The sequence below is a fragment of the Malaclemys terrapin genome, chromosome 9, assembly GCF_027887155.1.
Source record: "Malaclemys terrapin pileata isolate rMalTer1 chromosome 9, rMalTer1.hap1, whole genome shotgun sequence".
In the NCBI taxonomy this organism is placed as follows: Eukaryota; Metazoa; Chordata; order Testudines; family Emydidae; genus Malaclemys; species Malaclemys terrapin.
Window position 1 is genome coordinate 104441793 of NC_071513.1, and position 144179 is coordinate 104585971.

At 44.1% G+C, this 144179-nt stretch overlaps 1 protein-coding gene across 5 annotated transcripts; it reads left to right on the top strand.

The window, feature by feature from the left end:
• Positions 1-3195: 3195 nt before the first annotated feature.
• On the top strand, positions 3196-82002 carry OPA1 (OPA1 mitochondrial dynamin like GTPase). 5 transcript variants are annotated; one of them, XM_054039329.1, is made up of 31 exons: positions 3196-3303; positions 8886-9204; positions 9548-9644; positions 10573-10680; positions 12192-12245; positions 12901-12968; positions 22538-22648; positions 28078-28131; positions 30142-30246; positions 31405-31491; positions 32270-32383; positions 34448-34528; positions 35015-35089; positions 35326-35397; positions 35496-35595; positions 36276-36406; positions 37061-37133; positions 37226-37298; positions 37822-37937; positions 42481-42545; positions 43249-43325; positions 46119-46284; positions 46859-47011; positions 49135-49243; positions 49527-49606; positions 51222-51362; positions 53496-53612; positions 55357-55450; positions 58048-58158; positions 77963-78036; positions 79734-82002. In XM_054039329.1, exons 1-30 carry the CDS (start codon positions 3275-3277, stop codon positions 78025-78027), a joined length of 3045 nt encoding a protein of 1014 aa, XP_053895304.1. In that variant the 5' UTR covers positions 3196-3274; the 3' UTR covers positions 78028-78036; positions 79734-82002. The 5 variants fall into 5 exon arrangements, with proteins under 5 accessions (XP_053895304.1, XP_053895306.1, XP_053895305.1 ...); XM_054039331.1 differs by lacking the exon at positions 22538-22648; XM_054039330.1 differs by lacking the exon at positions 12192-12245 and having other exon boundaries at positions 3197-3303.
• The last annotated feature ends 62177 nt before the right edge of the window (positions 82003-144179 follow it).

The window sequence follows — 144179 nt, forward strand, 5'->3', positions numbered from 1 at the left end:
CACCATGCATGACTCTAAGGGAAGATTATGGATCCACCTAGCTATTGCACTTTCTCGGCCCAATCCAACTCTGATAAAAGTCAATGGAAAGACTCTTGTTCCAGTGAAGAGTCTGTAGTATGGAGGATTCTTTCTCTGCACTGAAAACAAAGGAAAAGCAGTTTAAAAGAGATTAAACATTTGTGCTTTGTTATATTTTTGGCAACTTGATATAGTTGTATTAATAGCCCAACCCAACATCTAACTCAAAAGGCCACTGAAATTGATGGAATGTTTCCATTGCCTTTGGTGGGTTTCAGATCAGATTCATCAGGAGCAACTTTTTTCTGGGTTTGCTGGATTGTCTTTTAGTTTGACGCCCTCTACTGTTTAATGTAACTATTACACGTTAGGTTTCAGAGTAGCAGCCGTGTTAGTCTGTATCCGCAAAAAGAACAGGAGTCCTTGTGGCACCTTAGAGACTAACAAATTCATTTGAGCATAAGCATGTTACATGTTAGTGGTCAATCTGCACATTTAAAAGTCTCTCCATAATAATGTTGTGTTTTCTCATCCATTTCTTTATTGAAATCAGCATATAAAACCAACATGCACAAATATCAAAAGGTAAGGGTTAAATCAAAACATCTATAATGCAAAGGTAAAACTAAACAATCACAAGGCCAGATTAAATAAAAACACACCTAAAACAGAAGTCGGCAAGGGTGAAATAAAAAAGGAACCTGGCTACACATACATTGCATGCAAAATTCTCAATTAGGTAATTACATTATTCTGCCTTCCATTCTCCAGCAGATGCAGTAACCATGCAATTTTCAGCTTCACTTCTTGTCCTAAGCCCTGATCCCCTCGTGCACGTGCTTTTGATGAAGCATAATGTGACTAAACTCACTGATTGATAGGCTTTGGCACTTAGCATCTCAGTGTGAGGGCTGCCACTTCACTTCACATTTGTGGGCCGGACAAGCCAGCTTCCCCCAGTCACTGTCTCAGGAGACTGATGGGTTCCAAAATCTGTTTAGGGGCCCGTGGAATGTTGTCACGTAATAATGCAACTGCTGTGCATTGCCACTGAGCAAGCCTATTGCATCAGCCCGTCACAATCCAATGGCATCGGCACAGCACCATGTCACCGCAGCACGATGCAAAAACTGCCCACCCCATGTGTTCAAGAATCAGGCATTTACGAGCCTGGCTTCAAAATCAGCTCCTTTTATTTGCCGTTTGTTTATTGTGAGACGTCGGAGTGCGCTCAAGACCCACTGTCCCACTTTTCTCCTCCCCCACAAGGCTGGACATGCCCCCCTCTGTACACAATGAGAGCCACCTGTGGCACTCTGTGCCTTAAAGCAGCACCTTGGAACCCCCATATTTGCCACTGTCGTGTAATTATGATATATTTCATACAAAGCATGCCATGTAAGATATCCTATAAAAGATCAAGATCTGCTGAAACCCATTGTTCTGTCAAAATACATATATCAATAGTGCATATCAAGCTAGGAGCTTTTCCTGTACGGATGTTTCTGAAATATGCTGTACATTTGCTAGTGACACACACAGCAGGGGATTGCTCAACCCTGTGACTCAGCACAGCCCACCAGGCCATGTCTGACCTGGTATTTTCCAGACACATGGACTGAGGGTATAAAATAGGGGACAGTGGCATTGTCCCTTGGCCTTTCTCCTCCTCCCACCTATGCTGGAAACAACAAGAACTCTGGGAAGCCAAAGACTTGAACTGAGTAGATCAGTCCCAGGCTGAAAGGGGAAGGCTGTATATTAAGAACTGAAATGTCCAGCGGGGTGAGAAAAGTGCTCGGTCCAAATACTGCCTAATGTCATCAGGGGTAAGAGTTAGACTGTGCGCTTACCTTTTCTGTTCTTTGGTAACTAAACCCTGACCTTTGACGCCTTCTACTTATAATCACTTAAAATCGTTCTCTGTGTAGTTAATAAACCAGTTTTATATTTTACCTAAACCAGTTGTGTTTCGGTTGAGGTGCTTGGGAAATCTCAGGTTACAAAGGCTGGTGTGTGTCCCCTCTGCACAGGGAGGGAGGGCGGACGGGTAATGAAGGTACCCTGAGCAGGCTGGTGACTAGGGCAGGACATGCAGCTCTGGGGTGCAGGGTGGGGAAGCTGGGGGGATGGGCTGGTGCCTGTGTGTGATTCAGGAGCGGCTCAGGGAGCAGTCCCGCAATGGAGCGGGGTGTGGGTAGGGTGACCAGACAGCAAATGTGAAAAATTGGGACAGGAGGTGGAGGGTAATAGGAGCCTCTATAAGAAAAAGACCCGAAAATCAGGACTGTCCCTATAAAATCGGGACATCTGGTCAGTCTAGGTGTGGGGCTCCCCATGCCCAGCGCCAGGCGGCGGGGGTCACTAGCACAGCCTTGCAGAGCCAGCCCAGGCCGGGGCGAGCCCTGCACGCCGCTGCGCTCAGCCCATCCCATCGCAGGACTCCCGGAGCCCAGGCCGGCGCGTGCCCCGCACACCGCTGCGCTCAGCCCATCCCAGGACTCCCGGAGCCCAGGCCGACGCGAGCCCCGCACACCGCTGCGCTCAGCCCATCCCAGGACTCCCGGAGCCCAGGCCGGAGCGAGTCCCGCACACCGCTGCGCTCAGCCCATCCCAGGACTCCCGGAGCCCAGGCCGACGCGAGCCCCGCACACCGCTGCGCTCAGCCCATCCCAGGACTCCCGGAGCCCAGGCCGGAGCGAGTCCCGCACACCGCTGCGCTCGGCCCATCCCAGGACTCCCGGAGCCCAGGCCGGGGCGAGCCCCGCACCCCGCTGCGCTCGGCCCATCGCAGGACTCCCGGAGCGAGCCCCGCACACCGCTGCGCTCGGCCCATCCCAGGACTCCCGGAGCCCAGGCCGGAGCGAGTCCCGCACACCGCTGCGCTCGGCCCATCGCAGGACTCCCGGAGCCCAGGCTGCCCACCCCACAGAGCACTGGGGCGCCGCCACACGAGCCTGGCCCGGGCACAGCCGGGCCGCACCACGCAGCCGCGCCACTCGGGCCGCAGTCGCAGCCGGGCACCGCCAGGTTGTTGCCCCATCGCGGTGTCCCGTCCTGAGCGGCCCCGCGGGCGGCAGCTGCCCCGGAACCTTTCTCGCGGCGGCCCGTGTTCCCGGCCGGGCCGGGCTTGGGGACGGACCGCCTCGCCCCCGGAAGCGGCCCGGCCGAGCCGGTAGCGCTGCTCCTGCCTGACCCTGGGCGAGGCGCTGAGGCGGGGCCCGGGCGCACCGAGACCCTGTCCGGCTCCAGGATGTGGCGGGCCCGGGCCGCGGCCGTGTGGTGAGTGCGGGGGGCGGGGCGCGCCCTGAGGGGCCCCGGGCGGGGCGGGGCGGGGGATGCCGGGCTGAGGGGCCCCCGGGCGGGGCGGGGCGGGGGATGCCGGGCTGAGGGGCCCCCGGGCGGGGCGGGGCGGGGGATGCCGGGCTGAGGGGCCCCCGGGCGGGGCGGGGCGGGGGATGCCGGGCTGAGGGGCGGCGGGGCGGTTTGGGGGATGCCGGGCTGAGGGGCCCCCGGGCGGGGCGGGGGATGCCGGGCTGAGGGGCGGCGGGGCGGGGCGGGGGATGCCGGGCTGAGGGGCCCCCGGGCGGGGCGGGGCGGGGGATGCCGGGCTGAGGGGCCCCCGGGCGGGGCGGGGCGGGGGATGCCGGGCTGAGGGGCCCCCGGGCGGGGCGGGGCGGGGGATGCCGGGCTGAGGGGCGGCGGGGCGGGGGATGCCGGGCTGAGGGGCCCCCGGGCGGATAACGGGCCGGGGGTGACGACATTCCTTGGAAACCAGCTGGGGACAGACCGACTCCCCTCGGCCGGGACCCGCCAGCACGGAGGGGCGGACCAAGCCCAGGCCTGTAGCGGGACAGAGTCTGTTGCGGTTACAGGCACATGCCCGTGGGGGTGGAGGCAGCCGCAGGCCCCGTCCCAGGTGCTTTTCAGGCCCCCATAGTTGTCCTGCTCTGAAGCTGCTCCAGTTCTACAGTCTCTTTCCTGAGGTGGGCTGGCCAGCGCCGCACACAGATCAGGCTGTACCACTGAGCGATATAAAGGCATGATAATATCCCCATGTTATCCGTCCGATTGTTTACATAGCCTAACACTTTGATTTTTTTTTAAATTGTATTTGTGTGTTTGAGCAGAGAGGTTTGTCCTTGAGCTTTCCACAGTGATGTACAGGTACCATTTCCTAAGTACGGTGTTTGAGTGATTACTTTTTTTCCCCTCAAATGTGCGTTGCTTTGGATTTATCCATGTTGAATTTTATCTGTCATTGTGTAGCCAATTCCCCACCTCTGAAGTGCCTCCCGGTCTTTTCTGGACTTGGCTCATGTAAATAACCATGTGATCTGCAAATTTTGCTACTTCTCTGTACACCCCCCTTTTCCAGATTAGTAATATTAAACACCACCAGACTTAGTGCAGAACCCCGAGGCACCCTGCTATTTGCCATAATAAAAACTGACCTTTTATTCCTTCTCCTTGTTTCCTGTCTCTTAACTGTTTTTTCATTCATGACAATACTTTGTCTTTCACCCTGTAATTACTTAGGTTCTTTAGTAGTCTCTTCTGAAGGACCTTCTCAAAGGCCCATCTAAATAAATGATGTCAACTGATTCTCTGGTTCCATTGCCCAGGTAGACACAATCTCACTTATGCACAAAGATCACACAGAGACAGATACAAACATCAGCCAGTCTCTCCTACCCAGCTTATTTTCACATATGGCTTTCTTTCTACCATTGTGTTTTCTTTGTGCTTTGCTTAAGAGTTCTCTCTTTCACCTCAACTCCTGCTTGGCAGGTATTTTTAAATTTTGAAATTACATTCCCTATAGTTACTGGAAAGTTCTCTTTGACTCTTCTCTCCTCAGCAGATCTTTTGGTTGCTGGAAAGTAAAAGGGAGAGATCTTAGCTTCTCTACCATTAGATAATCCTTCTTGAGTTCTGCTCACCCTGTGAATTCCTCCACTGTCTGCTTCTGCAGCCCATCCAGTAGCTTTCCCAAGCAGTAGCATGAAATGAACACCATTCTTGGCTGTTTCCTGCTGCCCACTTGATTCTGAGTGATGGTGAAACTGAACAATCTTGTTAATTTCACTCTGCTGTTCCATGGCAAAGTTGGAAATAGCAGCAGAAACATTAGTGTTGTTCAGCTGCAGACTCAGGAAGAAAATACTGTCTTTATTTATATTTGGTTCACATTTGGAAGGTTAGCTTTGCAATCATATGGACTAAAAAATTGCTTAGAGCTTGAATTCTATAGAAATTGATTGATCATGTCCTGACTCTAGATGCTGGGTGTATTATTTTTCAAACTTTGCTCATAGCTGAAAACAGTATGTTAATGATTGACGTTTTACCAGTTATATTGACTTTCATCCCAGGTGCTTAGATATGATAGCAAAGGATACTATATAAGATCAGAAAAAGTGCTTTACAGATATCCCTACAACACAACTGGATTACAGCAGTTACTGAAGTGGCAACCAGGCAGACACCAACAGTAGAACTGGTTGGGAACTGGAAAGCCAAAATTTCTTATGAAATGAGTATTCAGAAGAAAATTTGAATCGGAGCCATTTATATGTTTAGTTTCTATATAACTTGTGTATTTTATAATAGATATATCTGGTTTCTCTTCAGATCATGTAAATCTTTCGCCTTTTACACTATCTGGAAATTTCTATAAATATAACACTCTCTTAAAATGTAATAATATAAATGTTGAAATAAAATTAAACAGCATTATTGAAACTAAACATTTCAACTTCCCATTAAAAACTTGTCAATCAACAGGTTCTCACAAAACATCTTGGTTTTGAGAAAACTGCATTTTTTTTATGGACTTTTTCTGTTGAGAACATTTTGACCAGTTCTAACCAACAGTATGTGACAGCTAAGAGGATAATAAAGATCTTGGCATGGCACTGGAATATACCCTTACTTTTATGAGAAGTGGCATAAAATCCTTACTGTACACTTTAAAGCAGAAGGGTTTTAATATTTTTGGTATTATTCAAATGACAATATGATTGTCAGCTAAGTTCTAGTTGCTGTGATATCTAAGGGAATGCAACTTGAATACAGAGCAAAAAATAAACATGAAGGATAAATAAAATTTCATTGTCTGATTCTTATTTCAAATCTAGTGGGTTTTTTTTCCAAAAATATGATTTTATCATCTATCCCTTTAAGCTAGGTTCAAACTAACAACTAGAGGTGGCCATCAAATCACTATTTACTGTCTTTTCATCTCTGCTGAAAAGATTAAATATTTCTGTACACTGAGTGTAGGCCCAGAAAATGAAAGAGCTAAGTGCAGTCATAAACTTCTTATGGATTGACCATATTCAGTCTCAGTCATTGGCTTCTAAAGCAGAAGGAATTAAAATATTTCTGCTGCTGTGGTCATCTTCCATCTTAGAAGCACTTTCGCATCAACTATTCCGAAGCCAAGTTTTAACCCTGTTAAGTTTTCATTTCAAGGTGGTGATAGTTAGGAAGGGATTATGGGACTCATTGGTTGTATCCCTTGCTGGTTGCTAGATGATTAACTTAATTATTGAGGTACAGTTTCCTAATTTATGAAAATAGAAATAATTGCAGGATGTTGGTTCTCAAAACCATACTGATTTTTAGGAAAGTGGACTGTTGGTGTCTTTTAGCACTTAGTTATCCTCATTGAGAGTTCTGTGCATGGCGTGTCTGAAGAACTCAGTCCTTAGAGAAGAAAATACTTCCATTCAGCTAAATTTAATTCCAGTCTTCTAATCTCATTGCAACCATAAAAGCTCAATTTCTGGTTCAAAGGTCCTTTTACACCTTTGCCTTCTTCCTAAGGAAAGCCACTTGAGTGGTAATGGCATATTATGTCTCCAGTAAGAATACATCCACGAAAGGAGCAGAACATCAAATATTCCTTTTCTAGTGTCCAGAATAATGTATTGGCAGATGGTAAATTTAGCCAATTCACCACCACTATTCAGAGAACTAGGGAGGTGAGTGTGGAAGGAGTTGGATTTACTCTTCCAATGAATGGATCATGTGTGTTGTTACAACACCCTGGACAGACGGATGGAGAGAGCAGATTAATATAAAAATGTGAGGGGGAAATATAGGGTATGCAAAGTATTTCTAAGGAAATGGAAAAATATTGGTTTGGTTCTTTGATGCTTTCTGATATAAAGCATCTTAATATTGATTCCTTTGGTGTTGTGAATAGTTGGGTCAGTGATTTCATTGCTGGGTGATAAGGCATTTCTGCTGTTCTCCATCCATTCCCATGGAGAACACTAAATGGAGTTTGGAATCCTGAAGAAGGCTGTGAATAAAAAAGTGGTGGTTTCCAGAATTTTAGTATTCAGATTTTGGATTATTTTAAGTGATGTATCTAATTTTCACTGCTGCGGATATGGCCAGATTGGACAAGTACAAAAGGAGTCGTTCCTTGAAAAGTTTTTACTCTTCTCTGAACTAGCAAAATAGTATTAAAAATAGTTTCAATAAACATTTACAGGTTTGTTTTGAATGTCCTGTTAAACACTCAGGAAAAAATAATAGTAAAAATGTATACTGGACTTTGTTCCATCCCACAGATAGCCACCCTTGATTTTAGGCAGCGCAGGTAGTGATGCCTGTACTTAAGGTTGCCTGGCGCTTTCCATGATAAGACCCTGTTTTCAGTTGCTTATGACCTTGCCAAACTTAAACTGTTCATACTGGGTGTTTGCCTGAGGCTGAATTATTCTTGGAAAATTTTAGCTAAAATGATTCAGCCATTTCCAAGAATGAGACTAGGGTAAAATAAGTGATTTTGCCCATGTTTAATTAAAAAAAAAAAAGTCAGCTATTTTGTTGAAAAGCTGTAGCATGTAAAATAGTATGTGGTCGTGTAATTAAAACGATCATAATGCTTATTCACAAGGGGGCCGAATTAGGGTTGCACAGACTGGCATTTCCTAACCTTAAGTGCTTGACTTTGTGACCTTAATAATGATCTTTTAATGTAGGGGTTTTGAATGCTGTTCTGGATAAAGGTAGTTAGATAAACTCTCTATTATATGTGTCTTCTCGTGTGAAAATATTTTTCTTCCTCCCCTAAGATGGGAGTGGAACATCGTAGCCATGTTCCTGTATAGACTTTCCACTCCTGTTGAACGTGCACAAAACCAAGTTCTTGTGTACTTATTCACTAATTTCAGCTACAGAAATTAAATTTATAAGACAGCAGATGACCTAACCCAAGAGTTGATACTTATTTCTGTCCTTCAAATCCTTGTTAACAAGTGAGATGTTGTTTATCCAGTAAGTATACTTTAAACCAAAGTATTTTATCCAATTCAGTATTTTCTGTGATTAGGATACAAATATTGATGAAAATGATATGTCATTTTAATATGTCAAGCTAATATAGGGGGGCTAGCAAATGTGTTTAAAGTAACAAAACATAACTATAATTCTATTCAATGAAAACATTATGGAATATTTAAGACTGGATTAGGTAGCCATTGCACACTTTTTGAAAGTAATTGCAAATGTTAATTCTATTCAAAAGGCTATGAGCGCCCACAGGATCTATGTTGGCTAGTAGCCGGGAAGGAATTTCCTGTATGGTAAAGCACTGTACCTTTGGAATGATGCTCTACTTTATTTTTCCTCCTCTGTAAATCAGTCTTTCTCTCCCTCCCTCTGTGTGTGTGTGTGTGTGTGTGTGTGTGTGTGTGTATATATATACATAAATATACACTCACACTCTCGCTCTCTCATATTTTATGTGCTGGAGGTATGATACAGGACTAGTTGGACTAAAGGTGTTTTGAGTAGAGCTGTCACGTAATCTTAATTTATTTCTTTATTTTTCTCTTTTCTTTCAGTGTTGTCTGCCAAAGCTTAGCAAATAGCAGCTATGGAGTAAAAGGAAAATCACCATTGCAAAAATTGCACCTTGTTTCACGAAGTATTCATCATCCCCATTATACAAGTTCAAAGTTTCAGAGACCTCCACTAAGGACATCAATTCAACAGTTCTCCTCTCTTAATCGTCTTCCCTTACGGAAAACCAAACTTTTATCTGTAAAATATGGATACCTGCCCCGTAGAAATTTCTGGGTAGCTAGACTGGCTTCAAGGCTTCTAAAACTTCGCTATCTTGTATTAGGATCTGCTGTAGGTGGTGGCTATACAGCAAAAAAGGTATTTATTTGCAGAAGACATTTTATATGTTTCATATTGTTTGACAGGCATTTCAGAATAGTAGTTATTGCTGCAGTCAATAAAAGGTAGAGTTCCATCATTTGATCAAATAAAGACAGCAGAGAGTATGAGGGTAGAGAGGGACAAGTTATTTAAATTACTAGAATAGATTTTATTGGACAGAAATGGGATTGGGTTTTGATGACTGTTTTGTAGGTGTTGTGACTAAGCCACAAAGTCAGTGCGTAAGATGACAAGCTAGCACAATAGATTAGTAGGTAAATTCTTTCAAGTAGAACATTTATATGCTTCTCTTATGACTTTTTTTCTGTTTTTGTGTTAGACGTATGATCAATGGAAGGAGATGCTGCCTGATCTCAGTGACTATAAGTGGATTGTTCCTGACTTCATTTGGGAGCTTGATGAACACATTGACTTTGGTATCACAAAAGCTAAAATATGCTTTGATTGCTAAAGATCAGCGTATGCCACGCTTAGATTTAAGAACATAGGTGTTCAGAAGCTGGTTGCTTCTATACAAATGTTCTTATACCATGATTTTAATAAGATAAGTGCTCAGGGATGTGTCTTAGGAAGGCACACATCTCATATATGCATTCTAAGAGGAAAAGACCACATAACATTTGGTGGTGGTTATTCCAACATCTATCCTGCACATGGGTGCATTGCTTGAGACTAGATGAAAAAATCGAATTATGGAATAATTAATCATACACTCTCAGTGATGGTATTTAAAGTATGCTGTCAGCCTGAAATCTTTTTGTTTGTTTGCTTTTTTTAAAGGAAAGAATTAAAAGTAGCAGCAGGTGCTATACTTGGCAGTTTTTGTTGTTGTTATAATCAAATTCTTGTTTTTGTGAATATTTCTCTTTCTGGTTGCTATGTGAAAGACTCATACAAATAAAAGGAATATCTGACTAAGTATGCAGAAGGAACTGTGAAACAGCCTAGCCACAAAATGCTGTTGAATGCCCCAAATAAACTGAAAAATAGGAGAATACTGTCTTTGAAATATTTCAGAGTAGCAGCCGTGTTAGTCTGTATCCGCAAAAAGAACAGGAGTACTTGTGGCACCTTAGAGACTAAGACTGTTAGTACTCCTGTTCTTTTTTTGAAATGTTTGTTACAGTAATTGTGTTGTACAGATGCTCTCTTGTTCTCTCCCTCTCATATACATAGAAACAGAAACAAACATTAAAATATAGAAAGAGAAGCATTTTGATTCCTGACACAGAAAAATGGAATGAGCATGTGAATGTGTTTTAATTTTTAGATAGTTACTAAATTTTACAGTGTAAACTATTCTTGCTTATAAAAAAAACTCACCTTTTTATACTTTTTCCCTAGAAAAATTTAGCAAAGCCCTTCCTGATGCAGAAGACCTCGCTAAACTTCTACCTGACTTTGACAAGATTGGAGAGAGCCTCAGTTCCCTGAAGGGCTTTTTCTCACCTGGTGAGAACAATTTTTCAGCTTTGTTTTACTTATGAGAATGTGTATTGTTACAATGTGAGATCACAACACGTCTTTAAACAACAACAAGAAAAAGGTTTGTGGAAATTGTGTGCTATTGTACCAGTATCTCATTTGTTTTTTAAAAATAAATTGTGATAACAAATGCTTGGTGAGAACTGAGAGCTGTGAAACTGAACAGCGAATTGTAGACTCCTAGTCAAACTAAAACCAAATAGATTGAAAATGTAAATGTTTCAGTGAGGTGTAGATGCTGAAGCTAAGTTGCCAGTGAAGGTGAGAGAAGAGGTCTAGCCAGTACACTTTAACAATATATCACTGTGCTCACGGTAGGAGAAAAGAATGATTTTGTTAAAGAAACGTGCTTCAGGCACTGGGTGATTATTTTTTTAAAAAACTACCAAAATATCTCCATTTGTGTTGGGTGTAGCATTAAGTAGATGCAGAAGATTTGTCACTGACCTAGTAGTCTCTCAGGGGCTCAGCTGACAATTTTCTACTTGAGCAAAATTCTGATTGAAGTTAGTGGGAATTTTGGCTGTGTAAGGACTGCAAGACAGGCAGAATGGAACAAAGGATGACGAATGAGCTCTAAAACCCAAATGCTACATGGCAAATGGATGGCCATATTATCAAATCTGCACACCCTATTGATTGTCCATACCCTACTGAATTTAATCTTTAACCATTTTCTCATTTTAACAAATTCTAAAAATGTATTCTGGCAGTGGAAATTAATAGATTTTAAGGCCAGAAAGGATCACAGTGGTCATCGATAGTTATTCCTTCTGCTCTTTAGAATCTATGAATCTAGTCTGATTTTCTGCATAGCACACACCGTAGACATTCACCCAGCCATTCCTGCAGTGGAGGAAAGTCTCCTTCCCTGCTACACAAGTGAAACATTATCAAGCCCCCTAAACTTTTGTGGCTGAACTCAAGGTTATCTTTTAGAAACACATCTAATCTTGATTTAAAAATAGTATATTGTAAATTTAGATGGAGATATAAAGATGTAGATGTACATATAAAGCTTCATAGCAATCACATTTTTTTTCATTTAAGTGTGCTTGAAAATTACTGTCACTGTTCTAGGTCCATTTGCATGTTCATAACAAGCTTACTTGCATTGTCTGAAACAAAACTTTTAATATTATTAGAATGCATAATATATATAAAAAAACAACTTTACAGAGAGCAGAATCTAAATGGGATTCAAGTGTGAGGGCGATGAGAAGGGCAATATCAGAAACCAGAGACAAGTAGATGAGACCTCCTATGTGTTGGGGTTTTCTTAACAGGAATGTAATTTTGACTTTGGTGCGAGTTACTTGTTATCCATTTTAGCTGCATTTGTTAACCAATCTTGCCCATCTTGGTATGCTATGACTGCCCAGTCCCTGAACTCTGAGACTGAAATCCCTCACATCTTTGCTTTGCCATTTGTTTGTATTTATAATTTTTATTTCCCCTTTTTTGCTGGTTTTTCACAGGTTACAATTTGGTTAGTGAAGTCATAGGAGCTTCTGATCTGCTTCTCTTGTTAGGTGTGTAAAAAGCCATTTTTACTGCCCTTAACGTGCCTCTTTAAAATTAATTAATTAAACAGTGATACATTAAAAAAGGGAGTGAATAACAATGCAAATGCAATTTATTGCAACAGTTTAATCTTGAATTGGAAACATTTTGTAACTACTTTAAGAAAACTCAATTCCCACAGTGCCAATGAAAAGCCAATGGCTCACTGTCAAAACACTAAACAGATGTCTATAATTCAGGCATTTTTCAGAAGTTTGTTCAGAAGAAAATTATTTACAAGATGCAGGAATATTTTGTGTTTCTCATCACAAATGATAATATAACTTATGTCTCATCATCTGATGTCTAACACACGCAGTCATTTCATCAGCAAAAATGTCTTCAGAACTTAAATGCTCTAGTTGAAGTTTCCTGTTACCTTTTATAGTAGCCCATTCATTGTGAGTTGGATGCTAGATTGGTACAGTTGTTAACAAATCAGTTTTAAGCTGTTTCTATGCTTATTTACAATAATCCGTAGAATGATTGCAACTTCAGAGAGATTTGTATAGTAAATACCTGGGTACTGAGTTGTACTAAAAATTGGACCTCCTATTAGACATAGTTTTGGGTTTTGAACAGGGTACTAAGGCATTTCAGTAAGTTTCTGTAATTGTTTCCTAGGTTCCCAAGGAGAAACAGCATTCAGAGCTACAGACCAGGGATATGAAAATGACAAACAGTACAAAAAGGTATATTTGCAGAAAGTATTTAGTTATTCAATCACAAAGCTTTAAAAAAAGATTAAAATCTGTGTTTTTTCTGTAGGAGTTAATTTTTTTAAAAAAGCACTTTAATACGAACTGTAGATGTAGATTTAAAGAGGCTTGAGAGAGCTGAAATTGTTTAGTATATTGTATATAGTATATTGTAATTTAACAGCTAGACTAACAGTTAAAATATTTTGTGGGGAAGAAGGGGGTAATATAAAGTCATTAAACCTTCTGTCAAAATGATATTCTCTAAAGACTTGGGTTGTAATGGGCATGTTACTATAGTCATTCTGTATTCATTTTAAATTTGTATGCAGCCTGAGGGACTGATCCTGCCAACACATACTGCTCGTAACTGTGACAGTGTTAGTTGGTTCAGGCCTTAATATAAAACTCAAAGTGCTGCATCATGCACTAGCTTCAGTTATACGTCTGGAAGTATTGCATCATATGACCCTTTTCCATTTAGACATTAAACATCAAGCTTTGGGTTTAATTCTTCTCAAAACTTAGTGCAGCAATTGTTTTTATGGCCTGCTCATTTTCTAGAGGTTTTTTTTTTTTGATCCTAGAAGATGACTTTGCTGTGTGAAATGTCACATCAGCTGGTTAATAAAGTTTATTAGCATGTATGTTCAACTTTTGCCTTGCAAGTGAGGAAAGTAAAGTTTAGCATTGCAAACTTCTAGATCACAGATCTTATTTTTATTAGTTCTCTTAATCACCAAATAGCATCTCTGATTGTTTAATTTCATTTTATAGTAGTTTTCATTTTTGCCATTGTACATTTTAAAAATTTCTGAACAAATCGGAATGAAATCTAATACATGCTGAGAACTTCTTTGAAAAATATTTGTCTTGTTTGTGAATCTAATGATCAATACTGTGTATACCTCACAAATGGGAACGTTTATCATCCCAGTCTTAGCAAAACTGTAAATAACACTCTTATTTTAAACATGTCTGTGCATGCAGACATGTATGCATGTGTGCTGCATTAAATGCATGTGTACACTTACTGCACATACCTACAATGAAACCAATACAAGAGATCACCTTTTATTAGGCAACCTCCTTAGGCTGACCAGATAGCAAGTGTGAAAAATTGGGACAGGGAGTGGGGGGTAATAGGAGCCTATATTTAAAAAAGCCCCAAATATCCGGACTGTCCCTATAAAATCGGGCCATCTGGTCACCCTAAACCTCCTGTCTTGGACCACCTCAGAGTCTCCACATTTGAAATGAGTACCGTTTTGTTTCCCCTTTAGTAGAAGCCTAGCTTTGCTTAGCAACAGATTTTTGTCTGCCTTGAAAGGTTGCTTAAGACAGGTGTTCACTGTTCAAAAGTTAGTGTTTCACTCTTGGATTGTGAAGTAAAGGTCTTCTTTCCTATTGTCTTAACAAATCATTTATGAAGCTAAGCCAAATTACTTGCTTTCATATATATTTTGTTGAATACCGCACATGTAATGAATGCTCATTAAGCTTGGTTTCTAAATGCAAATATCAAGTCATAAAACAAACCAAGGCAATAAGTAGTTTTATAATAAATCAGTCTTGAGAAGACAGTGTTTTTTTCATACCTTTTGGTGGAAAACTCTCTTAGATCTGAATGAAACAATTGATTAACTGCCCCCAAATCAGACAAAATGCTATGGCTAATCATCTGAATTCCCAGTAATAATTCATGCAAGGATCCTCTCTTCATATGCAGAGTTTCTTCTCCCATGCCTGTGACTGGCTAAGCTCAGTGCTATATTGCTGGGGACTTGAAAACAGAGGAAGAAGAGTCTACAAATCTTTATTATTATTTATTGACTTTTCTGTGGCATTCATTGCCGTAGTATTTGGGTGGTAAACAATGTTAAAGTCACAAGAAAGCATTTTTAAACTTGAATTTGCTGCTTATGGGCCTGGTTCAACTGTGACAAAAGTCAATGGGTATGTTTTTATTGACTTCAGTGGAGGTTTTATGGAAGGCATTAGAATTTGAATTCAGGCCTCCAGTAAAAGGCTGTGTTACTGTGCTTCTGACCGTCCTTAATGAGTTAGCAATGGTTTGTTTTGAATGTTTTAATTTTATTGCCTTAATAGCTTCCACTTGCTCTTTCCTTTTATTTGTACCCTGTAGGCAGTGGAATAATTCTCATTCTATTTTCTTGTTCACCTTGTCCTGCTTTTCTGGGTACATCCCTCCTGTGCATCTCTGTTCTCCTGTCTCATTCTGAGGCCTAAATTGGCTGTGAGGAAGAGGTGCTGGCTCTGATGAGCATTACAATTGGGGCCCTGTTCATACACTTGTGGAAATGGGAGAACACTCTACTGGACCTAGTATAAAACAGTACCTCTGTTTTGTTCAGGAGTGAGAGATCTGCTTATGCTGTCGGGCAGAGCCCGCGGAGCATGCTGATAGGCAATCAGCTGTAGTGCGGGGACAATAATCAATAACACAGTGTGTAGCTGCTTTGAAGGTTTGGGATATCAGAAGGGAGAGGGAAAACCCTCTTGTTTTTAATGCATTTACTGGTGACCACAGAACTTTCAGTTTGCCACAAAACTCATGACTCTGCTGCAGAAAACATGGGCCCTGATTAAATCTATGGGCCTCTTAAAGTTAATCTTAGTTTTGTTATACTAATTATATCCAGGAGCTCTGCTAATGGAATAGCTTTCTTACTGCAGGGGAATGACTCCTCAAAACTGAGGGTTAAAGGTGTCATGGGTTTTCAGGACTGTATGCTGTTGTTATGGTTGTGATTGAAACAAGACGTTCACTGATGGATAATGAAGATAGAATAGCGACTTGGTTTATTGACAACCAAGATGTTTTCTAGACAATGGGTTAGATGACCTTTCTTCACACTGTGCATTCCGTTTCTGATCAGCATTAGGTTGCATTCCATTTCGAGTCAATATTAGGCTATGTTAAAGATTGAGAGAGGTAGTATGCATACCTTAATAGAGAAGTCCCTGACCTTGGTTACTTCCCTGGTTCTACAGTAACGTGTTTTTGTTCTCATAAGTCTGCCTGCCTGGCGAGCACAGATCTGAAATTATTGTTGCTGTTTTCAAGGGTTTAAAAATTTCAAATTGTATAGGTCTGACAGGTTGTCAGTCTTAAGGTGATTTTGATTTTATTTTTGTGCTAAGTCCAGTGACTTCTGATTTACTTGTCTTCATGAAACAATTGTGACTACTTTAGCACAAAAACTTTTTTTTGGTCAGAGATCTCAACTTAATGTATAGGTCTTCTCTCATTAGGCACTGTGGGTACGATTTTCAAAGGCACTTAAGTGACAAGGGAGCCAAAATCCCATTAACCGTCGTTGGGACTTAAGCCCTGATCCTGCAAAGATTTATACATGTGCTTAACTTCACCATCGTGAATAGCCCCATTGAAATAATGGAACTACTGTAGAACCTCAAGAGTTACGAACGCCTCGGGAATGGAGGTTGTTTGTAACTCTGAAATGTTTGTAACTCTGAACAAAACGTTATGGTTGTTCTTTCAAAAATTTACTACTGAACATTGACTTAATACAAGTTTGAAACTTTACTGTGCAGAAGAAAAACGCTGCTTTTAACCATCTTAATTTAAATGAAACAAGCACAGAAACAGTTTCTTTACCTTTTTAAACTTTCCCTTTATTTTTTAGTAGTTTATGTTTAACATAGTACTGTACTGTATATGTGTTTTTGGTCTCAGCTGCTGCCTGATTGTGTACTTCCAGTTCCTAATGAGGTGTGTGGTTAACTAGTCGGTTTGTAACTCTGAGGTTCTGTTGTACTCAAGGGAGCAAAGATAAGAACATGTGTAAATTTATGCAGGATCGAGGCCTTAGATCGGGGTGGGCAAACTTTTTGGCCCGAGGGCCACATCTGAGTATGGAAATTGTATGGCGGGCCATGAATGCTCACGAAATTGAGGGTTGGGGTTCGGGAGGGGGTGAGGGCTCCGGCTGGGGGGTGTGGGCTCTGGGGGTGGGGCCAGAAATGAGGAGTTCAGGGCTGGGGCAGGGGGTTGGGGTGCGGGGGGAGAGGGGGTGAGGGCTCCGGCTGGGGGTGCGGGCTCTGGGGTGGGGCCAGAAATGAGGAGTTCAGGGTGCGTGTGGGGGATCAGGGCTGGGACAGAGGGTTGGGGTGCGGGGTGAGGGCTCCGGCTGGGGGTTCAGGTTCTGGGATGGGGCCAGAAATGAGGAGTTCAGGGTGCGTGTGGGGGATCAGGGCTGGGGCAGGGGGTTGGGGTGCGGGGGGGGGGGTGAGGGCTCCGGCTGAGGGTTCAGGTTCTGGGGTGGGGCTGGGAATGAGGGGTTGGGGGTGCAGGAGGGTGCTCCAGGCTGGCCAATGGGAGCTGCAGGAGCAGTGTGCAGACCCCCCTGGCTGCCCCTACACTTAGGAGCCAGAGGGAGGACATGCTACTGCTTCTGGGAGCCACATGGAGCCACAGCACACACAGAGCAGGGCAAGGCCTGGACCCCACTTTCCAGTGGGAGCTCAAGAGCCAGATGAAAATGTTTGAAGGGATGGATGTGGCCCCCAGGCCGTAGTTTGCCCACCCCTTCCTTAGATGCTTATGAAAATGGGGCTACAGCTCCGAAGCCATTAAGGTTCTTTTGAAAATGTGGCCCTATATAACTAAAGCCTGATAGATTAACTTGAGAAATATGTCTGTTAATGTAAACTACTTACTTATGTGTTATGAAGGGGAAGAAAAAGAAAAGGTCATTTGTAATAGTTGGAACCTATGCCATGGTTCTTCATCATTCTGTGTGATTGTGTATCCTCGTTCCCTCTGTGCGATTTGTACCACCCACTTTGTCAGCAAATTTGTAAAACTGTCTTGATCTTTAGAAGAGAAGTAGCATTTTAATGATGAATTCAGTGTTTTTCTCATGCAAAATCCCATGAATAGATTTTAGTGATGGTTAACTTTGTTAGGAGAAAACAATGGCAGGGTCAGTGGAAGGAGGGGTGGTTCTTTGAGCCTGTGTCAGTGTAGATGCTCCTGTAGGTGTGCATGCAGTATTAGTCTTTTGACGATCAGTGTCTGTCTGGGTCACGCATGTGCCTTGGGCCTTGTGCATGCTCCTGTGTGAGGACATAAAGGGTGGAACAGCCATGACCCTCCCTCCATTCATCTCCTACTGCCTGTGGGCAGCGAGATGAAATCCAGCACTGGCTGACCCATTTCTCTGTTGTTGCTCTCTATATCTTATTTACAAATTTAATTGAAGAATTCATTCTTCTAGTCAAATTGGCCCTTCTTGGACTTTCCCCAAACAAAATATATAAAAGAAGAAAAAGGACATTCTCTCTCTCCTCTCCCCTCCCCCTCTGTATAAAGGGGGTTGAGGGTCAGTTCTGACCTGCAGGAAATGACATCCACCAAACTGGAGCCAAAAAAATCATCCTCAGCTAGTGGCCTTTCCAGCAGACACCCCACACCAGGATTCAACAGCAAGGAGTAGAGAAAGACGCTGGCACCAGCTTTCCCAACATCAAAGCCCAGCACCAAAAAGCAGGCCAGACAGAGCAGAAGTATAGCTCCAGGCACCATACCAGGCCATCTCACAAGGAAGGACCTAAACACCAGGCCTCCAGAAACAAATCCCCTACAGTGTCAAGGGCTGAAGCTGCGAGCTCAACCACCTGCACAGCCCAAGGAAGGAATGGCCCAGTACCAGCCTCGCCACCAGTGCCCATGTTGGCAATGAGGAGCAGGCCCATCCCGGTCCTGAGACACATACTGATTGAGGTTTCTGTATCTCCACTGTGGACATCCTTCACACTGAGACCACTGCCAGCACCATCAGTGCCAGCACTGAGGCCACACCCCCCTACCTGCGCTACCATTTGAGGAGATGTTTTTGCTGATATTAAGCCAGGATTTGTCTCCCATACAATCAATTATGAGGGGATCTCACTGAAAGCACTAGAAGCTTCCAGTTCAGAGAGACAGCCCAGGCGAAGCACAAGTGGCAGTGGGCTAGTGGTTCTCAGTCCTCATTGTAAAATGCCATCTTGGCCCTTCAGGCCATAGTTGGGGCTATCCTCACATGTCCTGGAACAGATCTCTCTCCCACACAGCATGGAAGAGGAGGAGATCTCGTTCTCCAGTGTCATCATTAGCCAGGTCTCCCATGCCTGAACCATATGTAGCTCTCCATGAAGAGGTGATATCAAAGGAATTCCAGCAACCTCCTTCTCCACCAAAAGAGCTTCCTTCAGGCTGACCTTTGATGACTTCAAGGTGTTCCAGTACCTTACAGGCTCTTCAACGCCAGCCAGGCTTGCCCTCCCCGTCAATAAGGATCTGCTCGAGCCACGCTTCCTCTGATCAGAGAATCAAGAAAAGAGACCAGGTACCATAAAAAGGCTCTGAACATTTCTGTGCCCATCCTAATCCAAGGTACAGAAAAAAATCCAGGTCTGCAAAGGGCACCTCTAAAGAGGAGAACCCTAAGAAATAGAACCTCTTCAGGCAAAGGCATGTTCCTCCATCTCATTGCAGCTCTGTATCATGAGCTCTCAGGCCCTAGTCACAAAATAGTTTTCTTACATGGGAGAGAGTGGCCCTTTTTCTTGACACAACTCCCACCGGATCGTAAGGAGGATTGCAGCAGTCTTTGCCTGTCCTCCTGTTTAGTCGTACTTTTCTTGCTCTATGGCATTGAGGTTTCTTAAAGTCTTGTTACATGCTTACCAACTGGTCAGAGACCCCAGTCCGACATGGTCCTCATCATTGTCCTTCTAAATCTCAGGAAGCCCCCACCCGCACCTTTGAGCCTCTTTTAGAATGCTCTTTGCACTCTAAGATCATCTTAACTTCGTCCCTCAGTTGATCTCAGAGTTCCACTGAATCAAGCAATTAACTGGCTTGTCTTTTTGTCCCAGAGCCCCACAATGCACTGGCAGAGGAAATGCTACACACTCTGGATGTCTTCAGAGCCTTACTTTATTACATGGGCAGAACCCAACTTTACTTTAGACTATCTCCTCATTTATTTGTAGTCATAAACAGACTGTCCGGGCAGATAACAGTGTATCTCAACATGTCGTCAGATGGCTTGTGTATCTCTCCCCCTTAGTGTTAAGGCCCCACCACAGCTCAGTGCCAATATCAGAAATCTGTAAGGCAGAGACGTGGGTTACCTATTGACCTTTGTTAAACACTGTGCTTTGGAGTTAGCTGACAGGTCAGATGCCAAGGTTGGGAGAGCACTCTGCAGTCACCGTTTGACTGATGTAGCTGCAACTCCTAATTTTCACCATCCAGAGGTAGTTGCCAATCAACTACAGTGGGATTTACACTGACACACATTCGAAGCAGAAAGAAAAGTTACTTATCCTACAATAACTGTTTCTTTGAAATGTTGTCACCAGTGTGGATCCCACAGCTGCATCTGTCCCCACTTCCGGAGTTTTCAGCAGACATGGGTTTTGGATTGTTAGGGAATCTGAGGGAGGGTTGCTGCTGCTCCACCATTTATGCCCTCACAAGGGAGGGTGTGTGTGTGTGTGTGGCTCCGATGGACACTGCTGTTCAGAAGACTCCGAACTCTCACTCATGAGGAGCATGCATACTTATGGTGGGACTCTCACAGACAACAGCATCTCGAAGAACCTCCGTTCCTGGAGGGTAAGTAACCATTCCTTCCTTTTGTTGTCTGTGTGCATTATGGTATTCAAAGATTTCTCTTTCAGTTGTAATGCAGTCATTAAAGACAAGAGAAAGCCAGAGGAAATGTATGTAAAATAATGCTATGGGTCCGATTATAAACAAAGTCTCATTCCTTACACTGCCACCATTTCTGCTTTGAAAAGACAATTACTTAGCCTCAGAAGCTTTTTCCTTAGTTCCCTGGGGAACAGCAGGCCCAGAGAACAGGTATTGCTGCAAGTAATGACAGATTCAACAAAACCTACATTTGATAACATGGACCAGTGTTACGCACTGTGCGATGCCCGTTTAGACACTAACGGGCAAGCTAAGGTTACCACAGCAGCTTTAACTCCATATTTTTCTTCCTTTTGTAGATTCTGACCCTTAATATAATTTTTAAAGGGACACTGTCAAGTCATTTTGAGAAATTCTTTACTTGGTACCAGTAACAACTTTACTCAACAGAATTCTAAAAACATACATTATTTTTCACTTGTTAGCTTTTTTGCGCTTGTTGGACAGTGAAATTTGATGGATCGGTTTCATTTCTGGTTCTCATGCATTAGCATGATGCATTTGTGTTTGGTTTTCCAGCAGTGCAGAGATTTAAAAAAACAAACACAAAACAAAATAAAACAACCTCTCCCCTTTGTATTTATTGAAATATAAATATGAAACTGTTTCTCTTCCTACAAAGATGGATAAAGCTTTTTTTTTTTTTTTTAACCCTCTAATTTAGGTTTTTTTTAATCCATCCATATAGTGTGTGTCTGTGCTTATGTGTAAATGCCTATGTATGTGAGTTTTTTGTGCGGTATATGTATAGTTTGATACTTAAAAAAAAATTCAAATTCTGACATTTGAGGCTTGTTTTTAAACACTAATGTATATTTTGAAACTGGTAATGCTATTAAATGTTTTCTTTAATGAAAATTTAATGTTACATTTGAGCAGAATATTGTTCAAAGACTTTAGTGTTTTTTAAATAGGTTAATACATTTAATATTAATCTCCAACTTTTAAAACTAGTTGTATGAGAAATTCCAGTGGAACTTAATTCACACACTGTTTCTGAACAAATGTGAATTTTTAAGACACACGGCTATTAATAGAATAATTGGGCAAAAGAAAATTAGTCACTTTGTTCATGGAGAAACTTGGAAATAAGTTGAAGATATTAAGCGTGACACATTTCTGCAATTCTGGATGGGTGAGAGGACCTATGCAATTTAACTAGACACTGCCAAGGTGCTATAGAGGGAGAGCTCTCTCTCTTTCTTTCTCCCTATATACCCGTCCAAAAGTCTTTCATTCCTTTAAGTCTGGAGGTTGAGCAGCAGGGCAAATCCTCTTTTGACAAACTATCCAAGCAACTGAGGTATTTAAGAACAAAAAAACCTTGTTTATTCTCAGCAAAGTTGAACGTGTTAACTGTTACACATACAGCTATATGTACAACTTTGTGAAGAACACCCAAACTTCAGGTCTTTCTTATTGAACTTCCTTCTAATTCTTGTTTAAAAAAAATGCTGATATCTGAAAATACTTTTGAAGTGAATAATTGAGGATGCAGTGCCAAAAATCTCCACAAAGTCTCTTCAAACAGGGCTAGTTTAAACCTTTTTTAGGATTTGGACACTTTTTTTTTTAATAGGCTACATTTTAGAATTAAAGTCAATTTGTTCTGTATGACCTACAGGCTGGCCAGCTGTTTCCAGTCCCAGTTGGCTAGTAATAGCTGTTGAAATAGGTTTTCTTTTTTGTTTGAACTGACCCATTCATTCCTGTCTGTCATCTGTTTTTATGTAACGCTCTTTGGTTTAACATTGTTTTCCTCCCACCCCCAATTTTCCCCTTCCTTCTCCTTGTTGTAAACTCGTGGCAGGGCCTGCTTGGTGAACTCATTCTATTACAACAGCAAATCCAACAGCATGAAGAGGAAGCACGCAGAGCTGCTGGCCAATATAACACGGGCTCTTCCCAGCAGAAGCGAAAGGTGATGGTTCAAAGGGCACTATGTACTATATTCATATTAACCAAGTACTTCAGCCTCCTTCATTTGATGTAGAAGAAGCTAATTTTAATCTGATCACAGGCCCAAATAATTATTACAAAAATCTTTTTGCAAGAGCACGTGGTGTTAAACTGGTCCTGCTTCCTGTCGCTCTACCTAGGGTGCCATTAAATGATGGTGGATGTCCTGGGGGCAGTCTTCGAAGTCATTTAACATCCGTTTCTGAAACCTTTGTTTACTTCTAAATTGACCTGTATTTTGAGTTAATATATTTCTAGAAATTGGATTCAGGGAAGACAAAGAAGCCTAGTCAGCCTTAAACTGAGTACATGCTGATTTAGCTTCGCAACTCTGATATCAGATGCTGTATTTATCTCAGACCTGTCCTAGTTCAGTTTATTCCCGTGGGGTGAGAATTCTAGCTAAAACAACCTGTAACATCGTATTAGGATGAAACCATGAACATTAAACTCCCCGATATAGTTGCAGTGATAAACATAGCCCGTGACAAAATTAGTAATAATACAATAGTGAGCATTAGCCGGTTACCAATGTCTGATGGCTAACACCTGGGCAAAATCTGATATTTGTAAATATAAACAATATATTGACAAACACCTGTCAGGAATGGTCTAGAGCATACATAGTCCTGGGGATTGGACTAGATGACCTCTCGAGGTCCCTTCCAGTCCTATGATTCTATGAAACCTAGTTTGTGTCTCAGTAGCTTTCTCTTGCCTAGCTTCCATCGTAAATCACAGTCCAAGCTGATTTGGTGTAGCTATTCTGTTGGTCATCTGTACATTATTTTACTTGGTGCTACAGTTGGATTTTTAGCATTAGCATGTTGCTGACATATTGCTTACTAGATAGGGATAATTTAGTAGTCATGGGTATTTCAGAGCTAATGTTTGTAGCCAGTATAATCACTTCTGTGACTGAAAATACAGTTATCTGTAGTTCCCATGTCCACAGAACCTACAGTTCATTCTGACTTTTCACAGTTCCATAGCTTTGGAATTAACCACTGGATACACACCTTTAACACTCTCTGCATCTGAGGTTGTATCCGAGAGAGAGATGGAGAAGACTTGAAATAAAGTTCTATACATAATGTTGTATATAGCCATGGTTTTCACCAAAGGGCCTGAAGGGGTTTAAAATCCTAAAACAGTTTGCATTTTAAATGTCAGTACTCCAGTCTGTCTCCAGCATCCTTTGTCAAGCTACTGTTAAATGTTAAGCAAACATTCCTTGCCACATTGCAGCTCAAGAACTACCCTTCGTCCTCCTCTGTACAACTATGGGAAAGATGAGTAGTGAGGGGGAGGTATGTTGCTTCATGTTTCATTTTTTAGCTCATTTAGGTAGTGCACCTTTGAGGTTTAGAGAAAATTGACCAGTCCTGCCCTCAGTGAGACAACATGATACATAATAAAGATGCTGGAAGTGTAATACACTGGAGTCTGACTACTCTGAGAAGAATTTGTCCAATAGTACAAGGGTGGCCAGCCTGAGAAGGAGCCAGAATTTACCAATGTACATTGCCAAAGAGCCACAGTAATACGTCAGCAGCCCCCCCATCAGCTCCCTGCCCCGCCCCAGCGCCTCCCGCCCACCAGCAGCCCCGCCGATCAGCGCCTCCCCCTCCATCCCGCCCCGCACCTTCCGATCAGCTGTTCCTTGGCATGCAGGAGGCTGGGGGGCGGAGGGGAAGGCTGGGGAGGTAGCAAGGGCACGGCAGGCTCATGGGAGGGGGCGGGAAGGGGTGGAGTGGGGGCAGAGCCAGGGGTTGAGCAGTGAGCACCCCTGGCACAATGGAAAGTTGGCGCCTGTAGCTCCAGCCCCGGAGTCAGTACCTCTACAAGGAGCCGCATATTAACTTCTGAAGAGCCGCAGGTTGGCCACCCCTGAAAGAGTAGGTTACACAGTCCTTTCCCACTTCCCATCCAGAGCAGTGTTGCTGGTAAAAACCAGGGATACCTTTAGCAGACTAAACCTGCCTGTTTGTTTACTGATTCCTCTGCATAATAAGAGTGACTCCTTCAATTCCTTTGTCAGGTAGCATGCAAAGTCTGTATTTAAGCAGAGCTAGGTATTTTTTTGTCTTGAGCACAATGTGTTAATTTGGCTGTGCTGAAGAGACTACATTCTGAGTCAGAAAGCCAGAACATTTCCACAGAGTAATCCCCACTTTTTTTCTAAAGCCTTTTTAAGAAGAGTTCCTATTTGTGTAGTGTTGGATATATGAAAACTTAAACCGTTGCTGGAAAGGGAATAAAGTATTTGATATTTAAACTTTGGCTCCATTTTTTGAGGAACTAGCAAAGAGTTTATTTTTTCAGGATTAATCTATTTCTACGGAGAATTCCCCATCATTATTGCTCTTTGCAACTAATTCCATGGCGTTGGAATTGCAGAAAAGATTTGATGTCTATCACAGTAAATAACTTAGTCCTGTAAGGGAAAGTCCTAAATTTATGTCCCAAATGCTTGAGCATCACGTTCCTTGTAGAAGTATCAAAGCCAATTGTAACATTTAGATGTGCAGTTTTGTGTGCTTTGGTGCATGCCAGTGGCAAGGAATGATGATGCGTTTTATTTTGCTGCAACTAACCCATTTGTTTTTAAACAAATTGAATGGCTGGGTAAACGGAGCACTTGCTGTACGCACCTTAAAATGAGGATGTAATAATGTAAAGATTCAGTCATTGGGCCAAACTCTGTCTTGGCAGAAACAGGTGCAACTCCCATTGAAATGAACCAAGTTGCTTCCACTTATGCCAGGGCTAAATTTACTCACTTTTCTTTTGCAAGCTGATATGTTACCTGTCTACTTGAAAATATGATTGTTTCATTTCCATTCCTCTAAGCCTGAGTATTCCTGTTCCTTTCCTTTAATAGCTCATTGACATAGTTGTCAGAATGCGTAATGAACAAACCAAGCAGCAGCAGGACTTGCATGCACCATGTTATACAGATCCTCCTCACAGTGATATAAAAATAATTAAACTGCAGAATCTAAATTTCCCAGATTTTCATCTTCAGTATAGAACGGTGGTTCTCAAACGTTTGTACTGGTGCCCCCTTTCACACAGCAAGGCTCTGAGTGTGACCCCCCCTTATAAATTAAAACACTTTTTAATATATTTAACCCCATTATAAATGCTGGATGCAAAGCGGGGTTTGGGGTGCAGGCTGACAGCTCGTGACCCCCCAAGTAATAACCTCGTGACCCCCTGAGGGGTCCTGACCCCCAGTTTGAGAACCCCGGTCTAGAATGTTTGTATAATGTAGATTGTCTATTTTAGATGGAAATTCATAAAAATATTACAAAGAGGGCACCTGATAAGTCATCTATCATTTTTACGCTTGTAATTCTTTCCCTTTTATTGCCCACTTGGCAAATATTATATTTAGCTGAGGGGTTTGTTGTAGAGCAAGAACTCATATGGCTGCATCTCTCTGTGCATTGATGTTTTCAGTGATGCCACTGGGAATTGTTATAGCTCTTAATGTTTAACCGTGAGATGTTCGTGGTTTGGGGTTGTTTTGTGATATGTCAAAATAGTGACAATCGCCCAGTTTTTTAAGGTACTTGGGTACATAAAGATGCCGATAGGTGCCTCCTGGGATTTTCAGATGTTCCAGGACTTTCTTAAATGCTTTTGAGAAGAGGGACATAGCTGTTCTTTGGATGTCTGCATTGCCCAGAAACATTTTCTGTATTTTGTGTGTGTGTGTGTGTGTGTGTTTTCCTCTTTTCTTCTTTCACTGTTTTCTTTGCTTCCTGTCCCGGTCTGCCCCATTATATCCCTGCAGTGCTTTCTATTTGGGTGGGTGGGTAGATATATCTGTCTGTTTAGACATACTGTGTTTTGCTAAAGGCATCAAGCCACCTTCCCTGTGCTGAACTCTTCTTAGTGTCTGTCGTATTCAGGTGCTAAGAGAACATGTTTCCCGTGCTGTTGGGTCCATTGGTGGAAACAGAAGGTGGCCCACTTCCAGTACTTTATTTTCAAGGATCAGCTAATGAATAAGAAAATAATTGGATATAGGGAGGATTGTAATTTGGCATTGCCTATTGCAAAGTTAATACATGGTCATGTGTATCTTATAGGTTAAGTAGCTCCAATAAGGCAGTTGCCATGAAGAACTGGGAATTGTTAATCTGCCAAAAGTTATTATGAAATTAAAGAGTGACTGCATTGGTTTGTGTCCTGTAAATGGCACGTTATCCATGCATTAAGTTGATATTCTCCTTTGACTTCAAGCTAATTCGTTTGAATTGCAAATATTTAGAGTGACTTCATTATCAAGTTGAGTTGAATTTCTTTATATTGATATTATTACTTCATTAACTTTTCATTTATCATTCCTTCTTAATTGTCCATTAGGCTTTACATTAGTTTTAAAATACTTGCATGATGCCTATTTTTAGTATTTTATATTGAACTTGTGACCTTAATTAGGAAGAAACAGATTGAAAGTTCCATCTGTTTTTACTTTCTTTTTTAGATCTACTTTACTTTACAAATTCAGTTTTGAAAGGATTTGACTAGAAATCCCTTCATGTTTGCGCAACTATAGTAAGATCACACTTTAATTCACTGGACACTGAAAAATTTAACATTATGTTCACTCTTCTACATTGTTTCCCACATTTTAATACTGTCTGAGTGACTATGCGTGCTAATGTAAAGCATCCCATCAAGATTGCATACTGACAAATTAAAACAGTGGAACAGTAAAATATACGTAATACTTTTGCACAATACAGTGTTCCTTTTAGAACTTGGCTACATAAATAAATTAATACGGTGCTCAGTTGTGTACAAGACACACAGAATTTGATCCCTTTGACATTTATAAACCTGACAAGAATGCCCTGCATGATCTATAGGATGCTGATAGTTTAGAACGCTTTTATGTATTGGCATACATAGTGGGGAGTAGTGTTGGAACCAAATTGATATGAGTTAGTATTTGCATTTTCAAAGTGCCGTACTAATTAAACAAATAAATATTTAGGCCCAGACAATTCGGCCATGTGACTTTATCAGTCCCTTGGTGGGGGAGAAATTTTCTGAGGAAGCTACTGAATTTTATTTATCATTAAGCCTGATTTCTCAGTATCTGGTCCTGAAGGTGTTAATTTTTCTACTGGCTTGCACAAAGATTTAGACTTCATTTTATAGAATCTTTCTGCTTTCGATGGAACCTTTAGCCACGTTAAATGCCAAATGATTATTTGATTTAAGAACTTAATTGGATTGGAAATGCATGCTTAATCAGATATTTTATGTTTAATAAAGCTTCTGGTTTGGGATTCAATTGAACACTGAGGATAAACTAAACATATGTGCTGTATAACCAAGCAATGGTCGTGATTATGTTTCTTAATATTGTAGGTCTCTGACAAAGAGAAGATTGATCAGCTTCAGGAAGAACTTCTCCACACTCAGGTATGTACTGTAGTCCTGGTAATAAGGAACCAAAATTCAGAGGACCGTATGTGCAAAACTCAAATTTACTAAACAAAAATGCACTTAAGATATCAGACATCTTGCAGAAATTGAAGGAATTTTTTAAAGATTATGTCTGGATCCGAAGCTTCTACAATACAATGGATACTCCATCCTGACTTGGACAATGTGTTAGATTTACCCTTTTTGATTTTAGGGTTTTGTTGATTTGTCTTGATTTTTGATGTTTGTTTAGCTGGCATACTTTTGCTATAGAAAGGAAATTGGATTATACATAACAAGATGACATTTTAATCTCTTAATCCGTGAAATGACATTTCTAGGAGAGACACAAAGCTCTTAAAGTGCATTAGACAATCAAGCACCGGGGATCTGAGTGTGGAACAAGAGAAAGTTCTGTAATATTAAAAAACACAGAAGGTGGTATGCTATTCTGTTTATAGTCACAGTAGAATTCACAAGGACCAGTATGTTTCCATTTCTTCCAGAAGAAGAGTTGCATTGTTGGCATAGACACAATTAGGATATGTGGTTCTCTTATCAGACAAGTTTACGCCAATCAGTAACCATTTCCCTCCCATTTAAAGCTGTTTTTATAAGAGGTGCTGTGATCTCCTTTCAGTGTGAAAAGCTGCAAAGTTACAGAATGTTTTCCTTGGGACATTTTTGTCCATTTATCGATGGACTTTAGCAATCTGAAGCCAATAGAAGTGCTCAGGAAACTATCTTAAAACCTTGAGCCATGCTGACAACTACTGGCAGAGCTCTTCAATTTTCCACCCTTTTCAGATGACCAGCCCTTTTTAATTTTATTTTTTAAACTATAAGGGCTTTAAAAATGCTCAAAAACCTGACATTTTACAACTTCCAAAACTTCCTTTTTCCCCCTTGAGCTGTAACAATTTAAAATCGTCTGCCTTTCACATCAGCCAGGAGTGAATCAGAACAGTTGTTCTAGAAGCTGTGACAGGCAGTAGGGCCACAGTGTTCAGTTACGGACCTAAAGCAGGCTTCTAAAGCCACATGCAGACACTGAATATAAGGATCTTTTTCTTGGTGATAGTGAGCACCCACAACTTCCACTGATATATTAGTGACATCTATGAGAATTGTGGGTGCCCAGCAGCTATGAAATTCAGGCCGCTCATTTTAGGTGTTTAAATATGAATTTAGATGGTCCAAGTTTGAATATTTTGGCTTAGTCCCATGGTTCTAAAATAGTCTGATGCTGGAGGTACCTTTAGCTTCTGATAGCTGAAAAATATACTGTCTAAAGCAGTGATTTTCAACCTGTGGTGTACAGACCCAGGGGTCCATGAGCTGTGTCTAAGGGGTCCGTTAAAGGTTGTCGTTACCATAGAACAGTGGTTTCAACCTGTGGTCCACGGACCATGTCTGATATTTCCAAAGGGGTCTGCGCCTCCATTTGAAATTTTTTAGGGGTCTGCAAATGAAAAAAGGTTGAAAACCACTGCTCTAAAGCATTTTTGTAAAGTGTACGCAATTTGTATCAGAAATACCAGAGAATGTTGATTTCCTGTCCCTGCTTCCCTCGCCATGAAATCCTTCATGGATCATAGTTTGATAACTTCTGGTTTAGGCTCTTGTTACATCCTCTATATCTAGATTCACGAAGAATGGAATATCAAACGAAAGGACATTTTTAATAAGGTCTCTCCTTGTTCTCTCCTATCCCTGACTTGGATGTGTTTCAAGTGTTTTTTTGATTGTTTACAAATTTTCATTTTATTCATGATGGAATGTATAGTCAAGTTGGTTCTTCAATCTGTCATTTTTGAATAGTTTTCACTTGATTATGTAGGATTTTAACAAGCTTTCGGTGGTTAAATATTTTCTGTAGTGTGGAAGGACTTGTTCCACACCACAGAATTTTTTTTTCCATATAATAAAATTCTTAGATAGGGAAAAGTTTGCTGATCTGTTCATACTGTTTTCCATGATAACTTTATTTGTACTACTGTTTTGTAGCTAAAATATCAACGAATTCTTGAGCGCTTAGAGAAGGAAAACAAAGAACTAAGAAAGCTGGTGTTGCAGAAAGATGACAAGGGCATTCATCAAAGGAAGCTAAAGGTACTGTATCCTATAGTTACACAGTCGTCCCTCAGAAGTGTCAGACCAGAATTAGCCCATGGTGCTTCATTAATACTTATTTAGCAATTGGTCTTTTAGCATTCTAAATGGATCTTAACATTTTTAGCTATTGATGAGTGGACTTTACATTTAAGGACACTGGTTAATCAATTTGAATGAACCTCATTTCTAACTGTGCTTTAACTGTATGTAATTACATGTGTTAGTAACTTCATAACAAGAACACAACTGAAGTTACTAAGTATCTTGAAGGTTACACAAATTAAAAGTTGGATTTGTGGTTTGTGTAGTATTATGTAACTAAAATCTACATTATTTTTATTTAATTTATAAAAATATTCTTCTAGCTGTTTGTATACAGTTCTCTAGCACCTCCATGGTTTGAAACGGGACTTTGAAACTTGGCAGAGGGGTAGTTCTGAGATTGAGGAAGTGTCTTTTGATGGCCCCATATAAATCCATGCAGATTTAACTAAGTAAAGAGTTGAAAAAAATCGCCATTTTCAAGTGTTTTGCAGAGTATAGTTTGTTCTTCACTTATTGTCTCAAGGTCTGAGCATTCTATCAAAACTGTGCGTGCACCACTCCTCTGCCGTGTCCCTCATGTAGAGTACTTCCAAACGAGGCACAGACAAAATGGATCTTCCTCCTGGGAAGCAGGAGATCATGAGTTCGTCTCACTTATACCGACTGAGGTTATTAGTTATTGGATTCTCAACTCTTGTGATTGAGCAAACCCTCTACACAAGCTGGAAATTGAACCTAGATCTCTTATATGGAAATCCATCATTCAGTCACTTAATTGCACTGTTTCAGAATCTGCCAAGCAGAAGTACTCGGCTGTGCTGTCTGTAAAATGGGGCATGTCATGTATATGTACCCCATTGTTTCAGTAAGCTAGAAATCCTCCTGCACAGGATATCAGACTGCTTCTGCTGCCAGTTATTGTAGTTAAAACTTTAGCTAAAATGGAAGAGGTCTGAGCTGTGGCACTGGAGGTTTAAGCCTCAAACCTTGATGAGAGTGTAAGCACACAATCATCTTCTCTTCTAGGTCTTCAAGGTGAAAACTGTTGGCATTTGGTCTTAGCTCTTTTAACCAGTTGAGTTTTCTCCCCTGTATTTCAATTCTTTTTAGAAATCTTTGATTGATATGTACTCTGAAGTTCTAGACATTCTGTCTGACTATGATGCCAGCTATAATACCCAAGATCATCTACCTCGGGTAAGTCATTGAAGTCTTAAAGGGTTATGTTACTTCATGATGTAACTACTATAGAGTGCATGAAAAAGTTATAAGTATTGGTTTGCAGACCCCAGATTAAGTGTTAAGGGTGATTTTAATCTTACATGCAGAAAAAACAACCTAGACATTTAATCTAAAGACTTTCATACATCCCAGAATGATAAAAATTAGAGCTAGTCCATTTGCCTGATAATGCAGGACTTTTCCCTATAGTGTAGTTCTGAATGTTTTGTCCATTTCACTTTTAAATGATTGGTCAAACCAGCAGCCTTGAATATGAACCCCTTGAAATGCTGGGTGCTGGTGTCGTTTTTGGTTTTGAATTTCTGCATCCATACATACCACTGCAGTTTGGTACTAATTCAGATCCAGATTGAAAAAGGCGAACTTTCCAATTCATATGTGACCAAAATCTTGCGAGAACAGACCATGTGGCTTCATCACCATTGAACCAAACTCTGAATTAGCCTTGAACCATAGACAAAGCCTGATCCAGATCCAGACACTGTTACTTTGCCCTATCTCTAGTTTTAAATGGCCTAAGTAGAAAAACTTTTGCATGAATAAAATCAGTTGTTAATCTATTAAGGAATTCATTATTTGTGGCAATACTTCTGTTGTCAAAACTAATCAAATATAACCAGCTCTAATAGGAGTTCTCAGTTGGTTGCTACAGTGTATTGTTTAACTAAGCTGTCCTACTGAAGAAACTGCCTTAATTATGAAAAGCCAGTGACTACTACTACTTTCATTTAAGGTTGTAGTGGTTGGAGATCAGAGTGCAGGAAAAACCAGTGTGCTAGAAATGATTGCTCAAGCCCGGATATTCCCTCGAGGGTCTGGGGAAATGATGACACGTTCTCCTGTTAAGGTAAGAAACAGTATCCTAACGGTATTCAAAATATTGTAGCGTATCCAAGTACTATCAATTCACTTAATCTAAGCTAAGTTATCTTTGTTTGAATATCTGATTATTTTAAAGCATTCATCATAAATGTGCTGTTGCATTGTTACTACTGATGGGCTAAATCCTACCAGTACTTACTATCAGGGTGTAGCAGTTACTAATGTGAATGGTCCCATTGATTTCAATTGGGATTACTCACACTAACTAAACACTATGCCTAGATGTATTTGAAGAATTGGGGCTTTAATTTTTAAATGAAGAATAATACATAAATATGTGCTGCTTATGTCTGAACACATTAGTTCTGCCTCATCCTCCGTTTTGATGAATAATATTTTCCTAACTTCCGGGGTGTTGTGAGGAGAAATGCATTGAAAAGATTGTGAAGTGCTGTGCGATATACCAATGAAAAGTGCTATATCAGAGCTGGGGGGTGTTGTTATTAGTTGTATTATTAGTGTGCAGAGAGCTCCTATGACATCAGTGAAGGAAGGTGAAAAGAATCTTTTTAACAAAACTTGCTGAAGGTAAAAAGTTACTAGAAACCGATTGTGCAGATGGAAAAAATAAATAAATAATACTTTTAACTTTCTGCTGTTGGATGAAATGCCACAAATATGAAAATAACATGTGTCTGACTGTTAGGAACTGGCCCAGAGACCAGCAGAGAGGAGTTAACACTATTCATTACTCACACCAGAGACACCCGCTGGTTGAATGAGCACGGAGACTGAACGAGCCTCCTAGTCCTAGAGGCAGTCAGTGCAATCATGGCAGAGACACAGATCTGAAAGCTTGTACAGCCATTGTCCATTCCCAAGCCTACAATTTTGGCACAGAAGTTTTTGGTAAATGGCACAGTGGCGGTGCAGGAAGAAAACTAAAAGGCACAGAAAGGTCACCAAATAATGTATTTTTACCTGCTTTTTTTAACAAGGAAAAGTGATACTTCCCCCTTTTTAAACAAACTGAATCAAATGTATCAAAAATGATGTTTTAATCCTTGTTGCTACTAAGAAATATGACATTAATGCTTTCCTTCCCCCCAAAAATAATGTAAACAGTGACTTTTGTTGGTAGTATGTTTGGTTACAAAAGAAAAGAACTAATGCCAAAAAAGTGTACTGTTTAGGGTGGGGGTGGGTGGGAAATAACTGTGGGCTATATAGTGGGGGTGCTGAAAGGTGAGGCCCAGGAGAGTGGCAGGGAGTTTGGAGAGAGAACCCACCCCTTACTCACCTGCAGCGGCGGCTCCTGTCCTGCAGGGCTGGGCCCATCTCCCCAGACCAGGCATTGTGACCTGACATACACAGTCACAGTGCCACTCTGGTTTAGCATGTTCCTCGTCTCCATCTGGGGGCTCCAGAATGACCCCACCAGCCTGACGCTCTGCCCCCACCGCCTGCTCTCCCCCCTCACACATGTCCAACCTTCCTGAAACCCCTGATTCCCCTTCCCTCCACCATCCCTCTCTCCACCTTACCCTCCCTGCTGGCCAGCCTGAGGCCCTTGGGTGATGGATTTGTCCAGCTTCCTGGACCCAGCTGGTCCCCGGTGCCAAGAGTTGCTGCTGCCTTGGTTTTGGCAGGGGAGGGCCTGACCACCATCATGCGGCATGATGCAGAGTGGGTGCCAGCCTGTAGGGCTGGACCATGGCATGTTCCCTCCCAGCCACATTTTAAAAAGTTGAGGGAGAGGATGGCCCTTTGGTTCCACCATTGCTGGTGCCTCTACCAGGCCCAGCCCCGCAAGACAGGAGTTGCTGCTGTGGGATGTCATGGATTTTATTCAAATTCATGATTGCCATGAACTCCGTGCCAAAATCAAAGCTTTAGTCAGTTCCAAGAATGTCTAAAGGATTTCCATGTAGAGAGCTGTCAATCAAGCACCTTTCTCAGGTAGTACATTCCTTTCAATAATTATGATAAATGTTAAAAACCCTTTTGTTTGTTTTTGGGGGGTTTCTGGCTTGCATATCTTGGCTATTAAGATTTTATTAGTTACACATCTCCTCATCCTAAATATTAGGTGACGCTTAGTGAAGGTCCCCACCATGTGGCTTTGTTCAAAGACAGCTCTCGGGAGTTTGATCTGACCAAGGAAGAGGATGTAAGTACAAGAAATGTCTTGAGATGAATGTAATCTTGATCACATTTTTGTTTGGTAAAATAGATGTCTGTAGTGGGAGTTGCCCACTGAGTATAGGGATTAGAAGACTGTTGAGCAAAGACAGGCACTTTGTTAAATGTTACACTATGTTTCAGTGTCATTGCTATCTAGAGTTAAATGGCAATGAAGTGGGCAATAAGTGTAACAAAGCCTGCTCCCAGGTACACTACTGAGTTTTGCGAGTCCTAGAGCAAATCAGTAAACCTTTCTGTGCTTCCGTTTACCAAACTATAAAACTGATATTCTGCTTACCGGCTTCTCCCGTGTGTACTGAGGCCTAGTCAATGATTGTAACAATGACCTTTGGATAAAGGGTGTTATATGGCTGTTAAGTCATCTTGTTTGCCAGTGTTGATGTCTGTTCTTGAGTATTCAAGTAATATTTGCCCGTGATGAATATAATCTGATATCTTTATGTCAAAACAGCTTGCAGCCTTGAGAAATGAGATAGAGATCCGAATGAGGAAAAGTGTGAAAGAAGGATGCACTGTCAGTGCTGAGGTAAGGCTCCCCATTCATTTCATGCAGAGTCTCATTTGTACTTGTCTCATCAATTATGAGGCTATGTCCAATCAGTTTGTAGCTATTTCAAGATCTTGTACTGTATAAAGAAATGTATTTATACCATAAAAATTGTTCTGTTCTCAGGCAGCATGGTCATCTGACTTCTTATTTAAAAAAAAAAAAAAAGTGTCATACCCCATAGTGAAAAGTTTGATTCCAACTTTGTTTTACAGACCATCTCCTTAAATGTGAAAGGTCCTGGTCTGCAGAGAATGGTGTTGGTAGATTTGCCTGGTGTCATTAGTGTAAGTATAGAGCAGTCAGTTAATACACTCTTACCAAAGGAGAAAATCTTTCATTCCAATCTCTCTTTTTTAAAATATATTCTATTTTTTTTTTTAAGACTGTGACATCAGGTATGGCTCCAGACACTAAGGATACTATCTTTAGCATCAGCAAGGCCTATATGCAGAACCCGAATGCCATCATCCTTTGTATTCAAGGTAAATTAGGACTCTAGACAATAATCAAAATGGCATTTGCTTGTGCTAATTAAAACCTTGCAATGTATTCTTTAGATCATTCATCCAGATTTCTAGAAAAATGACCCTGAACAGAAGTCAGTTCTTAATTTCTCAGTGCAGTTTTAGGAAATGGTATCAGAATTTGCACTGTGGGTCCCACAGTACACTCTGTGATGTCTTTATTTTTTCTTAAACTCATGACATTGTTTGACCCTTTTGCCTCTAATACAAAGAAAGCTTACATTTTTATTACATTTAAAATATAACCAAGACAGTGGTAGTACTGTTTAAACTCAAGATTTCCCCAAAACAGTGTTCCTAAGCTAACAGACAACAGTAGAGAGATTTTTATACTGAGAATTGTCGTGTACTTTTTCCAAACAAAATTTTAGTGAATAGTTTAAAGTCGAGGTGTATTTTAGTTTTGGTGGAAACTTATTTTTATCATTAGTCACCAGGAGGCAAGGATTTTTTGATGCAAAGAACATATGCAAATTTGCACAGCTTGTGCCAAAAGCTAAATAATGAGGGGCATTCTATCATTAATATTTTGAACTTAATTAGCTAAAAATAACTGTAGTGCCCACTGAGTAGTCGAGTTCAAAGTGCTGTATATCATACAATAGTTCTTGAAATAGCATCTTTAAAAATCTTTTCAGATGGGTCGGTGGATGCAGAACGCAGCATTGTCACTGATTTAGTCAGTCAAATGGATCCTCACGGGAAAAGGACAATCTTTGTTTTGACTAAGGTGGACCTTGCTGAGAAAAATGTGGCCAGCCCAAACAGGGTGACTATATAAGCCTTCTATTCTTATGCCACAGCATGAAGAGGGACACTTGTGCAGAAAATTGTGGTGCAAATACAAATATAAAAGTTCTAACTTTTTGGGAAGGTTTTTAAAAGAAAAAGATGTCTGTTTAGGGTATCCAATATGAGGTTTTTATTATTTTTAATCTGCCCAAGTTTTTGATTTTACTGACTTCTGCTATATGACCCTGGTCAAGTAATTTCAACTCTATGCCTTATTTTCCCCATCTGTAAAATAGGTATAATGATATTTACCTTCCTTTGTCAAGTGCTTTTTGATATACGGGAATAAAGTGCTAACTAACTTGCAATTATAATTTAATATTATTCTTTTCAAACATTTATTAGTTATAGGTTTATGTAAGTCTAATTGTTGTAAGAACCTGCAGTCCAGTCAACATTAAATTTCAAGTGGCTTTCTATCTTCTAGCTATGTACTGTGCATTTTTATTACGTTTTTCCTATATTTGTGTCTTTCCTTTAACTATAATTTTCAGAGTGCAGTAAAACCTCTGTGTAATCTCCTAAGAAAGTGTTAGTCCTGCCTAATCTATCTTTATATGTTGTTAATATTGCATTAATGAAATGAGAGAAGGGATACAAGATCAACATATTTTTGTACTTATTTGCATAGATACAACAAATTATTGAAGGTAAACTCTTCCCAATGAAGGCTTTGGGTTACTTTGCAGTCGTTACAGGAAAAGGTAATCAGAGTTCCATGTCTGGTTCTTTTCTATTTGTTGATACAGAATCAGTGTCTAAATGGAATTGTTGTGGCACTCTCTCCTTTCTCCAGGAAACAGCTCTGAAAGTATCGAATCTATTAAAGACTATGAAGAGGAATTTTTTCAAAATTCAAAACTGTTGAAGTATGTTGCTATTTATACTTTATATATAAGTGAATCTCATCAATAAATGCTAGCATGCATTCCCGGAGCTTAACTTTGTTGCAGACTTGTAGTGTGAAAACACTGTGTGTATGTTGCAATGTCTGCTAATCCTCAAAGCTTTGGGTGGCAAGGAGAACTATCCTTTCAGACGTACAGCTGTGCGGTCCACCTTCAGTGAACTGAAGAGATTCTGCTGACTTAGCAAACTTACACTTTATCTGCGGAAAGAACTATGATTCATGCTGCTTAGACACTGAAATCCCAAACTTCCCCTCTGGGGTTACAGGGTACATGGTTTTTTTTTCTCATAATTCAAGGAGAACTCCAAATACAATTATGTACACTGGATATTTTGTGGAGAGAGTCAAGGTTTTAGGATGATGCATGTTCTTGTGTTAATTTGTTCTTCAGTATAGAAAGCCAAGATTTATTCCTGGAGTAACAGCCCTGAAAAGACACTTTAAAAATACTGCTATGTACAGATGTCTCTCTCTCTTTACAGGACGTGTATGCTGAAGGCACACCAGGTGACAACGAGGAACCTAAGTCTTGCTGTGTCAGATTGCTTTTGGAAAATGGTGAGAGAGTCAGTGGAGCAGCAAGCAGATGCTTTTAAAGGTAATACCCCTGAAGGCGAAGCCTCATAGTATTGGCTAGAGTTAGCCATAATGTGTCCAGGAACTTTGCAAGTTTCCATTGCACAGCTCTATGAACGATCTGTAATTCCAGTGTTTGGCATCCTCTGGCCTGCACATCTCTCCATAAATCCTTAATAAGAAGTTGCCATGTCATGTTGCCTTGGGGATCTCAAGTGAAGGATAGTTCGTGGCACAAAGGTCTCAACTTTATTAAATAAATAACAAGAATGTAAATAAGTGAAGGAGAGAAATGAACATAGCTGCTTGGCCAGAACATGAGCTTCCCCTCATCCTGATTGGCAGATCTAAAGCTCAAAATGGCTTCCTGGCAAAAAGACCCCATCGAACCCACCCACGACTGGACATGTGTCTTGCACCAAGCCACGCTGCTGTGTGGGACAGAGTCCAAGTGTTCTCTGCCAGTGAGCCTTTCGATGAATCCCACAGTGTTGGGAAATATCCTAATTACACACTGACTGTCCCAGCCCAAACAGACGAAAAAATGTATCCGCCTCCAAAACCTGCATCTGCTTCAAAGACGTGACATAATGTAGTGGAACCGGTGGAAACCTGACCACAGTTCTGGCTTGACCTGAACAGAAAAGAGAGCACAATGGGGTGTTAACATCTCGACATCATACCTTCAGCAATGAAATGCCAAAACAATCTCCCCGAAGAGAACCACTGGGCATATTCCCTGCCCTTGTTAATGGACGGATAGGAGGGAAAACCTTGGTGCAGTAGTAGGAGGAGAGATTGAATGGCCCTCTGCTTCTCTTCCAGTTCAGCTAAGAACAGGAACTCTGTCCTTCCCAGCCAATAGTGGTCTGTCTGCACTGCAGCTGGCAGCGAGCCTCCCAGCCCAGCTAGACAAAAGCGCACAAGCAGGGCTCGAGCTAGCACACTACAAATAGCAGTGGGGTCATTGCAGCTTGGCCTGGAGTTGTGTATCTCAAGCCCACCCAATCCCCTAAGCTTAAGAGGCAACATCCGTACTGCTGTTGTAGCATTCTCGCTTGAGCCGCAATAGTGCAAACCTGTCTGCTCGAGCTGGGAGTCTCACTGTCAACTGCAGTGTAGACATACCCTCAGAGGGCTCCTTAGAGCCAACGGAGCAACCTTTGGCACAGCCTGACACCAAGCTGGGCTGTGATAAGTCAGGAGGAGTAAGAAACCCCTGGCCTCCACACAGGAAACCTTCAGGAAACCCAACAGTCTCCACTGCCCTATGAGTCTGTGGAAGGTGGAGATCTAAAGGGGTAATAGTCCCAACATAACAGCCTGATTTGCCTCAACTATTCTTGTTTCTCGTTATACTGGAAAGGTCTGTTGCTGTGTCAGCAGTGCAGTGTAAAGGCAAGAACACAGAATCAGTGTTACGACATACATTTTCTGTTATTGGGATGGCTCTCTCTGGTCCTGCACTTCCTCTTTTGTGCTCAGCGTCTCTGGTTCCTCTGCCTATGGAGAAATCTCTCTTTTCCGGTACAACTTTAATTGATTGACACGATAGAATTTGTCTACTTTTCTTTTTTCCTGTTTGATCCTAATTCTGTATACAGAGGAATTGAGTCTATCCACAATATAGTGTGGCCCATTCCATCAGTTACATAAATTGTGTTTCAATACAGCATACAGTAGGAGTATAACCTGATCTCCAGTTTCCCAAGCGTTCTGTCTTTGGTCTTTATCAAAATAGGCTTTTGCCTTCCGTTTAGACTTTCCCAATTTAACAGCTACCTGCAAGTGAATCTGATTAAGATATTTCTGTAATGCTTGCATATAGGTTTCCAGTTTAACTTCTTCTAACTGTGTGCTACTGGTATGCCACAAAAGGTCCTCAGGCATTCACATAGTTCGCCCAGTCACCACCTCAAAGGGTGTATGATCTGTGGAGGCAGCTGGAGTTGCCCTGAGTGCCAGTATAATGAGTGGAATCAGGGTATCCCAATTGCGTCCATTAGCATCTACCAGCTTCTGCAGCATTAGTTTGATGGTGCGATTTGTTAGCATTGCCATCCCTGATGATTGAGGCCTGTATGGCATGTGCAATTTTTGTTGCACTCCCAACACCTGTGAACACCTGCCCAGTAAAATGTCTTCCTCTGTCTGACTCTACCTGAGCAGGGAGTCCCCAACGAGAGAAGACGTGTTCCACCAAGATTTTTGCCTTTAAAGGAAATTCTTCCACTCATTTAGAGACCGGGTCAATAATAACAGGAAAATGTTGGTTTCCTCTTTGAGTTTTTGGTAAGGGTCCCACAAAATCAATTTCCAAAGCTTGCCAAGGACTCTCGTACATTTGAGATCTTAAGGGAGCGTTTCTTTTTTGTGCGGGTAGGATTATTCTGAGCACAGACCAAACAGTTCTCACAGTACTGTTGCACATCCATCCTCATGCCTGACCACCAACCTACGGAGGTAAGTCGCTGCATGGACTCCGGGGTTTCCTTCTGATGGTGTGTTGTGCACCAGGCAGATCATTTCCCTGCGCAGCTGAAATGGTACAACCCACACTGGGAAATGCTCTCCAAGGTACATCAACACTCCTTCATCTATGTACAATTCTAATTCATGCTTTTTACATGGGGAGCTCTGTGTCAGTGAAGTCCAGATTCCTTGTTTGTCATCTGACTGAGACAGCTGCCTAATTACCTTCACCATTTCTTGATCCTTTCCCTGCAAAGCTTTGAGATATGGAACTTCTATGCTATGCTTCTATGCTAAATTGTTCCTTTGCTGCGCCTGCTGGGACCAGAGCTGGGCTTGCCATGGGATCTGTTTGCTTAAGTTCTTCCCATAGAATCCCACTACAAGCTCCTTTGTTAGCCAAGAAATCGACATGATGGTTTTCCTGAGCTTATGGTTCAAGTTTGCTATGGGCTCGCACTTTCTGGACCACAGATCGCTGTTCAGGAGTGGACACTTGTATAGCTAATTTGCCAATAAACTGCAAAAGTGATGCATATTTGAGTGGAGCCATGTCTGAGGATGTAACTGAATAAGCATCCCATACTGGTAAAAATTCTGAGTGAGTTACACACCCAAGCTGAATCTAACAAAATGATAGTAGGATGGCACTCAAGTAAATGGATAATAAAATGAACTAATTGGCTACATGTTACAATACCACTTTTGAAACAGGTGGCATTTGTTTAGAAGATATTAAATCAAGCTGTAACTGAGAGTTAAGTGTTGATTAATTTCCTTATGTGAAAGTAGAAAGTGGGGTACATTTTAAAGGGAATATTTTTCTGCAGTGAGTTGGAGCAGAGCAGACAATGGATTGGTTGAGGAACTTTAAATGTCTTTGATAAACATTAGATTAGCTGAACTTTTAATTAGACAGACACTAGATAGTTTAGGCCTAATATTTTACCTACCTTCAAATTGTTCCTATCTGGTGGCAGTCTGCCCCGAACGATAGATATTGAAGCATTTATAGAACAGTCCCCTCAAACACTGGTAGATTCAAACCAACACTGCCCTTTAGTAGTTCTGTGCAATAGTGCACTGACTCTGTGCCAGCAGGTGACTATCAAACTCTGTTCCCAAAGCTGGGCTCCCATAAGTGATGCCAGTACACAAACAGCTGCTACGGTGATGTTCATTTTAGTTACAGTCCAAAGCCTTGCCTAGTTGGGGCAGGGGTGAAAGGCGGGGAATGACTAGATTGGAAAACCCTCGTTAAGGACTTTGTTGGGGCTTAGGGTCTTGTGCTTGCCCTCTGTTGGAGTGAATTTCACCCAGTGTTAGGACCTGATCCTATTGCCATTGAAGTTGGTGGGAGACTTTTCTGGGACTTTAATGAGAGTTTGATTGACTTTCTACCTAGGGAATAGAATAGAAGGTAAGAAAGCACTACTAACAATGGAGAGTTAAAAACAGTACTGTTTAATAGCACCTGTTGAAAATAAGATCTTACAACATAAATTTGAAATGTTAATAAGCTTCTTTAGATCATCTGAATAGAAAATGATGGGTAAAAAGAAAAATTATAAAACTGTACATTATTGTGAAACTGTTTTGATGTTGTGCTTTCCTTTTTTTCGTGTTCCATAACTCTTGCAATTAGTAACTTTTTAAAATGGATTGAGTAATTATGAAATGATAGTTAAAGCCACAGAGAAATCATCTGCTAAATGCAGTTTCAGAGAAATGCATTTGCTTAACATTAAAGCATGGAGGTGAAGGGCAAATTTTAGAACAGCTTCAGATAATGGAACTGTGAGCTGTCATCATGTAACCATTGGTCACTTAATAGCTTTATGATCAAAAATGCCAAAATTTATTCCCTTTCTGTTATGGCCTTTCAAATTTGCCTATGCCTGAAGAATAAAATGCATGATTTTTCTCAGTCACTTGGTTTACTTGAAATGTCAAATGCAAGATTGATTTGTCACAAATAAGTTTCATGGGAATTTAAAGAACAGGTGAGTCCTTAGAATAGCCAGGCACTCTAAACAGATTATAACGGAGTCTTAATAAATGTATATCTCTGATTCTTCTTTTTCTTTCTCTAGCAACCCGTTTTAATCTTGAGACTGAGTGGAAGAACAACTACCCCCGGTTGCGAGAGCTTGACCGGGTAAATTCCATTACACGTTTCCTGCTATGTTAGAAAATGTTTATTCAGATTATGGGTTAGAAATGATGAGTCTTGTTCTCATTTGTACTATGGCTCCTTTGCTGCGCTCTGGCATTGTAAAGGGAGGGACACTGAAGGTGGCATAATTTACTTTTACATCACTTTTAAGGCCTCTTTCAGCTACCAGAACTATGTAAATTGACCTTAGTGTAAATGAGAATCAGGCCTTATGTGATATGAAATCAGTCACTTCAAAAATGTAGTCATTTGAGTTTCACAAAACAGAAGTCTCAGTTTTCAAATTGCTGCAGTGCTGTTAAAATCTAACAAGGAATAATGTTTCTTTGTAATCATGTAGATTGTTGTTCTGTCAACTCTTCCTGTCTTCTCTGTCCTGGTAGGAAGACAGGATATTGTAATAATGATCTTTTTCTCTGAGTTCTTTGTAAAGGTTCTTGAATATTTTAATACCCAGCTTGCTCACAGGAATGGAGCAGCTGTGCAGAGAGCAGAGCATGATACACTAGGATAGCGTGTTACAAGCGTAAATGCTGGCCAGAACCCAACTGGAAGGTTTCGATTTAGGTTTACAAGCCATGAAAAAGTATTCCTTTGCACCTCATAGAAAATTAGTCTAGACATATTCAAGGTAAAGTCATCATCACAGAGTCTTCACTGACTTTCATACTTGTCTTTTGCATAGAATGAACTGTTTGAAAAAGCGAAGAATGAAATCCTCGATGAGGTTATAAGTTTGAGCCAGGTCACACCAAAGCACTGGTACAGTAACTATTTAGTTTCAAATTTGTTATATGTTCCTCTTCCAAAAACAGATGAGGGTTTTTTTCATTTATATTACAGATTTTTGTTTAGATTTAAAATAAAAAATGGTAATTACAGCTGAGTCTCATCTTATGCACATTTAACATGCGCGAATTCAGCTTTGCGCGGTCGGCACAAAAAAAAGAGAAAAATAACAATTTAAATACTGTATCTGTAGTGCGGGCCATTCCGCCCACCATTACACTCAATGTAATTTTGACTTTACGTGATTTTCGCTTTATGTGCTGACAGTGGAACGTAACCCCAGCGTAAGATGAGACTCGCCTGTATTGCCTAACCTTCTGATAGTGATTTCCTTTGTCCGCCTTTCTGCCAAAACATGTTTCTTGTTCTAGATCACCAAACTTGGTCAATATAGTACATTTTTTCTGCCACCTAAGGAAGAATTGATATAACACACACGAGATGGTTCCAGGAGTGAACATGAACATGCAAAGCAAGGATGCTTTTAAGCTTTGATAATGACTCAACAATTGGTCATGTTCTCATTTAATATGAATTTTTGTAATCCCCCTAATCTTCCTGGTTTGGGTTACCACAAATATGCTGAGAGAACACGTGTGTGCTCATATATGCATCCTTGAAAATATTAAGTTCTGTATCTTCTTTGAGAATCAGAGATTTGGGGGTTGAAAGACCAGATAATTCTTAGCCCCAAAGTTGGCTTAACGGTCCCTGTGACAGAGTGGTAGGTATGAAACCCTGAGTCAGCACTCTGTTCACAGGCGCTGCTGGGTTTCATACCTAGCACTCTGTTCACAGTCCCTTTGAGGATTCCCTCTACACAGAGGACTCCTTGGCTAGCGCAGTCACTGTGTTACATCCTATCCATGTCCTGTCCCAGTAAGACTGGTGAAGCCAGGTGAAAGAGAGCGAAGCCCAAACATTCCTACATTCTAGCGTCAGCCACTTTTGCACCCTTTACCTCCTGAACTGCAGCTTGGTCACGGTTTAGAATCTGGGCAAATACTAAGAGTCCAGTTCATTAAAGAAAACAATTCCCTTAAAACACATCTAGGCCCATGAATGCTTTCTGTGCAGAAGATTTTTCTGAGTTCATATTCTGGCCTACGGTTTCAGAGTTCAGTGCATTCTTTGGGTCATCTGACCCATCACTTAGCTCTTCTGTTCGACCAGTGTATCACATGTGTGAAATACCAGTATTGCTATACTTGTGATCTGTCAGAAGTTAATGTGTCACCACCATGTTCCAATTTTATTATAAAGAGTGCACTATAGATGATAGGGAAACTTGAAACCTGGGCCATAAAAACATCCTTGTGTGAGCCATTGAGTGCAGAGTGATATGCATCAAGTGATCAGTGCATCTGACGTGATAGTGACAAGTTGCTGAGGACTACACATTTATTTTATCATACGTTAAAAATTTCCATTATGTCCTGGGTAGGGTTGATTGGTTGATCTGATGAAAGTGGCATGACAATAAGGAAAATCTTGAGATTGCATTTGCTCATAGTCACCAGATCTGCCCCACTCTGTTCCTTACAATGAGCCACAAACACCAGGCCTGATGGTTCCCGCACTGGCTTAAGCAAAAGTACCATTCAATGTTGTCACTCTCAGTAGCGGTGTTGTTCTTGCTCAAATAAATGAGTTTGTTTGAATGATGAAGCAATTACCTTGTTTTGAATAAAAGCTTTTAAGGAAACCATCATTTTTGCCAGAGACCACAGTAAATTTTATTTACTGATAGGAAAGAATTCTGGAAAATTTACTACTTTTTAAATACTTGTTCTTTTTAAGTTCCTATGAATAGTTTTACAAGCTTTGAAAACCTATTTAAGCCAAAAGCCTTTTCCAGCTTTAAAGAATTGAGTGACTTCAGCCCCGTCTATATTGACTTGGCAGGCAGACAGTTTTGAAGTTACCACAGTTGGGGAGAATAGGGATATTTTAATAAAAGTGAAGCACAGATTTGACTTATCATTATGCTAGTGAGATGAAAGGAGCTGAAGTGACTCTTCTGAAAAATTCCTCAGTCATTCCTCCTGAGTTGGCATATCAGCTGACCATGAGAATGCTGTGTCCTGAAAATTGTAATGACCGCTCTGCCCTCTCTAGCCCATATAATGTTAAATCTTCCAAAACATTAATACAGTGTCATCATAGCTGTGTTGGTCCCATGATATTCGAGAGAAAAGGTGGGCAAGGAGCTGAATATGAGCTCTAAGTACACTCGAAAGTTTGTCTTTCTTATTAACAGAAGTTGGTCCAGTAAAAGATATTACCTCACCCACCTTGTCTCCCTGAAATGTTTTAAAACCATATTTAAAAAAAAATATTTTGGGGGGTTGACTCATCACTAATAAAGCCTTTATTTTATTTAATTGTATATTAACTGTCTGTGCTGCAACACAAACAGGAGAAATGGTTGTTAGCTCATGAGGTTGTTAGCTCAATGGTTGTTAGCGACATGAGAAGCTAATTTGACAGGTGAACTTTGACATATATTCATGATGAAATGGACTTGCAGGTTGGAATTCTCAGCTAGTTTCATCATTCATCAAGTCTATGGGTAAAAATTCTAGACATCATCTTTGTTCATTCAGCAGAATGAAAGTAGGGAGAAGCTCATGGTTTGAGGGTTGGTGTTAGGAATAATCAAAGTACAAGAAGACATCTGTTTTGTCGGTCTGTTAAAGTACTGGCCATATGGATTAGAACTCCATGGACTGGAAGTTATCACATATGTTATACCTTTCCATTTAGGGAGGAGATTCTTCAGAAAACATTATGGGAAAGAGTATCTACTCATGTGATTGAGAACATCTACCTGCCAGCAGCACAGACTACAAATTCAGGGACATTTAACACCACTGTGGACATCAAGCTGAAGCAATGGACTGACAAACAACTGCCTAATAAAGCAGTAGAGGTTAGAACTCAATTAGCTGAATGCAATTTAGTTTTATAAATAAAAATATCTCCTTGCTTTCATATTTACCCCTCTTTATTTTTCTGTTGGAAGCCTGTTAAAAGGAAGGTTAGGAGTTGTAAGTAAATGGCAGTAGAGGAGCAGTTCTGATTCCTGATGTCTGCGCTCCTGATCATTGCAGCCAGTCACTAGAGATTGGCGAGCTATTGTCATCCAGGTGTGTGTGCCACAAAAAACACTGGAAACGTTATTTGGCTGTCTCACTAAATATTTTCCAATAAAAATCCCTCTTACGTGGCAAAAAGCTGGAGGCTAACTATATCCATATTTCCCCTCCTCCCAGCAGAATTCACCTTTGTGTTCATCTGTTATTGCTGCTCAGTGAGCAAAGTTTTGTGTTAATTTCTCTGATATGTGAGCCACAAAAGCAAATCACTGAATTCTAATATCTTCTGTTTCTTGGTGAGTGAGTATTGCTGTCTGCTTGGAAGATTATGTTAGTGACTGTAATACATATAGCTGTTCACGGTAATGGACTGCTTCAGAAGGTAACTTTCTCTTATTAATTTTCTAGGTGGCATGGGAGACTCTGCAGGAAGAATTTTCTCACTTCATGACAGAAAAGAAAGGAAAAGAGCATGACGACATCTTTGATAAACTGAAACAAGCTGTCAAAGAAGAAAGTATTAAACGACACAAGTGGAATGAGAGAGCAGAGGACAGCCTGGTATAGTGTAGTATTTGTTCACTTGGCTGCCAAACCAGTTGCCTTTGAAATCATTTTGAGTTAAGATGAATGCTAATTTTGCTTGCATTTTTTTGGTTAATTCCCTAATAGTGTTGGAAGAAGTCATAGGAAATGTATCTATCTCTGCTTTTGAATGTCATGATCTGAATCAGTGGTTCTCTTTGGTTTATTATTTTATTTTATTTTATTCTTTATTACCTTTTATGGACCAGTTTATCCTCCCAGTATCCAATAATCTCACTATTTGGTTCAGAGGTTTTTTCTGTGCCCATGCACCACAGCCTGAAAATCACATCCACAAGTAAAATGAATTAATAATATAAAGCCTAGAAATGTGGTAAAATAATAGCATTTACCTGCCCCTCTGGTAGGTTGGTTCCATGCTCCAATGGGATTCCATGTTGACATTCTTGACATTGTATGCAGTGTTGTTGTAGCCATGTTGGTCCCAGGATACTAGAGAGACAAGGTGGGTCAGGTAATATCTTTTATTGGGCCAACTTCTGTTGGTGAGAGAGACAAGCTGGTCCGTGGGTTTCTTATATATAGTTGTCTGATCAGCCTCAATAATGCAGCCCTACAGACAGCTATATAAGAAACCCACAGATCTCCACACGTATCTTCATAGCTACAGTAACCACCACAAACACAGCAAGAAATTGGTTATCTACAGCCAAGCACTCAGATACCACAGAAGATGCTCAGAGGAGAAAGTCTGGCATATACACCTTAACTTGCTCAAAACTACCTTCACCAAACAAGGATACTTCACCAGAGAAGTAGATCATATCATGGAACTGGCCACTCAAATACCCTGAGAGAACCTGCTTCAATACAGAAATAAACCCCTCTGACCTCACACCTCTAGTTGTCTCCTACTACCCCTCACTGGAACCCATACAGGGTATCATCAAACAACTACAACCCATACTCGATGGGGATCCCATCCTGAAATAAATCTTTCTTGAACCCCCTCTTCTGGCCTTCAAACAACACCTCCCACCCCCCCACACTCCTCTCCAAGCTCATCATCAGAAGCAAGCTCCTCACAGACCAGGACACACCAATTCAAAGCGGCACCAAACCCTGCCAGAACAACAGATACAAAACCTGCAGTCATATCTCCACTGCTACGATGCTCAACACTCACCTCAACACACCTTTTGAGATCCATGGATCCTACACATGCCTATCACAGCATCCAGTGCACTCAGTGTCCCAATGACAACTCTGTGGGCAAAACCAGACAATCACTACAGCTCACACAGAAAAATGATAAAATATAAAAATGCCGTATCACTGTTGGTGAAAGCTTTTCACAAAGAGATCACTCTATCAGTCCTCATCCTCAAAGGAAACCTGCACAACGTTTTCAAAAGACAAGCCTGGAAACTTAAATTAATTACTCTGCTCGACGCTAAAAATCATGGACTGAATGGAGGCACTGGAGTTATGGCCTATTACAACAATTTATAACACACTAACACTCCCTCCCCTCTTCTCCCCCAACCCTCCCCCCCCCCGCTCACCCAGTTCCTTTCCCCCCTATGACTGGGCAGGTGGTAACAGTCCACTTCACCTTAAATGGTCTCTTGAAACATGTCTTAACTATGTATGCCAGTCTGTTCCACTTTATATTTAGCTGTTACACTCCGAGTATGTTTCCCAGATGTGAAGAAGAGCTCTGTGTAGCTTGAAAGATTGTCTCTCCTACCAACAGAAGTTGGTCCTCACCCACCTTGTCTTTCTACTATGTGATATTCCGCATATTCTCCTCCTGTCAGCAAGACACGGCAACATAAGGGGCTGAATTTCAAGGCAAAACATTGTTAGGTGATGTGCAGAAAGTTTCCCTTACTGGAATAACACACAGGGTAAATGCTGTGTCCACAGAGATGTTCTAAATAGCATATACTGCTAAAACTGAGTTGTTTTCAGAAATCGCTTTTGAGTGGGGCATATTTTCATTACAAGAAACAGTGTTCTAAGTTTGACTTTTTGTTTGCTATTTTCTGTCCTGAAGGTAGGTTCTAAATAATTAATTTCGTTGGCAACTAAAAAGATGGACTGTAAAACCTAAGATTTGTTTTCTGCATTGCCAGCGAGTGATACAGCACAATGCTTTAGAAGATCGGTCAATATCTGATAAACAGCAGTGGGATGCAGCTATTCACTTCATGGAGGATACTCTTCAGAGTCGCCTCAAGGACAGTGAGTGCTCACACTTTATATTCTGTGATAAGAAAAAGTTTTCTGTGCAGTGATGTATGTGTATGAAAGATCTGTCTAAATCCCCCTAGACTGCTTTGAAAATTTCAGTCATTTAAAAAGTGAATGTGAAAACTTTTTAATTATTGAATTGCTTTGAGGGTTCCATAAAAGAGGCGTTAGAAGTCTACTTTTTGATCCTACTTAAGGTTTTGGTTCAATAGACGTCTTTCCTAGTAGCATGTATTTTACGGAGTGGTATCTAATATCTTGTTTTCTTTTCTAGCTGAATCTGTTATTGAAGACATGGTGGGCCCAGACTGGAAAAAAAGATGGCTGTACTGGGTAGGCCGCACTAAAGAACAGGTAAGAGCAAACCGAAATATTGGATGTCTTGCAGCTGCATATTCTTGTGGTGAGCCTGGTGATCATTAATGACTAAACTTTAAAATTCTGGACCTGTGCACTCTAGTGCTATTGCACATGCCAAACAGGTAATTGTGTATACAGTTTGCAATTTCCCAGTGATCATTTCTAAGCTTTGTAAATGTTAGCCCAAAGGACATGATTCCTTTTGGAGATCTGGCATGTGCATAATGTAAGAGATTGTAAACTTGTTTCCTTTCTACTTCATTGGAATTATGACTTTTACTGTTCAGTCGTTAACCTGAATGTTTGTAGTCATGAGGAAAGTTCTTCTCTTGGTAGATAAACCAATATGTAAGCAGGATGTTAATTAATTTAGTCTTTTGCACCACACGGTGTAGTATCCCCCATGGCTAGATGATGTCATTTCAGTAATGAACTACAGTATTCTAGCTGGCATGTTACTGATCGCTATAGTTAATGTCGCCTGAGCATTTCTTTCCTAACCCACTCTTCCAAGTTATGAGCAAGTGAGAAACTTTCTCCCAATGAATTTAATGTGTCTGTTGGGTCTCTGCCCAAAAGGGAGTTGTTTTTAGAATATCTGTATACAGTCGAACCTCAGCGTTACGAACACCGGAGTTCTGACCGGTGAACCCCACACCTCATTTAGAACCGGAAGTACTCAATCAGGCAGCAGCAGAAAGCAAATACAGTACAGTACTGTACTAAATGTAAACTACCAAAAAAATAAAGGGAAAGCAGCATTTTTCTTCAGCGTAGTAAAGTTTCAAAGCTGTATTAAGTCAGTGTTCAGCTGTAAACTTTTGAAAGAACAACCATAATGTTTTGTTCAGAGTTGTGAATAGCCCTCGTTCCCCAGGGTGTTCATAACTTAGAGGTTCTACTGTAGAAAGACCTAGGAGGGAGGACCATGCTATAACATACAGGTAGGAGACTGAATCATGAATAATATTTAACAGCCGCAAAATCAATATAAAGATTGAATTTTGAAGATTTCCAAAAAGGGGTGACAGAGTTAATTGATGAATTTTCTTTCCATTTCTTACTTTCTCTGGCATTCAAGATCCAGGATGATTCAAAAATAGCTAGTTCTGTGAAAAAAGTTAAGGCTGAATAAAGAGAGACATGGTACTTTGTCTAAGAAGGAGATACCAGGCTATGAAGTTACAATGCAGCTAAGAGCTGATTTGGGATTAGATATCCAAGGGTGAACAGAGAAAAAGTTGAGGGACTTGTTGAGTTGAATGGCAGCCATGTAGAACTGATGGTCAAGTGATTGTGTCAGCTAGGTGGAGTTTTAAATGCAGACCTTAATTAAAACCATTATTGTCAAACAGTCTACACTTCAGCCTTTTTGTCCATATTGAGTATGTGATATATTTATTATTACTACCTATACTACTACTGCGTAAGGGTTTTTGTAGTCTGGGCTAATGGCATAGACATGGTATGCTATGCAAGTTGAGTGACATCCAACTGGGATTCTTACCTTTGTGGCTCTTCACACGAATGGTGGTGCTGGAAAACTACCAATTATAAATAATGTGGGAATGTCTGTGTTTGAATTTGAACCTCTTTTTTTTTATTTGAGAATATTCGCAATGAAACAAAAAATGAACTTGAGAAGATGATCAAATGCAACGAAGACCATGCAGCTTACCTTGCAAATGACGAGGTGACAACGGTCCGAAAGAATCTTGAAGCAAAAGGGGTAGCAGTGGACCCATGTTTGGTAAGATCTAACTTTGTAACAGAACATATGGAAACGTTTGTATGCTCTTTCTAGCTATCATAAAAATAACTATCTAAACTGAACTGGCAACAAAGAGTCCTGTGGCATCTTATAGACTAGGGGCTGGTATTCACTACCCGCCCGGATCAGCGGTAGAAAATCGATCTCTCAGGGATCGGTTTATCGTGTCTCGTCGGGATGCGAAAATCGATCCCCGAATCGACGCGCGTACTCCACCAGCCCAGGTAGGAGTAAGCGCTGTCAACGGGGGAGCCGCGGCGGTTGATTTGCTGCCGTCCTCACAGAGGGATAAGTCAGATCAGATACGTCGAATTCAGCTACGCTATTTGCGTAGCTGAATTTGCGTATCTTAAATCAACCCCCCCACACACCCTTAGTGTAGACGTAGCTTAACGATGTATTGGAGCATGAGCTTTCGTGGGTGAATACCCACTTCGTCCGAAGGCAAACCTTCCACAGGGGACAAAGGAATGATTGAACCTATTCTGTGTTATTTACGAAGACTTTGTGAATTGTATTTAATTGTATGTAGAAGGTGCCACAGGACTCTTTGTTGCTTTTTACAGATCCAGACTAACACGGCTACCCCTCTGATACTAAACTGAACTTGTAATCCAGATGTTTCAAAATAAATTATTAAATGAATGCTTGCATGCAATGCACACATTTTTGTATGGCCTTATTTGTTGGCTGTCAGACAACTGTAGTACAGCACTTTTGGATTTGACAGTGGAATCAGAATCTGCTAAGCAGATACATTGCCTGTGATAGAGGCCCATATTGTGGCATGTCTACCTCTAAAGTAATATTATCCATATAGTGTGTAGTGGAGGCAAACCTTCCACAGGGGACAGAGGAATGATTAAACCTATTCTGTGTTATTTACGAAGACTTTGTGAATTGTATTTAATTGTATGTGCAGTTGAGTTTGACTGAAGTTCATCTATTTATATCCATGAGATGAATCCGCCAAAGAGGTTGAAGTTAACTCTATCAAAAGGGAGCATCTTTCATCAGGGGACTGTCACTAGGGTGAAAATCTTTTGGAAAATGGTTTACAGTTCTAACCGTGTAAGGTCCTTAAAGTAACCAGGCCCTTCATTTCATTAAACATGCAGTTAAAAAAAATAGTTATATAAGAAAATTCCAATATTGTCAATATTAGGTACATGGAGATTTTCTTTAGTTCTGTGTTGTTTTTGTAGTAACTTTGGCCCCAATCCTACCAAGACTTATGCACATACTTAACTTTACTACCATTAATACTCAAGCTAAGTTAATAATAATAATAATAATACTTAGATTTTATACAGCATTTCTCATCAGAGGATCTCAAAGCACTTTACAAAAGGAGGTAGTAGCATTATCACCTGTTTAAAGATAGGAGAAACTGAGGCAGAGAAGTGAAGTGACGTGACTTGCCCAAGGTCACTCAGCCAGCCAGTGGCAGTCAGGAACAGAATCCATTTCTTCTGAGTCCCAGAACAGAACAGTGCTTCATCTACTAGAACATGCTGCTCTGATAAGAAACCAGAGTAAGAGTTTGCAGGATTGGGGTCTAAATAAACCTAAGGAAGAAAAGTTCTAAATGCGTGTAGTTTCTTCATAAATCTAAGACCCACTAATATACTTCCCTGTGCCCTTTTCTGGCTAAACAGCAAGTTAACTAAACTAATGTATGGCATTCAAAGTGCTTGATCTGTTGTGCTCAAATGACAGTCTTTGCAGAGTGTGACCCGTAACTTGCATTTAACTCAGAATAACAATGTGCCATTTAAAAATGCATACAGTGTCTGCACACAATAATTTAAATTTCTGAGAGGATGCTGCAAACATTGAAGAACAGAAATGTAAACATGCTATTTGACAGAATCCTTTTTAATGTTTGCCTTGGATTCAGTTAAGAAGTTGATTATATGCTGTACAGCTTTCATTAATTTACCAGCTGATAACCGCATAACATTTAAATGTATGCAGGGAAAGGGATTGTGCAAATCAATTCTGTACTTTTTTCATGTGCTTAAGGTGAAATGTGATTATTAAAATATATAAAATATTAACTGGAGAATGCTTATGCAGTTTATCCATGAATTTTAACTACTTTTTTTTTAGATTAAAGACACGTGGCACCAAGTTTATAGAAGACATTTCTTGAGGACAGCTTTGAGCCACTGTAATCTCTGTCGAAGAGGCTTTTATTACTACCAAAGGCATTTTGTAGACTCTGAGGTAAATTGAGGAACACATGGATACTGCAGTTTGGGGAACGCGAACAGCCTCAATGTCTACAGAGATCTAGCCAGAAAGAACGCACCCATTTTTAAATTAATCTATTTCTTTATATGCTTTTAAATATTCAATATGGTATTTATAATCCGAGCTGGCTATGTCTGCTTTCAATGGACAAAATTCCATTAACTGGTAATTACATAAAATGTCCACTAGATGTCAGTCATCAACTAAGCATCTCTTTACCTGACTGTAACTCTTCAGTGTGTTGTGACAATTGAATGTTACAACAGCCCTCGTGGACTATTGGCGTCTTGCTGGTATCCACTTATTTGCCCCCACTTCTCCCATTAATGTCTGCTTTCCTTATTGACTTTTAGATTTCAAAGCTGTAGTAGAAGAAAAGCCTTAATACTAAGGAGAGTGGCTTTTCTGCAAAGAGGGTAGAGCAGTAGTGTTAGAAACAAAAATAAGGGTTAATATTTGGCACAATGAAATGTGGGCCATATGTAAGTAATTTTCATTTTTAATAATCAACCACAAAGCTAGCAATCAGACCTCCTCTATTGAACCTTTTAGTGTATCTGTGGCGCCTCCAGTATTTTAGATGGAAGGTTTAGAGAGAAATGGCAGTTTTGTTCTGATGCAAACAGTGTTTTGGAAATCTGTTTTTGATCCTGATAATGGACGTCATCCCTTGAGGTATGGAAACGGCTCAGTGCGGATCACAGATTTATACTTAAAATTATGGGATGATAAAGATGAAGAAAAGGAGAAACTGCCAAAAAAAGCTAAAATAAAGGAATCTCCCTATAATTAAGGGAAAGAATCAACGTACATAGTCCGAAATCCTCCTCGTCCCTACCACAGAGGCCTCTCTACAGGACTGCTGTAGTCAGGGCTCTGTAGCATAGGATGGGGTCTCAGAGAGGAGCTGGGAGCTGCCATCCTTTGGCACCAGGCATGCAGTCAGGAATACAGACAGCAACCCAGCTGGAGATATCCCATCTCCTAGAACTGGAAGGGACCTTGAAAGGTCATCGAGTCCAGCCCCCTGCCTTCACTAGCAGGACCAAGTACTGATTTTACCCCAGATTCCCAAGTGGCCCCCTCAAGGATTGAACTCTCAACCCTGGGTTTAGCAGGCCAATGCTCAAACCACTGAGCTATCCCTCCCCTGGAGTTCAAATATCTGTGTTATACCCTCTGTGTTATAACCCCTCTACGAAGCTGGAGCTTCCTGTGGGCCTGGGGTATTTCCTGTTAGCACTTGTGTAAGCCCCTAACTCCCACATGTTTTTCATAAGCTTTTGTCAGGCAGCAAGACAAAGTTTGGAGTATGCCTGTCTCCTTTCAGCTGGTATAATACAGCCTTGAGAGCGCCATGTGCCCAGACCCAGTTTGTATGTAGTGCCTGCAGGTCACTTTCCTGTGCTGTCCCTTCATGACCCTTTCCACTGGAGAAAGGTGAACGACTGGATGCAGGGGGAGTGGGAGAAATATTTAACAAGACTGAGAATGGCCTTTGGCACAGGAATTTGGGGTATGTCTCTTCATCACGCACAGCAAATCTTTCCTATACGTCTTTGCATAAGTTAATGTGTATATACTATAGTCACTGTGTTCAAGAGTGTGTGTCAGAGCAACCTCAGCTTTCTATTTAAGGGACTACATGGTTCGTTGAACCCCCCCCCGTGGGGAAGGAAGGAAGGGAAGCGCTAACACCTTCCTCTACCTGTTTCAGCTCGAATGCAATGATGTGGTTCTGTTTTGGCGCATACAGCGAATGCTGGCGATTACAGCAAACACACTGAGGCAGCAGCTTACTAACACTGAAGGTGAGGCTTGTCATGACTGCCCTGTTTGCAACACAGTGCTAAGGTTAATAAACTTCTAGTGCTATCCCATTTGGATGTCACTTTCTAGTTCATTAGAATGGAAGGCTGGCTTTGGTTTCATGTTTTGGTGGGCGACGAGAGGTGTCGACTATTAAACTGGGTTTGATGTAGGTAGTATGTTAAATATTTTAAACCCATTGACAACTATTTTCAGGTGCTAGCTTGTTATACAATGCTGAAAAGGTTGAACTTTGTTCTGAGCAAGCAGGGGGGATGCAGGAAGAAACAAGCACAAGTGTATGTAGTATAAAAAAATGCTCAGTAAGGAATACAAGGAGAACCATGACAATACCTGAGTCTGGCCTGAGGGAGATTATCACAACCCTAAATTACTTGGTTCCAGAGGTGGAGTTCTCCGTCCACTGATTCCTCTCGGAAAGGGCATCCTAAGGCTACTTGTTTAACGTGTTGATTATTTCTGATGTTGGTGATGCGTATATGTTAAAGCTGCACTGCCATCATCCTGCTGATATCTCTCAGCTCTTGACGTCTCATACGTCCTACCCCGGAAGTTCTCTCAGCTTCCCACGCATCTGGTCTCGATGAGAACTAATCGGCTAAGACTGTGCCCATGTAAAACCAGAGAGCCTGAGGAAATGGTGCAAGGAACATCAGACCCTTACACTTCAGGAACTTTTCTCAAACAATTTGCAATCTAGTGGTTCTTTTGGCTCTGAGGCTCCTGTTGGATGCCCAGATAACAGTGGCACCCAAGAGTACTTTTGTCTACCTTCACTGGTTAAGAGATTGAGACTTTTTCTTCTGGGAATTTCACACACAGAGCACAATATCCTTATGCTCCACAGGATTCTAACAGCCCTCCTTGGGGGAATCCAAGCTAGAGTTCCTTCTGGTTAGGTCCTGCGTATTTTAGAAACAACCTCTCTTTATGCTCCAAGCCAGCACTGGAGATCAGCTGAGCTATTGGCAATGACAGGCACTAGATTTGTCCATCTAGGGATAAAGTCTGCTATGTGGAGGGTTTGTTGATTTTCTTCAGGGCAAATGGCAGGGTTTATCTGTTTGCTCAGGCTTTCTCTGAGAGGCTGTTTGAGGGGAGCCTGTGACTCATGGCTGGAATTTCATTATTAGTAGTTGTCATGGTATTTACTGATTAATGCACAAATTGCAAGTTCTTCTTCAAGTGCTTGCACATATCGATTCCAATTAGGGTGTGCGCGCGTGCACGATCGTCTGAAGATTTTTACCCTAGCAACACTCGGTAGGTCGGCTGAGGCCCCCCCTGGAGTGGCGCCCTTACGGTGCCGGTTATATACCCCAGCCGACCCAGCGCCCCCTCAGTTCCTTCTTGCCACCCATGACAGTTGTTGGAACTGTGAAGCGCGGCTTAGCTGAACTCCACTTCCCTAGCTTCTAGTGTAGCCTTCCTCCTGGTCTTCTATCCAAAGCCACACGCTTCTCAGCGAGAACAACAGCTGCACTCCCTAGACGTTCGCCTTTTACATCAAACGAACGAACGAACGAAACCTTTTAGGAGGACGACCGAGCTGTTCGTAGCAGTGGCAGACTGGATGAAGGGCCTTCTGGTCTCCACCCAGCGCATCTCGTCCTGGATCACATCATGCATCCGTGCATGCTATGACTTAGCTGGTGTCCCAGCTACGCACCTGACCGCCCACTCCCCTCGGGCTCAAGCTTCCTTCTCCGCCTTCCTGGCTCATGTGCCCATACAGGAGATCTGTGGGGCAGCGACTTGGTCATCGGTACATACCTTCGCTTCCCACTACGCGATTGTCCAGCAGTCCAGGGGTGACGCGGCATTGAGCTCAGCGGTTCTGCACTCTGCGACGTCTCACTCTGACCCCACCGCCTAGGTAAGGCTTGGGAGTCACCTTATTGGAATCGATATGAGCAAGCACTCAAAGAGGAGACGGTTACTCACCTTTGTAACTGTTGTTCTTTGAGATGTGTTGCTCATATCCATTCCAAACCCGACCTCCTTCCCCTCTGGCGGAGTAGCCGGCAAGAAGGAACTGAGGGGGCGCTGGGTCGGCAGGGTCATATATCCGGCACCATAAGGGCGCCACTCCAGGAGGCGCCTCAGCCGACCCACCAAGTGTTGCTAGGGTAAAAATCTTCCGACGATCGTGCACACAGCGCGTGCACACCTAATTGGAATGGATATGAGCAACACATCTCTAAGAACAACAGTTACAAAGGTGAGTAACCGTCTTTTTCTAGGGAATACCAGGGTTTGTAAATGTGTCTAGATATCACGTTTCATACACTAGAAATTAAGTGCAATTAATATTTTAATACCAAATACGTAGGTTTTATTAAACTTCTGGCAAGATCGGCTTGGGAAGCTGAATGCATTATTTAAATGGTCATGCGTGAACTCAGCCTGCCCATACCTCCCCACAAACTTCACAAGTCCAAAAAACTAGGAATTTTTCTTTTCTTTTTTGGAGGGGATGGAAAAAAGTAGTGTTTGCAAAGAAGAAAGCACATTCCTTTGATTGTAAACTCTTCCCTATCAAAAAATTCACTAGTCTTTTAACATGTATTTTTCACAGTCCGACGTTTGGAGAAGAATGTGAAGGAAGTGCTGGAAGACTTTGCTGAGGACAGTGACAAGAAGGTTAAGTTACTAACGGGCAAAAGGGTCCAGCTGGCGGAGGATCTCAGTGAGTAGCTGTTCTACTAGTATTTCACATACGACTTGATAGGATGCAGCCGAGCCCTTTATCACGTGAAATTGTGATGCCTGTTTGCTGACCATACGAAATGTTAGTACAGATCCTTACCTGTAGGCCAGAAGGTCTGGGTCTTACCCAAAGCGCTGACAACACCATGCAGTGCTGGAGGACTGGTGTGTTACTTAACGTGGCATCCTTCTGATGAAACTGTAAACTTAGATCCCATATACGTGTGTCATGGGGCTGTCAGGATGGAAGTTTTAAGGTCTGGCTTTTTCTTATCGGGGAACAAAAGCTGCCTCTACTTTTAGGCAGCTTAATGCTTCAGATAATAATAGATTCTTGCAACCCTTTCTGAAGCACTCTACGCTCTATTATTGCAGCAGGCCTTTCGAGTATGGCACAGGGATGGCCCTGGTGTCAGGGAAATGCCTTTTGCTGGCCTCATGAAAATCTGCTCAGAATTGGCCTAGTTATAAACTGATGAAAATTGCCATTGCCCATCTGTTTTTCACACAGCACAGCTTGTTTTTTTTGGCAGCATACCAAAATCCTTCAACATTTCATGAGCACTGCGCTCACCGTGCCCCCGTACCTCGCTCCAGCAGCCTACAAGCAGAGCAGAACCTCCAGAAGGGAGGAAAATGTACTGTGCAAAAAAGTCTGATCACATAATTGAAGACTGTGTCATAGTGCACATGCACAAGGAGGCCAAATTCAGGTCACAGGAAACGTTAATTCTGGCATTTCCTAACTTCACATGCCGGACTTCGCAACTACATAACTTTCTTTTAACATAGCTTTTGTGTAAGTAGTGTAGGATATCGAGCGTGGCCTAGCGTGCTGGTCAGCGTTCCCTCACTTCGTCAAGCCGTTCTAATCTTGTAGATAGCTGAGCATATAATTGCTGCCGTATTTTCCTAGTATATATACATTGTTTTTCTTTATGATATGTGGTTATGATAGCTGACAATGCTATATAAAAACAAATTCTTTATGCTTATTGTAAACTGTAGGTTACTAGAAGGACCTGCTGTTGACACCACCAATCCATATGATTACACTGAGAACCTACAGTGTTGTCTTTAAATTAAAAGTGTAGATAATTGGGAGGAGGGGGATTCTGTAGAAGGTGTTGCTGTAGTATTTTAGGATTACAGAGAATGAGAACTTTTATTAGATATTGAAGTGGCCTAGTCGAGATCTTTTTAGTCTATTTCTTTTCTTAGCATCTATGTGAAATAGCAGTGATCTGGAGATGCATTCTGGTTGTTGGCGCCTGGCTATCAACACAAAGTATCAGTATTGCTTCAGAAGTCCCGTCAGTCCTGCTGTAATGTTACTCTTAGGCCTGGTCCACACTAACCACCCACTTCGAACTAAGATACGCAACTTCAGCTACATGAATAACGTAGCTGAAGTCGAAGTACCTTAGTTTGAACTTACCGTGGGTCCAGACGCGGCAGGCAGGCTCCCCCGTCGACTCCGCGTCCTCCTTTCGCGGAGCAGGAGAACCGGCGTCGACGGTGAGCACTTCCGGGATCGATTTATCGTGTCTAGACAAGATGCGATAAATTGAACCCAGAAGATCGATTGCTTACCGCCGGACCCGGAGGTGAGTATAGACGTACCCCTAAAGTGAAACGGGCTTTAACCAGGGCTTGCCCACGTTTCGCCTCTTTGCCTTCAAGCTGTGTAAAGAAAAACTAGAAGCTATTTGGTGTTTAAACTAAGAGTAGAGTATGAGTGTTTAATGGAGAAATTATCTCCTTTATTAGTGAGGGGTCCTATTCATTTTCTGTTGGTAAATGTTGTCCTTTTAATTCTCATTTTGCTGCTTTAATACCTATACATTATTTTTCTTGTTTGCAAAAGCTTCAGCTCATTGCATGATTCTTTGCTAGCACTGGTTTGTCCTTCAGTATTTAGTGCTGTAAAACTGATATTATTTTTTAGAAAATAAACAGTATGTAAAACTATAACGCTTAGATAGTTTGGTAAATTAATGCTGCAAACAAGAAGAAAATTGAAGCCTTGAAGATGTGATGCTGGCAAAGACTTTTGTATATCTCGTGGAATGAAAAGAAGATGACTGTTAATGTTAAAAATATTACTGGGGGGAAGCAGACCCTGCTGTTAGAAATCAGTAGACACAAACTTATGTGCTTTGGTCATGTGAGGCGTAGTAATGGAAATAACCTCAAGAAAGTGACCAAGGAAGTTATAGTGGCACATCATCGTAGTAGGCAACAGCAAGCAAGGAGATTGATGGATGGTGTGCGAGATCACTGGCGGCCAGCTGCTGAGAGCTCAAAGCTAGCGAGAAGGCTTCTGAAAATTCTGCTCTGATGTCACCAATATTCAGAGATGAATCTGTGGATTTTTGCTGACTTACATAATGCTTAGAAGTGAAAGCAAGATATTATGAAAGCTAAAAGCTTGGTACATACGACCGCTATGGAAGAGTTTAGTACTGTAAAATATCTCAGACCATTCTGGTTTCCAGTTCCATTCTTTGGACACAGCCTGATGTTTCTTGCCACAAGATATCTGAAACAGAAAGCAAGACTTCCAGTGAGAGAAAGATGAATTGTGTATAGGGCCCTCCCAAATTCATGGTCCATTTTGGTCAATTTCACGGCCAGAGGGTTTTAAAATGAGTCCAATTCACGATTTCAGATGTTTACATCTGAAATTTCACGGTGTTGTAACCATGGTTCAGAGCTGGGCTCTGAAGGCAGCAGCCACTGAGCTTCCTGCAGCTAGAGGAGGTTCCCTGAGGTGGAGGTGGGTCCAATCCCTCCAGAGCTGCTGGGAGCGCCTCAGCTGGAGGCTCCTAGCTGCTAGCCCTGGCCAGTGATGGATTAATGCAGGGGTTCTGGCCAATATGGGGGCCCTGAGCCGTTGCTGGAGCTGGGGGGGCAGCCCCGGTTGGTGCCGTGGGGTGGGCGGAAACCCCGAGCCCAGCTCCAGGTCTGCTGCAGTGCAGAAATGGGGCTGTACCACCCTCACTTCTGTGCTGCCTCTGGAGGTGGTTCTGATCGAGAGCAGGAGAAGGGCAACTCCTGTCCCTCCCCAGCCCGGCCTAGACTAACAGCTAGGAGCCTCCGGCTGGGGCACTCCCAGGAGCACGCGGAGATCGGATTTCAATGGGCAGGGCTTATTTCACAGTCCGTGACGCATTTTTCACGGCCTTGAAATCAGGGCTTTGGAGCGGAGCCCGGAGCTGGAGTGTGGAGCAGCTCTGGAGCAGTGGAGCTGCAGGTTTTTGCCTGGAGCTGGAGTGGAGCCGGAGCACAGCTCCAAAGCCCTGCTTGAAATTGGTAGGGCCTTACTTATATATTATTAATTCACTGGGTATCCAGTAGTTTATATTCAATAAAATAAAATGTAGCAACAAAAAATTCCCAAGTGTGTTTCTTGCAGGTCACGGACACTAACCAAAAGTGGGTTTTTTTATTAACTAATCCTCATCCAGTGCCCAGTTACAGTGAAAGATGATGTATGTTGACATGTTCTCTTTTATTGTACCTTTGGGAAGATTTTAAAACCATCAGTGCTTGGCTCCGCAGTCCATTCAGAAACATTCTCCTCACTCTCTTGTGCAAGCTTTTATTGCTAAGTGGTACTAATTTTATGAGCAGATGATTGAGAGAAGACTTCTTGGCTTTCTCCTTAGTGTACAGAGAATGCTTTTCTTTGTTGCAATTTTCATACACCTGAGAGAGCCTTTCTGATAACACCGGGCATTGAAGTCTCAGTGGAACCTACAAGTAATCTCCTCCTTAAGCATGGAGTGGCAATTAGAACTCCACTCCTTCAGGAAAGGAAATCCTCACTCTCGCAATCCACACTCATTAAATGTTTGGATTTTAATTCACCAACTGAGATTTAGCTTCCTAGTTTGAAGCTCTCCTTGTAAACGAAGTCTAGATTATGTAAATAGCCTTGACATGTCAGGACTTGTCTCCTGATAACAAAAGTCAAGCAGTGTTGCTATGCTATGTCAAATTTTTAACACCAAAGCATTGAAAGTGTTTTATTGTTTGGTTTGGTTTTGCCCTGAGATGCCAGTTGATGGCATGTTAAGTATTCTAGCTTGGGTGACACAGCCTCATAATGGGACTACATATAAACCACAAATTTTCTCATTTGATGCATGTTTTTATTGCATGTATTCTACGTGGTAAAGAAAAGAATCCTCCTGTTTGCAAATATTACACAAAATAATGAGCATGTCTAAAACTGTGGCTTTCCGGTGGCAAATAATTTTAGTGTTTTGTTCAAGGTAACACAAGTCAAACTTCTACGTTCATCTATATACAAGGCATTTTTTAAAGATATATTAAAGCACATTTCCCCAGTCAATTACTTTTCTCCCTCTTTGTCCCCTTCTTCCAGGTGTTTCTGGTCCTAGGACTTCACATTATTTATTAATTTAACACTATTTACATTCCAAATAATAATATGACTATTTGGTATTTCTCTGAAATGAATGTACACATGACGCACGCACGCACATGCATACTTTCCCCCCTTAAAAAGATCTTCAGTACAACCTTCAGAACCATCTATATTTTATACAGTTTGTGCTAAGTTGTGTAAGGAATCAGTTTATGAACAGGCTTTGGAAGGTCTATAAATAAAATGTGGAAAGTAACATACGGGGTAAGATTATGAACAAATATATATGATAATCTTTTATGTTTTACCCATACATAGCGATTTCTACTGCATTTTGGCTTTATTTTACTTTCATTAAACTAGTTAATGCTGTACACTTCAGTATATTGTTTCTCTGTTGGCCTTACTGAACTTTGTTAAAGTCAAAAAGCGAGCAAATAACTACTCAAAGTGTTAAAACTTGTAGGCCTGCTAGTGTATTTTTGTCATTAGGGCATTGTTAGTGGTTAGTTGGTTACTGGGTCCTGTTGCCATCAAAAAGCTTTTTGATGGCACCAGTAAAAGTGGTAAGTAATTGCTAAAGGGTCTGACGCTTGGTGCAGGTTTTCAGACCTTTTCTGCTGGTTTAATTAGAAGAACCTGTATCTCTGCAGTGCTTTTGTCCAGAATCAGACCACAGATTTGTATCCTACGTGGTAAAGAAAAGAATGCAGGTGAATGACTTTGATCTTGCACTGTAATGCAGAATTCCCTTGATTTTGTAATTTATTTCCTAAAACAAAATAAATGACAATTACTTTAGCAAACAGAATCTGTAACTGTACAGAAGATCAATGCTGTGAGGGTGGCTTTCATCTTCCAACAAAACACTTCCTGACATAGATGTTCTTTGCTGTTGCGCTTCCCAGTGAAGTGGGTCCCAGAAACATTTAACTGTTTCGAGTGTTCCACTCTGACTGATTTCTTTTAGAATTTCAGTCAAAATAATTCAAAATATAAAGGGCCAAAGTAAATTTCCTGAATAACATGAACTGCATGCTGTAGCTAAGTTGCTGTGCAACTTTCTAACACAAGATGGCAACATCCGGCCTGTGTGGCAGCACTCCGAAGGATCAGCAAGCAGGAGTCATGCCATGCCAGGCGTCCGGTCTCTGTTTACTCTTCTTTACTGTTTGATGCCTACGCATTGTCCAGGCAGCAGGCGTTCGTTTCTCGGATGTTAGGGCTGTTTCCTTTGGGAGGATACAACACTTGTCTGGGCTTGCCTCTTATTTTCTACGCTCTCTCTTACTCAGCAGTTTGCACTGCTTAGAAATGACAGTGAAACTTTAGCTACATGGCCAAATTCTTAACCACAGCTGGATTGCAAGGTTTGGCTTTACAAAGCAATTTCAATAAGTAGGATAATAATTCATAATAATTGCTATTATAAATCGAAAGAAAAAAAATCTTGCAAATCATTTGGGAAATAACCACACAGAGCAGTGCATAAGGGTCTTTTTCACTTCGGAAGCTCCGTAAGCAACTATAGACATATATTGTAGTAGCACCCACAACATTCTGAGTGCTGTCAATGCAAACAGGAAGATACAGAGTGAAATCCTGGCCCCATTGAAATCAGTGCAAAGATTTCGCCCCAGTCTCTGCTCAAAGAAACATAATATGGATCTCAGGGTGTCCTTTCTTTTAAAGAGCTTAACTATGAATTCTGCTTAAAAAAAACCCAAACCACTTTTCTTCAAAATCCAGTTTCTGCACAGTATATGTGCATGTAAGAATTATATAATATGCAAAGCATCTTCCTGCAGTTCTGTGTGTGCTATTCATCCAATATTCTGCTGCCTCATAATTCAGGTATTTTAACAAACAAACAAACAAACACCCTAAAACGGAAATAAAAACCCATGCAGATCCTATTTGTGAAGTGGGAGTAGTGGCAGGGACGCAGAAGGAGGGTGAGGGATCAGCAGAATACTGAGGGAAACCTGACTCTTAAATAACCAAGTATGACTGTGGAAGGATCAGCCCCAAGTCAGTTTGTCAGCACATAAGGTATTGACACCTGTGCAGGTGTCACAGACTAGTCAGGACTTCTTTCTACACAAAGGCCTATTGAAACGGCGGAAGGCAGTTGAATGTGCAGAAAAAGAAATTCCTACCTTAGGGCGATTTTCTTAAATTCTGTCATAGTTCTAAAATGTAATCTTGATGCACAGAATTAGCTGTAATTATTTTCTTCTAAAGGTCAAAGTGTATCGAGACTAACTAAACTAGTGTTCCGAAAAACTCTTCTGCTTTTTATATCTAAGGCTAACACTGGGATTTGTTGCCTGTTGAAGTCACTGTATTACTTTTTTACTGTGTTGTGAATTCATTAGAATTGGATTTAAGCCTCTGTTGCATTTTATTTTGGAAGTGTCATTTTAGTGTGCCTGATTTATGTTGGTTGAATACTGGACATCCTTCGCATGCCATCTTAGTTCAGTTGCAAATCTATGTACAGTTTCTCACCAGATTAGACTGGTAATTAAAATACAGAGATTGTTGTGGAGCCAGTATTTGGAGTTTATGGGTCGTATACGGCCATTTGTTAGATTCCACTCAAATGAGGGTGTTCCTGGGGTCTGTGGAATGTCTGCTTATAACAGTGTGGTTAAAGACGCACCTGTTTTTAATGTCATACGTTTAAGTGGAGCTGGGTGCCAGAGTCCATTAGCACTAATTTGGGGGCCGCTGTAGCATAGTACTGCATGGTGACATTATTTTCCTCGTTGCTATGAGCTGCAGAATGAAAATGCTGCATGAAACTAATTTTAGAGTGTGGAGTTGACTATCCCATATTTGTGTTTCACTCCACTGAGATGACTACAAGGTTTCTAATGACCTCTTCCTGATCAGATCTCATGACCTGTTGATAACATATGTTCCTTAAAATCCTCTCCTCCCTTAGCTTTCCTGACTCCATTTGTACCAGATTGTTTTGCTTCTAAATTGGATCTTCCCCGTTTAAACATAAGGACTGATAAAACTCTAGCAGCTCTACTGGTCACAACCATGGGGAGGAGTAGTCTCTCAGGGTGGAAGCGTCCAGATCTGTAGGGCAAAACCAACACCTTAAAGTCCACCTGGAAACCAATAGATAACCAATGCAGATTACAGAGAGTTGGCCACTATTATTTTTATTTTATATTGGTCTTTAAAATATTTATTGCAACAATATGTTTGGATTCTGCAAGACTGAGGTAAAGGCTCTAATTCTGTAAGCACTTATTGTGGGGTCCCAAAGTCCCCAGAAGGGACTCTAAAAGATGGACATGAAGAAGATGTGGACTTGGAAATCCAGAGGAAGGAAGAACATACAGGGATCTTTAGAACTAATTATAATCATGGAAGAAGTGAGCTTTTAGAAGAGATTGGAATGACAACAGGATGGTAACTTTGCAACCAGTGAGATACACCACTTAACGAGGGGCAGCTGCATTATACACGGGTTTCCTAATGTCCCTAAGGTATCCTCCTAAGGAGCATCTTGCTGTAGTCTAATCTTGAAGTGACAAAAGCAAGGATAATAGTAGTGAGATCTGCATCTGAAAACGTTGGAACTTTCTGAACAGGTGCAGATCAAACAGCCGTCCTGGCTGTCCCTGCTATCTGATCATCTAATGCAGCTGAGGAACTAAAAAGACCTGCAAATTCAAGTCAGATTATGCCCTCAGTTATGGTGGCTGTTATCTTCCACTCGTTCCCCCTCAGTCTCTTCTGGATTTGTTCCTTATTTAGTGCACCCTCATCTATGCCCCAGGCTCAGCCAGAAACTAAATGCTCACCTACACCATCTGTAGCTGATAAGGTGGAAATGTTAGAGGCAACATGACACGCTTCCTCACAACCCTCCCCATATGCATGCTGAATTGTGGGGAGGATGTGTGTGTGCGAGAGACAGCATACGTATAGTTTGTACATGCACACTGACTATGATTGTTATCATTAGGATTAAAATATATTCAGCTATTTTTGTTTAGTGTTCCTACTCTGTTCTATTCAATTATAGAGCAAATTGCTATTATTTTTACCTAGTCACCTTTGCCTTATTTTTAATTCAGTGTAGCCCAGTGCATGAGCCCATCTAAAGCAAAATGTACTTTGTGGTAGTGGAGGCAACTTGAATTTAACAGTTCTTTGTTTTGGACAGCTGTGTGAAACTGACAAATTAAAGCAGTTGCTAGAGGAATGTGTAGGATTGTTTGTGTCAAAGTGCAGATAAGGTAGCTCCTGCTTTGTGTCATGGCAGAAAGGGCTTTAAAGAGCCGCGTCTTCTCAAAGAGGGAAGTAATCCTCAAGGGAGAGCATACATCAATTGTAAACCTCCTCTGATGGAGCGATGGTTTTCTTAACTTCAAAATCCCAGATGGCGAAGATCCGAGCGCTGTGGTTTCTTAATGTTATTGATGAAGAGCCAGGCACTAATATCCAGGTTCAAAAACGGATCCTCACAAAGTTTAGCACATTCTTCGCAGACCAAGACCATCCTTTAAAGTCAACATAGAAAGATAATGATAAATTGGTGTAGGACTGAAGGCATGTTTGCTGCCTATTAATCTTGTCCAAGTCCAGTGATTTATCCTTTGATGCATGTTGTTCTGGTGTTATATTTACTAAATTTAATCTCTTCCTGAAATTTACTGCATGTTTCAAGGATGGAAACAGAATGTTGGGTGCTAGTTTAAAAAAAACTGATCAGTTATATGTACAGATACCATATACATTATTAATTGGATCTTCATGTAGAAGTAGTAGTATTTGTAGAAATGCAAAATTATTGCAGGTAGATGAATCAAAGGAAGATGAATCAACCACTACCAAGCTGTGAAATATATTAATCAGACCCCAAAAGACCTAAGAAACTAGGGTCATCGGTGTTTCTTTGCCAGCTTATTTAGTATGGTGATGGTAATTTTTCACCTAGCTTCCAAGATGGAAGGCAATGTAAAATAAGAGAGCAGTATAGTAATATGACAATACAAACAAAAAAGAAAATGAAGAATAAAGTAACATCTGTCTTTCAGAGCAGGTTTCAGAGTAGCAGCCGTGTTAGTCTGTATCCGCAAAAAGAACAGGAGTCCTTGTGGCACCTTAGAGACTAACACATTTATTTGAGCATAAGCTTTCGTGGGCTACAGCCCACTTCTTCGGATGCATAGAATGGAACATAAATTGAGGAGATATATATACACATACAGAGAGCATGAAAAGGTGGGAGTTGTCTTACCAACTCTGAGAGGCCAATTAAATAAGAGGGGGAAAAAAAACTTTTGAAGTGATAATCAAGATAGCCCAGTACAGTTTGGTAAGAAGTGTGAGAATACTTACAGAGACTGGGAATGGCTGAGCCATTACAAACATTGAATCTATCTCCCCATGTAAGTATTCTCACACTTCTTATCAAACTGTCTGTACTGGGCTAGCTTGATTATCACTTCAAGTTTTTTTTCTCTTACTTAATTGGCTTCTCAGAGTTGGTAAGACAGCTCCCACCTTTTCATGCTCTCTGTATGTGTGTATATATATCTCCTCAATGTATGTTCCATTCTATGCATCCGAAGAAGTGGGCTGTAGCCCATGAAAGCTTATGCTCAAATAAATTTGTTAGTCTGTAAGGTGCCACAAGTACTCCTGTTCTTCTTTCAGAGCAGGAGCACTTAAGCAATTAATCTGTATTCCTGACAAGCAGAGATGAATCATGGTATCAGTCCTATCTCTAAACATTTCTCTTATAATTTCAGACAGACATTTTCTCTTCTAATGATGAAATTTAACATAAATGTTGTTGTAGATAAATTTTACTGGTTTGTGGTCCAAGTAACTATTGAGTACAACCTTCCTTTGGTTTGAGGACCAAAATGTATCAATTTCTAACATTTAGTTTCTATAAAGATCAATATTCACATTTCTGCACTGGGATTTACACAAATGTTCATGGTCTGCTTTTAGTTTGTTTTTCACCTATTCCCTCCCCAGTTAACAGGCACGTTGCTCTGATACAGTGAATGAAAACAATTAAATCTTCCACAGTTAAATCTTTGCCTGATTGTAGAGCTGATTCAAGACATTTCTATTTTGTGTTGGTTTCTCATCACTGTACTATCTGGGCACCTTCCAGTCGCGCATTAAGCAAGGTGACTAACATCTATTGTGTGCTCCATTCTGTCTCTCATTTTGGCAGTTTTAATTGGAAATTCTATGCTTAATGAACATTTTGAAACCTGTGGTAGGCTCTGAGCGCTGTTTATGGTAGTGCTGTGGCATTAATTATCTTCCCTTTTATAGGGATGTGGGCCCTGACACATGACAAGTTCTCAAAAATGTAACTAGTGTCAGGTCAAAAGTATCAGTAGTTGTCATTTTCACCTCAGCGTAGCTATCTGAGCTTTGATACTATGCTCCTGCGTTGTCAGAGACGGGGCGATAACTTCGTATTTGCCAGTCTGTGGAGCCCTGGGGACTACTCTGGGAAATACAGTCGGCTTCTGTTCTATTTGATTAGGGAGGGGAAAATGTGTTGCTGGAAACAGTTTCATTAGCTGAGAAGGGCTCATGTGCAGACCTTGGGCCAGTGTGGGTCAAGACGTTGATTAATTAGTAGCCTACACTTTCATCAGTACAATGCACAATTCATGTTTTATGGGTGGTCTTTTTTTCTAAGAGCATTTTTAGCTATGTTAAAATAAAATGGCAATGCTAAGTACTTGTGAAAGTATCTTTAATGTCTACAGACAAGCTGGCTTTCTTACTGCTGGTTTTGCTCCATCCCCTAGCATGAAGTAAAGGTGTGGGGTTTTAAGTGGCGGTTGATACCTTTACTCAAATATGATTTGAGGATAAAGTATCATTAATGCTGGTAACTAGATTGGCTTGAGTGATGATGATTATACATCTTCTATCTAGACTCTATTCCGAGCATCAGTTTCTTGCAGTGTTTGACCTGGTGTCATAGTTCTCGCTTATAGCATGTTAACCATACAAGCTGGGGTATCTAAATTTCCTTTGGCTGAATCCTCCCCTGAAACAGGAAGGAAAAGAGAGAAAGATAGATTCTCTGTCTGTGGTGGGGAAGCAGGCTCCCCTGATGTTTCCTGTTGTGGTCTAGTTAAGTACTTGGTCAGTTCTCCAACAGGAGGTCATAGAAGAGCTCATGTCCATAAAACTAGGATGTGTTAAACCAACTTCTGGAGATCTGGCTATATTTGGATATGTATAAAATGGTTATGCTAAATATTTTGCTTTTGTTTTAGGGTTCTAAGATGATGCTAACTATTCAAAGTAAGATCAGTAATCCATCATTATAATAGCATCTCACTTGTTCTATCAGCCACGCAGAGCACCTCCTCGCACCACTCCCCATACCACCAAGAATACCAGGATTCTAGCAGCACCCAAAAATGAACTCCCTGTTTTCAAGGGCTGGAAAAGTGATTTAGTGCAAACATTGATTAAGTTTTGCCCGTAGCTCTGAGCTCCAGCTAGTAAAAACATCATAGTGCTGTTTTTATCTTCCTAGCTCTGTAAAGCGAGTCTTATACACAAATGTGATTAATACTTTTGTGTCATGATTATCCAATCTCAGTGAATATACTTTGAAGTTCAAAATTTACAGGAAGTATTCATTTAACCTTGCCATATATTTGCATCTCTTGCATGGTACAGTAGATTTGAGAAACATATTTGATAAGAGTGAAAGTTAGTTTTACTATGATGTTACCTCGGTTAGCAGCTTTGTTCCTTCTATGCTGGCTACCAGTAATGAAATGGTACGCTAGCTTTTCTGCAAGCTTGCATTTTAAGCCTGTATATTTTTAATGATTCATGGATTTACTATATGAACTATTATAAATTCCATTTAAACTTCTCCAGTACTGCAGTGCTTTTATTACACTAATGAGCTAATTGTTTAAGAATCATTCACATGATTCATCCTCCTGTTCTGCCTTTTTTTAAAAACTTCAGCCACTGAAGGGCTTTTGACAGACCAATATTTATAACAGTTTGACAGCAGGATGAGGAACAGCGTTTGTCTTTGTAACAGCTTGAAGAAAGGGCCTTTCCAGCCCCCAGCCATGCAGCTACAATCTTGACCTCTTTCTTATGCTGGGAACATACATACAGCAGACAAGCAGCACCTCCCATGTGTTTTCTTGACCCTCTGACTGTCCATTCACTTCCCATCTGTTTTGCAGTCTTAAAGGAGCAGAGGGGGCCCTCTTCTTATAAATCTGTCTATGCAGGTGATAAATGATGTTCTGTCTCTTTAAGGGCTGCCTGGGTGGTTTTTCCTTTTTTAAAAAAAAGTTTTAGCTTTCCTGTCGGACACATCCAGAGGAAAATATGGTATGTGAACAAGAGGAAACTGGCAAAAAAAAATGTGATGAGCCGATGTCAAAGAATTTTTTAAAATTCAGCAGGACATGACCCTGCAATGATCAGTAAATTATAGTAGCTCTTAGTCTTTTGAGATTTGTGAGGTGGGAGAAGGCATGTTGATGCAAGTTTTGTAACTTGTGAGTATAGGGGTTGTTTTGGGAGTTGACTTTTTTGGACAATCTTTAGAACACTGCCCCCACATTGTTTTAGCAAGACCTGGAGTTTTCTATGGTCCTTTAGAATATGGAAGAACGTGGCACAAAGGGCTGAACCAAGAAGAGATTGTTTCACTTAGCCCCTTTTATATTTGTTCAGTGTGGTTTTGTATATGTAACTGGGATAATGCGCTAGTTAGGAATAAGTTAAAATCCCACTTCCTGCAGTAGACTGTGGATCCATATTGATATGAAGAGTATGATACTGGGCATTCTAATCAATCTGACTATAGACTGGATTTTCTGCTTACTGAAGGAAAGATGATGATTTTATAACAGCGAATCAGCGATTTTTCCTAAAGGAGCTGTAGCAAGCTAACTTCTTGTGTAGAAGGAATTCAGGGAATGGAATGGAGAAAATTGACTTAGGAGGAAAGATTTAAAAGAACAAAGGACAAATCAAAACCTACGAATATCAGAAGGGTGTAAACCCTCAAAACGGAGAGGAATTATTTAACAAAGTACAAGAAGCCAGAACTATAGGGGTTATAAGTGTCGTTTCATTCTGCCCCCTAGTCTACAAGGTGCTTCATCAAAGTTTATAATAGAAGATAGGTCCCTATCGTCAAGGAGTTTATAATCTCAGCCCCTGATCCTGCAATTCGATGTCTATAAATGGGCTCCATTGACTTCGGTGGGGCTCTGTGCAGATCAGACTGTAGACTGAAATCCTGAATGATAGACCGACGGACAAGTGAGAATGCAGCATACATCAAAACCGGGAGGGGGGAGGGCAAGGAAGCGCAAGGGTCAGAGCCCTGCCTTTTGTGGTCACTCAGTTCAGGCATGCATATGTCATGGCTGTGCAAATATTTCCTCCTCTTTTTAAAGAATAAACTTTTTTTGAAGATGGTGGTTTGATACTGAGCAAAAGTTTCAGGCTGAAAGGCAGGAGAAACTTTTGACAGAGAGATGTGTTGGTCTGCGGAAAGATTCCTACAGAGTGTTCGATGCCCCAGTTTCTTGGGTTGTTTGAAAGTAGCCTGAACAAAGAACCAGAGACCATCCTGCTGGGAGCAATCCTGTATAGGCAAGGAAACGGACTAATGACCATCTCCCATTGTCTAACTTGTAAGACGGGGAGGCAGCATATCTTAGTTGCAGAGAGGACATTAGAAGTTTTTCTGCCAGCCTTGTGCTCATTCCTCTAAGGCCTCAAATGAGAAAAGCATCTTTACTTAGGGATGCATTACACGTACTTAAATGCTTATCTAAACAGGGATCTAAATGTTTGATTTCTGAGCAGATGACTTTACCTCTCTGCCTGAGTTTTCCTGTCTGCAAAATGGGAATACTAACTGCTTCCTACAAGGCAGGGATGTTTGTGTGGATTCCTTCTTAATGTTTGTAACATCCTAAGTATTATGATTTAGTTCTCTAAGTACAAGTATCAGGGGGTAGCCGTGTTAGTCTGTATCTACAAAAACAACAAGGAGTCTGGTGGCACCTTAAAGACTAACAGATTTATTTGGGCATAAGCTTTCGTGAGTAAAAACCTCACGAAAGAATCCGAAGAAGTGAGGTTTTTACTCACGAAAGCTTATGCCCAAATAAATCTATTAGTCTTTAAAGTGCCACCAGATTCCTTGTTGTTTTTGTTCTCTAAGTACAGACAACTCTAGCCCCTTTCCTCCAGTGTAACTGTTCATCTGTAGATGAAAAGAAAAATAGTTTGTGAGGGTTTTTTCCGTTCATATTCATCTCAGGGAACAGAGGTGTACAATAAAGAGTAAGGGCTTGTCTACATGGGAAAACTTTCCTAGTATATTTACAGCAATATAATGATGTCATTTTAACTCATTGTGTGGACGCTGTCTTATTCTGGAATAAGAGTGGGTTTTTTTCAAATTTGCTTAAACCCCTTCCAAAGCAATATAAGTTTTGGAAAATGAGGAAAAAATGACATATTGCTTGTGTGTGTGAGACAGACAGACAGACACGTATATTCCCAGCCAGGAGCTGGGAATGGATGACGGATGGATCACTTGATTACGTGTTCTGTTCATTCCCTAAGGGGCACCTGGCACTGGCCAGTGTCAGAAGGCAGGATGCTGGGCTAGATGGACCTTTGGTCTGACCCAGTCTGGCCGTTATGATGATATGTTCTTATGACACTATTGTATTTAGTTTCCATGTGAGGAGTTAAAGTGCTGTAACTATAGCAGTTTAAATTTACACATTATCAGATAACAGTATAACTTCCCCATGTAGATAAGCTCTAGGAGGTTTCTTGAGTCCTAAATATTATTCCAAGGTCAGGATGACAACCTTCGTCAGAAGCCCATGCTGCTTCTGCCATATGGATAGTCTAGCAGAAAAAGTTTTAAATTGATACTTTGAGTTAGTTGAAGGGGAAAGGTTACCTGCAACTCCTCTTGCTGCTGCACTACTTGATATACATACATTCATATATGTGTGTGTGTGTGTGTGTGTGTGTGTGTGTGTATATAGATCTGTCTTCAAGTTGCATTTCTCCATCTAGGAGTTTGTGGCACACCTCATCATAGAATCTAAGCACCTATTATTCTGAAAAGGCAATCTCGTTGCCAGTGATGTATAGCTGTGTTGCTTTTAATGTTAGATTAAGGCAGAAGTGATCCTATATTTAGTCAAATGTATGTATTTTGAAAAACTAAACAAAAATATAGATTTATATAATCAAAGAGAAGAATTCGTAAACAGGACATCGTTGTCTACAGAGATACCTCTGTGGAAAATTTCTAGCCTCTAAGAAAACTTTTACACCATTTGTTTTCAATCATGACAGAAATGTCTTACACTGGAAAGCTAAATTCCTCTTTTTAAAAAAGTCATTTGATTATAAAGCTGATTATTTTTCTTACTCTTACAGCATTATATGAAAAGTTTCTTTCCGTTTTATTGCTTTAAGTAATTCACCCCTACCTCATCAGCTTTGCTTGGAAGGTAACTGGCTTCAATTTTAACAGCACGGCTATTGCACTCAATGCAATGCTTTTACGGGTGAGGCACATTAATAATGTAGCTATAAAGTTGGGACCAGTAAGTAGACAATCTGTTTTTATGAGACTGAATATTTTGGGTTTTTTTCCTCCTTCCTAAATTGATGTTAACAGCAAAAGTAAACCTTATCCTTGGCTGTGTCTTTCTGTATTCCCTGTGTATTCAAATCCTAATTACAGATCAATTAGTCTGGTTTTGAGCCTTTTAGAGTCAGTATCAGAGGATTAATGAAAAGAAAATGAGTGGGCAGCGGTATCATTTCATGTGGAGATAAAGAGGGAACAAGCATGAATGGGTCTCTCAAGCCGTCTGAATAAAGAATTTCTTCATTCTGTGTCAGTGGAGGTTTATGGGATATTGGGAAAGGATTATGGGAATATTCATGACCAGATCAGGAGACATAATGAATTGATGTATGGAACAGCTCATCTTTTAGGTAAACATTGGGTAAATGGAAAGTAAAATAGGCCTACAGGCAATGAATGCCCGTGTGTTTCATTGTTCCAAAGCTAGAAACAAGCGGTTTGTTATAGTTTTCCTGCGCTGGTTTCACTTAAGTTTTGATCACTGTTTAACAGGTGGTGTAAGAATCATGCATTCATAACTCCAAATCTCTATTAAAACTATCAGAGTTATGAGCAGCAGTCTAAATATAAACTTCAGAAGTAAATTATAACAGAACTGTAGCATTTGGAAGCCTGATGTGATATTGGAGCATTGGATAGTAACTCGGGAAAAAGTTCAGTATGTTACAGAAATACATACTTGTTAGCAGGTTAAAAGTGTAACTCATAGTCTGTGGGTTATTTTTACTTAGAATAATATAATATTGCAACATAAATATTCTCAATATGTCATAGCCATCTCCTTAATGTTGAAACCCAAAAGAGACTATTGGGTTTTTGAGAAAGTATTCATTTGCAATATAAAATGTATTGAAATTGTGCTGTTTAATTGGAGATGGGCTCAAGCCAAGAAGCTTGGACCCAGATCTGGAGCAGAACACCTGGAAAATGGTGGGTGGGTGGGTGTCTGTGTGTGTGTGTGTGAGAAATATTAATCTATCTCACAGCAAAGTGGATCCAGAAGCAAACTTTCCCACAATTTGAGGCAGTTAACATCTATTGTGTCTGTTTGGGTCAATTATAGTGTTGTTTGAATTTAAATTCAATGAAGTACTGACATACTTACCGTAAAGTATTCAGTCACTGCACTATGTTGCTCATCAAAATAAGTATCTCCAAGAATTTACAATTACCATCTTACTAATCACAATTGTGTAAATACGCTTTCTGCCATTATGCTAAATGAAAAGCAAACTAAATAGCAGGGTACTATTACTGTGTGCTGCATTGTGGATTTTAGAAAGACAAGACATTTTACCTGATGATTAGTATCTGTTTCAGTGCAATAAGCTGTATTCCTACTGCGAATACAAAGCTTAGTATGAATATATTATAACTTCCTGACAGACTTTTTCACTGTTTGTTTAAGAAGGTTTTTTTCCAAAGTGTTAAGTTACTTAAAGACCTCATAATTATTACAGTTAAGGAGTTACTTCAGTTCTATCCAGGTATAAAAACTAATAAAGTGCTTATGATAACGATGGAGGCAACTTTAGTATGTCTGTTCTCTAAACAAACACAACTGATGAACTACATTCTGGTGGAATAAACATTGGCTATCCTGTTACTTTAGCATGCCTTGATTGAAAAATTAAAGTAGGTATTGTTGGCACAGACTGACAACCCCCCTCCTTTTTTTTTTCCTACGGGTGAACTTATAAATTATGGATTTTGTTGATATTGTGAATTTATAGCACTGGACTATTTCACTAACCAAGGGTTGAGCAGGAAAAATATTTGCATTTAATGTTGTTAAATCTGTCTGCTTTCAATGACACTAATAGCTTGATCAATATAAAAATCGTATTTGAGGAAAGAATGTTGGACTGAATAAAGCAATCCAAACCAAAAATAAATAGTTCGGAATTACATTACTCCCCAAAATAAGATGTATATATCATAATTACAAAAAAAATTGTGATGCGTTTGTCAAATATAATATGAAATTAGCCTTTGAAATATATCTGGGTTGTGCGCTGCGCCCCCTCCCCCCCCACCCCGCCTGCAGAAACAAAAAACCAATCTTTAACCAGTTTTGAATCCAGCAGCAGCATGTCGTCTTTAGCAACATGGCTTTACTGAGGGCTCATCTCCATTATATTTTAAGTCTTTGGGGTGAAATCCTGATCCTACTGGAGTCAATGGGACCTGTGCTATTGACTTTAATGGGACCAGGAATTTACCCTCTGTCTGTATCTGCAAGACTAGAAATTATCCGGACTCAGAATAGCTAAAAGACTGTCTCAAACGCCAAGATTTTGGCTGCCCTGAATAGCACTACTCCTGAGGAATGCATATGAATGCACTCAGATTAACAAAACAACCATACGTGTCATTTCCCAGGCAGGAGGCAGGGGGAAATTGGAGAGGAAGCTGCACTTGAAAAGCATACATCTCATTATTTAATTTTTAGCTTTGGAAAACATTCAGACACCACAGAGATGAACATGGTATAGGACGTGTATAGACCAAGATAGCCTGACGTCTTTAATGAAATGCTTCTGGTATTTTTAGCCCAATGTAGGGTAGCCAGGAACACAGGTCAGCACTCACTATCACTAAGTTCGCTCTGGTGTACAGATCCTTTCTTTGCTCATTAGAATGCCCCATGACAAAGTTGGTCAGGAGACTAAACTACGTCTGGCCTTCAAGAGGATGGTCCAGCCAACTTGAGGTTGAGGTCATGGAGAGACCGAGGCGAGAGCTGCCTGCCCATACCTGGCATGTGAACAGTAGAGTCAAATTCCCATTTCTGCCAGACTGTTAACAAAATAACCAAGAAACCCTGAAATAAAGTTGACTGCCTTGTTTTACTGTATCTATTTCAAACGCTAGCCAAATAATGTTAACAGCTTTGTTTCGGTTGCAGAATGTTTCTTTATTATTAGAGTATATTTTATATCACTCTTAAAAATCTGGTCCGCTGAAATGTGCTTTTTATCCTAAAAAGATTAGTTTATTCTTGTTTCCGAAACACACTTTAGTGTAAAGTATGAGGATTGTGTCATTTCATTGTTACATGAAACGATTATTTTATATATCTAAGACTAGATATATAATTGAATATTCAACTCAGATAGGATTCTTTGCTCCAAGCACTGTGTCTTTTGTCCCAGGTGTGTTGCATGTTGAGATCTGATTGCTTGCAAGTCTACCTGTTAGGCCCTAGTTTTTAACTGTTTCTTGAATGATAAATGGTGGCTGTGCTACTAATGTGGAGAATAATGATATTGGGCTAAAAGAGAGAGGGATTAGAGCACTTTACTTAATGGATAATAACTCCCACGATATAAGGATGGGTGCACAGTTGACTTGATATGTGTGAACCAGTGGAAATCTGAGCTTTTCAAAACATAGCTATTTCAGATCAGATTGCTTTGCTGCATTTTGGAATTATTAAATTAGCATTTATGGTAAAAAGGTATATACTTGTGAAAGTTCTTTAAAGAAAAAAACAGCCTGAAGAGAGAGTCTATTAATTTTTGTCTGATGCAGAAACTGTTCACAAAGGCATTCAGTGCATCAAACATTTAGGATAATGATTGCTTACAAAATTGGATTTTGCTCTGCTATATAGTTGAGGTTTTTTGTATCTATTCTGAATAAAATAACTAGAAATTTGAATGGCAATCTTTTTAATCTTTCTAGAAAAAGTTCGTGAAATCCAGGAAAAACTTGAAGCCTTCATTGAAGCCCTCCATCAGGAGAAGTAGATTGTTCAAGTAGGTACAATGTTCTTACTGTCCTATACACACAAAACAACCCGTCACACACAATGCTGAAGGAATTGTTTCCTGAAAATCCATTTCATTTTACAGCTTTCCCTTGCTTCTTTCCTTTTTGTTTCCAATTTTCAGTGCCATGATTCTAGTCTTTATAACGGCAAAAGAATGTGAAGTGTGGTGTAAGTGCTTTTAGGTTAGAGAGACAAGGTGGGTGAGGTAATATATCTTTTATTGAACCAACTTCTGTTGGTGAGAGAGACAAGCTTTCGAGCCACACAGAGGTCTTCTTCAGGTCTGGGAAACATACTCAGAATGTCACAGCAAAATGCAAGGTGGAAAAGATTGTTTAGCATAAGGAGTTAACACATATTGTAATGGACCAGTCAAGGTAGAGTGGCCTGCAAACACCTCTGTAGTCATAGGACAAAAAGAGAGGGTTAGTGGGTTACAGATTGTTGTAATAAGCCATAAATCCAGTATCTCTGTTCAGTTCATGATTTTTGGCATCTTGCAGAGTAATTAATTTAAGCTTCCGGGCTTGTTGTTTCAAAGTGTTATGCAGGTTTCCTTTGAGGATGAGGACTGAGAGGTCAGATATAGAGTGATCACTTTGTGAAAAGTGTTCACCTGTGGGTGATAGGGTGTTTTTGTCTTCTCATTTTCCTATTTGAGTTCATTCAAGGGCTTCTGATGATGAGCATGGAGAGGTTGGGGGGTTGTTTGAAGGCCAGAAGTAGAGGTTCAAGAAAATAGAGTATGGGTTGTAGTTGTTGATACCTTGTATGGGTTCCAGTATGAGGTGGTAGGGGACAACTAGGAGTGTGAGGTTGGAGGAGGTATTATTTCTGTGTTGAAGCAGGTTCTCTTGGCGTATTTGGGTGGTCCATTCCATGATACGATCTTATTCTCTTGAGGTATGTCCTTGCTTGCTGAAGGCGTTTGTGAAGGAAGTCGATTGTACCCTGAAGGAAGCTGGCCCTTTGTGTGGTGAGTGGTTTGAGGTTGGTTTGTATGAGTCCCAATATTCCTTCAGTAAGAGTGCCATGGCCAGATATGATGGGTCTGCCTGGATTCCCTTGTATGTGGGGAATGAGTTTGTGGAGTTTGTCTTGGAGGTGTTTGAGGAAGGATTTGATGATATCCTTAAGTTCCTGGGTAAACTGTGGTGTGGGGTCATCTTTGAGTTCTTTATAGTAGTTGGAGTCAGAGAGTTTTTGCTGTGACACTGAGAGTTCCTTTCCCAGACCTGAAGAAGAGCTCTGGGTGGCTCGAAAGCGTGTCTCTTTCATGAACAGAAGTTGGTCTAATGAAAGATATTACCTCCCCCACCTGGTCTTTCTCATATCTTGGGACCGACACAGCTACTAGGTTAGTTATTCAAGTCTCATGAAACAGCTCTAAGACAAATTGTGCACTCAAAGTGTATATCAACATTAAAATGTGAGATCAGTTATAGCCCATTGTAATCAAAATGTGACGATACCTCTGTTTTTTGTAAAGTATGAAAAGTGCTAGAAAGTGCACGTGAAAATTATTATTGTCAGCACTCAGATCTGAGTGTCATTTTCAGATTTCATTCAAGTCCATCACCTAATTCTTGTGTTAATTCTCAGAGTGTATAAGGCATCATGACTGAGCTGTATAATATGATTGCACCTGTTGTTAATTACATTCATTGCCTTTTTATATTTCAGCTGAACTTTTACCGTAAGAACGCAGGCCTTTCCCAAAATGCATTGCACAAAGAAGACTGAATGAAATGGCTTTTCTGTCCCATTCTTCTTCCTATCGTACCTTTTTGAAGCATCCTGTGATGTCAAAGGGGTGAGGGAAGTAATTTCTCACATGGGATTGAGAAGTATTGAACAAAACCTCCCATTTGAATTTTTGAAGCAAGACAAACATGACAGCAGAATCCAGTTTTTATTGTGTTGAAATGACAAGATGAGGGAATGCCAAAGTTGTCCAGTTAAGTTCTGTTCCTGAGAGGAAGGAGAGGGTTTTATTTCTTGGCTGTGGTCTAGTATGGCAGGACTGGAGCAGATTCATAAAGTGGTTTTATCCAGTGTCACTTTCTTGCCTGCAAATAATCCTGGGAGTTTGAAATAAAGATTTATCATTTGTACATACATTAATTAATGCCCTTCTAACTAATATTGGTTGTATCTGTATACGGTATGTTGACGCATCCTCAAGCACTAGGGTACACCTCTAAATACATTGTGGTGAGAAGGGAGATCTGCGAGAGAGAGAGAGACTTTGCTTAAGCACTTGAGCTATTATCATCGAAGGAATTCTGCCATTTGAAAAGTACAGGCTGTCATTCATTGACTCCTTAAAAAGTCTGGCTCAGGAAATAATGTCAACAGCTGCTCATTTGATGGCTGTTTTCCTAGTAGATGATGATACTCTGAATCATAGCCAATCACATTTCATTTTGGGGGTTGCCTGGACACTAACTGGGTTTCCTGTTAACTTTCCCTATGTCCTGTTGGAAAGTAAGCTAATTATGTGTGTGGGTAATACAGAAAAATAATTTAACAGTGTAACTCACTTTGTTTGACCCTCTCAAATAAACATTTCAGAAAAAAAGATCAAAAAACAGATTTTTTTTTAATATATTTTCTTTTTACTGGGGACTTTAAGGCCAAAATTGCTTTAAAGTAGTGTAATGCACAAGATCTCTTGCTTTGTGTTGTTTAGACTGGTATAACTGTTCAGTGGTGTTCATTTCCTTCAGTCTCTCAGATTGCCCCCAACGCAGTCTGCAAGTGACATACAAGAGCTTGGTGGATTAAATCAGTATTCACCAATTCTTTGAGGTATCACATAGAATTTTGCTCACTTGATTTTACTTGTTTGTTCTGTTGTCTCGTCTGCCAGTTATACATTTTGTATAATATAAGCCCCAAATAAATGAACATCGTCTTTTTTTACATATCTCGACTTAGCTACTATTGCTGTTAAAATTGTCAATGAGATAGAGTTAAGAAAATGATCTAAATACAATTTCACAAATGTCCAGTGACTTTTTTTAAAGCCCCTTTTTATTTTTCTCCTGAAACTCTTAATACAAGTGTAGTAATCCAGCTACAATTGACAAACAGTGCTGAATACTTGAATACTGCCCTGGAAGAGGATGTTAGACAGGTTCAAAACAGTTCATTGTGCAATTATCCCAAAACGTAGGTTAGGAAATTGACATAGGCTTGTATTCTTCCCTCTGAAAGAGGCAAATGATTTGAATTACAGGTAATTGAGAATAGGAAGGAATCAGTATGTAAGAACATTTATCATTTTGATTCTGACCCAGAGAGCAACGCTAGAAGTGGAACAGGAAACCCCTAACATTTGATAATCAAAAATAAAACTTTAAGCACCATTGTGTAAAAATACTAAAGTGTCATTTTTCATACAGTGGTGCTTAAAATTAAACGTGGCAAGATAATCTAACAGATTGAGCATTGAGTCTTCTTTTTTCTTAAAACCACCTGATTACAGGAAAACGAGTGCATTTAAAAAAAAAAAAAAAAAAAAAGGTAAATGGTTTATATGATCTTTTGACACAGACTGTGGGTAACTTCAGAAGTTTAAGTTGTTTCCACAACGGTGAAGGAAAGCAGATTCCATAGATTGTATATCACACGAATGAGTCTGTACTTGTATGAAATCCCTCTCTGTACAAAAAACCCTTTTGCGTTTACTTGACAAGATGACTGTTTGAAATCTCTGTGTAGTGTACATGTTGCAAAATGTCACATCCAGTGGTCCCGTATGCACCTTTTTTTCTGCATGATATCTACACTCTTTGATCATAATTTCTCTATTGCTGATCTGAGACTTGGCATGGTGTGTTCCTCGAGAGCTGGGTATTTATTGAATGCAGATGTAATTGAAGGGAAAATAATAAAATTCAGGCTTTGAACACTAAATGTTCATGTCACATGCACAGTTTAAAAGTTACTCAACCTCCTTGTGGCTCTGTTTCCGCATCTGCAAAATAATGATAAAGGTACCCCACCTTTGTAATGTGCTTTGAGATCTAGGAGCATGGAGCATTATGCAACTGCTGAATATGGCTACTTTTTTAATGTATAAATAACATCTTTGGGTTCTGTTTTTTATCAGATTTTCCTGAAAAATTCCCGGGTTTTGAAAAAGCCAGGATTTGGGTTTGACCAGTTTTAACTCACATTCTGCCCCCTCACAGAGTCCCACTGGATGGCACGGCACATCCGCAGAGAGGGGGGTGAAGGCTGTTTGGTGGCTGCTGCTGTGCAGAGGGAGAGTGAGACCGGCAGGGAGCTGGGTCCTGGGAGCTGAGAGGGGCTCCCTGCCTATCTTGCTCCCCCAGAGATGGGCAGGGAGCCAGGTGACCACCCCATCTGCTCTACCTGCCAGACAGAGCCCCCTCCTGACTTTCAGCATGGCCCCAGGCACAGTGGCAGGGACTTGGATCCTGGCAGCCAAGAATGCTTGACAGCTGCAGAGCCAGGCCCACAGGAAGTGGAAGGATCCCCTCACCTCTCTCGCCCTCTGGCCCCTCCTTTTTGCTTTTTTACTGCTTTTCACCTGTTTTTTGTTTTTTTTTATGCAGACTGATAAATTCCCAGGAAATTGTAAATGAAATAAAAACAAAATCCAATGGGCCTTATATATAAATGACAGTATTTCTCCGTTAGTGTTAATATAGCACTATCTATAGGCGTAGTGCTTTACAGATAAACAAGACACGGTCCCTGCTTGAGAAGCTTATCAGCTCTCTCCTGTTGTGGTAGTGCATCGATCTTTTTCTCAGTGTAAGTGAAATTCTCACAGGCTTTTACACTGGGTACCAGGCTTTAATGTTTGTTAGGTTCTCTTATGCCACACAGATGTTTAGTAAGACAGTGGAATTGGGAATTATGATGAAATAGAAGTCAACTTATCAATAGGTGCATTCTGGAGTGCTAAACCATGCCTTACAGATTCAGGAAAATGTTACAAAAGCAATAAAAAAAAAAAGTAAAACTGATATTAAAGATGTTGCTTACCTGTTTTGCAAAGCCTAAATAGACACAGAAGTACCGGTATCCATAAAAGGTTACATCTTTTACTATTTTGATTTAATGTCCGGCTTCTACTAACTAAAAATTCTTCGAGTGCTTGCTCATGTTGATTCCATTCCAAGTGTGCACGCGCCCACGTGTGCGTGGTTGTTGGAGTTTTTTGCCTTAGCGGTATCTGGAGGGTCAGCAGTGACACCCCCTTGAGTGCCATGCTCATGCGTTGGTATATCAGGCACCGCCAGCCTTACGCCCTCTCAGTTCCTTCTTACTGCAACGGTCAGCAGGCAGACTCGGGTGTCGACAGCCCCACCGTGGCCACTGGAAGGGGATTGCTTGGAAGGGCAGTTCAACCCCTCGCCCAGGCCCCATTGTCGCGATTGGGCACCCGAGGCCACGTCAACATCGGTGCTGCCTCGGCAGCATGGCCAGTGGCTAGTGCAGTGGCCTTATTGGAGTGCGTGGGGCGTGCTGGTCATGGCGATGCCCCCTTCGCACACCGCTCATCTGCCACTGCCTTGGAGCAACATTTGGCAGCACCTGGCGTGGTGCATGAGGCATGCTCAGAGGTCGAGGCAGAGGATACTGCACCCACCCCTAAACCTCCCTCCCCCACGGTTGACAATGCCCCGGACGAGGTGGTCGCAGGACCCTCGAGGGCTAGCCCGCCAGACGATTTTAAAGAACACCAGGCCCTGCTTTGACAGGTGGCCAAGAACTTGGGCCTAGAAGTGGAGGAGATGGCTGAGCAGGTGGACACCATGTTCAACGTCCTCTGAGCCCCACTCGTATCGCACTACCAGTGCATGACGGAGTCCTCAAAATTGTCCAGGCCCTCTGGCACACCCTGTCGTCCATCCCTCCCACCTTCAAAAGGGCCGAAAAGAAGTACTTAGTCCCGGCCAAAGGGTGCGAGTATCTTTATACTGACCCTTCCCTGGGCTCACTGGTTGTCTCTGCGACAAATGAAAAAGACAACCTGGGGCGCACCAGCTCAACTCCTAAAAACAAAGAGGCCAAAAAACTTGACTTGTTTGGGAGGAAAATTTATTCAACTGCCAGCCTGCAATTCCGGGTGGCAAACCATCAGGCAGATACGATTTTAACTTGTGGGACTCCTTCCATACGTTCAAGGAGTCCCTCCCACAGGATTTGGCACTTGGAGGAGGAGGGTACCACAGCCGCTAGGTGCTCCCTCCAAATGGCATGGGACTTGGCTGACTCGGCAGCTAGGGTTGTCACATTGGCAGTGGTTATGAGGCGCAGCTCCTGGCTTTAGACCGCCAGCCTCTCCAGAGATGCAGACCTCGATCCAAGACCTTCCATTCGATGGAAGCGGTCTTTTTTTGGAGCAGACTGATGCGAGGCTGCGGGGGCTAAAGGACATTCGGGCCACCCTTTGCTCGCTGGGCATGCATACTCCGCAGTCTGCATGGAAGCCGTTCTGGCTGCCCTCACCGCCAAGGCCTTGGCAGCCTCGTCTGGGGTCTGCAAGGAGAAGGAATAGGGACATAAGTTTCAACTGCCGCCGCCCTTCCTCCTCCTGTTCACCTGCACAGCCCGGCCCGGCAAAGCATCCCGGAGGCCAGAAGTGCTCATTTTGAGGGTGCGCTCAAGAGCAACATCCCAGTCAACTCCCAGGATCCACCCCGTTCGTTCTTCGGCCCTACCATTCGGCCTGGTCGTGGGTCACCTTGGACTGCTGGGTGCAGGACTACACCCTGCAGTTTTCAGCCGCATCTCCCTCCCACCTCCCCTCGTCCCCATCCTTCTTCAGGGACTCTTCTCACAAGCAACTCCTCCTCGTTCAAGAGGTCGAGAACCTGCCGCACCTGGGGGCAGTGGAGGATGGCCTTCAGGACATGACAGGAAAGGGGTTCTACTTCTGTTATTTTCTAATCCTGAAAGCAAAAGGGGGCCTCAGACCCATTCTGGACCTGCAACACCTCAAGTCTCTCAAGAAGTTGAAGTTTCGCATGGTCTCCCTGGCCTCCATCAGCCCCTCCCTGAATCCGGGAGACTGGTACGCTGCCCTTGACTTGAAGGACACTTATTTCCATATTCCAAGGTCACAGATGTTTCCTCCATTTCATAGTGGGCGGATGCCATTTCCAATTCACGGCACTCCCCTTTGGCCTCTCATTGGCCCCAAGGGTCTTCACAAAATGCATGGCGCCAGTGGCTGCGTAGCTGAGATGTCGAGGGGCCCGGGTCTTCCTGTAGCTCAATAATTGGCTCATCAAGGGTAGGTCTCAGGGAAAAATGCAGAGAAGCCTCTGTCTGGTGCATTCCATCTGCCGCGACCTGGACCTGCTGGTAAATGAGAAAAAATCCACCTTAAAGCCAGTCCGACAAATAGAGTTCATTGGGGCGGTTCTCGACTCCATGCAAGTCAGAGCCTTCCTTCCGAAGGCATGTTTTCAGAACATGTCAGACCTGATTTCCCATGTGAAGAACTGCCTGATCACCATGGCTCACACCGCCTGCAGGTGTTGGGCCACATGGACATATGTGGTCAGCCGTGCCTGGTTTCATCTTCAGCCTCTGCAAATGTGGCTGGAGTCAGTTTACATCCTCAACAGGCACAACCTAGACCGGGTAGTCAGGGTGCCAGATCACCTCCTATTGTCTCTGCATTGGTGGATGAACCCTAGGTCAGTATTGCAGGGAGTTCCCTTTGCGGCCCTGGCCCCGTCACTGACCCTGATGCTTCGGACCTGGGCGGGCTTAGCACACAAGGCCGCTGGCTGTGAGATGATCTGGCCCTCCATATCAACGTCAGGGAGCTCAGAGCAGTTCGCCTGGCCTGCCAGGCTTTCTTACCCCACCTGAGGGGCAAGGTGGGTGCAGGTCCTTACAGACAGTACTGCCGAGATGTATTACATCAACAGGCAGGGCGGAGCCAGGTCTTTGGCCCTTTGCCAAGAAGCTCTCCATCTTTGGGACTTTTGTGTGCAGCATGCCATTCATCTGGTAGTCGCACATCTGCCTGGGATCAGGAACGTGTTTGCAGATTGCCTCAGCAGGACCTTCTCGTCTCGCCATGAGTCGTCGCTCCATCTAGAGGTGGTCAGTATGACCTTCTGGAAGAGGGAGACTCCCCAGGTGGACTTGTTGACGTCCCGTAAACAGGAAATGCCATGTGTTCTGTTCACTCCAGGGGATGGACGAGCTCCCTGTCAGAGGCTTTCCTGCTCCCATGGTCGGGGCCTCTGAACCACCCTATACGGTGTTCTACAAGGATAAGGTCCAGCTGTGGCCGCACCCGGCATTCCTGCCCAAGATATTTTCCCAGTTTCATCCTAGCCAGGACATATACTTACCTGTCTTCTTCCCGAAACTTCATAAATCGGAAGAGGAACACAGGTTGCATGCCCTGGATGTCAGGAGGGCGCTGGTCTTCTACATCGACAGGACAAAGGTGTTTTGCAAGTCAGTGTAGTTGTTCGTTGCAGTGGCAGACAGAATGAAAGGTCGCCCAGTGTCTGCTCAAAGGATTTCATCCTGGATTACAACCTGCATCCGCTACTGCTATGAGCTGCCGAGAGTGCTTCCACCACCAATAGTCACAGTGCAGTCAACTAGAGAGCAAGTGTCATCAGCAGCCTTCCTGGCTCAGGTGCCGAGCCAAGAGATCTGTAGAGCTGCTACCTGGTTGCCCACATGTTTTCGTCCCATTATGCACTTACCCAGCACAGGCCCGGGACGATGCTGGTTTCTGCAGAGCAGTGCTGCACGCTGCCAGACCGTGAACTCCGAGCCCACCTCCATTGACACTGCTTGTGAGTCACCGAGAATGGAATCAACGTGAGCAAGCACTCGAAGAATAAAAAAAGTTACCTACCTTTTCATAACTGTTCTTTGAGATGTGTTGCTCATGTCCATTCCATTACCCGCTCTCCTGCCCCTCTGTCGGAGTAGTCAGCAAGAAAGAACTGAGAGGGGGTAGGGCTGGCGGCACCTGATATACAGACACATGAGCGCGTCACTCGAGGGGGCACCACAGCTGACCCTACGGATACCACTAAGGCAAAAATCTCCGACTGTACATGTGGGTGTGCGCACACCTGGAATGTGATGGACATATGAGCAACAAATCTTGAAGAACAGTTACAAAACGGTAGATCCCCATTTTTTACCTGTCCTCACTGAAGTAGTTGAACACAATATAGTGTATATATAAAGCCCTTCATTGTCAGTTTGTGCTGCTTTTTACTGAAAAATTCCTGGGTTTTATAAAAACAATTTTGTTTTTACTGATTTTTTTTTTTCACCCAAATTTTGGGTGCACTCAAGTACATGAAAATACTGATTATGTTGGAAAAATCCCTTGCATTAGGTAGACGTGTTTATGGTAATGAGTTAGTGTACATGTAAATGTGAGGCTGTCTGTTAAAGTCAGGCAGTGTAGTGGAAGACCCACACGTGTGCGTTTGGGCACAGACTGTTAATGTACCACAGCTTTAAACTGCTTTTATTTTCAATACTCTGACTTTTCTCCATTTGTTGCTTTTTTTGTCCTCCCGTCCCAAAATATTAACCTCAATATTTACCTAGAAAACTGTGAAGTTAATTTTTGGCACTGATTTTCATCCACTTTTTATTTTTTGTAGTGAACACTCATAAATTCCTGGTAAATTTTAAACAAAATAAAAACCGCAAATGAAGGGCCTTGGGTATACAATACAGATTAACCACTCCCTCTGATAATTGAGAGGGCATGTCAATTATATTAAACAGATTGTACCTTGCTAACAAGCTCATTGTAAAATTAAATGACCAGATGAAATACTGAAACATTCAGAAATCAAAAGAGGTGTGAAGCATTTACTTCGTGATCTGTGCACGTTCACCAGTTGGTTTTACGTGACCCTGCACCTTTAAAAATTCCACTTGCCTTAAGGAAGGTGGTATTTTGTCTTTTTTCAGGAAATTAATGTCGTTCAAAGGAATTCACAGTGCAAGACAGTAGAAATTTGAAAGGGGCAGAATTGTGCAGTTATTACATTAATATGCAATTTTAAATGGATGAGAGAATGACCTAGATCTGAATTCACTGAAAAGATGCTATCTGGTTGGTTGTGCCAGTGTATTTTGAGTCTTAGCCAATCAGAAACCAGCCTCCCAGTTCACCAGAGCTGATTTTAGGTTGATATTTTGTTAGTGGTTTTTGTCTGGGGAAGGAGTTGGTATTTAGGAGGAGGTTGTGCTTAACGCTTCCGTAATTAAAGCTTAGCCATTCAGCCGCATAACCAGGCGAGACAGATCACAGTTGGTAAAATACCAGAAGTTAGACGTTTATGAAGATCTCTGAGTGCAAAGAAAATGCTTAATGGATTTTTCCTTTTAATTATCTAAAACCAGCATAATGAGAGAGATTTGCTGCCTACATTTATCTTGAAACTATATTAAAATAAAATTACTTTAATTACCAGCATGATTTGTACAAGGGAAAGAGCAAATTATCCAAAAACTCATTATGTACTTTAAAAAGTCAAGCTAGCCAACACAGTATATTTTGTGACTAGTAAAACCAGTTTGGCAAAGACTTTAGCAGATAGATGGGAAAAGACCTTAAACTGTGACCTTTTACATCCCCAGCACTTGATATTTATGATTGCACTAGACTTGTAAAAGCATGTAATGTTTTTACATTGAACATGACACCTTTCCGAGTCTGTGTAATGTAATGTAATTTCTGCATACGTCAAGCAGTAAAGATTAAGCCATAACAGTAGTGCAGCTTTTTGAGAGATTATAGTTTTTCATTCTTGACCCCTCAACTGTCTACAGTAGGGGTGATCCCTTCCAATGCACAGCATTTGCTATCGTGTGAACGTACTACCTGACATTGGCGTTTCCCAGTCATGTAGTGGTGAGCAAATATACCCAACTTCCTCTGGAATTTCTTCAATGAAAAAGTAACAAAAGCATATCAGAAATGTTGTTTATTTTTCAAGTACATGGACTTCTTTCTTCTAGAGGTGGTTATCTAGAGATTCAGATCCAGGACAGATGAAAGACCTAGAAATGTGCTGAAAGCAAAGCATTCAGAGCTAGAGTGTAGTCAGATTTGAAAAAGAAGAAACAAGTCGATCTTTTAGCCAGCAAGGGGGGCACTGTTGCATATTTGATCACCTGGGCATTTGTATTAGCTATTACTAGTTGCAATTCATCTGATAGTTTGGCTGAAAAATACATAAAGTTCATGTAATATATTTCTAGAGGGTGAGATATGCAGAGTTTGGGGACGCATAAATCTTATAAGGATATTCCTCACATGTTCAAGTATATAATAAAGCTCACTAATAAGTTTTCATTGGTCTCTTGTTGAGAAATGGAAACACTTCTGGAATGCCAGGCCTCTGGGCTTCATTCAAAGCCCTTTGAAGTCAGTTCAGAATTACGGACCTCATTGGGCTCTGAGTCAGGGCCTTTTGGTGATTGTTATAGAATCTTTTCCTGTAACAGAATTTGTTACACTACGCACTAAGCATCTCAGTTGTGATGATCCCTCTGGTTTTGTGAATGTGACGTGTAAAATGGAGTTTAGCAGCAGGAATGTGCTTCATGAATGATCAAACCTGTTCCGTTTACAGCTGGCCCCACATCCTCACCCAACTAGTGTCTGTGGGTCTTGGGATCACTGACAGGGAACTTTATAATCCCTGCACTAATTTGTAACTAACCAACAAGCTGGTATGCTGCCTCCCCGGGAATACTTTTCCTTTTCTCAGGAAGCAACTGGCTGCAATACTTCATTTATCAAGGTCTAAAAACTGGTGCGTTTCCAGAAGAGCAGACAAAGATTTGGCTACAATCCTTGGAGAATTTGCCTTCCAGCCAACCTGAACCACAGTTAATGCACCTACTGCTGCCTCCATCATACAGGAACTGTCCCAGCCAAGACGTTCCTAGATTTTAAGGCTGGAAGAGATTATTATGAACACTTAGTCTGGCCTCCTGCATAGCCCAGGCCATAGACTTTCACCCCGTGAGTCCTGCATCCAGACCAATAACAAACAGTTGATTTTAATGCCTTTCTCCCTCATTAATCTTTCTAAATACAAGGAAAGTTCTACAAGAACAGTCTACTCCAGATATTTCAGAATTCTTAAAACAGCGTTTTGCCAACTCTCCCGTGTGATTGCCGGCGGTGCTTGGCGTTTAGATATGGCACATTCATTGCAGCTCTCTACAATGGGTCTGTTCTGGTTCATGTGAAAATCAACATCCTTTTGTGTGGGACTGCCTGACAGGATGCTACAATACTATTAGCATTTGCAAAGGGTTTGCTCTGTCTAATAGTGCAACCCCCAGATCTTGGGCTGCTCAGTTTGTGTTTCTCTATTATGCGAAAGACACAAAGAAGCTGAAGGCTGGCAAAGGCCTGTCAAATCTTGTAATGTAGCAGCCGACCCCAAAGCTTCATTCTGCTTTATAGCATCCCTTGTTCCCTGTCCCACCCCTTTGCCTGAATGGGCTCTGAGGTAGGTAAATGAATTCCGCAGTATGGTGGGCGGACGATTCCTTTCTGACCTCATTCCTGTACCATTTGTTTCCAGGCTTGTCGGAGGAAAAGGGACATCTCGGAATCTTTTGTTTCCAATCATTTTCCTGCAGGTTGGGGAGTTAATGCAGCCCTTGTCTGAAGCTGCCCGAGCCGAAAGCATTCTGGGTATGAGCTGGGATGTGCTCGGCCCTTTCAGAACGGCCAGATTAAAGGGGAAAACTGCTCCCAGGAGTCCTTTCACATGTGGCCACGATAGACACCTGGACACCTTTTTTTCAGTGCATGGGTGTGTTTACATCCTCATTCACTCTTGCCTGCAAATGTTTATCTTCAGAACACGTGAGCGATTGAGTTCATCCTCCAGTGAAGGGGAGGCAGGAGCTAATGAACCACTGTCTGGGGAGGGATGTTTGAGACTCTTGTTATAGCTGAAGACGTGTGTGCAGAGGAGCTAGGTCTCGGGCAGGAATGAACAGAGCCATCTCCATTTGGGGCTGACGGCTGCCTTCCGTTCTGGATATTTAGAAGAAAAGGAGTTGATTTCCCATCTCCTGAGCAGGGCGTTGGGACCTATGCTCAGAATGTTTCCAGGACGGGGCGCTCGCTCCCCGAGCAGGAGAGATTCATGCCACAGGAGGGGCGGAGAAAGGTGGCCTGTTGCAGGGGGTATCTGCCACCACACCTGCTGAGCTGCAGTATCCTGCCATAGGTGGTTAGTTTTGCCATAGGTCTTGTATATTTACCCTCGGTACAATCAGGGCAATGGCATTGATTTTGTGGTCAATCTTACCTCCTGGTCTAGGCCTCGGACTGGTAACAACACACAAGTGTTACCTGCTCAAGGCAGGGGGGGCCTGTCACACAGGAGTGTTAATCGGAAGTACCTCTACAGTAGTTGAGCCACTGTGACACTGACACACACACACACACACTGACACACACACACACACACACACCTCCTTGCAGGAGGGCACTGTCAGGCTGAATGAATTGGCCCTTGGAGCAGATCCTCAACTGCTTTATTACCCCCCTGCAGGCAGTGGAGCTGGGACAATTTCCACCAGCTGAAGCTCTGCCCAGGGTATTTTTTTAGAGACACAAACTTCCCTCCACGATATTTGCCACACAAACATTGTAGCAGTGTGTTAACAGAGGAGAACCAGAAAGTGAAACCGCCTGTAAACCAGCGGGAAATTGGCCTATTTTCAGAGTCCGTATGAGAGACAGGCATGAATAGTGAAAAGTAAATCTGATTGTAAAAGCTTTTTCAGTCTGAATGCTCTCAGAGGGTGCTGCTGACCCAGCTGAGGCTCTCTTGTGTTTTTAAGAGTATGGGTTTTACCCTAAAGATTCAGTGTGCCAGGTTATGTCTGAGCCTCCCAGCCTGGGGAGACAGTGCACTAAAAACAGCCATGTGGATGTCCCGGCTTGCCTCGGCGGCTTTCACAGGGGTGCTGCTTCACCACGACGGTGAGGTCCTGAAATATCCTCGACACACGGAAAATTTTCTTTGGGGCGGGTCCGCTCCTAAAGTGCATCAATCATGAGACAAATAGCATGAAATCCGAGAACCAATTTCCACCCCGCAAAGGGGCAGAGCAGGTCTCCTTAGATAAACTTTCTCAGACCTCACTCCTCACATCCTTTGTGGTACTAGTCTGTATCTGAGGAGGAAGTCTAGCTCACCTGGAGCTTGTAAATCTCAAACACACCACATCCGAAAGGTCCTTGTTTGTGAAAGAGTTATTGTAGTTCTAGGGCAGACTAAATATCTTCTCTTCGAAGAGGGCGTATTTGTAAGAACATAAGAACGGCCGTACTGGGTCAGACCAAAGGTCCATCCAGCCAGTATCCTGTCTGCTGACAGTGGCCAATGCCAGGTGCCCCAGAGGGCGTGAACCTAACAGGTAATGATCAAATGATCTCTCTCCTGCCATCCATCTCCATCCTCTGACAAACAGAGGCTAGGGACACCATTCCTTACCCATCCTGGCTAATAGCCATTAATGGACTTAACCTCCATGAATTTATCCAGTTCTCTTTTAAATCCTGTGATAGTCCTATCCTTCAGGATGCTGTTCGTGAAAGGCTGGGTTCTTGTACAGAACCTGCTTTGTGCAGGGGGTTGGACTAGACGACCTCCTGAGGTCCCTTCCAACCCTGAGATTCTATGATTCTATGAGACAGTGATTTAAGGCTGGTGATAGCTACTTGCCTGAAGTTTCTCTGCGTGACACATTCCCTACGTTTCCACAGGTCAGTTCAGTGTGAGCAGTTATCGCAATCTCCCTCCACGCTGGCCCCTGCCATCCCTCATTCACTAGCTTAGGACCCCAGAAGGCAATGCAGTCTCTGCTCCCATCAGTATTTGGTGCCTCTACTGAGACCTGCCAGGAGTGGAGCTAATTGGCCTGTTGGCTTTTGGAAGGTGAACAGCTGGCAACTGGACGTAGATAACCAGCTCCTCTCCTAGACGCCATCAGATAGCTGGCAGGGGTTTTTAACTGTTCACTATATCAGAGGGGTAGCCGTGTTAGTCTGAATCTGTAAAAAGCAACAGAGGGTCCTGTGGCACCTTTGAGACTAACAGAAGTATTGGGAGCATAAGCTTTCGTGGGTAAGAATCTCACTTCTTCAGATGCAAGAAGTGCATCTGTTAGTCTCAAAGGTGCCACAGGACCCTCTGTTGCTTTTAACTGTTCACTGTGTTTGATCTGCTGCCATTAGTGACCTGGGGAGCCCATGTATGATGCTGTTGCAATAAGAAGCACAATCTTTCTTGACCAGTCGCCTCCTGTTTAGGACTATTACGTGCCCACCAGGTTATCCACTACCCATCATGTCCAGCCGAGTGGGGTATGTTTGAAACCACACTTTGCTTTCCCCCCCCCCCCCCCCCGCCCAATCAGCGCCCAGGAGGCTGCGACCGCACAAAAAGCCGCTGGTGGCCACATTTAGAATTCTATCTGGGAATGAATCATTGCCAGTGAATGGAAATGCAGCTGGTGAGAGGGTGACATGAGAGATTCTCCCTGCCCCCTGCTCTGTTACACCTCCTTACACACTCCGGGTGCCTGCTCCAGCACTCTCCTGCCCCACTGGTATGTGAATTGTCCCAGCTCTGGGTAACGGTCTCTGGCTTGTTACGCAGGAGACCAGAATGGTCCCAGCTGGGCTGAAAAACTGATGAAAGTATCATTGACTCTGCCATTTACATCACTTCTGAATGTAGCTCCTGGTGTCGGATTTACTGGGGGTGGGGGGTGTCTGTCTGTCCATCCCCTCACTTGTATCCAGTGGAAAGCTGTTTTAGTTTGTGTCTGGTGCTGCAGAGATCCCAACTTGCTGGCTGTCCTCTGCACGGCAAGAATAGAATTGACTTGGGCGCCTAATCTAGTCTGAAGAGTAAACAGTCTTAGTAGATGAGCAGTGGAGACGAAACACTGAGGCCTGGCCGGTGGCAGACGCTTACTTTCATGTGGAGATGAGGGGATGCTCTGGTGTACACTAGTGTGCAGAACAACCTCTGGATGAAACCTAGCTTTGGGATGAAAGGGCTTCTGGGCTTTGGGGCTGAGCGGGGGGAGGGGGAGGGGATGGGATTATGAGAATATTCATGACTCTTGAGGATCAGCAGGTGAGACCTAGAGGCCTCACGCTCATCCCTTTGGCAAACAGCGCACAAAGGCCTGGTTCCCAGGATGACAGGATAGCAACCGAGTTCCTGATCTCTCTCTCTCTCATTCTTCTCTAAACAGTACTGCGACGGTTTTGCCACTTGTCCTGAGCAGAAGCACGGACTGTCTCTTTCATTTCTAAAGAGCAACTGTGTGGCCAAACCAGAAGTCTTGTGACATGACTTGAGAAACAGAATGGTATCTTAGCATCCGAGACCCCTTTTATCACCCAAAGAAAAGCCTTTCTTACAGCCTAGATAAGCTGGAGAGGAATCTCCATGACATATGTTCATTGTCTTAAGACAGCTAGGGACGAACCAACCTGTGGGACTCAGTCCCAAATCATCCCGGGGACTTTCATGCATATTCTGGTGTATTTACTAGGCTGTGGCCCTTGACACATCTGGGTGCCTCCTAGTGTGGGGACTGGCGGGAGCAATCTAGATGGGGTAGGACGCTGGATAGGGGAATGGGGGGATGAGTAGGGGGTTCACATACACAAGGACGGCCTGTATGGGGGACCCTGATCCAGTATTTCACAGTAAAATGTAAAGTGGTTTATTGCCGATAAAATTATAACCGCGGCCCAGGGCTGATTTCATCTCTCAAGGGCTCGGGTAAGGAAAAGTGCCCAGGAAAGAGGGTTGACACAACTGGCAGGCTCTGCTCAAGATGCACACTGCCTGTGGCTTCAAATCCTGCCAAATCGGAGGCGCTCTCATTGCTGATCTGTAACCGAGGAAAGGCTTTGCAGGATGCTGAGTGACGTGTCCCAGTGCCGGGGAGAGCTGGGTGCCGCAGGCTGGGACAGAGAAGGCTGAATCCTACACTGACTGATTCTCATCTGCTACAGTTCAGCTTGTGCATACGTCTGTGCAGGGTCGGGGCCCTTGAGGAAGGGGAGCGCTTTCGGGGTTTTATTGTAACCGAACTCGGGGCTGTTGGGCACTTTCCCCTGGAGGAAGCAGCCATGGAATCTGCAAGGTGGGGGTGGGGTGGCAATAAGCTCTCCTGTAACCTAGCACAAGCCAGAGCTAAATTTAGCGCCACTTTCTCATGTGCACTAATGAGAACTGCTGTTGGGCAGGAGAAATGATTGAACTATGACCCGAGCCCTGGTCTACAACAGAGCTAGATCGCCACGAGGCAGCTCACATTGACCTAACTCGGTAACCGTCTGCTCCCACCGATGTTCCTCGCCCATTGCACCGACTTACTAACTCCCCCCCGCGAGACGCGTGGCACTTCGGCTGCTGTAGCTGGACTGACGTGGTGTCCGTGTAGACACTGCATTGCTGACATTGACTGTTGCTGCTTTTAAGAAGCCGTCGCTCAACGCCCTGCACTGGCAGTTAAATTGCTTCTAGTGAGGTATGCACTGCTGCCACGAGAAGTGTCGTGTGGACGTGTAAAACTGGTTCAATCACTGCGGAGGCTGTACATAGACGTAACTGAGGTCAGCTTCATTCTGTAGTGTAGACTTGCCCTGACTGACATCACGGTACAGCCACCACAGTAATGACATCGGTTTTGCACGTCCACACTATGCTTTGGCAGCACGCGTCCTTACTAGGAGCGTTTGCACCGATTTAGCTGCCAGAGGGGGACACTGGGGGACAGCTTCCACGTGCCTCCAGCTGCCTTCACCGCTGCCGGTACCACCCCACACACGCCTAGGAGCCCTGCGGCCTGCCCGGGCAATTGCTCCCTTTGCCTCCCCATCCCCTCTCTTCCTCCCCCGCCGTCAGTGAGTCTGGCTTCATCCATGTCTGCCGAAGCCCCTAATTCCAGCTTGCAAGCGCCCACCGGAGCAGCGGAGTCTGACCGTTCTGAAAGGACGTTCGTGGAATTCTCGGGAGCATCTCGTCCTTTCCACGAAGGGGGTTTGCAGCACGTTTGAACGAGCCATTTGAACCACCGCCTGTCATTTCAATCTGCCCCCTCGGAGTTGTCCGGCTTTGACAGCGCGGCGGCATGGGACGTAACAGTGCTTCCCAATACAGGCATCTGTGTGTTCGAGCCCAGGGACAGAGTAACAACTAGATTTAGACTAGTTTCCTGTTACTCCTAGTGTAACTCCACAGGATCTAATGCTGGGGCTGGAATTCGGTCACCAGCTGTTGAAACTGAATTCCCGTCTGGTCAATCTAGTTTTTCTAGTAATTGATGCATCTAAGTCAACAGACTGAGCAGACACTACTCACTTCGCCTCTTGGCAAATATTGAACTAAAGTCTTCAGCACTGTAACACTGTTGACAGTCACCAGATCATGGCATTGTCCCCTTTGTCACCGTGAAGTGCGACTTGGCGTCAGATCCTGGTATAACGCCCTCTGTCAACAGCAGGGATGTTGTGATCTGGAGTCCCAAGTGTTTACTCTGCCAATATAAACCCAGTGCCTGCTCTCTGGAGCTAAGCATCACCCCTCTGCCATGGTTACTTCAAACTGCCCTGCAAACAAGCCCCCCTTCCTGCAGGCCCTGGAGAGCGCTCGCTAAGCAGCTGCTGAAGGGGGATATTTACTGTACTGTTTATCATAGTCTCTTATTCTGTTGCAGGGCTTGGCTGAGAAATTTCAGCCCAGGGCTCAAGAACCTCACCGTGGATGATTGGCAGGTAGGATATTGCTCTGGGATAGTGCCTGCCAAGGGAAACATCCCACTGTAAAGCTATGGCTCGTTAGAATAGCCTGAATCGGTACCTGCCCCATCCAGCCAAAATGCAGCTGTTAAAACGATTTCCATCACTCTGACCATGTCGCCCCCACGGGGAGGGGTCCCTTGGCTCCCCGCTGTCCACCACATCAGACTTTAGCCTCATGCCCCTGGCTTCCAAATCCCCGTGTAACTTCCCCTCTGCCTGCATCGCTGACCTAGGCATATCACACTGCCCCATCCCCTCTACTCCACCAGCTGTGATGGCCATTTCTCCTTCTAAGGCCGAGCCTGTGTTTTCCCCACTGCTGCCCTGCATGCAATGCCCTCTCTGATTGGGTCATTAACCCCTCACCCTTCCTTGTGCAAATTCCCCCTAAGGCTGCAGGGCCAATTGACCAAGGAATGGAGGCCCCAGGAGATGCAGATAAGCACCTCGTGTGGTTTCCAAAAGTCCCTAAGCAGGTTTGGTGTCTTTGGACAATGCTCTGGGCACCTGTCTGTCTCTCTCTGTGCTGAACCCCCTTTGCAGATCTGGCCTGTAGGGTCTGTAGTGCCCTCAAGCAGTGACTCAGGGAAAAACCAATGGGCCATTTAAAAAGAGCAAACCTACATCCTAGTAGTTTCCTCCTCTGAGCCTCCCTACACTCCCTCCCGCCTCCTTGTCTGCCTCGCTTACGTTTTCCTTGCCCTGGGGAGTTTGCAGTTGATCCTGTGCAGAGCTGAACACCTTCCTGGTGCTGAACCAGGGGACAATCTCAGCAGCACGTGAAATGCCAAATGTCTCCCGAGAGCTTCACAAAGACCGAGGGACTCGGACGTGAGCGGGGCGAGAGACCCGGTGTGATGTCAGCAGCTGAGAGCACCAGCAGGGATGCTGCCATGGCCGAGTCTGCTTTGCATGCGCCATGTTCAGGCCAGAGCTGAGGACAAAGGCTGCTTGGCTCTGCTGAAGCCCGTTATTGATTAATGAAGGAATTAATTCAAGGCAGGTCTCTGGCCTGTCATACAGGAGGTCAGACTGGAGGATCAGAGTGGTCCCTTCAGGCCCTACCCATGAATCTCTGTTCCTTCTGGGGATGGTCTTTGTTTAGAGAGACGCTTGCTGGTCAAAGAGGCAGAAAACCTAGAAGAGGATGAACCTGTTCAGAGGCGTCTCCTTTTCATTTTCAATACATCGATTGTGTGACAGCCTGAGAGCCTACGGGACAGAGATCCCCTGGGCAGCAGCAGTTCATAGCTCGTTCTTTGAGGAATGAAAGGACCTTTCCCTTTCCCTGGCCGCATGGCCTGGTGGGTAGAGCATGGGACTGGGAGTCACATCTGAGTTCCATTCACAGCTGTGCCACCAGCCTGCTGGGTGATGCTGGGCAGATCACACCTCTCTGTGCCTCAGTTTCCCTCTCTGGAAAGTGGAGATAATGCTACTGACCCAGCAGAGGAGCCTGCTTTGAGGTCTAGGGATGGACCCCATCCCGGCTCATTTCACACAGGCCATTAAACAGCTCCCTGGCCAGAGCCGTTGTTCAGTGACAACCACCCTTGGTCTGGGCTCGTAACCTGAGGGAGAGCAGCTCTGGGTCACGGTAGCCGTCAGGTTTTGGACAAAGGTTAATGGAAGGTAAATTTAACCCAAACCCAAGGAAATGCTGCTTCTCCCAGTGGCTTTGGGGCATTCACAATTGTAATCAACTGTAGCTGGATTTAAATGGGAGCTGCACAATCATGTGCCCTGTCGTATTTGTAGCTGGATGGGGTCAGATTAGCGGGGCGGAATCGCATCTTTTCCTGAAGGACAGCAAGTGACTGACTTCAATGGAGTCACTCCAGATTTAGGGCCCAGTGACGAGTTCCTGCAAATCAGGAGATGGAAGGTATCAGCAGCTCCGGGATTGGGCCCTTCCACTGATGCAGGCTAAAATCAAAATACAGCTCTTGATATCCCCCATTGGCATCCAGATGGCAGGACTTGCCCAGGCTCCTACGTGGTTTGGCTGCCAACCTTGGCTAATGATGGTTCCATTTCGTGTCCCCTTTTTTCTGTGCATCAGGAAAATAGCAGCCTCTTTGTACGTCCTACAGCCGCTGCTTGGAAAGAAGTCCTGTGTCTGAATCAGAAGAAGAAGGCGGAAGTCAGCCCAGGTTGGTGGGATGAGCCGAGGCTCAGGCTGCGTCATCTGGAGGTTGCAGTGTTGTCTTGGGCGATCTCCGAGCACGGGGTTCCCGACTGCACAGAGAGGAGCTGGCCATTGCTCGCCTCGGAATGGCCACTGTAATTCCCCCCACCCCCACCCCGAGCTGCTCATTGATCACGGGGCTGGCAGCCTTTGTGGCTGATGTCAAACCACCACTTCTGCAGATGAGTCACCAATTGTCTGGAATGTTTCTTTGGCCGCAAAAGCAGCTGCTGAAGCCTGTATATCCTGGGAACAAAACCCGCGTCTCGAGCTTTCAGGGGAGAACAAGGCCTTCACTGTGCTGAACTTACAGCGCCGAGGGAGAGCGGAGCCCTGGTGCTTTCGTCTTCCTAAAACAACAATTCCCTTTTTGATTTCACTTGTTTTTCACTCCCCAGCGTCTTACAACAAAAGCTGGGGATGCAGCCAGGGGAAATCAGTAGGTTTCAAATTCGAGGCTCCCTCTGCTTGTCATCGTAACTCCTGGCTTGGGAGGGCCAGGCAGTCAGCCCAGAAATGAGCTACTGATTTTCCTGACTTTCCCATTGACTGTGCAGCTCAGCACATGGTATCCTTGTCTCTGCCCCACTGGGATCCCGTGAGGCAGCCGAAATGCAGTGGGGGATCCCTCTTGGGCGCACACAGAGCGGGGACGCGAGCTCGCGAGAGAAAACACGCTATAAAGCAGGTCTCTGAAGCCAATGTTGTCATCCTGGGCTTTAAAATAAAATGACGTGGAAGGACCAGATGCTGTTGAATTTAAAGCGCAGTGACAGCGACTCCAAGCCTCACCATAAGCGTTCTTGAATTCTGACATTGCCCAGCTGCTGTGTAGAGCTCTTTTCGGATGAGTCGTTCATTCACAGAAAAGCACACTTTGGGGTCAACAAAAACTAGGCGTCAATCTGTAGAAGTCGCTAAATAATCCTTGGATTGGGGCCCTGGATTTGAATCTCCACCAGCCCAGGTGAGGGCCCAAACCACCAGGCTAGTGAGTCATTCTCATTCTCGCTGCCTGGCCCAAGAACTGTGCAAGTGTTTTATAGCCGTGAAACAGCTTCAACAGGAGAGGTTGAGAGACCTGCCCAGACTAGCCACCAGCTGACTGACTAGGGCACCTGCCGGGAGGAGAGAGGCCTGGGTTTGGGTCCCTGACCAAGAGTGGGGATTTCAACTGCATCCCAGGGGAATGGCCTAGCTGTTGGGTAACAGGAGGCTGACCACCTCCTCCTGCTGATTTATGAAACTAGCACTTTGTTTCCTTGCTTTTTATCGAACAAGTTAAAATGCCCACAAACTAAAAGCTTCATTTGACTCAGAACAATTTTTACTTTTTTGATTTGCCAAAGCTTTCAAAAAGTCTCAGAAATTCAGAACTGCCACAAACTGAAAAATTGGTTACTGGCCCAGCTCTACTTCTGGGCGCTTGACTTGGCAACCTTGATTGTTTTTAGTACAGTTCTGTGTGTGTGTGTGTGTGTGTGTGTAAATACCTACATTTAAAAAAAAAAAGAGAGAAATTCCATCACGTGGTGTCTCATCTACACCCACATGGGTCATCAGGCAAGGTTGGATCCTTTAGAGCCACAGCACAGACCTCTACTATCTGAGCTAACAGAGTGACCGATAGCAGTAGTAGGTTGTTATCATCTATGGAGATTTCTACTCAGCATTTTGGAGCAAGCCTCCAGCCCAGGTCAACAGACTCGGCTAGCAGGGCTCACGCTGAGGCTGTAGAAATAGCTGTGTAGATGGTGCTCTCAAGTTGGAGCTCAGGCTCTGAAGCCCACATCCCTCCTGGGCTTCACAGCCCAAGCTCCGGCCTGAGCCACAACTTCAAAGCAGCTTCATCTCCCTCTACTGGCCGGTCACTCTCACTCATCATCGAACGTTATTGGTGGGATGTCCAAATGTGCACAATGGACTTTAGGGCCATGTCCCCTTAAAAGTCACTGGGACGTGTGCTCATAAGTCTCTCGGGTGCTTTTGCAAAATCCCACCATATATCCATAGACATTACTGTTGAATGTGCATGTCTGTTACAATCAAAAATAGGTGAATGTCTGAACTAAGGTGGCTAAACTTTGAGATTTGGTGGCCATGAAACATGGGGTTTTTTTGTTTTTAGAACAATTTTTGGCATTAGTTTTATGGTACGCCTGCTTCAGCAACATCCTACATCTATAACGATAGCAGCACTCGTGTGACAACTCTGCTTTAAGCAGGCTTTCATTGACCAGCCCGCCATACTACCTGTGCTAAACAGTGCCCAAGTTGACCAATGCCTGACCCTGGACTTCCTTGCTAAGAGGCGCCGTTCACGTGCAGCCAAGCAAAACCACGAGTCCTATGCAAGCGCCAGGGAGAGGAAGCCTTTTGATGGAGTGGAGAAGCGGCTGTGGTGAGACAGACCTGCAGAGAGGAGAGAATAGGTCTTGGCATGCCACACTGAACATTGACACAGGGATATTCGGGACCTTGACAAAGACCTGGAAGAAGCTATTGAATTTTAATTGTGAAAACCCATGTGGCTGATTAGAAGAACAAGGATGTTTTTTTTTCTGAATAGAATTTTAAAATAAATGCTGTGGTGTGGTGTCAATCAGAGGCCTCCCTTTCTGTTTTTATAGCACTGCTTGAATCACTCCGCTATGCTGGGGCTGAATTCCTCTTTTCTGAGAGTTCCTGGAAACAGCTTTTTGGACTTGAGGCCTCATTTACGGTAAAGTGACAACAGGATTCCTGTCAAATTGTCTGAGACGGAAGTGCTGAGAGATGGTTCACAGGATGTGACTAATGTACCACGGTCACAATGAACTTTACAACCCCAGTGGAGCTGCAGCTCCCCAATACCGAGGTGCTCATAGAATTCCTTGGATTTCAGTTAATAAATGGACCACGATTCCTCCAGAAATCAGGTCACTCACTCCCCCTATGTGCAGTTCACATTCGTTAGATGTTGCTCAGTTATAGCTGCTCTGATATTGTACCCCCGTGTTTGCTCCAATGACTCTAATGAAGAACTGGGGGTGAGACGATGCAGTGAGAAATGGGCGTCGCTGATAAATGGATACGTTAAATGTTTTTTAAAATGCTGGTACATAATGATTTTGGGTGGCTGGTGCTGGAACTCTCAGGCAAACACCGACGGTTTAGAAAAAACAGATTCAGTTTATGAATAAGACAAAAACGTATCTCCGGTAAGGTCTATATGAGATTAATCTGCTATGAGGAGTATGGCTGGTCAAGAAGGGAGAGATTTTAATTTCTACCATGTAACACGCTAAGATGTGATTGTATTTGCAATATATGGTCAACAGAGCTTATTCAATCAAACCCTGTTGTGAGTTAATGGCCTTTATGCAGTTTGATAGCCCTGAGACACACAGGTTTTCAGGGCAGCTTGATGCACGTGTCAGTAACAGGTTTAGCTGAAAGTCAGCTCAGTGATCCCACAGACACTGGGCATGGAAAGCAAAGGAAGTTGGTGAGTCCCTGAAACAAGGCAAGCCCAGCTTTTCGTAGTGCCATTTGACAGAGCAGGGTGAATACATTCATTGTCAAAAACTTATCTGATGAATTTCCCCTTCACAATTTGTCCTGGGCAACTTGAAGTGATTCAGTGAATTACGGGTGTGCAGCCTATTCACAATCAGTTCGCTGCAAGAATGTGAAATTTCTACCATGTCAGTTATTTAGAGGTTTTTTTTTTTTGGGAGGCCTGAAAGGAACATTCTAACCATCTGGTCTGACCTCTTTGCATAATGCAGGCCAGAGAATATCACCAGGTGGTTCCTGCAGCCAGCCCATAACTTCTGGCTAAGCTAGAGATCAGTTAGGAAGAGAGACCCCATCTCCACATGACTGAGAATCCAGCCCATTGACAGGTAAGCTGTTCCAATGGCTAATTACGCTCACTGGTAAACATTGTCATCTTGTGTCTAGTCTGAATTTGTCCAGCTTCAGCTTCCAGCCATGGGATCACCATCTGCCTTTGTTTCCTAGATCAAAGAACTGGCTAGTATCAGAATCTTCTCCCCAGCTAGGCTAGTTTTGATTGGCCACAGAGGTCACAGGTCTTTGTTTCTGTTCCCTCAGTGGATGGGCATCTCTCGTACAATCAGGTTTCCAGTGTGAACCCTCATGTTTGCAAGTTCTGAATTTGCTTTTCATGAGTATTCTCTGACGTTTGCTTAAAATGTGGCTGTTTCTGTGACTTGTCGGTAAATGCGTTCACTAAGGTAGTCATGGAAAGGGAGCACGCAAGAGTCAGATCTCAGCTAAAGCCAAGTCACTCTTTTATTTGTGTAAATGTTCCCAGAGAAATAATTGCTGGCGTGTTCACCTCACTGTAATATTTTATAGAATCATAGAAATGTGGGGCTGGAAGGGACCTCGAGAAGTCACCACACCCAGTCCCCTGCGCTGAGGCAGGGCCAAGTAACCTGCACCAGCCCTGACAGGGGTTTGTCCAACTTGTTTTTAAATGCTTCCCATGGCGATGATTCCACGACCTCCCATGGGAACCTGTTCCAGAGCTCAGCTACACTGAGAGTTGGAAAGTTTTCCCTAATATCTGACCTACAACTCCCTTGCTGCAGACTAAACTCATTGCTTCTTGTCCTACCTTCAGTGACATGGAGAGCAACTGATCACCGTCCTCTTTAGAACAGCCCTTAACAGATTGCAAGACTGTTATCAGGTCACTCCTCAGTCTGCTTTTCTCAAGGTTAGAAAGTGCTGGAAGGTCTAACTAGACAGTGTAACTTCATGATCCAAACCCGGCAACGCAGCAAAATGGGAGAGAGCTGAATCCTCATGCAGCATGTTGGCTTTTTGCTGCATCTTCCTGGTGAGCCAAACCTTGCCGCTCAGTCAAATCCCCCATGGCGGATGCATCCTCCCTCTGCAAGGTGCATCCTGCGGGGACCAGACTGACTGGGCAGGGGTGAGTGACTGTGAACATCAGCAAACCTAGACTGTGCCCTGTCGATGTGATGTCGTCATGCCATGAACTTTGTCAGAATCTTTGCCATGCAGTATGATACCAGAAAGTACCATGACTGCGGGAATGGAGTACAATCTATAGGAGTGGCTGGCTAGCTGCATGGACAAGCGGCTAGCCAAAAAATTCCCTGTCCTCTGGATGCCTGATCTGAATGAGGGGAAGGGGCAAAGAGCTGTCTGCTTTCCCATGTCCGCTTTCCCTCCGCAATCAATCATCTTTCAAGGGTGGGCTCCTGAAATATCAGGATTTGCAGGAGTGGCACTGTCCCCAGACATCACAGTAAGAGACAGCTGTCATCCCAATGCAATATTAAAGCTGTTTCCCAGTCTTGTGTCTAATGCACAAGGAAGGGGCGAGTGACTGAGAGCCTAGGGGAACACACGGAGAAGGAGGGAGGAATCTAGTTAGGTGATGATTAGACGCAACACTTTGTCTTGCTGCTTTTTGAATAATCAGCACTTACGAAGACTCTGATCCCCAATTTACTGGTGGGGAAAGTAAAAAACTGAGACATCAAGTGAATCAGGCAGAAATGGAGCCCAAGCCCCTGATCTAAGCACAAGGTCCCCATTGCTCATTGAATAGATCTTTAGTTCCATCGTGAGCATGCCAGGTCAGTTTACTCCCCAGGGCCTGGGCATTGCCCTGTGAATTCCTGATGGCTGGTGAAGTCTTTGGTGCATTAAATAAACCCCGCACGGGACTAATACTTCCCCTAAGACCTGCTCTTGTTCCCTGTGGGCACTTGGCAGGTGTACCCTCTCCCCCTCTCATCTTTGCCTTTTTCAACCTAACTTTCTGGGGGTTTGGCCACGCTTCAGGTTGTTTTACTTTCCCTTTGGGGCCAGCCCAGAAAAAGCAGCAATGTTGGTTTGGAAATGGTCACTCAAGTTTTTTTTTTTTTTTTTTAAAAGTAGAAGTTAAACCAGCCAGGCAGGGGAACTTTTAAAAAGCAGGAATTTCATGGAAAAACAGTGTAGTCCATTAAGTTCCCCTTGCGAGCTTTTATGGGGACAATTATTATTACTAATGAAAATGACACTCCCACAACTTGAATTAATGGGAGTCACGCTGGCTGGTGCCAGCGTAACCGCAGTCTTTACAGCTAGTTTGGAAAGACTGAAATATTTGACTGTCTAGGTTCCCTTGCCATAGGCTTAGACTAACTTAACGTATGCCCTTCCAGAGTCCTGCGATTGTCTGATCCCAAACACCCATCACAACCGAGAGACAGGGCGGGCCCCCAGTGGCAGATAGTGGAAACCCAGGGAACTCTCCTAAGCAGGGAGATTCCGCTTTTTTTATTTTGTAAAGTTTCATCAAATGGCAACAATGATTTTTTTTAACTCAGCGGCACGGCTGGTTGGAGGGGGTCTCGGTGCTCCGTGACCTTGCCTGTCTCTCTCTGCTGCCACTGCCGCTGCTCTTCAAAGTGCAGCTTAAGGGATCTGAAGCTTCTGTGTGGCCTTGATGTGATCTGCTTCCCGGGTGGAGGTTTTCATTAACTGGCTCTTTGCTAAGCCTGCTGCGGCTTGCGCGGTTCCTGCTGCGGGATGACCACTGGCTCCGGGGCTCGCCTGACCCTGGCCACTGGGTTTAATAAACCGGGGCTGCCTGTTGCCATGAGCATTATGTTCATATCAGACGCTGCTTCCTGGTCCTTTGAATGGCCTCCCTTTATTCCCTGCCCCCACGTCCCTCCAAGCCTGCATCAAAGGCTCCCCAAGAGCAAATATTTTAAAAGTACAGTTGGTTGGAAACAGCAGTGCGACCAAGCGGCAGGTTTCGCCAGCTGCATGACGCTTCTGCATGCCCCTTTAACGCGACCAGTGTGGACCTGCGCCTTTCCCTGGGAACTGGGTTTTTACTGCAACTCCCACCGTGATGTGTCTTTTCTCTACAGCCACAGGCCTCTTCCAGCAGCGATTTTACTTTTCCACTGTTTATATTTCACAAAACAGGAAAATAGACATTCTTAGGAACACATAGGTCACTGAAGGGGTTCCCCAAATTTGGGACACGCCATGGTGACAGCTGGCCAGGAGCTGATCTGGAGAGAAATGCACAGACGCGTGTAAAACACACCCAGGCGACCAATGGGCTTCTCTCTGGACTGTCCTTGAGCAACGAGAAGAGAGTGCTTGTTGGCAGCCCGTGGCCAGGAATAACTTCCTGAGTCTTTGGCATCGCCCTGCAGTTATAGGAGGGCGGCCAAGGATTGCGCTGCAGGGCCTAGGGCCACATCTCCCCTTTGGTCCCCGGGCAGCCCAGGATGAAATGTCTGGAGCAAACAGGCCCCTGTTGTGTCTCAGTGCGGCAGTTGTCCCTTTGGCGTGGCAAACTGACCCAGCAGGTCCTTGAGGTGCTCCACCTGGTCCCTCATGGGCCCATCCCTTGTTCAGGTGGCACCAGGCCGCGCGGCTGCTCATGTGTGAACAGGCTGGGCAGCACCAATCGAGTCTGAGCCGGGGTCCCTGGGAAAACCCTTCCAGGTCCTTTGTCCTGCTCAGCTTCTCTTTCAGACTCAGCCGGCTATGGATTCCCCAGGGGAGCTGGACAGCTCACGTCTGTTCCCCATTTACCCTGTGCACTGGAGTGGGGAGAGACGGGCCCTACGGGCAAGCCCTCACCAGCCAGAGAGGATCCTTATTTTCTAGGCCCCCCGGTTATTTCATTGCCAGCTTTGAATGCTTCTGTCTTCGGCTCCTTTATTCCCAATGGCACCGGAGCGGTGTGAAACACAGGGATCCCTTTGACATGCCTGGCTTTGCTTAGAGCACTTTGTGCGAGGGGCTGGCCGGAGCAATTACCAGGACTCGCCGAGATGCTGGAGTGTTTTTCTTTACAAGGTGTCAATACAAACCTCGAGCCATTTTTCAGACTTTGCCAATGGCTATAATTGAAAAGGCATGAATTGCCCTCAAGAGATTCCCCACTGCTCTGCATTATCATCTGCTGGATGGCAGCTCTATAGACTTGCACTGGGCCATGTATCATTTTTTTCAAATAACCAGTTAATTACTAAATAAAACAGCCCAGTTTTCAAGCTGATTAGCCCAGATTAATGGCCAGAAGCATGTTTCACTCTCCTCGACAATTTATCATGGAAAAGAACCACATCTTTAATGATTTCACTACCTGGCCTGTTGAGGCTTGCTCCAATCTGTACAGCCTCCAATTTGATTTAATTGCTCTTCTTAGTTTGTGACCTGGAAGAAACCAAGTGACAGATTCTATTAGCGAAGCCCAGCTTGCAACTGGCTTGCCCTGCTACAAAGGCTCACGGGGAGTCTTTCTCCGCTGACTTCATTAAGAAGATATATAGAGGTCAAGTGTCACTTTGGCACCGAGCAATAGCACGTCGTTCATCAGCGGAAACAGGTTGAATCAACCTGTGTATTTTATTTTATTTTATTTTTCGCTGGCTCTTTTTCCGCCCCTAGTTTTTTAATCATATTTTTAGAAGGTTCTTGGTTTTGTGGAAGCTCAGTCGGTGTTGCAGACCCGACTTAACGACGTTAATGGCAGTTCATTTACTGTTGTTTCCGCATGAAATGGGAATTACACTCCTTCACCATTATTCATTAAAAGACCCTTTGTTATATTTTCTGGTATAAGACCCTTGAATTTGCCTCCTAATTAATATTCAATTCCATCACAGTTCAACTTGTTGTAGTACAAAAGCTTATTTCCCAAAGATGCTGCTGTGAGGGCACATTGAATGTCTTCAAGTACATCCTGAATTAGTGACTTAGTGGGTGAAACCCCTGAAAACTTCACTCCACTGAAGACAATGGGACTTTGGGAATTGGCCCCTCATTAGCTGAGCTCCAGCAGATCCCTTGACATTCTGTAAACTAATAAATCATGGTTCCTGCCCCCAGGAGTTCATAGTCTACCCTAGAGACAAAGATTACCCCAAAGGGAGAAGACGGTGAGCATTCTGAACGGGAAGTGGCGTCGGGGCCTAGCCGTGATTCTTCCCGGGGTGCGTGTTGAGAGGAGACGGGAAGTTGTTGGCACACGGTTGGCTATTAACATGATCCATGTAAAAGGGTTGGTTTCAGTGCGGGACGAGGCCATGGCAGCTGGCACTGGTTGGCCCCTCCAAGGTGGGACTGAGGCTCATAGCTGAGCCTGTGTGGAGAGTTCCCATTGCAAGTATCCCTGCTGTGCCTCTTCCGATGGACAAGCGCTTCCCCAATAGGGCAGTTGGCCTGACGCTCTCACGTGTGTTGAAGTCCTGGAAGGTGAAACTCCCACCTGGGCAGAGGGGCAGTCCTGGGCCAGTGCATCCCTCCTGGGGGATTCTTGGGTCCCCACCGGCTGGGAGCAACTTCCCCCCTTTCGCTCACTCCCGACCCCGCTCTCCTCACTGGCCAGGAGTTGTTGCCCGCTCTAAAGGGCTCGAGGGGACAACAATGGTCTGTCGCCCGCTGTGCTTGGCACTAATAAAGACACCAAGGGGAGAAAGCAAGCCAAGTTTATTTCAGAGCTTTGAAATGGCACTAGGAGACCAGCATGTTTTAAATTCAGTGCTACAAATACAAACAAATTTTACTTTTATATTTTAAACTGTTTGCATACATTTTTTTGTTTGGCTGGTTTTTTTTACTCTTTTCTTTTTTTTACAATAAACTTTACATAAGCTTGTGGGAAAAGAGTTTTTGCGACTTTGGATTAGACGCCTGCAAACTAACTATTTTTTTTTGTTTGTTTTTTATTTTTATTATTTTTGCTAGTGTGATTGAAACTGCAGCTATTTGCTAAAAAGCTGACATTACATTTTTGCTTTAGCTTATTTCAGAGCATGTAAGCAGTTAGCATAGAAGTAGGTGAGAGTTTCTAAGATGGAGTCACTGTGGTTCACAGACCTAGAGCAAAAGAGCTTCATCGGCACTTTTGGCCTTCCACTTTTTTGAGTTACTTGGTAGCTATGCCTAGTGGACTCTAACAATTTTTTTTTTGAGAACACTCCTGACCCCCCTCTCCTCACTGGCTGGGAGCGACTCCCCACCCCCGTCACGCACTCTTCCCCTCTCCTCACTGGCCAAGAGTGACACCCCCCCTCATTGCTCACTCCTGACCCCCCTCCCCTCACTGGCCAGGAGCAACCCCCCCTACATTGCTCACTTCTGACCCCCGTCTCCTCACTGGCCAGGAGTGACCCCCCCCCTCATTGCTCACTCCTGACCCCCCTCCCCTCACTGGCCAGGAGTGACCCCCCTCATTGCTGACTCCTGACCCCCCTCCCCTCACTGGCCAGGAGCAACCCCCCCCCCCCCCCGTCGCTCACTCCTGACCCCTCTTCCTTCACCAGTTGGGAGCGAACCCTCCTCCCCCGTCGCTCACTCCTCTCCCCCCTCCACTCACCAGCCGGGAGTTGCCCCCCAAATCTGAAATGGTGCCCCTGACATAAGGAGAGTAGGTCAGCACTAGCTGTCCTGACTCCCTCAGCCTGTGAAAGGACGGGGGTAGCTGGAAACCCTTTGAAAGGAAGCTGCTCAATACTAAAAGCCCGGAGCAATGGCCGCCATCTGTAATGGAACCACAGAGGAAACGGTGGGTTCCTCAGACAGAGAAACCAACCAACCCCTTCCATAGCCAACGTCTCACTTCTAGGGATGTTGAAGAGGCTGGTCAGGTGCCTCTGGCTTTTCCACGGTGGTCGTGTTGTTGCAGTATAAAGTAGGGTGACCAGATGTCCCGATTTTATAGGGACAGTCCCGATATTTGGGGCTTTTCCCTATATAAGGCTCCTATTACCCCCACCCCCCGTCCTGATTTTTCACACTTGCTATCTGGTCACCCTAGTATAAAGGCCAAGGGCACAGGCCTGCCCATCGGCCTGGGATGGAGAATGGCCTAAGCTCTCCATGGGATCTCTGCCATGGTACCAGACAATCACCACACGCCGCAGCATGTCACCGCGCTGGGCCTTCCTAAGCTCAGTGCTCTTACGAGGCACAAGGAAGGCAGAGGAGCGCTCTCTAGGGATGAAAACTCACAAGCACCAGGGCTCAGAAACGCCACCATTTGGCTTGGCCTCCGCTAATCGTTATTAGCCTCATTCTCTGGGCTACCCAGCCTGCCTGGAGGAGGCCACTCCAGACTCTCAGCTCTCTAAGGCTGCATCTGCCCTAGCATTTCCCTTCAAATCTCTCCCACCCCCAAATACTGCTGCCACCAGGCAGCAACAGCTGCTGTTGGGAGGGCTTTTGTGGGAAAGGCGCTTGTTTTACACCGGCTTCCTCCAGAACCCTCTCCCCATACTGAGGGCAGTAGAAGGTGTGAATGGGTCAGACTGACAGAGGAAAGCACTGTGGTCTTGCCCACAATGGGTTTTGTTATACCCCGGCCCCGCTGCACTCGAGCATCAATGCAGCTCCGCCAGTAGGGGCGCTAGTGAGACAGGGCACAAGTGTCTTTATCGCCATGTCAGGCTGGACGTACGATAGCCAACGACAGGTCCACACCTCCTTGTGGTCCTGACCTCTGTCACGCAGAGCTCTGCAGCCAGCCTGGGTGGGTGAGACTTTCCAAGTGAAGGCAGAGATGCTGCTTAACCGCACAGGGTGAAGATATTCGCAGCCTGCTATTAGCATGTTTACGGTCACTCCTTTCCACGACTCCAGACCTGGCCTGTGCTTGCCTCAGTCAATGTGTGCGGGGGTCTAAACTAGCTCACGGAGGCCAACTTTGCGCTTTCAGACTCAAACGAGGTCGAATAAGCTGCCTGTTCGGTGGAAAGAGCCACCAACCGTTGTCTGCTTTCTCTTAAGACTGTTCAGAGAATGGGGATTGTGGGGGCTCAGTGTTTGCTGTTTGAGGGTGAGTGTCCTGCATTGTCCCCTTTGCTTGGGCCTCGAGGTGACTGTCTGGCTGCACGTCCTGCAGACCAGCACAAGCAGGAGATGAGGTGTCTGCACGAGCAACCTGTTCTAAAACAAATGAATGAAGTGGATGTGCTGACGAGCACCAGTGAGTTACAAGTGGCCATGGGCAAATCTGAAAGATTCAGAGGCTCTGTCCATCCATCCCACCATCCCACAGCCTTTCGGTAGCACTTATCATTGGGCTACCTCTGGACATCAGGAATTCGGAAGTTTATATGAGGCTTCAACTCTCTCTGAACTTCTTCTTTCTAGGAACCTGAGACGAATGCCGGGCTTCTACCTCCCACATGTGACAGCGTCGGAAACGCACGTCCCAGCCCGACAAAAGAGGTGGCACGTGAGAAACTTTAAAAGTCACCTAAACTTTCGAGCTCTCCGAAACTGGAGATGTTTCAGATTGGTTTTTATTCAGTCTTCAATAGCTGGTCGGCTGGGTTATCGGAGCCCCTCAGGCCGAAAGCCACAAGGTGCACAATGACTGGTCTTTGCAACATGTCGACCATTGCCCCCAAAGTAAAGTCAGTTGTGCCCAGGAGAAGCAAGGGGATAGCTGGGACTGATGGGGGATTTTCTCCCTAAAATGGCATTTGGGGCTCTGGATGTGTGTGAGAACTCGTGTTAGTTCATTACCCAATATGCACTGTGTGTGTCCGGTGGGGTGAGGGGAGGCGAAAATTGACAAAGCCACTGACTATTTTGAACCCAGGTTCCTTCCTGTGCAGGTCAGCCTGACTCGGGGAACTGGCCCATTCCTGGGAAAGGATTTGCCTCATTTAGTGAGCGGGCTGGGTGAGATGCTCTTCAGCAACGTCCCTTTCGTGAGCAAGACGATGACCAAATCGGGAGTGGGAAGTGTGAGCCCAAGGCCATAGCCCAATATTGGGGATGATCTGATTTGGGGTTCAGTCTCTTATAGACTGAGGGGCCGGTGATTCCTAGATTGAGTTTAACACCAGGAGGGATCATTAGATCAGCTAGTTTGACCTTCTGCATATTACATTAAATATCAACCCGATGCCTGTGTATTGAGCCCAATAACTTGTTTGCCTAGAACATCTCTTCCACCAAGGCTCCAGTCTGGGTCTGAAGATACCAAGAGATGGAGAAGCCACCATGTCCCCTGGGCGTGTGTACCAACGGGGAGCTATCGTCTGTTTAAAAAAAAAAAAAAAAATCTAATTTGAATTTGTCTGGTTTCCGCTTGCAGCTGTAGGTTCTTGTTCTGCCTTTCTCTGCTAGGTTAAAGGGCCCATTAGTACCTGCTATTCTCCCCCCGTGAAAGTACTTAGCCCTAGTAATGAAATCACCTCTCAATTTTCTTTTTGATAAACTAAACAGATTGAGCTCCCTTAGCCTCTCATTGGAAAGCATTTGCTCCAGCCCTTGAATCAAGTCGTGACTCTTTTCTGCAGCCTTTCCAGTGCTTCACCATCCTTTTTAAAACGTGGACCTCGGAAATGGACACCGTATTCTGGGTCAGTCCCACCGAGGCCGGATACCGAGGTAAAAGCACCTCCCTGCCACTACTCACCGCTCCCCTGTTTGCTCTGAAGTATTGATCCATCCAACACTGTACTGTGCTAGATCTCCCCTCTCTAGTACTGTGCAAATATCTAGGATGCACAGCTTGGATTTGCATCAGCTCCAGTTCTGAACACATCCACAGGTTAGGGGGCTCAGCCCGGGGGGGCGCTAGGCCCATCTCCAGCAGCGGCAGTTCCCCAGCACTCCTTGTCCCATGAGCGCTGCAGAAGTATGGGAGTCTCTTGGGGCAGCACCACCCCTCTGCCCTGTGCGCTTGGAGGGGGAGCCGGCGCAATGGCCTGTGGTTGCATCCCCAGCGAGTCCCTGCTTTAATCACCTAGCAACAGATGTGACACTTCCTCCCCTCCTGGCTGTGTGAGCTGTTTGATGAGTTCTCGAGTCACACTGGGACTGAAGAGGAACAGCTGAAAAGCCCCTTGCTAATCCCCACAGCCATGCACCCAAGCTCTGTGGTGTGCGATGAACCTGTGCCTCAGATCTTCATTTCACCAGGCCTGAGCTGCTTCCCCACCCCCTCCTCCCACACCATCCGACTTGCCGTCTCTAAACACACTTTCTCTGGTTGTCCTCGCAGAGCCGTTAAATCTCCTAATGCTCTTGCCCCCTCCCTCTTGCTCTCGGGTTTGTTGGGGACCCGTTGGTAGCTCATTTTGGTGGGGAAGGAAAGCAGTGCCTTTTATTGAAGTGGATATCCTTGTCCCTTTTGATTGTTGGCATAACTGCCGTGTGACACAGCCCACATCTGCTCCAGCTGCTGACCACGCCGACGTGAGCAGCACAGCGAGGTGAGAGGCTTGTACGGTGTCATTCCAGGCCGCCCGGAGCCACATGTGGGGCTCTTAAGCCAGGCTCAGTGTTGAGCGATACAACCCCCACCCCCAAGGATCTCTCATTTCAAACCCTTTCATGTTGCTAATGAAGAGCCAAGAAATAAGGCAGGAGGCGTTTTTCCACTGAGCTTTATCTTGTTATGCTGTAGATCTTCAATCGCCCCCCAACTGCTCTCTCCACAGCTCCTGCAGAAGCCACTTGATGACATGTATCTGAAGAAGTGAGGTTCTTACCCACGAAAGCTTATGCTCCCAATACTTCTGTTAGTCTCAAAGGTGCCACAGGACCCTCTGTTGCTTTTTACAGATTCAGACTAACACGGCTACCCCTCTGATATTTGATGACATAAATAGCTTAAGGAAAAGCAGTGGCCCAAACAGGAGCACTTGAGAGGAAGGCTCTGCCTTGCTGTTCCCCAGGGTCACACTGTTGATCTCACACCACGCGAGCTTGTCAGCGTTTCCTTACCCTCAGAACCAAGTGAATAACTTGCCAGGAATAATGTATCCGGTGAGCTTAGCAGCTCTTTCTGCTCCAGGAATATCTGCACACAGAGAGCACCTTCTCCAAGCCCTTTGAAATTACGGAGCGTGTTTTATGCCAATTTTTACCCCTGCGGCTGGATCTCAGACAGTCGCCTGCGAGGACCGGAGAGCCAGTGTGTGCTACTCGAGCCGCCACTGGTCAGCTGGCCAAGCAGAGCAAGGTCATACATTCAATCTGATGGCATGTCTGTCTTGGGACGGTTGTCTGTCTGGATGCAATGAGGGGATTTTTGTTTGTTGCATCTTATAGATTCCAAAATTTGAGAAAGGAGGGACACGCAGAGCCCCTGGTAGTTGGTTGGCAGAACCACCGCTACAAGCACTTCTGCAATTGTCAGTATTTCAAAGAACCGGCTGCAGGCACTCATTGCATTAGAGGGGGTAGGAGGAAGGCATGTGGGGAGTTTGGGACAGGATGGAGAATGATGCCAGGAGTCCCTGGAGTATGCAATGTACTCGGCTGCACAAGAAAGAAAGAGGGCATCCCTTAGTTACGTTACACGGTATTGTGCGCCCAGCTAGCCAGGAGCAGAGACAAGTCCTTCCACCAGTGTGAACGCTCGCGCATGTGAATTTAAAATTCAGCTTCTGCTAATGCTTGCCCATGTGACTTTGACATTCACGCTTCGTGAATGTCCGTGAGCACATGGGGGCACAAATGTAGCTAGAGCACATTCATTTTGAGATGATTTCTCCTGGACAAATGTTGCCTGATTTGCCCCCTCACTCGATATGTCTGTCTCTGTTTTGATCCACATCCGTTCACACGTACACACGCAACGCGCAGCATACTGTCAGTCGGGCTCACCGCTGCTGTCACATGGCTTGGAAAGAGGCGGGTTTGTAACAGACGTGTTGTAGCCTGTTATTTCTACTCTATGGAATCATTCCAACTTTGTGTGTCACACACATTCCCCACCAGGGGTCTATCTGAATATAACTGGTCAAATGTAGCCTAGAAATATGATTCCCTTATTATTAGCGCCTTCCATCCAAAGAGCTTCTAACACTTGATAAGCAGTGACCCTTCCAGTGTATCTCAGCGTGGATGCACTTCATTTCCCAGATGGAACCTAGAAGAGCAGAATCAGGGGGAACAGACATTCCAAAGCTTGGAGCCTTTGGCGTCAATGAGAAGTGAGTCATTAATATACATGGCCACCATGCTACGGCCACGGCCTCAGGAGGCTTTCTTGACTGGGGCGGATTTCCTGAATCAGGGCCTGAGAGTCTCTCTTCTCCCTGAGAATACAAATCCCCTCGGGAATCTTTCTGGGGGTGTCGGGAGCAACCACCCCAATATACAGAGTAGCCCCGAGCACTCTGGCACACACTAAGCTGAACCCGCACACCCAGGCTTTCATCACTGGTGCGATATTGATGTTCAGCGTGCCGTGCAGAGCAGGTGTTAATGGAAGGTCACTTGCGGCTTGACCTCCGTATAATTACTAGGCTGTTTCCAGCATTCACCTTCCATGTTAACACAGATCAATGCTGCAAATTGTTACGAGGCTTGAAGTGAACGTGTGTGCGGTGCTGCTCTGCTGTCCACCTTCCTCCAGGGGGTTGTCTCATTTATTAGATTTCTAAAAACCTGCCCCATTGCCTACGCCTCTGAGTGTGTTTGTATCCGTAACAGCACGACCGTGTCTAAAGAGCAGGTTGTGTCACCAGCAACTGTCTGTAGGAAAAAAACAATCCCCATGTTTACCGTCCTCGCCAGCCCCGCTGGGTGTTCGAGCAGACAACTGACTTGTCTCTGGGTCCGTTCCCACTCCCAGAGGCAGCACCGAGTGATACTGCAAAGTGGAGAAAGAATGACAGTGCTGAGCTTCTCCCACAGGGCCCCCGGAGCAGAGCGCAACAGGAGAAGGTGGTCTTGGGCAAGGAAGGGAAGGATGCTGTGTCTAGTAGCTGTGGGGGGAGGGAAGGTTGTTGGCATATTTTAATTACCTGAGTTGGGCTGAATCTAGGGACTTTTAAATGTTGAAGAAATCGCTTCCTTTCTTATCACCTCAGGTTTGTTCGTGTCTCTGCTGTCCGTCTGCCTCCTTGTTCGTGCCACTGCTGTCCGTCTGTCTCCTTGTTCGTGCCTCCGCTGTCCGTCTGTCTCCTTGCTCACCCAGCCAACGCCTTCCATTTGTAGCTCAGCCATATCTTGTGGGACCTGGGAATGATTGTGAGTCATCTTGCGGTTCTGTCCCCACACTGCTAAAGAAGAGTTGTGTGGCTGCATTCCTACACAAGCCTGGAGCATCCGCGTCATCCCAGAGACGACGTAGATGCACATCCGCTGCCTGGCTGGGCTGCAGGGGATCTGTAGCTGTAAATCAAAGCCAGCCATTGTCTCTCTTAGCCATGCAGGACTTTTCATCCTTGTACCGGGCTGCTGCAATAGGGTCAGCTGGCAGCTCACAAGGCTCAGGCCTGCATCATCCTGTTGTGCTGGCTGAGGAAGGAGTTTTTCAAGATAGTGGAGAAGGTGACAGGCAGAACCGCCCCAGTAGAGTCCGCATCTACAATTCTTGCTTGGTGGTAGGTGGCTTTGGGGTTGATATTCAGGAAATCCACTTCCCTCCTGCTGTAACTTCTGTTGATTTCTTAGGACTGGATTTCTGAACCAGTTCTGAACTGCAGACCAAGCACTTCCGAGGTTGGCAGCTTGGCTCACTTTTATATTCTCTTTCAGCTCAACTAATAACACACATAGTCCCAAACATCACCAAGCTTTGGGTAGTTCTGGATTCAGGTCCAAGTGCAGCAGCTGCCTGTTCCCTCTCTTTCTCTAATGGGTGAAACCAACAGCCGAAATCCAGCCACTTCAGGGGGAATTTGCACCTGAGCGTGTTGTTTTCACTAATGCGCTATGTTTCACTTACCAAGGTTTGAAAACTATTGCATGCTAGAGGAATGAGAAGCACTACTTTAGTATCCGGTTATTACCTTGTGGCTTTCCACTGAGTTTATTCTGAATTCTTCCTTGCAGTATTTTAAAGTCAATGGGCATAATTCTGGTTGGTTGGTTTGTTTGTTTACATTAAATGCTCATTACTTCACTGGAGTTACTCCTAATTTACATTGGTGTAACTGAGATCAGATTCGGGTCCAGTTTCTGTTCTATGTCTAATGGCAGCTTTCTGGGATGTTTCCTGAGTGATGATCAGAGAAGAACGGAATCTGTATACTGGAGATGATCAGATACTGAAATTGTCAGTTCAGTTTATTCAGTAGATTACACATATTGTGCGCGCGCGTGCGTGTGTGTTACATGTACATACACACACTGCACAAGGGAACAGCAGTCTACAATAATGGCCAAAGTATGTCGGTTCTTTGCAGCTTTCAGAATTTTGTAGTGTGGGTTGGTGGTTTTTTTTAAACAAAGGCAGAAGTGGCTTTAAAATAATATTGGATAAAGGGGTCAGGCAGAGAAAACTGTGGGCCTGATTTCCCACTGCTCTGCTGCTTGTGTTGTCACCAGTGCAAGACAGGTGTGAAATGCCCCCATTCTGACCCGGTAATGTTTTATTCTCTATCTACACAGTAGATGATGACACAAAGCGCTGGACAGGGGGATCCGGACCATATGTATCTAGCACCTCAGCCATCCCCAGTCTAAGGCCTGATCTATACGTGGGTTTTGTACTGATGTAACTATTTTGGTTAGAGGTGTGATTATTTTACTGAAATAGTGAAATAGAGCATATTCCTATCAGTATAGCCGGTGGTACCTTAAAGACTAACAGATTTATTAGGGCATAAGCTTTCATGGGTAAAAAACCCACTTCTTCAGAAGTGGTTGCATCTGAAGAAGTGGGTTTTTTACCCACGAAAGCTTATGCCCAAAGAAATCTGTTCGTCTTTAAGGTGCCGCCGGACTCCTCGTTGTTTTTGTGGATACAGACTAACCCGGCTGCCCCTCTGATGCTCTATCAGTATAAGCACCTTCATAACTCTACCAGTCAGTACTTTATTGCTTTACTGATACCGGGGTCTGCTCTACCGGTATTGTTCAAGCACAGTTCTTGAATGTCACCAAGCCCTGAAATCCATCTGTCCTGCTTTATTTGTCTTTCATTTTCTGTCCTCTCCCAGCTGAATGCTCAAAGCAACGTCCTCCAGCTCGAGGGCTTTCGTCCACCAGCATGTTAACTTTGTTGACAAATTTGGGTGTCCCAATGATGCACATCTTAATTCTTTGTGCAAACTCTCCAGCACGGCGCATCCCTGACTCGACATCCTTCTCCTCTCTCTCCACAGAGCTTTGTGTCGGAGGTGCCTGTGTTATTGTTCGAAATAGTCTCATCTTATGGGAATGAAAAACACACACAAACTGGAGGAGAAAATATTTAGGGTGCTTGGTGATTTTTAAAAAAAATTATTCCCTTTCCTCTGGCAGCTATAATTTTTCCGCGGCAATGTTGCCATAGAGATGGTGTCCAATCTATCTCTGTTGATTTTCCCCTTTCTGAAAGGCCATGAATAGGCACTGAGGTAGGTAAATGTATGCAGTGACACTGAGCGGATGATTCTATTCTGACAAATTCCTGCAACGTTTGTTTCCAGGCTTGTCTGAGGGCTGGGACACAGTGTTGGGCTTTTTGTTCCACGTGCTGCCCTCACAGGGACGGAGTTAATGGAAGCCTTGTTCTGAGCTACCGGGGCAGAAATTTTTTTGCTGAGGGAGACAAAAGCTGAACAGGCCACCTCAGAGGTTGCTTTGGGAAGGCCGTCTCATGGGGGCTCTCAAAGGAAATAGGAGATAACGCGCAACCCAGGAGACTCATCAAACGTTTTCAAGCACCCTTCCTGTCACCCCTTTCTTACCCATCTGCCTCCTCAGGCTTCTTTGCTGGGGAAACGGGGCTGTTCTCCATCAAGGGTATTAATTAGATTTGCCTTTTTTCTGCCTGCCAGGGGAATAACATACGGCTCGCTGCAGCATGCCCAGGGGTTCAGCTCAGGGGATGTGGCCATGGTGGGATGGCTGGAGCAGAGCTCCCCTCTCTCGGAAAGAAAAAGTTTACAATATGCTGAAATCCAAACGCAGGGAGCCAGGAGACTTTGTACCATTCACGGCACAAAGGATGTTCAGGCTGTCGCGTTCCAGGCCAAACCGACAGTGATTGTTTAGGAGTGGCACAAGAAGGTATAATGGGGAGTGATAGCATGCGACTAAAAAAGCAAAATTTAGGCTGAACAACAGAAAATACGACCTAACAGCAGTGTTGCCTGCTCTTGTAATTTTACCCTAAGGCTCTTGATATCTGTGTTTTCCTTTACAGCCCCAGCTCCTGGAGTCCTGTAATTATGTAAGAATTTCAGCTTGCAGTTTTTTTTAAGGTTCTAGCCCTTGTAGTTGTAGAGAAAAGTCTGAAAGTGTGAAGCAAGTGCAACCTAGCAACTCAGAGAGCAGAAGACAAAGAAAAATAACCTAGCAGGTCCTTATGTCTCATGATTTTTAAGCCATTCTCAGGACTTTTCAGATCTGACTCATGTTTTTTAAATGCTGGGGTTGGTGACACAGTACCTGAAAGTTCTACTGGGCCGCAGAATAACCTGTCAAGGAACAAGATGGGAGGCCTCAGTGCTAAAAGACTTTTGAAACTAAGCAAAGCATTAGAACCCTGCACTGTTGAGGGGTGTTACTGTGCTAAATTTCTGCTGCTTTCCTCCCCAGAGGTGGCTGCATTTTAGCAGTGGGAAAATGTATTCAGCTTTAATTTTGTAAAGCACATGGGATCCATAGGAGTGAGAAATTGTTCATCAATGTAAAATACCATCTGTATAATCTGCCTATATATACTAGCATGGAGGGAATATTTTCCAGTGAATAATTTAATAATTTAGTCTCTGTTTCTGCTCGCCAAATGCCCACACACAGAGGGGTATTTCTTCAAATGCACTTAATGAATTTTTTTTAGACGTACTGTGTTGATGACTCTGGAGTGACTGCAGTTTGCTGTGAATTGAGCTTGCAATAGCTGATATTTAAGATGTCTTAATTAGTTGAGATGGGTTCCATAAATCACATAGTATTGTTTCTGTCTCCTGAATGGCTGAGAGTAATTCTTTTAGTGCCCGGTCCTGCAAATGTTTTAGCATCTGTAGATACCCAAGCAATCCTATTGGACTATATTTATCATGAATGTATTTAGATATTATATGAGATCATTTGGCTGGGACCCTAATGATCAAGGACAGGCTGTCTGCTCTGAGTGATGTGAGAAAGGTCTATGTCAGGTTTTTAAGAGTATGACTTTGTCTTCTCGCTTGTGCACTCACGTGGTTGGTTGCTGCCATCCACCCCATGTATAATTGCATTTTCAACGATGCTGTGTGGATAGAAGACTTCAGCCCGCAAAGACTTAAGCGGGTGAGTAACTTCATTGATGTAAGTATCACATTTAACTCAGGAGGGCAATTCCTATGCTTGTGTGTTTGCAGATAAGGCCATAGTTTGTAAAGTGCTTTGGGATCCTTTAGGATGAAAGATGCTGAGGAGATATGAATTCATAGATTCCAAGGCTAGGACTGTTGTGATCCTCCAGTCTGATCTCCTGATAACGCAGGCCAGAGATCTGCCCCACAATAATTCCTAGAGCAGATTTTTTTAGACAAACATCCAGTTTTGATTTTAAAATGGTCAGTGATGGAGAATCCACCTGACCCTCGGTAAATTGTTCTGATGGCTAATCACTCGCATTGTTAAAAATGTACACCTTCTGTTTAGTCTGAATTTGTCTAGCTTCAACTTCCAGCCATTGGACTGTGTTGTACCTTTCTCTGCTAGGTTGATGAGCCCAGTATGAAATACACATAGGTACTTACAGACTGTGATCAAGTCACCCCTTAACCGTCCCTTTGTTACGCTAAATGGATTGGGCTCCTGCAGTCTATTGCTATACGGCAGGTTTCTAATCCTTTAATCATTCGCATGGCTCTTCTCTGACCCCTCTCCAGTTTATCAACATCCTTGTTGGATTGTGGGCACCAGAAGGGGACCCAGGATTCCCGGAATGGCCATAGGCACAGTACCAAATACAAAGGTAAAATTACCTCTCTGCTCCTACTCAAGATTCCCCTGGTTATACATCGCATTAGCGCTTTTGGCCACAGCATCACACTGGGAGTCCATGTCCAGCTGATTATCCACCACGACTCCCAAATCTTTTTCGCAGACACTGCTTCCCAGGATAAAGTCCCCCAGCATGTAAGTATGGCCTGCATTCTTTGTTCCCAGAGACCTATGTTTACATTTAATTGTATTTAAATGCATATTGTTTACTTGTGTCCAGTTTACCGAGCCATCCAGCTCGCTCTGTGTCAGTGACTTCTCTACATTATTTACCACTCCCCCAATTTTTGTGTCATCTGAAAACTTTATCATTCATGGTTTTATGATTTCCCACAGGTCACTGATAAAAATTTAGGATCCCACTGGAAACACACCTGCTCAGTGGTGATTCCCCATCTACAATTACATTTTGAGACCTATCAGTTGGCCAGGTTTTAATCCATTTCATGTGAGCCATGTTAATGTTATACCATTGTAGTTTTTAAATCAAAATATCATGCAGTAACAAGTCAAATGCCTTATAGAAGTCTAAGTGTGTTATGTCAACACTATTGCCTTTATCTGCCAAACTTGTAATCTCATCAAAAAAAGATATTGAGTTAGTTTGGCAGGATCTATTTTCCATAAACCCATGCTGATTTGCATTACTTGTATTACCCTCCTTTAATTCTTTGTTAATCGAGTCCCGCATCAGCCACTCCATTATCTGACCCGGGATCAATGTCAGGTTGATAGAGCTATAATTACCTGGGTCCTCCTGTTTACCATTTTTAAAAATTGGCAGATTAGCTTTCTTCCAGTCTTCTGGAATTTCCCCAGTGCTCCAAGACCCAAAGAAAAATTAGTCTTCCTAGGATCATCTCTGTGTAAGTGCAAACAGGAATGTAACCTCAAAGGAACTGTTTACTGAAACGTGTATGATCTAGAAAACCGATAAACTATCTGGGCATGTTTCTAAACTTGCCACAAACCAGGGAACCAGGAAACAAGCCAGCTTTGATTCTGAACTAATCTTTTCTTTTTTCATTTGATTAAAATTTCACAAGTTAAACAAAACCCAGACACTTGCATGTGTGATCTTTACACACCGGAATGGTCCCCGTGAACTCAGTGAGATTGTGTGTTTGTAGAATCAAGGCCCTGCCTTGGCGGTGTTAGTCCGGGTGGCCAACGACTTTCCTTGGACCAGGTGTTGCCCACCTTAGTGAATGATGCTGATTTCTCCTACCTTGAGCCCCACTGGTGGAGCTGAGAGGGGAACTCAGTTTGCTTTTTCCTGTAGTTGTTTAAAGGGTGGATTCTCTCTCAATGCATGACTTCCATGCACAGGAGAGCCTGGGGACCTTTTTGCTACTGTGCACAATGTCTGACTCTTTTGTAATGAAAGCCTGGTGGAAGTGGAACTAAGAGCACCAAACCCTGGTCGCTTACAACATATAACCCAAAGGGGCATCACTCTCAATAGCAAGTAGTAACATTGCCAACCCTTATAAATAACCCTCTAAGCCACACAACGTTGTAGGAGGTAAGTCTGTCAGGATTACTAGAAGGTGTTGTTCTTTAGGGAGAGCACTGACCATTCTGCAGCCTAGAAAAAAAAATCTTCCAATATAATACTGCCATTTAAGGGAAATCAGACCTGAAAAGCAGCTGTCAAACTTTAATTTCCTGGCTAATTAATGGCTGAGAATCCATCCTTCAATGACTCTTGACCCTAGAAACAAAATTTATTAGTACTTTCAGATTTTGCACAGTAGTGCTAAATGGGGCATGTAATGTACTAATTTAGTGCCTCTTTAGCATAATCACACCCCACATACAGAGCTACATTTCCTTGGCAGGCAGCTTTCACAAGACCTGCAAAGAACTTACGTAGGACATTTCACCCTATTATTCATTTCACTGATGCCTGGGAATCGATAAATGTGATTCTCCCCCGCCCTGTACTTCCCTATGAAAAAGCATAAAAACACCCATTGATCTTAATGGGGATGATTAAAATGCAGACAATTCAGTTCTCTTCACTACTAGCCTTGGGGAAACGTTTCCTTTTACTGTATGTCTAATCTGTGATTCTAAACTCCCCAGAAATGATGACCTAGGAGATAAATTCTAATTCCAGAAGGAAGAGGCAGACTCGCATGTTGGCCACAGCTCTGACTGTCTGAGTCAAAGCTATATTTAGAGCATATTCCTTTAAACTGTAAACCAGACACCCCACCTCCAACTTGTAAATATTTCTATGGCACTGAAATTTTGTTAAAAACCTCCCTTTAAAATTGAACTTGGACCCACCCCCAAAGGGAAACAGTCCATCGCAGTGTGATTAAAGCCGCTTAACCTGCTGATTAATTACTCAGCCTTGTTTTTCTGGCTTCCCTTGGGTTGCAGGTTAGAGCTCTGGCCACAGAAAAATAAAGCCATGTGTCTTGCGCATCTGCATGCCAATAGGATCTCCTTAAACATGCTCTGAGAGTGGCTGTGCCCGGGTTCTGTGTCACACACAAAGCACTCCCCAATTTTGTTTTTGCTTTTTTCATGCTCCATCTCTGGCAGTTTGACCACGCGACAGAGTCGTTTTCAGAAGTTTAGTTATTTTTCTAGCTGTTTGTTCAAAGAAGAAGACCTTGTTTTCAGTGAAAAGGAATAGAAATAGTCTGATGTTTTGAATTTCTACTAATAAAATCCATTGTAGAAAGCACAGCGCCCACTAATGTTAATTGCTTTCCAGAAATGCTTTTAACTGGACAAAAATGAGAACGGTTCGTTAAATAAAATGGGCTCTGCCCTCGTATCAGCCTGCAGCTGACCAATACTAATCAATACCCAGTCCTGCAGTGAGCCCGCTTCCCCGAGAAGCCCCTTTGACAGGGCTGGGACGGGCAGGATGACGGCCGAATATCACTGATTAACACCTTGCAGTTTACGGCCCAACTCTGCCCTCAGTCGCGGTGGTATCAATCCGGAGAAAGCCACCAAGGTCACTAATTACTCTGGATTGGCGTTAGTGTAAGTGAAAGCAGGCCTCGCTCTATTGACTTTGGAGTGACTCCGGATTTACACCAATGCAGCTGAAAGCAGGATTCGGTCCATATAGGCCTTTTATCTGAGGATCTCAAAGCCCTTTGCACAGGTGGTGTCGCTATCATCCTTCCCGCTTTACAGAGGCAGAATCCGTGGTGCAGAGAAGTAGGGTAAATCCGAGGGCCCATGGTCCATTTCTGGCAAGGCTGTGACTAGAACTCTGGTTTCCTGACTTGGGGCCTAGTCCTGTGAGGTGCTGAGCCCCCCTTTACCCAGCTTCCATTGCCAACAGTTGGAGATGAGACAATTCAGGGCTTTCCCTCCCCTGTTCTACCTTCTGCGTCCCACCCGCTCTTTGGAGTGAGCTGTGTAAGGGAAGAACGGAGCTGAGCTGAGCCATGCGAACCTACCAGCTTTCAGACTGCAGGATGCTCGTGTGTGACACCTGAGTCCGACTGTGCTCCCAAATCAGACCAAACGCCGACTGATCTCGAGGCTGATTGATCTTTCCCTGACTGAGGAGCTGGGGACGGCGGCAATATCGTTTCTTCTGGCCACTGCACATTCATGTTTCTAAGTGAATTTGCTTCAGCGGTGTCTGCAGCTCTTTGGATAGCTGAGATGATGCCTTTACTGGCAGGAGTACTGGCAGTTTTTAGAAAGAGAATTTCACCTTCGTAATCACAAGCATTCACGGTAGAAACCTGATCCTAGGAACAATGCTTAACCACCCAGAGGGGAAAAACGACACCACGTAACCTGCAATGTGTCCGATCAAAACAGCTGACATTTCAAAATTGGAATATTTGCTACAGCCCAAGGATGACTTGCAGGAGTCAATCATTTTAATAACAAATGCATGTAAAGAAATCCCAAGCAGAGAGAGAGGCAAAATGAATACAAAGATTACTAGTTAGCAAGCTTTCACCCTGCTCTAGTAGGAGAAGTAATTAATACTGTCCTACCCATCAGGGAAATTAAGATTTAGCTAGGTACTATGTATACAACACTTGGAGGGGCGCATGTGGAAGGTGCAAAATAAGTGTAAGATATTATTACTAGAAATAATAGTTAACCACAGGAGACATATGGCCACTGTTTTCAAAGTGTTTTCATAGAGTGCCCCCACACACATTACAAACAAATATCATTGCTTTAGAAATAACAGACCAAACCCGCCACTAGTGTATATCAGCATCGTGCTATTGACTTCAATGGAGTTACAGATTTACACCAGATAAGGGACTTGCCCACTATATTAAATTTTTTATGCAATTCATTTCTTGCCCTAGTGTCTGTGTGCCTTAAAATATGACTGAATGTAGCCTTACAACCCCTGGTGAGGGAAGGACGTGTTCACGACCCAGCGGAACGTGAGTGTTAGGAGCTTTGGCTCCGTGGGTTTCCTATTAGTCCATGGAAGTTTCACTGATGTAGCTGAGCACTGAGTTGGCCCCTTAGGAGAGGGAGCGTGTGCTTCAGTGCAATTGAGAACAGAATTTCATCTCTAAAGTTTGAACAGGCACTTGCCAAAGACTTGTATGGACTTCAGTGAGCTTTGGATCAACCCTTGATGAACTGAGCTGAATACAGTAGTTATCTGCAGCACCGCCCCATGCCCTGTTTCAGTTTCATTTGTACACCACAAAGAAATGCAGAGCCATCTAAGAACGCCTCCACCAGACATGCGTGTGGTGCCCATGGCCAAGCCCAAATCCCTTCCTCTTGTATTTCCCAGGGTTTTGTTATGCCTGCCACAGCCTACGGTTGAAATTACATTTAGGAACCTTGGTATGCGTGGGTGGGATCTGTGGGGAAGGGAACCCCAGCGCACAAGTCCCAAACTGTCTGTCATTCTTCTGAGTCACTTTTTCTCCCCTGCGCCAGCTGCTATCTCTTTTCATGCCTACAGAGGGAGCCAGCAGTTCTTGCTAGCACTGGACTCACCGCTTAAGCTCTTAGCTGCGGAACTTGCCATGGGAGAGAGGACAAATCTGAACTTCTTAATATGATTTGGACACATTAGAAAAAACAGGTCTTAAAGAAAAAACCACTCCCCCTCCCCCAAGCCTCCCTAAGCTCTGGCAGCTGCATGTGGCAGGTTTGTGGCCTGCTCCCAACCGACGTGCTCATTTCTGTGGTGCGGGGCAGGTACGCTGTGCAAAGGGCAAAGGTTTCTCTGGCACCGCTCTTGAAGAAGTGCCGGCAGCCAAGCTTTGACATGCACGGTTGCTGGGGAGGGTTTAATGACATGCCCCTATGGGTTTTTGTAGAATAAAATGAAACTCTCTCCTCTCCCAGCCTATGGGACCCAATCCTGCAATCCTTCACCAGACAGCACCCCAACGAGCTAATGGGAGCGTCACTAAATGAGGTTGAGCAGGGTCAGGCATTTGCTGTCTCAGCATCAGGCCGGGCCTGATTCTCCCCTGACTTACACCAGGGATTCTCTGCTGCTTCTGTGGAGTCACTGCTCAGTTACATCAGCGTGAACTGAAGGACACTCGAGCACAAGGTGCTGCTCAATGCTGGAGCAGGAATCCAGGCGCTTCAGTCCTAGTCTCACCTCTGCCACGGACCTCAGACAAATACCCCTCCGTGCCTCAGTTTACCTACCTGTGCTCTTTGACTTGACAGGGTGCGGCACACCTTGATCCCTGTTAGATCCCTGTGGTTTCCTGACGAAAGCTGGTGCGGAAGTCCAAGGCTTAGTGATACTTTGTCAGAACGTTCCTATCCAAGCAGGTACGCAGCGGGTGCCTCTGCTGTTAGGACCTTTCTAGATTGCTGTGCCAGGGTGCGGAATACACCTGGAGAAAAACCAAATGAAATGCAGACAAAAGTATTGGATTTCTCACACTTCTGAAGAACGTGTTTGTTTAGCAAAATACGGTTACCTAATGGTGCTTTGAAAGCAGTAACGTGCCCCAGTTCGATTCCCATTTTCCACCAGGCAGCACACGTCGGGAGGGAGATAATCTCTACCCCGACCCTGCAGTTTTTCCTACCAGTTTTTCTTTGTTTCAGTTTAATTTGAAAATTTCGGAGTTGATTTAAAACCAGAGTAAAGAGGGGACCCAGTTCTGCAGCTCTAACGTACAGGAGCCGTCCACTGGTTTCAACCGGGCTGCTCACCAGAGTAAGGACTGCACACTCCGCGGGATCACTTGCATTCGTACATTGCAGGATCACGCCACAAAGCGCTATGTACGAATCTTTCGGGCTCTGTTGTAGGGCCTTATCTTGTGCAGCATCACTCACCTGAGCAAGCCTCTTGATTTCAGAGGAGTTATTTGCATGAAAGTGGATTTACTTCTGTGAGCAAGGTATACAATATTGGGACCATTGCACCCCAAAGTTATAAGACTGAGAGTACCTGTGTGCCTTCCTCTGCAAACGGACGTGTCCTACATTTTGAAATACACACTACAGAGGTAAGCAAAGACCCGTACTGTGCCAGGTCAAAATGGTTTATGAACCAGTTTCTGGCCAGGTCTGTTAAAACATTTAATAGTTTGGCTGCTTGCAGCCAAAACACAAGCAAGTATTTAAAGGCAGCAGTAAAAGTTCCTGTGTGAGTCAGAAAGTCCTACAGAAATCCTGCGAGTGAATTTCCCTGTGATAGCTTGCAGGGCTAGCTGGAAAAAAAACACCACAAAAATCTGCTGGTATGAAATATTTGTTAACAGGTCTTTTGGAACTGGCATGGAATGTCCCTGCAAAGCTCCTGAAACCGGATCCCAGGCGTGCAGCGCCGGAGCAGCAATCTCCCTAGCTTTTTAATTACTGTAGCTGCAAAATCCTCTTTTATTCCTGGGGACCCACAAAAGAGCCAGTTTGAAGTGTGACCTTTCTGTGGCATCTCACTTGTTTAGTGAAGACTCATGAGTGTGTAAATCTTCAACCTGGAATCCAGCAGGTCTGAACATCTAAGCTTATATTGCAAGTTAAAGCAAGATCCCGCTCTGACAGCTGCATCTTCTCGCCTTAGTTGTTGTGCTCTCACTTCTGGCAGAGAACTTGTCCTCTAAGGTGAACAAAGATGCATCCATTTCTCCCCCTCCCCTAGGGCCCCTGGCGTGGTGCAGAGCCCCCGGGATCTTTCTGTTTGGAAGTTGCTCCGAGGGCCAGGTTCAGGGGAGAGGAGTATCATTAAAGTCCATTCCACTTCTCCCTGCTCGCAGATGACCCTCCAATGTCTGGTCTACACAAGGGGAACTCGTGTCTCTCTGCTGCTACCATTCATTCAGCTCCGCCCTGGGTAGCGATGGAGGGAGACCTGGAGGTTGGCAGCTGCTGGCATCTTGTGTTAGGCTCACTCTGAGCCGGGTCTGATCGCATGGTGCTTAAAATGCCGGCAACCGCGAGGGCTCCCTTGCCATGCTGGGCTGGTGGCAGTGCCATGGTAGGGAACATCCTAGGGTAACCCCACCAAGGGGCCAGTTCCTGGCTGCCCTGCACATCGGGCAGTTAGTTATCCCTGTGCAGGGCGGGTGCAGTTTCTGCTCTGGACTTGCTTTATATCCACTGTGCATGAGGCTGCGTGCAGGGCAACCAGGCCCCAGTGTTTGGAGTCCGGCTTTGGGTGGGATGCTTTTCTCTGGGGTGCACGAAGCTGCGTCGGGAACCAGGACCGGCAGAGACTGTCTCCCCAGGATTCCAGCACTTCTGCTCTGGCAGGAAATCCTCAGTGTACTTCAGCTGGCACGTCCAGGGCTGGTGCTGCCAAACAGGAAGAGGAAAATCACTTCCCCAAGCCGGCACCTCAGGTAGGATCCGTTTGAGTTTGGGTGTAAGAACTGATGCAGCACTGGGGGGTGGCTGTTTTCTGCACCAGTTCCCCCCACCCCTGCTTTTTACCGTGCACAGCCAGTGACACGAGCTGCAACTCTATGGCTAGGGCAGCAGAGACGCCGAGGGCTTGTCTGGACTAGGCCAGTTCAATGCTGTGTGCAAGCCCAGTGTGGACGCACCCAGGGAAGCAAAGCTGGGCTCATGCTGGCCCGACTTGCCCTGGGAGATCACTGGGGAGGCACTCCGTGAGTCAGTGGCACAAAGAACCCAGAACGCAGCTCTGTGCTCTAACCACAAACTCCTCACTCCACACAGGGGGCACGCTCTAGGCTGTTGGCCTGAACTTCGCTGTTTGAAGTAAAAGACGGGAGGGGTGAAGATTGCGGCGTGGGGATGGACTCGGACTCCGCTCCCCATCCACACTGGCAGCCAGACCAGCTTCTCCATCTCCAGCTCTGGTGCTTGGCTGTTGTCCCTACAGCCTATAGAGGGTGCCTGTGGACCGCAGCTGGCCGAGCAGAGAGCGTTTCCAGCTGGCTGCCTAGGCACCCGAGAGAGAATGCAGAGGGTTAGCGGGAAGGCCTGGTAGACTCGCTCTCCCTCCCCACTCATAGAGATCTCAACAGCAGCATCTGATTGGACATCCTGTCCCGCTGTGGTTACTTCCAGCAACTGGTCGATCTAGCGAGCTGCAGAATAAGGAGCAGACCTGGGAGGCCGTTCCTGGGCAGCTGGGGACGTGCCTTTCCGGGCTCCTGTGCAAATATCCATTTATATAAGTCACAGTAGAGGCAGACCTTCCCCTGCCACCCAAACAAAGCAATATTACGTTACACACGTCGCCTCGTGTTTTCTTCCCGGCCAGGGCAGTCTCCACTCCGCTCCTCGCAGCTCTGCCGGTGGAGGGTTTGACAGGAGCAAAAGAATGACAAGCCCAGGAGTCTGTAACTACTTGCTCTGGAGATGAAGTTTGCACTCAGGGTGCTGGTGGGGGCGTTCTCTGTGTCTCTGAAGCCACTGTGTGTTCCTCTTCCCAAGGGGTTTCAGCGCCACTGCCAAGCGTTCTTACCATCCCAAGGGCAGCCTGCGGCGCTCGTCGGCCGAGCCGCTGGGGTAACGGAGGGCTGGTAGCTGATTACAGAGGTAGGTCACCACCAGTTCAGATCTGGCCTAGGTCAGCAGTGAGTGGTGGCTGTTCCCTGCCGTTGGACTGACACGATGAGCTAGGGAAAAGGGATGTGGGTCTCAGACCAGTTCCTCGTGGATGAATATCCAGAGCCTGCCTGGCTGGCGGTGATTGCTGAAGTGGGGGTGGAAATCTGTGAGGGAGTTTAAGTCATCTGTGCAGAGGATTCAAATACAGAAATAAAACCCCCTCTAACTATGTACCGCTAGTTGTCACCTATCACCCCACAACTACAACCCATACTCAACGGGACCCCATCCTAAAAGAAATCTTTCCAAAAACCCCTCTTCTGGCCTTCAGACAATCCCCCAAACTCATCATCAGAAGCAAGCTCCCCACAGACCAGGACCCACCAACTCCAAGTGGCACCAGACCCTGGCAGAACAACAGACGGAAAATCTACAGGTGTTTGTCCAACATGTTCTTAAACCCTCCAGTGATGGGTTCCAAAACCTCCCTTGGAAGCCTGTTCCAGAGCTCAACTACCCCTGTAGTTAGAAAGTTCTTCCTAATATCGAACCTAAATCTCCCTTCTTGCAGATTAAGCCCATTGTTGCTTGTCCCACCTTCAGTGGACATGGAGAACGATTGATCCCGGTCCTCTTTAGAACAATCCTTAACAGATTTGAAGATTATTAGGTTCCCCCTCAGTCTTTTCTCAAGACTAAACCTGCCCAGTTTTTTTAATCTTTCCTCACAGGTCAGGGTTTCTAAACCATTTATCATTTTTTGCCGTCCTCTGGACTATCTCCAGTTCTCCCCCCCCCTTTCCTAAAGTGCGGCACCCAGAGCTGGACACAGCACTCCAGCTGAGGCCTCCCCAGTGCTGAGTCAAGCATCACAATCACCTCCCCTGTCTTACATAACACACTTCTGTTAATACACCCCACAATGATATTAGCCTCTTTTGCAACTGGCTCACACTGTTGACTTGTATTCAGTTTGTGATCCATTAGAACCCCCGATCCTTCCCCGTTGTGTAGTTGTGCATTTGATTTTTCCTTCATACGTGAAGTACTTTGCACTTGTCTTTATTGAATTTCATATTATTGAATTCAGCTCAATTCTCCAATTTGTCAAAGTTGTTTTGAATTCTAATCCTGTCCTCCAAAGTGTTTACACCTCCTTCCAGCTTGGTTTCATCTGTAAATGTAATAAGCATACTCTCCATTCCATTACGCAAGCCATTAACTAAAATATTCACTAGTACCAGACCCAGGACTGACCCCTGCAGGACCCCACTAGAGATGCCCAGTTTGAGAGTGAGCCATTGATAACCACTCTTTTGAATATGGTCTTTCAACTGGTTGTGTATCCCTTTATATGTATTTAATCTAGACCACATTCCCCTAGTTTGTTTATGAGAATGTCTGGTGGGACTGGGTCCAAAGCCTTACTAAAATCAAGATATATCACGTCTATTGCTTCCCCCCAGCTACCGTAGTAAAACGCAGCACTAGACTCCCAATGGAGACCCTGGTGCATTGTCTGCTCCACATCAAGTCACTTATTACCTTCTTAACTCCTAGTTACGCTGCAGCCCAGGGAGCTTGGTTGGGATTGGGGCCCCAGTGGGCTGTGCACTGTGGGACTCTGTGGACACGTCCTCAGGAGAAGACAAGTGACAGAGGCAGGGTTGGGGGGAGGGGACAATCCAGATCTGTACATTTGCATTTTATCTTTTGAAATCACCTAACTAGTGAAAGTAGGCCCCAGCTCCCTGGCTCTGCCGCTCCGCCTTGTGCTTGTTGGCTGGCTGGTCTCGGCAGTGCTGGACAGGGATGGGTGCAAAGGAAGGAGGTGAAGGAGCCGAGGGGAGCAGCGCGGGGAGGATGGTGTGTGTGGGAGAAAGCCCAGAGGTGCTTGTGTGGCAAACAGAGGAGTGGGTGGGTGAGGCTGGTGCCACTGGCAGAGCAGAGGGGTGATCAGGGAGTGGCAGCACTGTGAGGGGGTAAGTGGGGAGCTGATAGAGGGATGTGGAACAGCGATGAGCAGACGGTGAACTTGGCAGCGACACACTGGCTGGACTGGGGGGGAGGGTGGTGATATGAGCGGGAGGTGGTGGGCGCTCAAAAGCAGCTGGTTACGGTGAGCAAGGCCTCTCCGTGTTTCTTCTCCCTGTCTGTAAATCAGGGCTAGGCACCGGGTGCCTGGGGACGTCGCCAGGTGGCTGCTGAACATTTTGTAAAAACGAAGCATTCATTTTCTGGATCCAAGGTCTTGAGCACCTGAAGGATTCAGTGATGTGACTGAAGAGATGGCCCACAGCAGCAGGACGCGAGCTATTTCCCAGGCTCGGGGGCTGGTCTGAAACCGGAATTCCTCTTCTGCAGGAACATGTGACATTTCGATTTTTTTCTTTCATTCTCAGTTGGAACAAACCCCTAAATTTTGAAAATTCACAAGCAACGAAGATTTCAAAAACCGTTGCGTGAGGACAATTGAATCGGTTCGTTGCAATAACATTGAACTGGTTTATTTTGAGAAGGTAAAAACACTTTGTTCTGACGTTATTGTTTTGATTCGTTGTGTTATGATTTATGTATTGTATATTTTAATATGATAAGCATCATACATATAATAATACATGTAATTTGGTAATAGAATATAGACGTATTAAAAATAAACTGAAACGATAAAGTCAAAACAAAATGTTGTCTTATCAAAATGAAACGAGGACGTCAAAACAATTCTTTCCTTTTTTCCATAGAAATTTTTGACGAAATCAGCATCTTACAGGGAAACGTTTTTGTTTTGCCAAAACTGCATTTTTCAGCGGAAAACTGTTCCATTGAAAATTTTCAAGCAGGTCTAACACTGACCCCTCAGTTTGGGACCGTGCCATCCAGAAAAATACAGCTAACCTGAATTCCACCTATAGCTTGAACAGAACCTTTCTTGCTGCTGCAGGCGGTCAAGAAAATTCAACGTCTTTGTTTATCTCAGGTCAGATTTTCAAAGGTAATGGGCACCTCTATCTTCCATTGGCTTCAGTGGGATTTGTGGGAGCTCCACACCTTTGAAGATCAGACCCTCCATGTTTAAATATTCTCTGCACATCCTGGCATAACCAGGAGTGCCGTTACTGCATGATCCATGTTTGTCTGGGGCCAGACTCTGCTCTGGGAGATCTGTGAAACACCAGGAGACAGGAGTCAGCGCTGGTCTCACTGATACTTTGCGAAATGGTGTGGAAATGCCCCGCTTGTCTAGAGTAACCCCTAGAACTGGGGGGTAAAACAGAATAGCATTTTCACAAACTTTTTTGTGAAATCTTCATCACTCTTTCTTCTTCAAAATTTCAAAGTTGATACCCAGCAAACAGGCTGAAATTTTCATGAAACTGTTCACCCTTTTTGGGTAGGGGGGGTTTCAGAATTCAAAATTTAATTGAAATTTTTAAAACTGTTGACTAGCCCTAGTTGTTTTGCTGTTTCCTCTGTGAAGGGCCCCCTCCCCGCCCATGGTGTACTTTTCCTTGAGGTTATTTCTGTGATTTGGTTTGGATAAAGTTGGGTTCCAGTCTGTAAAGTGGCTCTGTGTAAACAGCACCTCCTCACTCAACAGGTTCACTCCCTGTGTACATCCAGAGTCCGCTCTGCTCACTACTAGTGAGGAACGTGTGGTTTTTACTGCTTTCCCTCTCGTGAGTCCTGTAGAGCCACGTGAGATCAATTCCATTCCTCCTTGTGCCCATCCACAGAGCCAGAGCCAGGGCCAGCTCATGGGTTTTTGCCGCCTCAAGCGGCGCAAAAAACAAACAAACAAACAAGCCGCGATCGGGATCTGTGGCGGCAATTCGGCGGAAGGTCCTTCGCTCCGAGCGGGAGTGAGGGACCGTCCGCTGAATTGCCGCCGAATAGCTGGACGTGCTGCCTCTCTCCGGAGTGGCCGCCCCAAGCACCTGTTTGGAAAGCTGGTGTCTGGAGCCGGCACTGCACAGAGCTCACACCTGAAAGACTCCAACAAAGGCCCTGGGGTTGTACAGGTGTGACTGAGGGCCTTGCTGGGCCCTTGTGCCAGAAGGAAAGACCCAGTTTCTGTCTCAGACAAACCTAGCTTGCAGGGCTGGCCTTCGGGGGAACAAAAATTGATTCGTTTGTACATTTGATCAGAACCACTGAGAAGCAAGCAGGGAACCCCACATAAAACTGCACAGAAACTCAGTGCCAAGCCTGGGTTCATTGGCCTTCAGACTAAAATGCCCCTGATGACTGTGTACGTGTGTTGTTATGAAATGTCCCGGTGTGTTGATGGAATGTTTAGCTGAGAGAGTATGTGCAGCGACCGGCCGTGTGGGTGCAGTGATTCATGGAGTGCAGGACGACCTTGCCTTATCTTAAAGGAAAGATCGACAGGAAGCGTCGGGTTTCGAAGCCCTTGATTCACTGGAACCACGGATTCAAATCCGAAAGGGTCAAATGAGTGCTTTGTGCATCGCAGACAGGGTGAGTGCCATGTGGTTGATTGCACTGGGTTTTCTTTGCTGTGCATGGCTGTTAGAGGTACCATATTACACGGAGAAAGGCAGCATGAACAATTTCATTCATTTTGGGGGAAAGAAATCTTTTTTTAAAAAAGAGTTAAGTTTTAGTTCAAGAAACGTTGACCAGCCCTAGTAATCGTTAGAGCCTGTGGAGACTCTGGGGGATGAAAGACACTAAAGAAACATAAGCTGCTGCTCTTCTGTTATTTCTCTGCTTTTATTTGACATGATTTTTTAAAATGATTTGATAAAACACAGCCCAGGGTGGGTTCTCGCCCCTTGCCAGACAGCTCCGTGATCCAGCGACCTCCTGGGAATGTGACGTGAGGAACCTGGACTGCCTGACGTGACTGCACGGCACCTGGAAGGAGAGATGCAGGTTGGTTGGTTTGATCATAGAGTGCTGATTCCCCTTTCACATTGCTCGAGTAGAGAGAGTGTTGAGATTGCGTTGCCACTCTCCCAAGGAAGCAAACCTCAGCAGTCCAGCTCTCTCCTGCTCGTGAACAGTGGAAGCTGTGACAGAATCAGGACTGCCGGATTGGTCCATGCTGCGTAAACAGCATCCTCCTACTTAGCATAACAAGTGACCCCTGGGTGTACTGGACTATAAAACGTTATGCTTATTCCCTTCGGCCCATTGCTATTCGGCAAGATGCTCCAAATTGCTGTGTGTACTAACATTGCACAAAGCGTCCGTGTGTATTCCCCTATAGACTGACACCGAACCAAATACCTGTGTCTGGGAATACCACACCTGAATACCCACTCATGTCTTCTACATGCGTTTATGTGCAGAAATGCCTGTCTAAGCATGTAAGCTTTCTTTCATTTTTCTCAAGTTTTTGTAGATAGCTGTAATATTTTACTATTGCCATGTAATATTCCTTGCCCAAGATGTTATGTGATGTACTCGCCAGGATATTAGCTGAAATGATGACAAAACCAGACATCCTATATAACAGGATGAAGGATCAGTTAGTTATTTATCCCGCCTCTGACACACACTGCTGGTCATGTGATATCAGACACTTAGTAACAATTAGAAAAGCAAAGTTTCTTTCTAAGTGTCACTTGTCCTGCACACTTCTTTCACGCCTCCATTGGAAGCCCTCGGTGCGTCACAAATGCATATGAGTCCTCGGATGGAGGTAAGAGTTAATATCCCCACTGTGCACATGGGGAAACAGAGATTGAGAGGTTAAAGGCCCAAGTCTTCAAAAGTAGCCCCTAATTTTAAGTCTCTCACTTTTTGGGTGCCCAGCTATAAACGCTCCAGTGCCCGATTGCCCACTGGTTTGACTCGTGTGTAACTACTGTTAAGTTATGTTAGTGTAAGATCAGTGTAACGCTGGGAAGAGTCAGACCCCCGGCCCCACCCCAACCCCACCGGGGTTTTCACACGTGCTGAGCACCCATGACCCTAAGGGGGCGCTGTAGTACCCGTCCCGCCGAGAGTCTGCTGGTGTCGAAAGCTGGGTCTGGAGAGCTAGTGGCTACGTTTTCAAATGTGTCTCTCAGTGATTTTTCTAGGGAGTCTGTGCTGGAGCTGAGAACACAGCCCAGATCTGCTGGTGCCCAGTGCTGTAACTTCAGGCACAAGTCAGTCTGTCTAGGTAGACACGGATAAAAAGTAAACGTGGAGACCTCGTGACTAGCCCTATGTGACATCCGCAGAATCATGAGAGACTTGTTTCCAGGTTCCCATCCGCCAAGTGCGAGGTTTAATATTCAAAGCAGAATTCAGCAGGGAACGGCTCCGTTCTCGGCTTTGGGTCGTATGTCACTCCAGGAATGATCACCTTGAGGTATCTTTCTAAATTATCATATTGTTCCGCCCGTGCACCTGTCCGATTTTGGAATTGCTTTGGGAAAAGATAACGGAGTTGAATGTTCAGGGAGTTGGAGAGGACAATCTAGAGCCGAGCAAATAATCCCCAGAGCTGATTCCGCTGCCTGACTAACCCTGATGGTACCAGACACCAAGAGCAGTCGCTGACTTCCACTGGGCGACTGGCGGGCGGAGGTGCTGTTCCGAGAGGCTATGGCTTGGAATCAGGACTGGTCCCTCGGAGGTGATGTGCGTGGTGGGTTTTCCTGTTTTCATGAGTTGTCCAGACGCAGCTTATATTTTGCTCGTTTTGATTCATTAACCAAACTTGTATCTGGGGCAGGCACTGTCTGTGTCTGTGTGTCGGTGTCTCTACTGCACTTCTTGCAACGGGCCCTTGTTCCTGTATGGGCCTTCTCCTGGAGCTGCCCAAATCGATAGCGCACCTAATCGTGGGAATGGCAAGTCATTTGCAGGCTGTGCGTTGTTGGTGAGCATTGGCTGTTTGAGCCAGGCTGGGAAGTTTGGGCTGGTAATGCAGGTTGCACGGCATTGCTTCTGCTCTCTAATTAGATGGCTGTGATCCTAGCCACAGCTTTCTGGTATGAAGATATGTTCAACGTTTGCTTTACAAGAACATTCTTTTATTTGCTGTTTGCACTGGACATACCTGTTCTCTAGCTATTGGCAGAGAGAGAAAGCACAAAGGGCAGGGGTTGGAGTCTGTGCTGCTTTGCTCTGCTTTCACACTGATGTATCTCCGCTGAGGTTAATGGAGCGTCCCTGCTATAAGACTGGGGTGACAAAGGGCTGAATCTGGCCCCAAGGCTCAGGTCCTGATCCTGCAATAAGCCCGGAATAGGCAGCCCACTACCCCGGGGCGGAACCCCACTGATCTCAACAAGGCTTTGTGTGGATGTGCAGTTCTACCCGCTGGCGCTCCTGGCAGGATCCGGCGGGCAAGATCCCAAACTGAGCACCATGTTCCTAGGGCTGGCCGGGAGCCTGTTCTTCCTGTGAAACATTTTCCTATAAGAATGATTTTTTTATTTTTATTTTTTTTTGGTCAAAAAAAAAAAATTGGCAAAAAAATGTTGTTTTCATTGGCAAAAGCAACAAAAATTGAAAACTTTCAACTCAAAACCAAACACTTTCAGTTTCAAACTGAAAACTTCTCCATTTTGGTTTTTCAATGAAAACCTGAATATTTTGGTTAAAAACCAATTGTTTGTGAAAAAAGTTTCATCTCACAAACCCCATTTTTTGAGGGGGTCGGGAACCCCCTTTCAGCTGAAAATATTGTTCTCCATGTTGCAGTTACACGAGGATGTTAAAAATTCTTATCATCTTCCTGGTGTGAATACACAAGACTTTCTGCTTCTGAAAACTGAATCTCCCCCTGGATTGACTTTGCTGCTTTGTTGATCCATATTAATGTCACTGGAGTGTGTAAAGTCAAAGAATTTGAGTGACTATCATAATATTTATCACAATATACTGCAGGGAACAGTCTCGGCCTGGCAACAGGACACGGGGGATGACCTAATAAGTCATTTCCCTCCCTAATTGCTCTGATTCTATGATTTAAGGAATTAGCCAATATGTATTTTAGTTGGAACAGGACACTATTATTGAGTAAAGACGTGTGTAATAATTGTGTGTCAGGGGGAACATAAGCGTCTATCACCAGGCACTCTAATCCATCATTGTACTCTGCTAAATTACTGAAATTGCACCACATTCAATACTAAAATTACCCATAATAAAGGCCTTGTTTCACTCACGGGAAATGTCTGGGACCTACTTTTTTTTTTCTAGCTTGCAATCTCGGATCCCAGTCCAACCACGGAATGAGCACCCTCAGCCCCCAGGTAAGTGAATAGCAATTGAGAGTGGCCAGCCCCTGGAAGGATCGGGCCCTTTTAATACGGGCACGTTATGTCTCTCCTGCATGCAAGAAACATTGGTTCCAATTTCTCCAGGCAATTAGGTTGTTCTGTAAGTCATTGGGAAGGTAAATTTTGCCTAAATTTGTAGTACAATTTAGGTCCTGACCTAACTCCTAGATTTAATAATTCTCTAGTGTTTATACTGCTCTGCACCATTCTTAAGTACACCACGAACATTCACTAGTTCATCCTGATAACTAAAAGTGGGGGAGGGGATAGCTTTTCTTGGGCCAGCGTCTGTTGGTGAGAGAGACCTGGTTTGGCGCTTACACAGAGCTCTTCCTCAGCTCCTTACCTACCTCGTCTCTAATATCCTGGGACCCACCCGGCTACACAACACTGCATCCATCAATAGCGCAGGGGCCTTGTCCGCATTTTGCAGACTGGGCTGAGTGACTTGGCCAAGGCTACACAGTGTGAACAGAGCACTGGCACAAAACCTACCCACCTCAGATGGGACTTGATTGGGATCTGGGACTCTCGGGGGCCCTCTGTGCAAGAGTGAGCCCCCCACCCCGCCCAGTATGGATCAGTGGCAGAGCCAGGACTAGAACCCAGGGATGTAACCATTAGACCAGGCTACCTATCAGGTTACAGCACCCCTCGTTAACAAGTCCTTTGTCGATTTGCTAACACGTTACTAACTTAGACAGGAATAAACTCAGTTCAAAATATTATTTTTATAAATGTCACTCAATTCTATGATCCCATCTTTGGAAGGAGGGCTGCGTTATTTTTTTCTTTTGCTAAGCGGTCCCTTTAGCAAAGTTATGTAACTTATTATTCATGGGCTTCACTGAATAGCCGAGGAAGTCTGATGTATGTAGGAAAAAACGTTTTCTGTTCTGTGACAATGATAATTCTGTTATACTTCAAAAGGCACCTTGTAATGACTGCTGGCCTTGGGAGACTGGCTCATTGTGGTCAGAAGCTTAAAATCTCCCTTTCCTTCATTTCCAGTGATATTCCGAATCTGCAGCAAGAAATTTGGACATGACACGTAAGAAGTTATCTTTGAAAGAGAGCAATTTTGTTTTCCGCTGCATGTGCCCATGTGTGTGCGTGCGCACACACATACACGTGTACACACGCACTCGTGCGTGTGCGCACACACATACATACATGTACACACACAAACTTGTACACACACGTACGCGCACATGTACACACAGGTACGTACACACACACACACACACACACTCTCTCCCCCTTCATGGAAAACTGTCTAAATCTCATCTTGGTGCTTTCAAGGGAGGGAGAGGAGAATGGGACTTTCTTCCATTGCAGCAGATATCGTCCCTCTTGTATTTAACAAAGTGTATTAAAAATACATCCTGCAGGTGCACTGATTTTCCCCCTCCTCCACCATATGAAGGAAGTCTTGAATGTCCCTTTTCTTCTCTGGGATTTAATATATTAACTTATGCATATGGCATAAGGGCTATTATGAAGGAAGAAACAGGGTTCTAATACACTGAGCTATGTAAGGAATTTTGATAGGCGGGAATTAAAATTGTCCATTTTTTCCTCCCAAAATAAATAGACAAGTTAATCTGAAAACGTGAAGAATACCAAATATTCATCCCATGTGCTAGAGCGACTTCATGGCTGAAACTGACAGGTTCATTGTGCGATTCCTTTGCTTGCACTGGAAACGGATGGTTTCCAAGCAACACTTACCAAACAATTAGGGCTTCATGGATAATCAGATTTGTACGGAAACATTCAGTTACGCGATTTAGCTGTGATCTCGGCTGGGTGTCAGCACAGTGCTGCGCTGGGGCGGAGGGGCCCTCTCCATTGAAGGTGTCTGACTCATGCAATTAAGCGCTGCGAGGCTGGGCCCGGAGTGCGCCTCGTTAGGATGATGCATGGCTGCTCTGCAGCATGACTGTAAGCTGTGGAGCGGGGAACCTCTTTGCATCAAAACAAAACGTAACCTGGACAGTAGCTCCAAATTTCTGTCTGATGCCCGGCTCAGACTGCCTGCCGTCCCCCACTCCAGGTGAACCAGCCCCACACTGAACTTGACTCTTGAGGTTTGAAAAGGCTTGTGCGGGACTTTTTACACACGTGTGCGTGACACCAGAGAGGGGCTGGGAAGATGTTCAATGTAAATATAATCCTTTGAAAATTCTTGACCTTTTAACCATCTGAACTATTCCCTTGTCAGCCCCCAGAGCTGGTTGTGCAAATAGGGCAATAACTGAGCGCTTGGCACGGACATTAACTCATCATCAACCCCTCCTGAATCCTCGCCCCTTAGGGAGGTCAGCATCACGACTTCATTGTGCAGCTGTGCACATGGTGCTCCAGGGACAGCGGGCCCAGGGCAAGCCCCTCCACAATGCATGGGGGGGGGGGCTAGAATTTGGCTACCAACGCACAAAGGGCGAGGAGGGTGAGGGTAACACTGCAGCAGGGTTTATCAGTTCGCATGTGGCGTATCGGCTGTAGCTATGGGCAGCGCCAGGCGCCTCCGGTGCACCAGGCAGTACCAAGATGGCTGCACTGGGGGACTGCAGGCTGCAACTTTTTTACAGGTGTAGCAGAGGCTGCCCCTCACTGTGCGGTATTAAAATTATAAGCTATCTCAGGGGTATTCCTAGTCCTGTCGGCAAGGGGGCTCTGAGTCTAGCAGCAGTCAGTCTACGAAGAGCCAGCCTACAGCAAGGTGGGGTGAGTTGTGCTGCTTTCCTGTAGGGAGCAGCCTGCATTCTCTCTCCTGGGTTTTGGTTTGTGTGTTAAAATCCTGCATTTTAAGAAATAAAGTTGTGATATTGCACCCTTCCAGAAAGAGTATTTGTGTTTATCTAACTTCTCTGCACATATACTGTGAACATAACACTCCCCACTTTCCTCTGCTCCTCCTTCCTGGGCGGCAGGCCCCTAGACATTGTCCATGGGGAAAGGACAGTGCTCCCCGGTATTCCTCTACCACCTAACTGGCTTAATTTAGCTCTAAAGGATTGCCTAAGAGCAAGCCAGACGCTAGTCTAGAGCTCAGCAGTTCTTGGATTCCAGTCCCAGTCTCTCATGGCTACACACCAGCGATGCGCCATAGAGGCATGCGCAGAGCGCTCCCTCGTACAGCGCTTCAGCTACGTTGCATTTTGAACATGTCTTATTCCTGGATTCCAAGGCTGGAAGGGACTTTTGTGATCATCTGCTCTGACCTCCTGTGTGACACAGGTCTGAGAACTGCCCCCAAATCATTCCCAGAGCAGAGCTTTTAGAAAAACATCCAATCCTGATTTTAAAATGGTCAGTGGTGGAGAATCCACCACGGCCCTTGGTAAATTATTGCAAGGGTTAATTACGCTCATCTTATTTCCAGTCTCAATTTGCCTAGCTTCAACTTCCAGCCGTAGGATGAGATTATACCTTTCTCTAGCAGATTGAAAGGCCATTATTAAATATTTGTTCCCCATGTGGGAATGCAGAGGCTGTGATCAAGTCACCCCTTAACCTGCTCTTTGTTAAACTAAATAGACTGAGCTCGTTGTGTCAAAGGCTTTCAGGCAGGTTTCTAATCCTGTAATCATTCTCCTGGCTCTTCTCTGACCCCTCTCAATTTATTAACATCCTTCTTGAAGGATGTGCCAGGACAGTGCAGCGTGTAAGGGGAGCTCAGGTTTCTGTGTCGTGAGGGGCTCTGCGGCTGGGGAGGCTTGGCTGCCTGAGGGATTCAGGCCTCAGTGCAGAGGCGGAGCACTGGTGTCGGTCGTGACACACGGTGTAACAGGCGGGTGTGGAGCCCAGGAGCACGGCTCTTGCAGCGGAGAGGAAAGACTGCAGTAGCAAAGGTTAGCTCTGTGTTTGCAGTATTTCCCAAACTTCCCCAGGCTTAACTGGAAGGCCCACAGGTGCTGCAAGGGAGCAGGCAAATTGTTATGAGGATCTCAGGTCAGAGAACGCCCAAGGGCACAGGTGCTGCCCAGGCAGTCAGGATGGGCCCTCGGCTCCTCTTCACTTGGTGTGCCGGCCCATGTGCTGTGTCAGGAAGAACACGCTCTGCCCTGACTGCCTGTGGGATTCAGGCCCATCCCTCCCTCTGTGACATTCGCTACGTAGGCCCAGCTGTGGGCACAACGCCTGCCCCGCGTTAGGGCAGCTTTGTACTGCTCTGCCGGGGCAAAGGTGCCCTAAACCCAGTTTACCCAGCCCCTGCTGAGCCACCGTACCTACTCCTGCCCTGCTCCCACTCTCTGCACACAGGTACTATGGGGCTCTCGGGAAGCTGGGAGCGTCCCCCTGAGAAATCAGTCCCAACTCCTGAGCATTAAGGAACAGCCCTGTTCGATTGCCCAAGAACTAGTTCCCGTTTTTCACCGCTATGCACTGAAGCAGCGTTTTCCTGCAGCGGTCCCGGCTTTGTGGGACTGCCCTAGAGTTCCTCGCCCTGGGGCAGAGAGGAGAGTTGCCCTAGAACTAGGGGGACCAGATGTCCTGATTTTATAGGGACAGTCCAGATATTCATTTTGCTTATATAGGCGCCTATTACTCCCCACCCACTGTCCCGATTTTTCATACATGCTCTCTGGTCACCGTACATAGAGCCCTTGCCTGCCTGCACACGTCACTTCAAATACCCTGCGGCCCACCACGTGTACCCACCCACTCAGCCTGGGCTTTCTGTCAGGGGAGTGCCTTACACTCCTGCCTCGCTCTTCCTTGGCATAAGGTACATTGAAAAAACATTCTCTCTCTTCTCCCCGCACGCCATCCGCAAATGCACCAGCGCCCCTGGAGGGTCTGGCTCAGAGCCTGCGGAGTGGTAGCGAAGCAGACAAAGTCTTCCAACCAAGACTGAATGTTTCTTTCTAAAAGTTATTCTCACTCAGCCAGAATTTATGGGCTGGATGCAGGAATGGCTGGGTGAGGTTCCCTGGCCTGGGTGATGGAGGAGATGAGATTAGATGATCATAATGGTCCCTTCTGCCTTTATTTCCATGCCCTATGAGTTCCTGTATGAGGATTTAGACCATGCAAAGGGGAGAGGGAATTGTTGGGATATAACATCAAATCCTAAGGTCTTCTGGTTGATACATCGTCTCTGTTTCTCCTGCCCCGGAGGCTCAAGTCTTTGCAGCATGCCAAGTGACACAGTATCCACCGGAGAGGGAGGGGGGTGGCCGGAGAAGGAGATTGGTTTGCAGAAATATTTAATTTCACGGCTTGATAAAGTTCTTTAACAGCTGCAGGAGCAGGAAGAAGCTGCTTGAATATCATGGGGCTTCTGCACCAGCTCAAGTAACTGTTTCTGCTCCAGTGCACACAAACTACAGGGATATTGTAAAAACAAAAATACGGTTGACATTTTTTGTTGAAACTGTTTTTCAATGGAAAATTGGTGGGGGAGGGAGGGGGTCAGGGGTTGATTATATTTAAATTGTTTGCAAAAAGTTTCTGCTCTCTGTGCAGTATAACTTTTTTCATCAAAAAATGGCATGCCCCCAAAATGAAATATTTCACTTCTAAAATGTCATCATGGCGCCTCCTGGGAATTGTAGTTGAGTTGCCTCATGTTCCCCATTTGCTTCTCTGGGCCTATCTCCACAGCTAGACTTCATTTCCCATGATGCACCATGCCCCCGGGACTCCCCAGATGGACTGCCACCTATTACCAAGAAGGTGAAAATCTTATTTTATGACCAGCTGGAATGTATGTAATTAATGTGTTAAAACTGGAGATGGGCCTGAACGGAAACCCCCAGCGATGAGCAACCCAAACTTTGGGAAAATTCAGCTTCCGACACAGCTGGTTCTGCTCTCTCCCCACTAGCAGGAAAATAAGTGAAAATGTAGCATCTGAAGTTAACTGCCAAGCTTTGCTGGAGGATCATGACGTGATCAGCATTTCAGAGAAGCATTCTCATCTCTGAACTACCCTGTCCACA

Bases quoted from the DNA above. Each gene is read 5' to 3' on its own strand.
- OPA1 (XM_054039329.1), top strand. From the start codon at position 3,275: ATGTGGCGGGCCCGGGCCGCGGCCGTGTG. The intron at 35,090-35,325 runs GTAAGGCTCCCC...TTTGTTTTACAG, and splicing joins GATGCACTGTCAGTGCTGAG to ACCATCTCCTTAAATGTGAA. The intron at 36,407-37,060 runs GTGACTATATAA...TTATTTGCATAG, and splicing joins ATGTGGCCAGCCCAAACAGG to ATACAACAAATTATTGAAGG.